The 103,495-nt window shown below is 42.5% G+C and overlaps 1 protein-coding gene across 2 annotated transcripts; it reads left to right on the plus strand.

Moving 5' to 3' along the window:
• The first annotated feature begins 26,457 nt into the window (after positions 1–26,457).
• DDHD1 (DDHD domain containing 1) lies at positions 26,458–92,176 on the plus strand. Of its 2 annotated transcripts, XM_062576520.1 has the most exons (13): positions 26,458–27,171; positions 41,808–41,981; positions 48,436–48,537; positions 52,755–52,883; positions 54,783–54,930; positions 65,387–65,493; positions 65,633–65,739; positions 78,567–78,829; positions 80,841–80,916; positions 85,871–86,020; positions 87,364–87,616; positions 88,872–89,054; positions 91,200–92,176. In XM_062576520.1, exons 1-13 carry the CDS (start codon positions 26,469–26,471, stop codon positions 91,379–91,381), a joined length of 2,577 nt encoding a protein of 858 aa, XP_062432504.1. In that variant the 5' UTR covers positions 26,458–26,468; the 3' UTR covers positions 91,382–92,176. The 2 variants fall into 2 exon arrangements, with proteins under 2 accessions (XP_062432504.1, XP_062432505.1); XM_062576521.1 differs by lacking the exon at positions 48,436–48,537.
• The last annotated feature ends 11,319 nt before the right edge of the window (positions 92,177–103,495 follow it).

The following is a 103,495-nucleotide window of genomic DNA, read 5'->3' on the forward strand; positions in this document are numbered from 1 at the left end:
ACAGAACGTGGAGATTCAGGTGCACATACACTTTCTGATCTATTTATTTCGGGTGTGCAGGAAGGTTTATAGTCTCTTTGCTGCAGCCAGTATCTGTCAGTGGGATGTGACGTACAGCGCTGTGTGATGGCTCCACTCCCTGAGCTCCTCCTGCCTCTCCCACAGCAGGAATGCCTCTTGTTTTTCTCTTCTGGGCTGTGTTGGGGCTGAGAGCATCCAGCCGGGCCAGCTTGAGGCACAGGCAAATCAGGCAGCTGCCCAAAACAGCCCTGGCCCCCTGCCTGTGCCAGAGCACTGTAAAGCCTGGTGGACTCTGGCTGCGGAGGGAGGGCTGGGGAGGTGTACGCACAGCTGGCTGTGCCAGAGCACTACATCCAGTGCTTCTTCCCGCTCCCCGTCCTTGCCTGGCCTCTCCTCACAAGGACAGCTGAAGACAGGATGAGAAGCTCTGAGTCAGATTTGGATCCTGGCATACGTTGCTTAAATCTAAAGAGACCGATGCTGCATCTTGGATTTTCTTCTGTATCAGTGTCCTGCATCATCCATTCTCGGGTAGCCAGAGGTCACTTCTGGCTGCAAAAGCTCCAGTCTCTCCGAGAATGAGTAACTCCATGCCCAGTTTGGCCATCATGTGCTTCTCTTGATCAAGCCTAACATCAAGCCTACCGATGTCAGGTAGGCCAAGTCTGGGATTTGGTGTTATTCAGCCCCTTGTACAGCTGCATGCAGAAAGAAGAAGCCCGAGCTGGTGCAGGAACTTGCACTGCCCTTGCCAAGCACTGAACTGAGTACAGGTGCAGGTGGGGAACCTCAACCCACTGAGCTCCAGCTGATGTTGCAGCAAGCAATGCCATCCAGCAGTCACTGGGATGCTCTCCTTGCTTGCCTTATCCCTGGATTTCCCTGGAGATGTTGCTGATGTCATTCCATGCTTGCTGACTTTTTACAACCAAAATCTCCACTTTTTCATGGTCCGCAAATAGACTCTACTTCAGTTGGACAGGTGAAGAGCCATCAAAAACTGGTCTTTTTTCCATATTCACCTACAGGCTCTTGCCACCATTGTTTCCCTGTGGGACCCAAGGGCTATTAGCTGTCTGAATATCTGCCAGCTCCTGACACAGGAGAACATGACCAGCATCTAATGCTGGTACTTCCCCCATTGCTTGCTGGCAGCAATGCTCCCAGCTCTGCCTATGTGCCTTTGGTAGGCAGGGGCAAGTTCAACTGCCTGACTTTTCTGCAGATGTGCCTCTGCCTGGTATGTCTGAGAGCAGCTCAAAATGATGTGCTTCTGCACAGACAGCGTCAATTTGCCCCCAAGATAGCAAGGCCTGCTAAGAGGCAGAGTTATATCTGCTCAGGACCAGCATCGGTGGCTGAAGCCTGGAATAAGCACATGAAAGTCACAGAAAAAGTCTTTTCTAGCCTGCATCAAGCTGAAAATGGAAATACAGGAACCTATTTTTGTCTCCTTCAAATATAAACTGCACATACAAGCAAAGTTCCTCTTACTTGCTGGGGAAGACCTGGCCATGATATATGTCACCCTCTGCGAATGTGTGGTGCAGGTCTCCCCTCTGTGGCCAGTCACTGGAGGATGTGAGCTTCTAACTACCATGTCTCCCAATCTCCAAAAGGAGATTTATCAACTCCCACATCTAGTTGCAGATAGCATTGCTGGTACAAGGCACCAGTTCTCACTCACTGATGGTTGCCCACGTGACAGCATTTCCACAGACAGCTCCTCAAGTACAGCCCAATAAGCCACCATGAGTTCAGCTGGCCGAACAAGCACCCAATGAGATGCTGTTTCCGAATGTTAGATGCAGCCTGGCCAACCTCCAGGATACCTACCAATCTTAGAAACCTTATTTTACACCTTTTCTTCTCCCAGTAAAGATCCAACTCTGTGCCATCTGTGGGGCCAGCAGCTATGGAGGGCTGCCATGGCCAGGATGGGACTATCAGTTTGACAGAGAGAGGAAAGGCAGTGTGGCCCTGAGTCTGCAGGACTCCTGCAGTGCAGAGGAAAGCGGTTAAGAGAGAAGGCCTAGGTGCCCTGGCCCACACACGATGACACACCTAAACAGTGGTTTATACTTGACTAAAGGAGCTCTGCCCAAAGCAGAGCCTCTCCTCTCCAGACACGCTGTCCTGAGCGCTGCAGCCTGTCTCAGTCCCATCACATTTATGGTGTAGTTCAGCCTCCTGTTCTCACTGTAGCATGGCAGGGCTGTATGAGGGTTTGTGACACCTTCAACTGCCTCTGCCTTGCTGTCCATCTCAGCTCCAGCTTGAAGAGCCAAAATTCCTTCATCCTAGGGCTGATCCTGTATTATACTGAGTGCCTTTTGCTCCCAAGGAAACCTGCCTCTCCTTACTGCACAGAAGAATGCAGACAAAAATGGGGACCAGCAGCAATGAATGCCACGAGCCTTTTATCAGCTGAGCTAGAAGAGGTGTTCACTGGCTTGGTAACAGGCTGCTATCTTTAGCAGAAAGCAGCAGCAGAAAGAAGACACCATGACTAGTTCTCCAACCCCAGGTCACCTCCCTAGCTGGTGCCGTTATCAGTTATCAGTGTCTGCAGCTCTGCAGGTGCTCAGTGAACAGAGATACTCCTGATCACCTGCAGATCATCTTACTCATCTACCGAAAACCTGAGCCAGCCAGGTGTTGAGGCCCATCAACACAAGTCAAGGCTTTTTTAGTGAAGGTTTGAGCTGAGTTGTGAGACACCTCCCTGAACTGCTTGCTAAACCCAACTGATTTACCCCAAGGCAGACCTGCCCCCTATACAATCCTCCGACAGTGGGTTGCAGCAGGATTCTTTGTCCCTCCCTTTTGAAGAACATCTTGCATCACCCCTTGTCCTCCTTCCTGCTTGTGTCTGATGAATGTTAGTGACATTTGCAACATATTTCTTGGAGTATAATAAAGCATTATCTATTCTCAGCTCTGGAGAGGTCTCTTGAAAAAACTAGCATAAACTAAAGCAAGTTTGGTTATGATGGCCTTTTGATCTGGTTTATCCCACATTAGGCTCCTTAGATGGCAACTCAGAAAGCTTCCCAGACCTTCTCAGTAGATCTTGGAACTGTCTGTTTGATTTATAGATTGTTTCAGGACACATACGTTTCTCCTATATAATCCTAGTGTTTTGCTTATAAACCATATTATAATTGAGAATCAGTCTTCTTTATTTGAACATTTAGGACAGATTCACACATCATTTTACCATTAATTAGAATAGACTCAGCCTCCCAGATCCTTCAGGTTTCAAGATTGGCTGAGGTTTTTCAGTTCTTTGCCACTGCTTGTATCATGTGAAAGATTCATGAATTTAAAGGCTTTCTGTTGTGGCTTGAAGAACAACACAGGTTGTTTCATCATTGGTTATGAGAGACATGTTATCCAGCTCATTAATTCATAACAGTTCTTGTTTTCTCTGCCTTTTTCATGCTGATCTGACACGTTTGTGAAGTCCGGAGTTGTACTGCAAGTGATTAACGTTGCAGTAAAGTCTAATAAACTGAGATTCCAACAAAAAGTGTGAAAAATGTAATCTCTAATGTTCCGAAAGCTCACATATGACAAAAATCATAAATCTCCCCAGAAGCAGTCATTATAGTGAGTTACTAACTAGATTATACAGCTGCATTTGTCATAATTTCCCATTATGTGGAGAATAAACCTATCAGTCTGATTTATGACAGAGGGCTTCACAATATGGGAACTGGGACCTGTGCTACTCTGTGGTAAATGAAGAGAAATGTTGTGTCTACTCAACAGCAAGATGGAAAAGGCAGGAGGGGAGATCTTCCCTTTCACTCATAATTTGAACGCACTGATTCATGGCTAGTGAGTACATGCAGAGGAGTCAGGGCTATATCCATGGGATAGCAAGAGAAAAAAAAAATCATTCTGTCCCAAAATCACAAGCAGCAACAGAACATGCTCTCCACAAAGTGTGGAAAAGGGGGAAGAGCTGGCAGGTGTTGCTAGGCTTGATTGCAGGGAAAGTGGGTGCACCACTCATTTCTGGGCATATATTATATCTAAACTCCTTAGATACACCAGACATGCTTTGGGCATGGACCTGGGCAGAGCCTTTCCACTTACAAGGAGAAGAGAAAGAAAGGAGCCTATATGGGGCAAAAATGTTCAGCCTACTGAAGAGAATTTAGCCAATGCAAACAAATGGAGTCATACACAAAGGTAGGCCTGGATGCACTTGTCTGAATGCCCAAAGTGTTTATCAGGTATTAACTGCTGCAGAATAAGTTACATCCTCATACAGTGACCTTTGTATTGCCACCCTTGCCTTGGGTTGCATGAAAATGTCTGCAGTGATTTGAGATAATTCCCAGCTCATCCACAGAGGCAAACACCGAGATGAAGTGGATGATTTACCAGCGAGCACAGCTGATGAAGGCGACATCAATGAGGACACTTGGCAAGCTCGGCTCCACACAATCAGAGCCTGCCTGTCTGTGGTGGTATAGCCTGTAATTTGCTAACACTCATCTGCTATATGCAACAAGGATAAATATTGACAAACTTTCCATGGGTCTAAGATTATTTGGCAGCTGCTGAAAGCACCAGGTGGCTTGGTAGCCTGGTGCATCTGTCTTTCGCCACAAGCTGCCACCTACCCCTACAGCAGCTCACAGCCAAGCACAAGGAAGAGGTTGCCCATGACCTCTAATTAAATATCACAGGGGTCAGAAACACCGGACAAGACTTAGAGCAGCAGTATGTACTCCTCCTTGCCTCAGTTTGCTGCCAGAACTCAAACACTAGAAGCCACTAACACATACAGGGAAAGGATTACCTAGTGGATGGAACACCAAATTTTGCTTCTGGATCCTTGCAGGACTTCAGGCAAGTCTGCTTGCCCTTGTATATCTCAGCTCCTCTCCTGTAAAATGGGTAGAGGAAAGACTCCTAATTCCAACTCATCCAAGTGAATCCAAAGTCACCACACACTTAGCTACTGAGTTCCTCTCTACAGACCACCTTAGAGTGATAGGAAACCTTTATTTCAGATGGAGCAGCTACAAGCATACAACCAAAAAGCTTCCCATAGACCTTCCAAAAGCCATGGAGCTATGGAGGGGGAGAAACCGGAAAAAATCCCTTTTACTGAATGGACCTTTCTAGTTGAGGAGAATCAAAAATAGTTTGTGGGTTGTAGGTGGAAGGAAACGGTAGTTTGGAGCAAGCTGGGTCCTCAGCAGCAAAGGTCCAGATGCACCTATGTCCCAGAGAGGCTCCCAGCATGTTCTTGACAAACTTGTGCCTCTGAGTTCAAAGAAGAGCAGGACCAGTCCAGCATGGTTATATGCAGGAACCTGCCGTTATGCAATACTCATATTTCAGTGCAGTTTAAACACCCCAGGAAGGACCCAAGCATGTAAGAAAGGAGCCTGTGTTTGTCCCCCCGTGGATCTCTGCTCATTGCCAGTATGTAACAGGCAGATGCAACGAAAAAAAACAGCAATCATAAAGGTGACACAGATCCCCAGGTGCTGTAACCTAACAGACTCCAGACTCCTATTCCCACACATTTTGGGGCAGAGGCAGACTTGGAACCAAGACAATATGGGATTTTTTTGGTTATTTTTAGAGAAATCATCCCCTTTCTCTCTCTGTGCAACTTTCTGAGGGTGGAAGAAGCACAAATGTCCTTGAAGAATGACTGGCAAGGGGAAATGGAGGTGAAGCCATGCTGCCACTCCTCTAAAAATTAAGAAAGGTCTTTTGAGAACAGTCCTCGAGGCAAACACAAGTCATTTGTGCTAGTGACAACAGCGCTAGCAACAGGGATAAGTGTAACCTGAGCAAAAGTGCCTTATCTCTGTGACACCTGGAAGGCGACTTGCTAGCAGTTATCGCTGAGCATTACTTTGATCTACCAGGTGGGAGCCAAATGAAGGGATCCCACATGCTTCTCAGGAAACTTTGCCACTCTGAACTTTCTCAGCCCACCTGAGCCCATCTGCAACACCCAGCTCCGGCTCAGATTCCCACCCCAGCAAAACACCTGTGGAGCTGATATCTACCTTGGGAAACAACCAAAAAAAATCAAACAGCAAAAGAAACTTTCTTTTATGGAAGCTGTGTGAGCGGTGCTTTGGCCAGACAGCAGAGCCCTCTTCAGTTCAGTGATGGGTAGTGAAGAGCTAAGTTGAACCAATGTGACCTTGCAAGTGCTGGCAAACTCCCAATCACACCAAGCTGGTGTTTAACTGGTGTTTGGGTACAGCAGGAGGCAGTGTCTTCAGGACATGACTAAATGCACCCAGTCACTGAAGTTCTCAGCATAGATAGAACGCATGCATCTGCCAAAACCAGAGGGTCAGAAATGCATCATATAATTATAGATTACAATTCTAGAAGCAAGTGTTATCTCGTGGAGAAATTGGGAGGGATGGGAAGAAAAGGGGGGAGAAAGGGAAGAAACCCACATTCTGAAGCTAATGATTTTCAGAAAGCGATTTCACAAAACATTTCATCATGTGACAAGGTAGTTTTTCTTACAGGCAGGTGCACCACAGTTTTAGAAATATTAAATCTTAAGAGGTTTGCATTGCACAATAGATGGCAGCCAGAAAGCATGTTGATGTTTTCTGGCACTGTTTCAGATGTCATGGTATTTTTTTTTTCTTTAAAGCTTCCATCAGCAGGAGGGAAAACCGTGCCAAGGAAAAAGAATCAAATCTGGATGCAGCAAGACTCGCATTCAGACAGAGGCTTCCTGCCAGATGCTACAGGGCCAAATCGGAAACAACCACATTGAGTTCATTACGACAACTGCATAATCAAAAGCCTGCATAAAGGCAAAAAAATTAATCTATTTAATACTTAGCTAAATTCTCAACTGTTGGAATAGATTTGAAGAAAAATTCATCATAATCCCCTCTTCTTGTTAAGAAATTCCTCCTTGTTCTCCGGGACGTCCATGAGATGGCAGGAGTGCACTTTCCTCTGATGGCCAAAGGGTGCCATTTCCACACCTGAACTCTCTGCTCCCACCGTTGGCTCTCCTGTGAAAGCACCGATTTATCCATTCATTTATTCCTGCTGGAGGGACACAGCAGGCATAGAAAAGTAAGTGCCTGACACCAGTTCCTCAGAGAGAGCAAAGTGGCTCCACTTGCTTCTCTTGCTTAGCCATCTGAGCCCCAGCATTTAATAGCTGGGGATTACTGTGGAAACAAATCCTCCGGAAGGTCCCAGTTTGCAGCTCTATTTATGATCCTAAGGCCTCCAAACAACCAGGGCATAGCTGTGAGCCTACCTTTGGGTAAATAGGGTCCAAATCTGCCAACCTCCATGCACTTTGCCAAAGGTTGGTAGTTTTGCACACACCTCCCCAGGCCAAGCTGCAGAAGCAGCTTAGAATCATAGGATCAGTAAGGTTGGAAGGGACCTCTGGAGATCATCTAGTCCAACCACCATGCTCAGCAGGGTCACCTAGAGCATGTTAGACAGGCTTGCCTGCTCAAGATCTGCAACTAGCAGCTGAAGAGCAATGGCCACCCCAATAGTTCGCAAGGGAGCACATTGCATCAAGGAGCTGCTCTTTGCATGAGCAAGGGACTTGAAATTAGAAGATTGCCCAGTTTTTCACCTGCTGACTTGCCAAATCTGTGCTCAACTCATAAACTTACTCCGAAGTGTTGCAGTAGCCTGTTTGGTCAGTTTTGTGTAGGGGAAAGGGTCTGAGCGCATGCACTTTCTCTTTGAGGACAGAATAGTTCTGAATCAGGTTCATGCTTCCTCAAAGACCCTTACACTGCGCAAATAATGACAGGAATGCAAAAAAATCCAGTAACCTCATGCTAGGTCCTCTCTAGCAGAGGGTATAATTGGCACTGGCATGCTCAGCATCCCAGTGGCCCACCTGCAGAGTAGATGCAAAAATGTGCTCCACCATGGGAGCAGAGCAGGGCCAGAACCAGGGGATGCTGGGTTTTGATGCAGCCAGAGCTCCATCCACACCTGTGGGTTCACTCCTACGCATTGCCTTGATCTAACACATGCATGAGTCACCATGGCGTGGCCTGCAGCTGATAAGATAGGGCGCAGTCAGTGTAGGCAGCTGAGGTATGCTCCAGCCTCTTGTTTTCTGGGTATCTGCCTTGTACCAAGCAGCAGGGGACGGGGGGGAGGGAGGGGTGTTAGGAGAAACTAAAGGGAGTCTGAAGACCTCAGAAGATCAGTATGTTTTAGCAGAGCAGAGTCACAGTCCTTCTCCATGGTCCCATCTCACAGCATGAACTGTACGGCAAGCTCCTAAGAGAGCTGCATGCCCAGGGCCATCACTGCAGGCTGAAACAGTTTTACTACAGTGGGACAGTGCCACCAGAAGATGGTGTTGGCTAGCTTTTTTCAATGTCTTCTTTAAGCTTTGCATGACCCAAACCTCTGTTGTCTCCTGTTCATTATATCTTTTACTACCATGTCTTCCTTAACCACCTTCTGGCTTTTGAGGCTTGTAGTTCACAATCCCTAATGAGATCTGCAAGATCACTTTCCTGTTCTCTTAATTCCCTCTTTCTTCACTGTGGTACATCAGCTGGTATCTTAGCTTCTGATTGCAGAACCAGTTCCACATAAAGAGAAACACCAGCCCAACGAAATACAGTGCACAGGTAAATCATTTCAACATGCTGATACCTGTCTGCGAACAGTTAGCTTTTTGGTTATATGTAACACTCAGAAAGAACTAGGACAGAGGAAAAGTGAATTTATCAAAGTACAAGTTCTACTACCTGGCTTCTGAGAGCCTACAGAGCCTCATGGACAGCAAGAGGACTTCATCAGGATACAGCAGCTTTGGAGATGAGTGGTGAGTGGGGCAGGAATTGTCCCTTTCTCAGGAGAATAATATCCTTCACAAGGTTAGTGCCTCATTTACAACCGACATGCAAACCCAAGACTTGGCATCTGAGAGAGCTCTAATCCTGAACCCTCAACCTCATTTGAATCACTATTGCTCTCGCCAGTGTTTAAATAAATTATTAGAAAACCACTGCCAAATGCATAAATCCCATCCTAATGCCCCCTGATGTCAGAAGGAAGGTGCCTGGTAATGTTACTGGTCTTTGGATCAGGCCTCAGAAGAGCAGCTGCAAGATATTAACCAACAGGCTCAGAAATTCATCTTTGCTTTAACTTGGTCTAAACCTTTGTAAATAACTCACGGTAGGTCAGGGGAAAAGAAGCTAACAGCTTATATCTGGCTGTGTTCCCCCATCCTGTAAAATAAGCTTACACTCTTAGGAAAGAGGAAAGCTTGCTAAACAAATTCGTGCAGAGCAGTGGTAGTTTTCATTTCACAAACCAAATCATGCAAGAAGTGCAGAAATTATTGTGATGATTCTTCACCTTTTTTCCACAACCGATAACAATTTCCTCCTTATTTTATTCAGTGTTCCCACTACAACTTGTTTCCCATAGTTGCAGGATTGCCAAGAAATTCCTCCTGCTGTGACAAGAAGCACGAGAGCTGCTATGAACTCTCTGCCCATGGCACATGAAAGAGAGTAGGGCCCGTTTAGCCTGGAGAACAGAAGACTGAAGGGGGATCTTATGAATGTGTACAAGTATCTGAAGGGAGGGTGTCAAGGGGATGGTCTAAATGCTTTTTAGTTGTCCCATGCAAAAGGACAAAAAGCAATGGGCAAAAACTGGACCACAGGAAGTTCTGCCTGAATATGAGGAGGAATTTCTTCACTGTGAGAGTATCAGAGCACTGGAACAGGTTGCCCAAAGAGGTTGTGGAGTTTTCTTCTCTGGAGATATTAAAAACCCACCTGGACGCAACCCTGTCTAACATGCTCTAGGTGACCCTGCTTGAGCAGGGAGGTTGGACTGGATGATGTCCAGAGGTCCCTGCCAACCTTACCCATTCTGTGATTCTGTGAAAGCAAGATGATGTCTGAAGAGGAGCAGGTACATTTACTTCTGGCAGGGGATATTATGGGCAGCATGGCCTGCTGTGTTGGGTACCGGGAGACAAGGGGTCTCTGTGGGGTGTGGGTCAATTTTTCACCTTGCTCTAGCTCCAATTGTCACACCACATCAGACAGCATCTGAGTGCCATGCTAATACAAATCATGAATTGAATACCTTTTCTTTTTTTAAGGTGGTTCTGAAATTGCAGGTGCTAATCTGTTTTCTGACTCAGCTGAGAAATTGTTCAGTGCTCTCAGGCATTGACCTGCCAAGGAACATGTGACACTGAAACATCGGCTTCTTAAGCTCCACCATGAGCAAATAACATTTTCTTTCTCCTTTTTTTGGGCTACCAGCTTTGCCTCTCATGCCATTCCCTATGCCTCTATGCGCACTGGCAGAATTACCTGCTCCATGGGCTTGCTGGGCAGGTTTTAAGTGCACCGGTGCTGCAGCAGTCCGCAGGACAAACACTTACCATCAGCACAGTAGGAAAACAAGGATTTCTCGGGGAAATACAGAACTGGGATGGACCAAAGATGGGTAGTGACAACTGCACGTCATGTGGAGCTCTTGCAAGCGCAGAAATATGGAAATATCAGCATATTTTCCATCATTCAAATGACAGATTCCTGTGCCACATTGGCATATGCTCAGCAGCTGAGAAAGGCTGGTACTGAGTGCACCGTGCTGTCATTTCTGAGGAAAGCGGCCAAACACATTGACACTTTTCATGCATATTGGCGCTAGACAAATAGCTTTACAGCAGGACTTCCAAATTACCATCTTGACCACCACATATGCTTCTTCCATGTTCTTAAAATCCATGTGTGCAAATGTTAACGTCTTTTTTTCTGCCAGGATCATTCATTTCAGCCCTAAACCTCCATTTCCCAGTTCACATTTCTCTGGGCTGCTTGAGGATTCTAACAAGGCTGAGAAATCTCAGGCCTCACTCTGCCTGTGTCAGAGGGTCTTTAACTCTGCCCATGAATCATCTCCCGGACTTCAGCTGGAGTAGCACTCAGGAGCACTGCTCCGCATGACAGACTTTTGCAGAACCAGATCCCGGCTGAATTAAATTGCAGAATTTAATTCCTCTGCGCAGAAATGAAGGGCATTCTAGGGCTTGCTTAAACGGCTGCTGAAATGTGGTCTCTTCTGGAGTGAAACACAATCACCGTTTAACAACGTATACAATCAGCAATTTGAAGCAGTGAGTGAAGCGTACAGTTTCAGGAGAAATTGCAGACAGAACTGGTGATGGCATGAGGGGGGGGCAGAAAGTCAGACCGCAGATTTCTGTTGAATTAGGCGTTGGAGCAGACTAGATCATAACAGCAGTGTTAAACCAGATGCACTGCTGTTTTCCTATCAGCGGGGATTACATTGGTTAAACCATTTATTTGATACTGACTGATCGAGGAAGGCTCAGAGGAGCCAGGGAATGAATGGGGTAATCAGATATGCCGGACCTTGCTCGCTCTGAGCACACACACAAAACTCAAAGCTGAAGCGGTGCAGGTGCATATTCCCCAAAGCAGGCTCTTGTCTTGTGCTGTTTAAAACTGAGTTGGCAAATTACTGTTTTTTCTGTGGGAGCTACCGGGCCGGCAAAAACTTAACAGACTCCAGCTGCCATCTTGTGGTCATACAAGACATCTTCCTATTTTTTCCTTCTGTTCTGCCATTCTTGGCTTCAAGCAGTACTTTTCCAGGATTGGTAATGTCCCAAAATTCTGGGAAATGTTTTTCCCAGGAAAGCCGTGGTGGGAAGTGGCTTATTCCCGAATTGCAGTAGTTTTGACCTTTCCACCACACATTGGAGAGAATCCTTTCTTTTTTTCCTCCAAGTGACGTTTGAAAAAGGTGGAATATAAATACTGAGGTTTCATTGTTCCTTGTCACTCTTGAAAGCTCCTGGGAATTTCAAGTTGTGCTCAACAATAAACTCAAATATGTTTGAACTTTGCTGTTTTCTTCCTCTGACTCCTATTTAACACCTGCTGACCCAGCTACTCCACGCATGATGCAGAGGCCTGTGGGTAGGGCTTGAAAAGCCAAAGGGCCAGGCAAAATCTTGTTGTCATCTTTCTGAATTAGGAGACGCCATGTGTCCTGGCTCCTTCCTCAGAGTACTTGCTCCAATCCTGCAAGCTGCTCTGTGCAGGCAGATCTCTGAGCCAGTTTGGACCCCAGGAAAACCAGTGAAGCTCTGAATGAAATCATAGGTCCATCTGCACAGAACAGTTTGTGGTACTTAGAGTCCCAGGGTAAAGTCCTGGCTCCAATGAAGCTGATGGGAGTTTGACTGTTTTTTCATCAGGACCAAGCTTTCACCTTTCTCCTTTCCAAACTCATGTAGCATGCTTCGGAGTGGCAGTGGGACTTTAAAATGCTCATGGAGCTACTCTGTGCTTAAAGTGAGGTACATTCCCAATGCTACTCTGGATTAGTTATTAGCTGGTGTCTGTGCCATTATTTGTGCCATACCTTGTTCCCTGGTCCTGCTCCACGTCCTCATGACCAGCAACCACCCAACTCCAATGTTCACTAAATTCAGTCCACTAATACTTAAGACATTTGTGCAGGCACCATTTTGAAGTTCTGGGCTTCTCAGACACTATATATTGCCACATGTACACTGAATATGTACATGGTACACGTACATTGACAAGAAACACCTGGTTGGCACCCGAGAGAGAGCCATCAATGGCATCAGGGTTAAAAAATAAGCTAACAACAAAGTTGCAGTGTGTTGTATCTTCTTAGGGAGGTAAGGCAGATGAGCCACATGGACTGCCTGCCTGTAAGCTCTGTGCATGATGTGGTTCACCACATCTCAGGCTGCTGGGTGATGGTAGCAAGCATTCACCATTTTCCACCATTTCTGTCATTAAGTACGACTAAATGATGCTTCAGGGCCCATTATGTAGCACCTGGCTAGATAGTATTCATTTCTCCAGGCAAGACTGAACTCTGTCAGCCTAGAGGCTGACAGCAAATCTAACTTGTAGACCTGCATCATCTGGTAGTCAACTCAGGCCTATAAAAGTCAAAATGACACAGTTTCTGAATGTCTCAAAAGCAAGACAAAGGTCGTATTCCAGCAGGACCCTTGCAACAGCCACTACTGCAAAATGTTTGTGCTTGTGTTTTGTACAGCCCTGTCGTCAGAAGAGGCCAACATCTTATATACACTTCCTTCATTTGGAGCAGACTTTGCATCAAGCCCTCAAATAATATGATAACAATAACAACAAAATCTGAAAATCTTCCCCTGAGAAAACATGATTTTCCATCACCAAAATTAATGAGACCTAATGGCTGAAATAGGGTAGTGAATGTGTAAGGAGAGAAGAAATCACTTAAACTGACTTCTCCTGCCACAGAGAGCTATACTCTGTTACTCATCTTCAGTATGAAACCAAATTTCATTATTCAGCTCAGAAGGGCTGGAGTAGCCCAGATAATGGAAAAATTCAAGTAACATAGGTCCCACTGCATGAATCCACACTGACTTACAGCGAACTGATGAGGAACCATCCAGAAGTGTCTGCTTTTTGCTGCCCACTGCTTCAGGAGCAGTGACTCCCATGTGAGCCCCCAGAGGATACTGCTCACACTGAGCTCCATATGAACATAGTTGTACACCCCCAGGGCCCAGGGAGCTGCTGGAGGAAAGATAGCCATGGATCTGTGCCAAGAGCTCCCAAATGCAGGCTTCAACTGGAGCAGCACTAGGCCATCTTACATGGCTCTGTACCTGTGACAAAGCTTCCAAAGCTTCATTTACAGAAAACCATGGGTGCCAAACGTTTCTGTGTAAGCCTTGATTATTACTCCTTCCAGGCTCAATCAGTCATCTCACTGTTCATGCCGGGCTGATGCATGGTTACTGTACCTCCTTTCTATCTCAGACTGAGTGCCTTCTCAGCTCAATGTGCCTCTAGATCAGATGAAAGCGTATTTCAAGTACTTTGCTCAAGTCAGAGATAAAAAGCACCAGTAAGAAAGGATGTCATCTGCCATGTAAGCTGAATTTGTAAAGCTTTGCATTGCAGGAACAATTTAAAAAACCTGATGAGGTTAAGTAGCTGCTGAGGGCCTCCGCAGCGTGTTTTCTGGATACAGTTGTGCAAGGGAGATTTTTCTGTGATAATAACAGGGAATATTTTCCTTTCTCAGGGTGAAGTAGGCTTTACTTTTGTAATGTATTAGCCAACATTTTATTGGAAAACCATGGAAGAAATAGCCACGTGATGAGGGCTGTATGAATGAAATTTCAGTCTGTAACTACTTGGGACCCCATGGTGGCTTAGGAGCTTTCCTAGGCCGTGATTCTGCTGTTGGCTGCGCACTGACAAATCTCTGTGACCAAGTGAAGGTTATTACAAGACTGGGGCCAGAGTCAGTTTACTGCACCAGGCTCTGGTATGCAAACCCTGTCCTTTCCAAAGGGTATTTGCAGCAAGTCTGTTCTTGCCAGGTTCCACACATTCCCGGTTCCCATGAATTTCAGAGGAAGCACTTGGCAATTTGCAGGACTTGGCTCACATCAGATGAAGAAATGTCTCTGCATCTGTGGCACTTGGATTAGCAGACTCCACGCTGCCAAGCAGAGCTAAGGCACTCCTCGTGCCTTTGATTAGATCAGCCTCAATATTAACATTGCCTAATACAAAAATTTCAATCTACAGTCATTGAGCTTCAAGAAATTGCATGTGATACCATTTTCACACTGGAATTAAGCCTTCTGTGCTGTGTTGGAGCAAAGATTTGAGTGCGATTCTAGTTCCTCAGGACTCCTATACACCTCTCATTCTTATATACTGCAGATGATGTCTTTAGGACATTGATTATCTTAGGAAGAAATCATCCCACAAAAAGAAAGATTCTAATTGCTTACATATTTCTTTTCTTCATCTTAAGTAGTCAGATTCCTGCAAAAATCTGGTACTGCTGAAAGACACAAATTTTGTGTGTGAGCCCCAGGTAAGTGCTAGTTAGCTGTAATTAGACCTGTATATACAGCAAACTCCAGAAAAAATACTCCTAGGCAAGTTATCAAACACTTGGCAGCTTTGACACACAGTTGGTATTTATCTAACATAGCAATATTGCCAGCTTAGCTGTACTTAAACGTGCATGAACCTGATTATTGCAATGCAAGGATCCAGTTGTGTCTTCCCAGAGCTGGGTGCAAACCTGTGCATAAATCTCCTTCCTCTTCCTGCCAGCAGGAGAGGAGAAGGTGGGCTGGCAGTGGGGTTGCAGGAGACATAAGCCCCTTCCCTCAGCCCTGTCTTGTACTGCTGTTTAGATCATGACGATTTTCCCCACTCCTTCTTTAAGAGGATCCCTAAAGACAAATGTTAGGGAACAGCTCTTAGTTGAGCAAATTTAATGCTGCCAGAAAACTCTAAGAGGAGCTAGATACCTCCTGATCTAGATTCATGGCCAGACTGCCAAACCCCTGTGTGCCCTTCCACAAACCATTTAATCATTCAGGGCCTCTCTGCCAAAGGCACATTAAAACACTTTCTTTTCCTTGATTTTTCAATTTTTCTTTATAGCTTGCACATTTTGGAGGCAAACCTTGTTGCACCTCTGAGTTTGGCACCACATCCAGCACAATGGTGCTATGTTTTGGCCAAGGCCTTTAAATCAGCCACAATCTTCATATTTATTAAGAGCTATTAAAGCCTCCCGGAAAAGCTAGATACACTTCACTTTGACCAAGCGTTTCTTGGTCACCAGTTATACCATTACTAAAAGAAAGGAAAGCATGAGCCAAAATAAATTAGCATCAACAAAAGCAAATGAAATTCTAGGGAAAAAAAAAAAAAAAAACACATTCCAGAGCTTAAAACACAGTTAGCAATGAGTAGGACTTCACCTGTTAGGCAGACATCAGAAGGAGGCGTCAGTGGATTTGAATTCCCAACAACTGTTAAATAGAGCTGCCTTCCTAAATACACTAAGGTAGTCTCTTTTACTGTAATGTGTTGCTGTGGGATTAAGGAAGGAACAGACTGTATGGAAATGCGTTTCACCTCTCTTTCATTCTTTCATGAGACTGGAATCCAGTCTAAAGACAGTTTTATGCGAGACAAAATGTAAACAGCTCAACAAGCAAGAGGAAGTAGCAAAAATGTTCCCCAAGTTGAAGAAAATCCAAGTTTGGCATGTCTGCTCAGGACCAATCCATGGCTCCGAAGAAGCTTGTTCTGGCCATGCCTGTGTTTGCTCTCTTCTTGCCAGCTCCAAGGGGACCCTTCCCTCCTCCTGGGCTATTTCGGCTCATCCTGTGGTGGTGGGTAGGGGGCAAATCTCCTTCCAAGCTTAGTGCCTCATGGGTGTGGGGCAGGGAATGGCTGTGACTTTGGCAGCATGACTGGAGGAAAGCTCATGGCTGGGTTGAGGGACTGCATGAAGGACAGAGAAAGGGTCCCATGCTGTCCTCAGGGTGGAGTGGGCAGCACCTTGTGAATAAAACAAATAAACCAAGAGGGTTCCCACCCTCCAGGCTCATGGTAGCCCCTGCAAAGGCTCCTGTTGACTTCAGTGTATTGAGCCCTTAGAGAAGTGCAGTAACAAATTCACATCAAGTCAAAATGTCCTTGCATTCAAATGCAGATTGACTGGTTTACAGTCTGTGGATGAACATGGGCAGCTTTTCTCTGCCGCTCCAAGGGAAGCATTTTAAAGCCAGAAAGCGTGACAGAGAAAACCTGAGCAGGAGGTGCGCTGCTTGTCAGAGGAAGAGGCATCACCAAAATCACAAGCTGCAGCCAATGCCAGCCAGAGCTGAGCTGTGTGTGGGGAGGGTTTTGTTCACAGCTAAGCACAAACTGGGTATTGAGCACAGAGCTGGGTATTGTTCCCAAGGGCACATCTACGCGTAGAAGCATCCAGAAGTCACATAAAGAGAAAAAGCTGGATTCAAGAGGAACAGAGACAGTGTGGTCCTAAGAGAGAGTCACAAGGCAGTGTGTGTGGAGGGGATTAAGCAAAGTGTTGCCGTGAATTTAGATGAAATAAATGAGTTCGAGCTCAAAACTTGGGTTGACTACCTGGCTTTGCAATGGAAGGTCTCTCGCACCACCAATTGCCATGGAATGATCAACAGAGGCAGAGGGATAGCACAGTTTGTTGTAGCATATTTTTTACTTGCTTCCATAGCTGGACCTGAAATTGTGGCCATGACCCCACTGTGGGACAACACTGCTCAAAGGTTTTTCTACAGAGTTCTTGGCCTGAAGGTAGATGGCAAAGGCATTCAGAGTCATATTGAGGCAATGATAGTTACGGGTCAGAGGCATAAGAAAAAGAAAGCAGTCTAGTATTTTAAGATTCAGATGATGTAACCAAGCCTACAAAAGTCTGATTGTTGAGGAGAGCCCAGGCCATCTACTCTGTCATCTAGTCCATCCCCATAGGGATGGCTAATGTCCGTGCTAGCGTTCTTGGAGCCAACAAAGGCCAGACGCTTCACAGCAAAGCCAAGATCTCTTTGGCTTTCCTCGGGCAATATGGGCAAATGGGCTCTTGTTTTCTTTTTACAAAAAGATGTGATGGATGCAGGGGAATGTGGAGAGAAAAGATGATCAAAAATAAAACACTGCTTGATTTTGACTCTCATTTGCAATTTGGCTGCTAGGGAAACAGACACTTTCCTCATCTTAGCAGCAGCCCTGAAACCTGACACATTTTTGTGAGCTTTGGTTCTTTCCTTGGATATTGCATTTCAGCATCAGACTTAGAGCAGTTGCAAAATATGGGCTCTTGGCTGGTTATGCTAGGCCTCAGAAAAGAAAATTAAAAAACTCACAGGAATAGGAGGAACAGGGAAAGTCACATCTGTCATTTTGAGCAGTGTTCAGAGCATAATAAAAGGCAGCAGAGCAGACAAGACTTTCTCTGGCCTGCTGTCTTTGGGGCCCGCCTCACATACAGAAAAGGTCCAGCACTGGCATCTTGACAGGTGCTAGGGGTCCAGGACTTCACAGATGTGGAAGCCATGACGGTAAAGCCATCTAGATATCTCCATCCCTGGAACTGTTCTTCTCTCCACATTTTAAGGACCTGAAAGGAAAGAGATGGACAAATAAAGCATCTGCTCAGAGTTTTGTCTGCCCAGAGAGGCCTAATTTGCAGCATATCAGTCTCATCTGATTCTGCTTTACCTTCCCAAGCCATGATCTGTAGTACCAGCCACCCACTCAGGCCAGAAGGGGTGAAAATACAGAGCATGGTTCTGATTTTACTCCCACCATCAGAAACTGTTGACTTGAAATCATTGTAGAGAAAGAATGAAGCACAGTGCATTACTGTCTGAGTACAGATGTTCACATCGTTAAACTTCTCATTATGCATGCTATTCAGCAATGCCAATTGTAATGCTGATGCCAGCTTTGGATAGGTGACTCTGTTTCCAGAAGCTCCTTTATGAACTACAAATCCCATGCAATATTCCAAGTGATAAAGTCTCATGGGCAAAACAAACTCTCAGTTTGTTTTGCCCATGTGTGCGATCAGATGCAGCAACAGCAACACAAAACATTTGCTCATCTTTCATCCACCTACAATCCCATTCATATACCTATCTGATGTGAAAGGGCAGGCACCTCTTTTCCAGTGTGATTAGGTAAGGATGCAAGGATCATAACAGGCACCGCTGTTTTGCAGACCCACCCTTAATAGCTTGTGTTATAAACACAGCTATAAAAGCAGGACTGTAAGCTTCTAACCACTCATGTAGTTCACCTGAGGTGAGAGGGCTGTAGTGACCTGGGACTTAAATAGCCAATAAGCCTGTTCCTAGGCCTCTGAAAAGAGATGTGATTCAACCCAGTGAAAAAGGAAAAAAAATCTTCTGATAGGTTTCCTTTACTTCATTCATATCTACCTGAGGACAGATCCTCTGCTCAGAAGCAGGAGGACTACAGTCCTCAAAGTGGCTACACAGGGCCCCTGTCCATGTGGCCCAGGAAGGAGGTGCTGGAAATGCTTTTGTATGTCATTACACACTATATAAAAGAGAACTTTTTGCACAATAGATTGATGTGAAAGACAGAATGCAAACCAATGGTAAGCAAAGAGTGTATTTCAAAGTTAGAAGGTTGTCTACCACTGCAGAGAAAGAGAGATGAAAATTCTTCATGTGGCCTTTTAAGTAATCTGAATCCTTGGAAGATTTCCACCACAGTCAGATTTCCTACCACAGGAAGATTTCCTACCACAGGAAGATTTTCCACATCAGATGCTTATTCTTTTTTCTTTTGATCATTCCATACCATATGAGTACAAACTGTCTCATTTCACAACCAGCCCATAAGACAGCAGTGATCTTGGGTAATGGGAAGGCTAAATTAGTTTAATTGGAAAGAGCTCAAGCCCTGAGGCCCCCCTCTTGAAGTTCTTGGCCAGGTCCTTTATTACTGGCTATTACAGTACTTCCACCATAAATAGAAAGGAGATTTCCTGCCTTCACCATGGGCCCAGGCTGTAGGAACAGTTGGCCTTCAATCCCTCTAACGCTTGAAAAACTACAGTTCAATTCATCTGCCAGATATGACATTAATGAGGAGACCTTTCAACGGTGCATTAGAGGAGAAGCGAATAAATCTGGCAATGGAGACAGGAAAAGATAGCTGGAATATTCCGCAAAGAGCAAAATCAGAGTGTCCAGAGGCTCGTAGGAATTGGCTGCTTTTGATGAAAACATTTCCATGTAATGAATACAATGTGTTATATTTGTAGCTGGAACTTATGCCTGGTCCTAGTTGTCACCTGACTGGCAAACAACTTCAGACAGATGACAGTGTAGTGTCTTTGACTGTATGCTACCATAGCAGCTTTCCATAACCTTCCTTCACATTTCCACACCTGCTACAGCTGCACACATCAAAGAGCCCATTTTACCTACTAAAAATCAGTCATAAGAACATTCCCATTGGGGAAATACAATTAAGTCAGGCGATCCAACGTCACTCACCTACTATCAGATATCATCTTACCAAGTAGTGTTAGTAGCTATCTCTGCAGATATGTGCAGGGTTAAAAACCTTAAATCAGACATTGCTTCAGTAAAATACTTAAGATAGTACCTACCTTTACAGAAATAAGTATTTCCATTACTGCTTTCATGCTTGGAGTTAAGTATGTCCTTCAGTGCCCCAGTCAAGGATGCAATGACCAGCTTTGCTACTACATTTTCCTAGAACAGCATGTACTGTTAGTACAGGGTATTATATTTTGTATCTCTTGTGATTCGTCACACATAACAGTTATCTTAAGTTTGAGCCAGAAATACATTCTATTAATTGTAATCATTTGACAATAATAAATGCTTGGAAGGGGAAAGGATGAACCACAGAGCTTGAGTGAAATTTTAACCCCATTAAAATCAATGGCAATACTCTCATAGGTCCCACTAAAGCCAGGATTTCACACACAGTCACACTGATAGTGACCTCAAATTCACTTTTGGTGCCAAGTGTTCCTGAGGTCCTGGAACACCATCAGCACTTTCTGGTGTTATTATGAGAAAAAAAAAAAAAAAAAAAAAAATTTGTTTGCAGCTCTTGAGACCTCATGACCGTGGTTCAGAAGGCTTAAAAATTTCTTCATCCTCCATCGGAGATTGCTGCCAAGATCCTTAGCTGTGAACTCTAGTACATACCCCCCACCACTATGAAACCCTCTATACCCCCAGCCTTGTATACACAAACCTCCCAGATGAGAGAGGGGGTATTTTTGGTTTGTTCCTCTATAATCCCTATGTCCAGAAGTTCAATACAGCACCTTGTAATCACCCCTTATTCCTGCTTTCCAGTTATTTCTGGCTTTGATTAAATAAAAGATGTAGTGAAAGTAGAACTTTTGGCACTTTTGGGGTCCTGTTACAGGAGGCCACAAGGATCACCATTTCTATATTATTTTCATCTATATGCTCACCATCTCCATCAAGGGAAAAAAAAGGATTAATGGTAACAACCCTCCTAATACTGGAAACTGCCCCAATCCCAGAACAAGTGATACATAACAAAACTCTCCTGGAAGACTGTTTGAGGAGGAAATTTCCCCAAAATAGGATGGCATTTATGTACCAGTGATCTGTACAAGGAGTAGCTGTTGGCAGCCTTGGAGTTGGACTATGTCAATGCCATATGAGGACAAGTACTCAGGTTTGAAGGGCTATCTCTAGTGCAGGAGACATAGAATGCAATTGTATTTATGTAAGATACCGTATTTTACCTATGGTTCTGGGCACACACTGACTCAGTGGTACACCATGTGGGTACACCATTTTTCTTTTCTTCTGTTTTTTTTTTTTTTTTTTTTTTGTTTTCACCTCTGCATTTTTGCAAAATGTGTATATGAGCAAAGCTAAACCACTGGACTAAACCAAATCTAGCTTTATACTGTATTTTAGGATTTGACTTCACAAGAATTCTTTCTTCTTTCCATCTTTTGCATATATAATTTTAGCAATTGAATCCATTATGTGGACTCGCTTTTCACATTCCTCTGAAGACTGAGCGCAGGTCCCTCGGTGTGGTTTGCCCATTCTCCCCTTCTTATACAGGGGGAGAAATGCAAGGCCAGGAATTGTTTTACAGAAAGAAGAGGCAACAATCCATGTCCAATATATATATGACAGTATTTCCATCTGAATATGAGAAAAAACTTAATTACTGGGAGAGTAACAGAGCACTAGAATAGGTTACCCAGAAAGGTTGTGGAATTTCCTTCCCTGGAGATATTCAAAAGCCCTCTGGACACAATCCTCGGAAACGTGTTCTAGGTGACCCTGCTTGAGCAGATGATCTCCAGAGGTCCCTTCCAACCTCAATCCTTCTGTGATTCTGTATTAATATGCATGATGACAGACAGACTCACTGTTAGAAAATCTTCCCCTTAGTCCAATGAATCCCACGTTGCCTTGCTGAACAAACCCAGTCTGACTCAGTCCTGCAAGATGGGCCAAATCCCTACCCCTGAACATGCAGGACAAGGTTGGAGATGAAGAGGAGGCAGGAGGAGATGTGACGGCTGAGCACATGTGAACAGTATTGCTCCAGTTTGGCCTTCTCCATGCAGGCATTGCCAGTAGCTCACTGGATCGTGGCTCCCTGCGAGCCCCTTGATGCATACACAAACACTTAACATCAAGCCTACAGCCAGGTCTTTGCTGCACGAAGGTCTGAAAGGGTAAATATTTTTGTCTGTGATCATTACTTTGTTTTTCCTTTTATTTGCCCTGAACCAGCAGCAAAAAAAGTATTAACAATGCTGTATTGATAGGCACGGTGTTTGGTATCATAGAAATGACCCTCTCTTTGCCCCTAATTATTGTCTTTTAGATTTAGTGGAATACTCTGTTGCTGCCTGCAGCAGAGGAGAGGGAACATCGAGGTGTATCTTTGGGAAAACATTTCAGATGTAGTGAAAGGCACACTTGACCTTGGCATAAGAACTGTACCAAAATCACTGGTGTTCGAGGAAAACAAAATGTAAACAGGCAACTCTTCATGTTTGCCAGCGGATTAAAACTCTCTCAAGGGGAATTTTTAACCCAGTTACCCAATGTGAGCAATAGTCCCTTCTAAAAGAGCCAAGAAATTTAACGTCTCATGTGCAGAAAACACCCTGCTGTAAGCAAAGATTTTTTGGAACTCTGTTTATACACAACATCTTAGTGGAGTCCAATTACTCAGTGTTTCAAATATATTTGGATAGCTGTGAAACTGAAAAAGCAGAAGTGCTTGATAAATATTTCCTGCCTCTATTTGGAACAAATTTGAATGCTATATCCACATTACATAAAAATGATGAAAGTCTTCCTATTCAAGTAACTTTAAAAAGAACATTAAACAGTACAACTAACATTTTAAAAGCAGCAGGTCTAGATGACTTGCACTTCAGCATCATAAGAGTCATTTCTAAGAAGACTGTTCTCACATAAAGTAGGAATGTGAGAGTTTAGAAATGATTCAGAGGACTGGAAAAAAATCAGTGTTGCATCAATTTTCTGAAAGGGTAACTGAGGTAAATCCAACTGATCTTGGGTTGGTTAGTCTGACACCTGCCCTGACCTAGGTGTAATGAAGTGATTCGTATCAATTAATAAGGAGTTGGAGAAGAGGAATATCATGAAATGGCAGTCAGCAGGTTTCATGGGAAATTGTTCCTGTCAAAGTATAGATTTCATCTTTTTCTTCAATAAAATCACAGGTACATTAATAGCAGCAACTGTGTTGACTCAGTGCTGCACAGTACCCAGATCTGGGAAAAAAATATATATACAAAATCAATATGAGTGCATAATAAATCATTTAAAAATAGCTAATGGGAAGATCTTATACTTTGTTATAAAGGATTCATCAATGAATAAAGACTGTTTCTAATGGACTTCTGCAAGCACCTGGACTTGTGCTGTTCATTTTATTTCATCTAGGATCTGGAAGAAAACCCCAAATGACTGTATCATTTGCAAACCGTGATAGTTTCAAAACTGACTACACTATTTGAAATTGCACTAATGGGACTAGCGTTTCTTGAAAACAAAGACTGTTGATATGGAGGTAATCAGGAGAAAACTACACTAACAAAAACAATCCCAGCTACTTGGTAAAATCAGCTGAGTTGAAGAGGGGTCTTACTACAGGCAAGTGCAAAGTCATATGCTTGGACACAAATATCCAGCACAGTGCAGAGTCACCAAGACATAACCTCAAAGTATAGCCTGTGCTTCTCGGTTAGTCTCTGTAGCCTGGAAAGCAGTGTTACATACTGTCAAAAGCAATGTCTTTGAAAATGACTTAAGTGGCATTATAGCGATGCTGCGGCAGCTGGAACTAACAGCAACCTTTTGCAAATGAACAAAATACAAAGGAGATATTTCTGGGTATCATTTTTCATGAAGCTGCTGCCAAAATTCAGAGTCCAGTTCTTGGTTCACGTTTTAAAGTTATGTTTAAAAATGGAGGTCATTCAGGGCAGGTCATTTGCAGCACATTATTCTTTCAGTTACGCACATCTATTCCTTGCCTTCATGGGAAATAGTTTTCTCCTTTCCACAAAATTCCCAACTGTACTAACTCTGCAAAATAGGAAATATGTATGTATATCTGGCTATGGAAGTCTTCTAAGAAGCCTTCCTGATACAAGGAACACAATATCCTCTGGCCTTAGTCTACATGGAAATTCGTAGTGTTATATAAATGACATTTCAAAATAAATAAAACTTAAAAAAATCCATATATACACTTATATTTTTCCACATTAATTCCACTGTAAGGAAACTTCCCACCTCTAATGATTTCCTTTAGTAAAAATGCACTCATTTACTCTTATTTTTTATTTCACATACTCCTGTAATGGTAGAAGTTGAGTCTCACGTCATGCCCAGAAACTTTCAGGCTACTCCATATTTGTGAGCTCAGAGTTGGTAACAGCAGCAAGGGAAAAATACCCCTCTTTTGAGCTCAAATGACAGTGATCTGGGCTCTCAACTTTCCTCCATTCATGCCAACCTACGCCAGCCAAGGCCTTCCCCACAAATACAAAGTGAAAGCTATTGGGATTCTTTGGGGAGAGGGCCTCCGGGCTCTAGACTTCCCTTCACTTCGTTTTTTGATAAACCAGTTTCCAGGCTATATTTCTCCACATGTCCCTGAAAGGAACTGCAATATTCTATGCTGTGGCCTAGCTTGAGGATGATGAACCATTTTGTAGTCTTTCGGCCTATAGTCTGTAGCGTGACTGCTCAAGAATCCAGTGTCCACATACTGAGAGCAGACACATATACCTCAGACATGCACGTCAAGAAACAAATTAAACCACCCAAAAGAACAGATAAAAAGAGTGAAGAACATTTAATCTGCCTTTTGCTCACTGGAGTGCTATTTCTGCGTATCTCAGAAAGGTAATGAAATGAGGGAGAGTTGCAGTAGGGCGGCAAGTAGGGAGAAGCACTTGTTGAACAAGAGAAAATGGTGAAATCCCACTGGTTTTGAAGGTCATGTGGATGAAGAGTGAGAAGAGCAGCTGTGTCAGCTAAGTGATCTACGAGGTAAGAGTCCCCTCTTCTTCCCCACTGCGGAGGAAAATCTGAGACAAGCTTCACAGAGATTACCTTGTGGAGTTAATTAGAAATGCAAAAATCCGTTCATTGAAGGGATCACAGCCCTGCTGCCGGAGCAATGCTAAGTCAGACACCCTAGTCCAGCCTCCTGCCGTGACTTGGGGCCCATAACTTGTGTACTTGGTTTCCTTTTCCTCTGTTTCCTCACTTGAAAAAGTAAAATAATCACAGACAAGGCTTCTTCGGTGGGTGTCCATGAATGTTAACACAGGTCCTGGAGCTTTGGGGATGAAGACACGCAGTGCTGCCAATGATTTCAAGGATCTGTGTACACAAGACCCAGTGTCCCAATTCTGACAGGCGTTGGAGACCGGGGGAGAAATTGGGGGACCAGCTGTATAGGATCACGTATCACCTTACACCTAACTAACGGGGAGAGGCGGAGGATGGGGACTAGCATCCTGTTTCTGTTCAGGTGCAGGGCTAGGAGCGGGGTTTTGCTGTAAATCAGGAGAGGGGATCACGCACGTAGGTGTGATGCGCGTGGTGAAGGTCGGCGCTCACAGCCGCATCCCCTCACCGGGCCGAAGGGTGTCTGTGGGCCTCCACCGGCCAGCCCGCAGACGTGCGCGAGGAAGCATCTCGCCTGCGTACGGGATCAACGCACGGGTATCAGCTCCCTCGCCCTGACTGTTTGGGAGGTCGGAGTACCACCCGCTCACACACTTTAATCTCCCCGGGTGCGTTGTAAGAAGGGGGGGGGGGGGCACCGAGTCGAGCGGCGTTTCTGGGAGCGTTGTCTCCCACGCGCAGCTGCCGCCCGCTCGCATGGCGCGGGCCGAGGCGCCCGTTTCTCTCCCGCGGGCGCGGGGGACACGCCGCCGGCGCAGACGCCCTTCCCACAGGGCGTTTTGGGGGTGTCTTTCCCACAGGCGCGGCGGCGCAGGCGGCGTTTCGGGGCGCCTCGTGCCGCGGGGCCGCGTGTGAGGGCGCGCGCACGCACGCGCGCGGGGCCGCAGCAGGGTGTCTGCGGGGCGTCAGTCGCACTCGCACACACACACCCGCGCGCGCGCGCACACACACACACACACACACACACACACACAGCCGCAGGTTGTGTCTGAGGGGGTCTGCTACACACGCGCGCGCGCCCCACCCCCCGCGGCGGCCGCCGCCGCCGCGCATCGCCCCGCCCCCGTGCCTGGAGGCCCCGCCCCCTTCCCGAAGCCCCGCCCCCCCCCCCCCGGCCGCGGCGCCGCGCGCGCGTGACGCCGCAGCGCCGCCCCCGCTCGGCTGGAGCCGCCGGCGGCTGCGGCAGCCGCGAGCCGGGGGCGGCCGCACCGGGCGCCGGCAGCGGCACCGGCGGGCTCCGGCAGCGGCACCGGCGGGCTCGGCGCGCTGCGGCATGGATTACCCCGAGCCCGGCTCGCCGCAGGGCACCTGGGGCCTGTCGGGCGAAGCCAGCGGCTACGGCGGGTGCTACGAGCGGCCGGCCCGCGGCGAGGAGGGCGCGGAGGAGGGCGGGCGCGGAGCGCAGCATCCGCTGGCCCGCCAGCGCCAGCGCCCGGCGCCGCTGCGCTCCGCGCTCTCCACCTCCTCCTCCTCCGAGGGGGACGCGGACGGCGCGGCCGCCCGCCCGCGGGAGCCCAGCCTGAGCGACGAGGCCGGCGGCGGCGGCGAGTTCGACTCGGCCGAGTCCGGCGCGTCGCTGCGCTACTCCACGGGCACGGGCGGCGACTACAGCGAGGGCGAGGGCGCGGGGCCGGCGAGCAGCGAGAGCGGCGGCAGCGGCTTCTCGCTGGCGGCGGCGGCGCCGCCCGAGAGGAGGCGGCAGCGGGCGGCGGCGGGCGGCGCGTGCCGGCCGCGCTACGAGGTGGTGCGGGAGCTGGGCGCCGAGGAGGTGCGCTGGTTCTACCGCGAGGACCGCAAGACCTGGAAGCCCTTCATCGGCTACGACTCGCTGCGCATCGAGCTGGCCTACCGCGGCCTGGGGCCCGGCGGCGGCGCGGCCCCGGCGGAGCGGCCGGCCGTGGAGCCGGTGTGCGTGCGGAGCGGGCTCTACGAGGTGGACGTGGCCAGCGGCGAGTGCTACCCCGTCTACTGGAACCGTGAGTGCGGCGGGGCGGTTGGGGGGCGCCGGGCGCCCTCACGGGGCGGGGGAGGGGGGCGCCCCTCGGCCCGGGCTGCCCCGGCAGGCCTGGGGCACAGGAGGGAGCAGGTACCCGCGCCCCACCCGTGGGCACCCCACCCGCGGGCGCCCCACCCGGGGGAGGCGGGCGTTGGGCACCCGGTCGCGCGTGTCCGGTGGGCAGGGGAGCGGGGCGGCTTTCCGCCTGCCTGGCCCCGCGCGCACGCGTGCGAGGGTGAGCAGGTGTGTGCCCGGGCACCTGCTCCGCTCCCCGGCATGCAGGTGCAGGAGGGGGAAAGATCTGGGCATCTTCTCAGTTCTTGACACAGTGGGAAGGAAGGTGACTGAGAACCTTCTTATTCGTGCTTCACATTTCCTAAAGAAACAGTGAGGGTGGAGATTTGTCTTCAACACTTCTTTGCCCTCTCCCCCCTCCAATATGCATGCTCTGTCTTCAGCAGGAGCAAGCTGGAAGCAAGCAACTGCATGTGTCCTGTCTGCCTGTCACTTCTGATCCCTTTTCTTTGGGGAAGAGTGATGGATAAGAGGGTTAACATCTGGCTTCTGCCTCGGTTATCCTCATCCACCCTGCTGGGAAGGGGGTGATGATATGCTTCATCTTCCCACCACCATCATCCCTCCACTGGGAGGTAGCCTGAAATGAGACCCCTTTCCACTTGGAGGGGGTATAACTGGCATCTTGGATATCCCCTCTGCTGGAAAAGTGAGGAATAAGGACTGTGCATGTGTGTCTCGTCTCCCACCCTTCTCCAAGAGGGGATGTCCCCTTGCATTTACATGCCTCCTTAGAGGAGGGGAGGAGAGGGGACCTTGGAGAGCAGAGAAGAAAGAAGAGCAGGCACGTGAGCTCTTCTCCTTTTCTGGGAGGGAATGTTCCCCAGATTACTACTAGACAAGAGCGCATTTGCTCTTAGGGAATGGATAAGGTGTGCCACTGCTCTTCCCCTGTCTCTGGGAATGTGCTTTCTAACTGTTTCCTTTCAAGGACAAGGGAACTATATTATAGAGTAGGTGAGAAGATGTAGAGAGGCCAAGCTACAGATTTTATCCTGGCTTGGGCTTGGGAAAGGAGCAGGCAGGTTCCTCTTGTCCCCTCTACGTATTTTGAGATTTCGGAGGCAGGTCTGGAGCTGTGGAAGTCTCAGAAAAGATGGGGTGAGGAGGAGAAAAACTGTTTCAGAGCAGCAGATTCATTTGTCTTCCCTATTTCTCCTCAGCTGTCTTGCAGGAGGGAGATCCCTGAAAAACAGTGCCAGATAGTAAAATTCATTAGTGTTGTGATGTTTTGTCTGGTCTTTCTGATTCATGCCTCAGATACTGAGTTGGAGGAGCAAGTGCAGCAGGAAGGGAACACCTGCTCTCAGTGCATACATCTGAGCTGAAGAAGAGCACAGGCAAAGCTTCTTTGGGGAGAGTGGAGGTAGCTCTTGCTCTGTTATCACCCCAAATCCATGCAGCGAGTTCTTGATGCAGGTGACACATGATGATTGGGAAGAGATGATGCAGGTTACCCAAGACATGAGCAAACTGCTGCCATCCCTCCTGCTCACTGTGCAGTGGGGGAACAGGAGAGTGAGTGCGCAGAGCTATCAGGTGAGGTAGGATTGTTGCTGGTAATGGGAGCAGGAGACTGCTCATCATCAGCTTAAAGGTTTAATTTCTTGACCCTGTGCTGTGTTCATTTTGGAGCCAATTCAGTCTCATTAAACCTGATGAGCAGATGTTTCAAATAATAACATATGCCATGCAGAGAGATTTCTGAAGCTTGGAAGAAGAGTTTCCTTAGGCTAGCACCAGAAGCAGTGCTAGGCAGGAGAGAAAGAAGCTCGTGATCCCAAGGAGACTAAGAATGGGGATGTTTTCTGTCCTCAGAAAGCTGATTAAAGAGTGCTCAGTCTTTTAATATCAGCTACACTCATCTGCAAGACTAAGATAAGCTTCTGGTGTTTCATTGATCTGTCAGTGCCTCCTAATCTAGCTCCTCCTCCTTCACTGTACATTTCCTTTCCTCCCTTCCATATATATGTCAGAGTTCTTGCCTTTCTCCCATTCTTTCCTCCCAAGAAATACAGTGAGTATCCCAGTAGGCAGCGGGCCAGCATTGCTCTGTGCTGCACTGCTGCCTGGTGCTCCCTGTCTGGTTATCTGCTATGTCCAAGCCTGAGAAGCTGCAAGGTCAGATCCCAAGGATCCTATCTCATCTGTGCTTTTCAAGACCTTGGTGTAGCTGTTACAACATTTCTTCTGTCTGTTTGATAGTGTGTGCACAATTTAGGCTCCTAAGGGTAGCTGCCACTTTGGTTCCCTGTGATGTGGGAGGGAGCTGCTGGTGGAATACCTGAGCTGCTAGAGCAGCCTGCGAACAAGGAAGGCGAATCTTGCTTTCTGACCACATGAGCATGAAGTATAACAAGTACAACTGACTTAAAATATGCTGAGGTGCACATTAAAGAGTACAGAAACAGCTATCTGTTCCTGCTGATTCATGTTTTCACTTCGGAGCAAAGGTCAAAAGCTTTTTTCTTTTTTATTCATCTGAGTTTTGTTTTGCTGTTTTGCTTATGTACTGTATTTCAGGGAAGGCTGTTATCTCATGGCTGCAATACTGAATGCACTGACAGTTCTTTTGCTATTAAATTTATGGTCTAAATGATAGGAAGGTCTTGATTATAGCTTGGCGTTTGTTGAAATGTTTTTTTCACTCCATGTCGTCTTAAGCTCATCATGGGATTCATTTGTAATATTAGACTGAGATACAATTTAAGCAGATTAATTACTGAGAATTTTATCCTTACCTTGTGACCTCTGGGATTTATTTAATTAGTGTTGCAGAACTAGCAAAGACGGCGAAGAAGGACTAAAAGTATTTAGTGAGGCTTCCTGATAAGGGAGTAGTTTGGAGCTGGGTATTTCCTTGTCTTCTGTGGACCTAACAAAGAAAGATATTTTATGTGCGAGTCTTCTGTCTGGATCTTGTTAGATTATCCATTCCTCTTTGGCACTTCTGGTTGAAAAGGACTATTTTACAACCATTTTTCTATAGTCTTACTCAGTCTGATTTTCAGAGTTCTGAGTGAGTCTGTTAATTCCACAGCCTGTGAACTTGGCGACTTTTTCTTACTGTTTGGATTATGAGTTTGACTCATGGGTCTATTGATCGTGTCCAGTATTTGTTGATGGGCTACTTGTCCCTTGCTTTTTGATCGCTTTGTCAAGTTATGTGTATTTAGTTCTTGCAGGCTTTTCTTATAAAACACTTCATTTTCACTAAACACTTCGTTTTTCACTTTTTTGATAGGCTTTTTCATCTCAGCATGATCTCCAGTTTGAATTCTGCCTGTGTGTTGAGGTCATCTCAGCTGATGCCTATTTTGCAGCAGTACTTTTAACAATTGAGCTAGAACTTTTGTAAAATCTTGGGATATATGGGGAGTAAAAACAACAAAATGTGTATTCCTGCAGTCAGGAACATATCTGAGGAGTGAGGAGCCTATGGAGTGTATTGTCTTTTAGGGAAGAATAAAATACTTCACCTGCACACATTTAAGGTAGATCTATAAGGCAGATGAAAACTACTGAAATTGCTCCTCTTTTGGTGTTAATGTTTTTAATAAAAAACAAAGAACTTTAAAATTCTACTTTTTCTCTATTACTACTGCTTATGTTTTCATTTCGTTTATTCTGGTAGACAAATACTGATGACTCAGTTTTTTTATTTAGCCTTCTGTTGTGGCTCAGAATTCTGTAGTATTTGGAAGGCACTACTTTAAGAAAATCTTTTTAAAATGTAATTTAAAAAGTCATAAATACCCTTCTGTTTTTCAGGCTTAGTAAGGTTTTGATTTCTGGAGTTTTTGCTTGTTTGTTTTTGCATGATGATTTTTAAAATATCTATTAAATAAAACACCACTCCGTATAGTAAAGACAGTTGTCTTAGTGGGACCATCCCTGACTGAAGATGTAAGAGTTGTTTTGTTGCACAGATTTAACAGAGATTCTGCTGAGCTTAACCTGAAAAACCTGTGAATACAGAAGGTGCCACTGAGTTTTAATTTTAAAATATGTATGCTCAGACTGGAATTGGGCAGATTTAAAAACTGTTTCAGCTGCTTTTAAGCTTTTACTGGAAGAAATTTCCAAGTCCCTATATGTTCTTCTGTAAGCTTTCGACGAGCTCTTCTGTAGGTTGGGGGAAGAAGCAGTCATTAGCACACTGTGAAAAGCCTCTGCCAGTTGAGCTTTCTGGGGAATGAGACTTGAATGCCAGGGAAGCGTTACGAGCTCCCTGAAGTTGGCGTTGGTCAGGATTATTGGAAAATCTTCAAGAATAGTAGTTAATGTTTGGCACCAGATGATTGCAAAAGACTTTTCTATTAGTGAATTCTTTTATGCCGTGCTTGCTTTCATGCAGGAGGTAGAGGTTATCAGTAAGATAAAGGACCCGTGGTACCTCAGCCACTGGTGGCTCTTTGAACTGCATTGTCAAGACTAAAAATTGATGGCCGAGAGCTGTACAGTGTTTCTGTTACCTGCTTTGTGCACGAACGTTAGGTGCTTGTCCTTTCCCTAGAGGTGGCAATATAAATTTCTGCATTGGCTGTTTGCAGACTGGCAGACCTAAGCCCATCTTGAGGTGCAGGTCCCATTAGACCACTTGCCTGTGCTGCTTTAATTCAGTGTGGTGCTTCTGTTGAGACTGCATGTTTAGTTTACAGGTTTTGTACATATTTGCCTTGTATTTTGAAACAGAAATAGCAGTAAAACAGATTTATGTAGCAAGATAGAAAATTTAGGGTTAGGATCAAAGTATTTGAGTGTGTTTTGCATTTGTTTTAGTCTATTTTTAGTAGTAAAGCACTTTTTCTGTATCTTTATAGTGTGCTTAGAACATTGCTTTTGCAGTGTTGGGAAGTCTTTGGGTGAGGTTGATACGTAACCTTTATGTAAAGGACTTCTTGATTGAAGGGTGAATGCTATTTTCTTGCTTTTTTCCCCAGATATGTTCTTTTAAATAAATACTGATGATGAGTTTACAAGGCAAGGTAAAGAGTTTCTTACGCTATTTAGTCTTTCCAGGGTTTTACTTTTCTGTCTCTCAGTCATACCTTCCTCCCAAGTATCTTGTAGTTTGCTTTCAGCCAGCTCGTTTGTGACTAGAAGGCCTAACGCACACTGATGAAATCGTTTTTAGATTTGCAGTACTCTGTGTACCAAATCACAAAAAGCATTTGTTTGTACATATGTTCTGTTAAGATTGTGGTCTCTGATACCTTTCCTGATTTAAGTAGAGAGTATTTGTGACTTTAAGAATTCTTAATTCTCTTTAGAGCAAGTATTTTGTTTGGATGTGCCTTTGAGGGTAAGCTTCTTCCCTACCCTCTGCTTTTATATTTGTGGTTTGTAATCATTATTTAAGCAAAATGAATCTGCTGTCTTACTCCTGTAAATGATTCCAGAATTACAGGATCACTCTCAGGTGGATGATGTCATTCACAGCAGAGAAGCTTAGAAGAGACTGCTGAGAAAGTGAGTTGTGCTTGTGCTTTCATGTGGTCTGTCCAGACAAGGACAGTTGAATGATGGTGATGTGCAGAGTGAAAATGAGAAGTAGGAAAAGATCTCATGCAACAGCTTTCTAACTAGATCTTAGCAGGCCAAGATTGCACCATCAGAGCTTGGAGGCGGGATGCTGGAGCAATCAAAATGAAAAAGGAAGAGAGAAAGATAAGAATTGCAGCAGTTTTATGGATTGGAAAAAAACGTATCTTGCAGAAGCTATGAAGTTTATTTCTACTGCAGAACACTGATATTAATATATCTGGCACTTTTATTGCTGGATGCAATCAATGAGGGAAAAGGCAGAGATGAATGGAATATTTGGGTTACAACTTTGGGTGTCAGGCAGAAGGACAAAGTTATCCACTCTTACTGTGAAAATAAAGCGTTTGTGGGAAATGAAGGATCAGGAGTTCTGTTCTGACATAGTTTAGACTTGAATATTGGATGTGACTGGCAATAGCAGAGAAATAGGATGGGATTAAATTTGAAAGTGACAGAGCTAGATTAGAGTTAGATGAATTTCTGTGTGCATGTGCAGGAGGGAGAGGCTAGCTTGAGAAGAAATACTGAGGGGAAAGCTAGACCTTGGACAGAGCTCCTTCCTGGCTCTGCAAGGGGTATGAGAAGGATCTGCAAGAGCTGATGTTGTAAAAGCGAGAAAGCAGAAGAGCTAGATAGAATAATCCACAAGAGAGCAAGAAAATAAAATGAAAAGCATGAGTAATTCTGTCAGTGGTATCTGAAAGGCTGAAAAAACTGTGGATGAAGTAATGATTTGAAGCGTTGGCCAGAAAAATGGTCATTGCTGTGGTACAATATTTTAGTGGGTTGTAAGTAGCTGAAGCCACAGTGGAATGTATTTGGCGTAGAGTTAGATAGGAGAAGCATCAGAGAGCAGTGGTAAGTAGCATGGTAAAGGAGCAATGAGTATGAGGGGGAAATGGGGTCCCAGGCTGTGATATTTTTGATGCAAGAGACTTAAATCATGCCAGTTTTGTGGAAGAAAATTATCTATAGAGTAAAAAATGTGAAAGATGGGATGAAAGTGTAGGGAAGTCTGGAGATGAGATGGAGTAGACAGAATAAAGAGTGGAGTTAGAGTGCATAAAAATCCCCACAAGGGAGGAAGAGGGAAGGAGTTGAGAGAAAAGGTTCGTGTGCCCTTGAATATGTTCATCTTGTTAGTGGTTCCAGGAAGCTTGATGTATGTGCATGAAAAATCTTGCTTTTTTTTTTTTTTTTTTTTTTTTTTTTTTTTTTTTTTTTAAGATAACTCACATTTTTGAACCTGCTTGCTCAAATATGCACACATCATCGTTGCTACTTGGTGCTGGAGAGAGCTGCAAACTCAGGCCAGTTAAGGAGTGCCCGTGGGGAGAGCTCACGCGCTTACAGTTGAGGGTGTGATTGCGTAAAAGTCCCACGGCTTTCGGTGGGATCGGAGCACGTGCTTAAATTCTAGGAGGTACTTGCATGTGTTTGTCATGCGGCGCAGTCATGCTTTTCTGGTCCGGTTTAGCTTTCACCTGTTGCTGTTTCAGAAAACACGAGCTGCTTCTGTGCATTAGCAAAGAGCTGATAAGGGGACTTGCTTCTAAACTCACTGACTCCAGCAGTAAACACTAGTGGTGGAAGCGCTTCACTTCAAAGTACTAAGATCACTAGTTTTTTTTTTTTAATCTCTATCTAAATCTCATGCACATTCCTTCGCTCTTTCATGCGTGACCTGTAGTTTGGTGTGAAAAGGGCTTCTGCTGGATGAGGGAAGCTTTCCTATCCTGTGTGGCCTGAGTGAATGTCTCTAGGTGATACTAGCTTGGGAGCTTGCTCCAGGATAGTGTCACAAAGTCTTCATTTAAATTGTGTAAAAGTATGAGATGGTTCAGTCTTTACAAACATCGGCAAAACTTATAATCTGAATCTACTAATAAGAAAATATGTGGACTAAATAGAACTGTTCCACAGTCTGTTTTAGCCAATTTCAAAATTGTTACTATACTTGTGTAGTACGAATTTCAGTCTTTATATAATTAAGCAATGGAATTGATATTTGGTAAATGATTTTAATTGACAAGCATTCACTAAAGTTCTGGACTTAAAACTGTAGTCTACATTCATATTTCAACAGCTCAAAGATTTTTTGATGAGTGTTTCCTGCTGGATCTGAAAAGTAACATAGCTATTAAGGCGAGGTCTAGGATTTTGTCCCAAACAATAGGGTGCAGATGCATGGAAAGAGCAATTGCAGAGGTGTAAATTAAATTAATTTAAAATAATATCTTAAAACAGAAAAGTTATCTTTGAAAAACATGAGCACACGCTATATTTTGGGATGGTATATAGTGACTGAGATGAGAGAAGACTTTTAAAGCATTCTCCCTCTTTGTGAGGGATTTCCTCTGTTCAGCATCCGTAACTGCTGTGTAATCAGAGTCCATTTGGGAAGAAAATTCCTTCTATGTTGATCAGACTGTATTTAATACATCTAGTCTCAGTGAAACTCAAAAGCAATGTCTACCAGTAAAGTTGAAATTACTTCAATAAAACAACATCGAATCATTTGATGGGGGTAGCAAAATAGTATTCTTTACATCTCAGAGAATGAAACAACTCTTTGAATCTAGGAAACTGAATAAAATTCTGGCTCTGTAAGTTTATATGGCTCTGTCTGTTAGCTTTCTTTGTGGCCAGGATTTCACCCTTGAGCTCCTCTTCAGGTAACGTTGTTACTTCTAAAAGAATTGGACATATTGCGCGTGTTTGCATTTAAACAAAGGAAGGTCATTTGGGCTGTGATTAAGCAAATGGTTCCATTTATTTAAATGTCAGTAATCTACTCTATTCTGAAATAATTTATTGGTGAATAGCTAGGAAACTAGTCACATGCCACACGCTTCTTCTATAGCTTAGAGTTCTATAATGTGAAATTAATGAAATTTTAAGTTTTGGCTATTTTATTATGACATCTGTTTGTTCACTCCACATGCTGCATGATCTTGTTGTTGACAATAAAATGTAGTCTCACTATCAGTTCATCACCACTACTTCTCATGATAAAACTTCCTGTCCTCATTTGGTTTTTTTTAATCCTTTCAGGAGAATCTGCAAACCCAGCTATAAGGAAACTAAGCAAGAGAACAGATACCTTGCAAACTGCTATCTGTGCATTTGTATTGGCAAAAATAGGACCTGCAAATCATTATTACTGTAGAGATAGTAGTGGTTGATAGCTGTTGGCTGAGTAGGACTCAAGATAATGCAAAGTTCGACTAATACTAGTCATGATACTCTATATGCCTGCACCAGAGAACAATCTTACGGGCACTGCAGTAGTTAATCTACCCATATTATAATTTTAGGCTCGATATAATAGCAGTGGATAGCAAATATTCAAAAATTTTTGCTGCTGTCCTTGGTGTTATTCTGGAATATATCTATTTCAGTGGCTCACATCAATGTTCAGCTTCTCGCAGGTATTACAGTTGCCAGGACAGGACACGTGAGGTTCGGCACTTCATAGCAGCGTTCGTGAGGGGAAGCCATCTCTTACCCTTCTATCAAGCTGGGTTTTTCTTCACTTTGATACAAGTGGGAGCACAACTATTAAGTACTTAAATAGCCTTTGGCCTCAGATGTCACGTATTGTAGCCTCAGTTACCTTCAGCTTACACAGATATTATCTCATGCCCTGCAAACTGTGCATGACTATACTAATGGTGAGGTCAGGTTTAAGGAACAGAAATTACTGCAACTGAACTAAAATGCAGGAAATCAAATTGACTGCATTTTGTGAAGTTCTCTTTCTTGTCCAACTTTTTGACTTTGAGCTTGGAGTACTAGGAAATTGAGTTTTTCAGTTAGAGCAAAACATAAGCTTTAATTTAAATTTTGGGTGTTTGAATGTTACATTAACCTTTCGTATCTCATTTATAGGTTAATGGTTATAGTTATCTTGAGTTGGAAGAGCAGATACTGCTACAACTGCCTTAACTTTGCCATCAAGCCATCTGAACAAGATGTTTGTACTGAAGCAATGAAATGAAGGTTCACTGAACTGAGCCTCTTTATTCTCTTTGTGTGTCTCCACATTGCATGCTGGCTTCTGTTGGTATTTCTGAAGTAGATTTCCTTCTGGTTTCCTATTCAAGCTCTATTTGTTAGCCTTTAGGTATCTCTGTATGGTCTTAGTTTTACAACAGAACTTAATTCAGAATGAATTAAGGTGAAAGAGCCCCAGTTTGTGGTGTGCTTAGACATACGCTATTTTAATGTACACAAGAATCAATTTGGTGGCAGGAAGCAGATAATAATGTTCATGTAGTAGTTCAAGAAGAAAAATGGAGGCAAATTCAGCTCGCTTAATACTTTCCATTACGTGTTCTAAAGCATTTTGCAGCTTTTTATGCAATTCATACTCACTGAAGTCTTCTGAGACCTCAAAGAATGTGACATACATAGAGAATAAAGAAGAATTTCACAAAAAAGAAGTCTTTGGAGTATATTTATATAAATTGCTGCATGTGTGTACTATATATTGCATACAAGTTTTATTTTAACATCATGTTCAGAGGATTTAGGTGATTAGCATAATGCAAATTGCTCATGTTCTTGTATCTTCGTATCATTAATTACAGCACCTGTAATAATTATTTGATTTTCAGGAAAAAGGCCTTTTAATGTAAATAATAATCCTCTGTAGCAGTCTAAATCACTTAAGCTTTTTTTTTCCTAGACATGGTAAAATATGTATGAATAATTAAAACAAAATGCTTTTAATCAGTTTATAATCTTTGCCATTCAGATATATTTAATTCTTGTGTAAATACACCATGCAAATGTATAACCAAACATATTGGTATCTTTCAACCTGAAAGATTTCTGCCAACTGCAGATTATATGGTGTAATACTTAAGGCAGTAAAGAAGTCAAAGCAAATCCTTTCTAGGGATCAAGGTTGTGGGGACAAAGACAAATAACACTTCACCATCTGATAGATTTGAAATTCTATTTTGCCCTCCTCCTCAAAAAAAAAAAAAAAAAAAAAAAAAGGTAAATTACAGTATGGTATAAATATCCAAATGAACTGAAATCCAGCATTACATACTTCTGATACAGCTGTCACTGGTTTTCAAAGCCGTAAAACACAGATATTAATGGAAAGTTGTTCCTTTCCATTTTACCAGACCTCCTGTAATGAGAACTAACATGAAATATTTCCTCTTTTTTTTTTTTTTTCTCTCATCTGCAATCTCAAACTTGATTATTTCTTCCCCGAAAAAACAATTCGGGGTGTGTGTGTGTGAAGGATTGGGGGGTTTTGTTTGATTTTAAGCCAAACACTCTTCTGATAAAAGGAAATGTCATTTACTCGCTTCCCATACCAGGTGGATTTTTTTCTTGAGGTCTCTCAGTAGTGCGGTGATCAAACCAGCTTTGAAGGTCGGGTTGTGAAATCAGACGAGCTTGGAGCCCGGAGTGTTGTGGTTGAAGGCAGCATGTGCAAGAGTCGCAAGGTGGGGGGGGGCGGGGAGCAATTCCAAAGCTTCCCTAAAGTCCCATGGAGTTTTGGAAAACAGAATTTCCTTGTTCATGGTTTAAGGCCCTGTTCAGAATTTAAGGAAAAAAAAATAATAATAATGTCTTTAATCTGAAAGTGATTTATAGATGAAGTACAGATTTATTTCCAGATAAATACCCTTTCCAAAGCTGATATATTATTAGTTTATTCCCATATTAAACCATCTTGTAAAGACTTTACAATAAACTTTTTCTTGGTTCAAACATGCCAATATTTCCTGGCTTCCTTTCGGGAAGAGGCACTTGCCCATCTCTTATTTGAGAGCTGCTGTTGAGTGCTACAGTCCACTTCTGTAAAGAGCTCCTATGGGAAAGTTTCTCAGGCAAAAAGAGCCTGAAAATGTTTCTTTTAACTGTTTATGTTTAGAGTTTTAGGAATGTGTAGGTGGAAATTCCAGTGTGGAAACTTCGAAACCCTTCAAAATTGAAAAGAGGTGTCTTGTATTCATTTGGCTTGGAGTCTAAAATAGTATTCATATAGCAGCTTTTAAGGGGGAGGGGGATCTTTAAATGGATTCAGTGGATGGAGCCTCGTCAGAACGCTTAGTCAAGAATTAAAGAATTGCTTGCAGATTTTCCCGGTGAGGATTAACATCTGCCGTAAGCGTCTCGCTGCCGCGGCACAATGGGGTCCTTCATGGGCGCTCGCTGCGCTGAGAATTTCAGTTTTTACTACGGGCAGCGCTTTGCCGCAAAGAGCGGCCTAACTGGATTTGCGTGTGTTAATGCTACTAAACGGGTGTAAAATGCAGGGGAACACCGCGAAGGCTGGGACGGCGCCTGATAAGCAGCTGCTGCTGAAGTTCGCTTTCTGTTCCTCCAGCAGCGCTCAACATGGCGACGGTTGGCATCGCTGTGGTTAACGTTTTCATCTCAAGAAACCTAAATCCTTCTGTTTCACACTTTGCTGATGGGATGTGGACTCCAAAATCAGTCAGATTGTCATAGGCAATTGAATTTTCTGTGTCATTTGTAGCGACTATTAACTTTCGCGGTTTAAAACCACTCAGATTTTTTGTTCTTCTGGTATATTTGGATTTATTCTCATTAAATAACCATGTCCCTTGGAAACGCTAATCTTCTTGCTCTCCTGATTAGAGCATCAAGATCTGAAATGTTAGACCAGTGCATAAAAACCTCACTAGGCCAGTACCTAAAAACTTACTCCTATTTGGAATAGCTATTTTAGCTGTATTAACAGAAGTCGAACAGCAGAACTGGGATCTGCACTACTTCTGTTTGGTTTTTTCCAGTCGTGTCAGCCTGACCAGGCTTCTGCGTTGTGTGTGCAGACCTGGCGACGCAGGGAGGTAGGAGGGTTTGGACGGGGCTTTGGGGAGCTCGGGGGGGGGGATGAAGTGACACACGTGATGCCGGCCAAAGACGACTGGCATCCGCGGGAGGTTGGATTGGGAAAGGCTGGCAGCGCTTGCAGCCTCTGCTTTGGGAAAGTCGTTCTCCGCGCTGTCGTGTGCGCGCAGAGGAGCTGTTTCGTAAGGTTGTCTGCAGGATTCCTAGTCACGGGAAAGCTTAGGTGACTAGGAGAGCTCTTGCGCCAGGACTAGGTGAGGCAAGTGCAATTGTAGTCTAGGCTCCTTGCTCCAGATCACCTGCCTGAAGCGTTGGTTCCCTTCCTCACCCAGAGCTTCCCTGCTGCGTACCTCTTCTTGCTGATGGCCACAGCCCAAGTTAAGCTCTGCTCAGAGATACTGTCTCCTACAAGTCTCTTTCTGTTACAAAAGAGGGTCAGAAGTTATTGTCATTTCTAGTGCCGTAGGAACTGTCTTGTCTTCCGTGAAAAAAAAAATTTAAATGGTTTTGGAACGTTTTGATGGTTACTTTCAGTGTGGAGAGATGATTGCAAGGAGATCCTCCTGTCACTTTGGCTTGTAGGCGCAGTGTCCGGTGGATGAAGAATTCAAAATAGTTTGAGAGTTCCAAAGAAATAAGGGAGGCGCTTGCAAATCTAATGTATCTCGTCTGTAAGCAGCTAGTACGGAACCTACTCCTACTCTGCGTTAGCGCCCTTGAGCACGATGGCGCTAGCAGCGTATCTGTAAAGGAGTGCAGCACAGAAACTTTTGACCCTACGTCAAGCTTGCTGGGACATTCGTCAGCCCAATGCAGTGCTCTGCGAAGCAGATGCTTATTTCATTCCCCCCCTCCCAAGCTCTTCTTACTAGCTGTTTTCTCACCTTTCAGGTAGGACTGTTTACTTGGGTAGTAAAGCCTTTTTTTTTTTCTCTGTCCCCTTTTTTGAGCCTCTCTCTTTGTGGTTGGAGTTTTAACTTTTATAGAGACCTAAACATGTTTAGTTATGTACACACACTAGAAGTCTGGGTATGGCCAAGCCTCCCGGTGTGTGTGCAGTATATACCAGTGCACATTAACGTGTGCTGAAAGGTGGCAATCTGGTTGCTCTGGAGTTTCAGTAGAGCTGCATCTGTACCAGCCCTGTGATTCTGGAGATAAAATCCCCTTCTGTTAGGCTTTTACAGGCCTACGCTCTGTGGAGCGCGGGCACACACGCACGCCACTTCCCCTTCTTGATTTTTCCAGGTGTAGGAAGAGAAGCTCTGCGCTGAGCTAGAGTGGATGTTACTGTCTGAGCTTTTTTGCAGGGATATGCATAAAAGGAAAATTCTTGCTACCTACAGCCACAGAAGTTAGTATGGGCATCAACTACTGTTCGATGAAGGATGGGCTCCATGACAGACTTCTCATAGAAACTTCTGTTCTGTCACACGGGTAACAAATGGATGGGCACCCAGCTCAGCATTTGGGGTACTGAAACAGAAATTGGAATGATAGCACCCAAAGGCAACCCACAGTGAAAGACTGGTTTTAGTCTAAAGATAACTTTCCTCTCTAGCAAGGAAAGTGTTTTTAAATTGTCCAGTCTGGTAATTGATATGTAAATTGAATTACTATATGCACAATTCCCAAGGGAAGCAAGGCTCTGTGCAGTCATGCTGTGCATGTGTGTTTTTGCTTTCTCCTCCTAATTCTGCATCCTCTTATCTTTTAAATCACTGGTTACTCTCGGTCAGATTTGACTGAGGAGCATGAGTCTCACTAAGTTCCTACCCAATTTCTTGAAAAAGATAAGGCAGCTGGATAGAGAGGAACATAATCCTGCTACAGTTAGACTGTTGTTTGAGCTTAACCCTTAATAAATCTTGCACAGTCTGCATCTTTCTATCGATCTCACATTCTCTCACACACGTTTACAACTTGGCTTCCTTAGTTCCACTGCTAGCAGATTAATGCTACTTTACTAGTGGCTTCACCCCCATGGGAAAACCTGTTGTTTGCAGAGGTAGTTTTGGTAACCTGGTTAGAGGTTCCAGCAGAGGGGATGTAATTTGTCGTCGAAACACCAGACAGAATCCTCTGTCTCTCTTATCTGCTATCAGTTTGTGATATGCTAAAAACCAGTATCTCTTGTTTGATTTTTAGAAACTGAAAAAATTCCTGTAATGCGTGGACAGTGGTTTATTGATGGTACATGGCAACCTCTGGAAGAGGAGGAAAGTAACCTAATAGAACAAGAACATCTCGATCGTTTCAAAGGCCAGCAGCTCCAAGAGAACTTTGATATGGAAGTATCAAAACCTGTAGATGGGAAGGAGGGTAAGATTGCTTGGATCTTTTTTTTTTAAACTATGTTTTTTGGATGGTTGGGGCCTATTTTTCTCAAATAAGAATGTGTTCTGTGATGATTTTCCATTCTGCGAATGGGGAACATTGCTACAGGCTTCAGCATGCTCTCCTATTTTCCAGTGCATGTTGATGTTTTAGAATTTCCTGCTACAGCACATTTGATGAGCACTTTGTAAAAATGAATTCACGGATAAACTTCTTATTCCCATTTTGTTTTATGTTTCATGATATCTTTCTATTGTGTTTGAAAATCTCGCGCAAACCTGAAATCTCTCTGTGCATCAGGAAGAGTGTCAGTGTCTGTTAACTGGCTCTTAGCTCTCTGGCCAGTGTTCCTAATTCTGCCCTGCAGGGAGTATCAGTCTTACAGATCACATTTCGTTTTCCATTCTAATTCAATCTGTGGCTTTATTAGTGTTCAGTATGCTAAATCTTAGGCATTCGTTCTGTTATGGAAGTCCTTGCATTTTAACGACCAGGTTGAGGATGTTCAGTTGACGTTCTTAGGAATCTCAAATGCATTTAGCATTTTTAAGAATAGCCTGCTGCAGTTGAATCAGTTGCTCTGGGTAAGTACACACGCACAGTGGAAGTTAATATATTTGACTTTCATGCCTCAGTTATACTTACTGGTTGTCAGGTGTTGAACTTCCACAAACCAAGAGCTGTAAGTAGAGTCCTCACAACATACTTTAATAGTGGTGTAGTTGTTACCCTTTCGAAGGCAACTCTTTAAACTATAAATTGAAAATATTTTGTACAAAACAGTTATAGAATACAGGAGTGCATCATCATTGGCCCTGGGCATGAAAGATTTCTTATGTTTGAATTATGTATCACATAAGTAAAACCTTGTTCATAATTTAGAAGCAAGACAGTACTCAGGGTAGTTCTGTGATTACTGTAAGGAAAACCAGAATATCATCTGTTGACTTAAGGAGATTTTTCAACAGTATAGGAAGTTAAGTTCCTAGCTTCCTCCAAAGCTAGCGAAGACTCTGAGTTATTTTTTTATTTGCAATAGATCAAAAAAATCTTTTCCTCTGGCCAAGCTTACAGTATAGTCTTCTGCTATAACAGCTCTGTCAGGTAGGTGCAAAAAATAGTGTGATCCATGTGCCACAGCAGTCTGCCAGTACAACCCCCTTTTGAAAAACACTTTTACCTGCATTTCTATGCTTGCATTGATTTATTGTTTTAGTGTACTGACACAAAGCTCAACATTGTTAGTACAACTGCAACCCCACTGTGAGTACAGTGCTGTCTACAGTAGAATAGTATGCTTATAGTTGGAAAGCACATCTTTTGTAGCTGCTGAGTGCTTCCAGCCTTTGGTAGCTTCACTTTAGATGGAAAGAAGGAAGGCTGTCTTGAGCTGTATTTGGATTTTTCTCATCAAGTGAGAATGGAGTTCAATTTTTTTTTTTTTAAGTCTGGTCTGTGGAGCAGAAGCTGTCAAATTTGAGGTACGAAAGACTGTAGAGAGTAGTGAGAAACATATGGATCCCTGCTATTTATGAAAAGATAGAAGACAGAAAAAAAACTCTGAATCCAGACACCTGTGCTCTCTATGAAGCTGAAGCCAAAAAAAATAAGTTATATGTGCAGTCACTTCGAAATGGAGTGCATGTTAAGCCATGAATGACTTTAAATAGACTTTTTGTAGTAATAAGGGAGTCATGGTAAAATTATAATTAACAGTAGGTGTAAAAAGTTGTTTGGTCATTATAGTATGTCTCAGTACATCTCTGGTCAGCTGACACCCTTGATTACTGCCTACATACAGCACTGGGGAGAAACTTGGGGACTGTAATGTCATCACTGGTGATCTAAATGTTATTATTTGGAAAAGTGTTGAATTAAGTGTATAAATTCCTTAAATCCATTGTTGCTACAGTTTTTTTTTGTAACTAACTGCTTCACTAAATAGGATTTGATCCCATTAAGATTTATAGGTAGCTGTTTAAGACCAGTGGAAGTTGAAATAAACCTTTAAATATCACTGGAAGGTGAAGTGGCTATATGCAATTTTATGATAAAGCACTGTAATTAATGAAAAAACTAGCAATCTTATGTAATTCCCCGGAAAAAGTTTAAGACCTCTGTAATGAAGACTCTTATTACTTAGACATAATTATTTTGTTACGTGAGCATGCCAGGGTATGTTGTAAATAATGAAAAGCTAACCCCTCTTGTTGTCTAGTGAGTATCAACAAGATGCTTGTCAAACTTGTTGGTTCTCAGTCTGACCCCAGGCATGCTGCAGATGGTGGCAGTAGGCTGAAAAGCTGGAAGCCAGAAATCCTTCATTTTTACGGTAAACAGGAATTGATTTAGTTCCATCCTGTTTTGAGTCTTATTCAGCCTACAAACTTGGGGCAATATATATGCTGTAATTTAGTATCCAAGACTTAGATTACAATTGGCTTGCAGCTTCATCTTCCTCCTCCTCTTATTTCTTTTTCTTTGAAAACCGTTTCTGCAGAAAACAGAACTGGGAGCAAGCTACTAGCTGTTTAGCAGACTTGGCTTTTGAGCAACCTGTCAGTGCATTGCTTGCAACAGAATCAGCTTACTTAAGTGTAGGCCAAGTGATACTGCTTGCTGTCTGTGTGTGGTGTGGAATGCACTTCAGGAGGATATCTTTCCCTCTACAAGCATGAGTCCTCACTCCAATGATTTATTTTCTCAATTCTGTTCCTGGATTTAAGCATTTTAACAAGAAAATAAGTATGCTTTGTCCAGAGCATCTATTGATGATAGGTGGTGTTTGGGACCACAGGAAGTTTTAAATCCTGAAGCTAACAGAACAGCGTATGATGATATTTAGGTGAATGACTTGTCAAATTCTACTGTCCGTCAGGCAGCATGGAGACCACCGCTTCGGTGAAAGAGTTAGGAATCCCTCAGCGGGAACAAACTGCCTATAGGAGCATTTTGGTTTTCACCCTTATAAGGTATTTAGTATCATGCCTTGCAAAATTAACTGTGTTTATGCTGTTTGATACAGCTGGCTCCTCTCGCTGTCTACTTCTTTTCAGTGGTCTGCTGAGCTCTTGGCTTCAGCAGTGGCATGACTTTCACAGCTAAATTATTTGTTATGGCAGAACAGAGAAGTGGGATAGCTTTCTTTCTTCTTGGGACTGTCTGAGCAGACCTTCAGCTTTGCAGTTTCCAGTTGACCTGGATTTAGCTCCCAGAAAGCCATGTTTTGTTGGAGTTCATAGGCTAGATTCTCAGTTACCAGATCTCTACATGCTACTTATCAGTCAAATGTCTTTGAGACTTCTGGATGTGGTTCTAAATGTGTCGGCATTTTACACTTGTGAGAAGCCGGTTACCTGGATCAGAGATTTCTGAAGTGCAGCATGCGTACTAGATGTTGGTGATATGGCACCTGGCTCCCCAGACCACCATAGACCAGGCATGTGCGCAGGCAAAGGGAGGGACTCCAAGGGCATGAGCCTCGCTCCTCATTGACTGTCAAGGGTGCTCCCTAGATGCTTAAAGCCAAGCCGCAGGAATGCTGCTGGAATACAGTGGCAAGGAAATGCTGCAAGGACGTTGTCCGTCTCCTCCGCAGCTTGACCACGCTCCTTCACATCCCATCGCCCTGGGGTCTGCTTTGATACTGACCTAGTTCCAGACACATTTTTCAATTTTAACCGTTGGTTTTAATTGTTGATAGATACAGGAAAAGGATATTCCTTCTCTGTCTTTTAAAACAGAGTGATGAGTAGAGCTGCAGGAGAAAACCAAACTTAAGATGAGCCCTCATCAAAGGAAAAAGGTGTTGGCTGCATTTCTTTGACAGTTTTTTTGTGAAAGTGAATGTCTGCAGCCTCTGCTTGAGATAATGCAGACCACCAACATAAAATCAGCAGATTCAGGAAAGCATCTTCTAGCTTGTCATTAATTTAAACAATTTTACATCATTTTTGAGCAAAATGAGAATCATTATGTTGTCATTTTGTGGCTGTATTTAAGAGTAAAGCTTGATGCTTGTCATTCAGTCAAATCTAAAAACAGTCAAATCTTTGACACCTTAAACCCCCAAATGAGATGCTACACAGCTGTAACGGCATGTGTGGGTTTCCAGGTTTGTGACTTGTTTTTCTGCTGTGCTGCTGATATGTGGACAGTGGGGGGGTTTTTAGGCCCTCTAAATTGTTTGTCCAGTACTTGTTTTTCATCCAGGTAGCACTAGGTTTTTTTGTATATAGACTTTGCCCATCCTTCTTAAGGAAGATTTATTCTTCAGACCTAGCATACATAAATTCATATCCACATGGGCTGTAAGGTGATATTTTGAAATAAATTCCTAGGTTCAAAATTCTAACTATTTGGTATAACCTTCAACCCTTAAAATATGAAAATACCTTGGTGATTTATTTGAGAATGAGTTTTCTGATGTTTTTCTGCAGAAATATTAACCTTTCTTGTCCTGTATATACCCAGTGATTCTCTATAGAATTCTACAATAAATAATATATTTAAATATTTATGGGAAAGACCTAAGTTATCACACTTGTTCTTTGGAGCTGTATTTCAGGTGAAAACATTTTGAAGGAAAAATAAAAATGGTAACATAATACATTGTTAGCAATCACTCAGCTGAAAATATACAAAATAATACAAGGTCTGAAAATGGCTTTTTATGCTTCGCAAGGCAGATGATGAGTTCAGAACTTATCTGTAATAGTCTATCAAAGCAGCAGCATTCGCTAGTTCTCCAATTTCAATAGTATCAAGGCTATTGTAAGAGAAGCAAGACCCTAAACTCAGACCACAGCAGCATCTCAAAGGGACTTAGACCAGATATTTTGCTAACAGTTTAACCAGAATAACAGCAAAGATGTTCAGACCAGGACTTCCTTGAGGAAGGGTCACAGTAGCTCTTTCAGCGTTGATTTTTCTCTCTTGCTGTGTGTCTGGAACCCGCATACCCTTGCTATGAGTTTCTGTAGCACAGGGGAGAGGTAATTTGGTAGGTCGTAAAGCTGCACTTTTGCTTTCTGTGCAAGGAAGCCGGAAGCCTGTGGTAATAGTATCGAAGAGCAGGGCAGGAACAGCAAGTGCTCAGCGTGCTTCTGGGGAAGTAAAGGCAACCACTGTAGGCTGGTGTGAGGGCTAATCTGATGCTTCCATTCAAGACCACAGAGCAGTGGTTCAAAGGGTAGGTCATAAACTAGTCTCCGTTATAAATGTTATCTTCTAACAACTTTTAAGGTTTGCTACCTTTATTTTAAAAGTATTTGGTTAGTTAGTGTCATACGTGGTTGAATACATCTCATCTGTTGCTACGTGATTTTTCTCAGGTCTATTATTGTAATTAGGATGAAGTGAAGCTGGAAGTTGCACGTATGTGATAGTAGGCAAGGAATAGACATGATTCATTACGTTTTCACAGAAAATTTGTGAAATCTTCATCTGTGGAGATACTCAAAATTCAAATAGAAAAGGCCCTGAGTAACCTGATCTAAATCTGAAATTTGAAGCAAATGTTGATTACATGGAGGATGGTATCTGATGACCTCTATCAAGTCCTTTCAGTGTAAATTATTCAGTGGTTATTCTATGATTCTTTGATATCTGTTCAGAAATGGAGAAGAAAAGTCCTGTAAGTCATAATCAGAATGAGTTTTTGAGATGCACCATTTTTGAAATTGCGTATGTTTGTTGTTTTTCTTGTTACGGATTTTCAGTGTGTGGTCAGATGCCATAATAATATTAAAAGCTGGAGTGGAGTTGATTTGTTTTGCCTTAGATTTTGGATTTTTCTCTGTTAATAAATTTATTAAAGTAACTTTACCAGCAGTGACTAAAGTTAACACAGAAGCACAGAAACACTGAGCTTGGCAGGGGACCTCTCGAGAGCATCTTGTCCAGCCCTCCTCCAAGGAGGGTCAACAACAGCAAGCTGCTCATTTTATTGTGGAAGGCACCTTCCTGTGGAAGTACAAACCAGGGTTAAGAGTAGGATATTTTGTCCAATCTAACTTGTTATGCTCTCGCAGTCTTTGGGGAAAATAATAGACCTATGCTTAAAGTTAAGGAGTTTGGTTATTTAAATATTTACGGTATATATTTAAGAAGGGTTACTGTGTTCTACCCTATACAAAATAGTATGTTTATGCTTTTAAACACACTAATGCAAAGGCACTCAGTAAGACTAGTGATTACTCTGTCAATTTTCTTTTACTAACACCTTTAGCTTGCCGCATTCATGATGTCCTTACCGTTTATGAAATGGAAAAAGTTAAATTTGGCTGATGTGATCTCACGCTTTTTGCTACAAAACCGTTTTCTAAATGTATATGCTTATTCACTAAAATGTCAATTTTCTACAAAAAGTAATACTAATGAAAAAAAATGACATCCCTTTTAAAAATTTTACTTTGAAGCTCAGTGTTTTTACTTTTAGTTCTCTACCATCTCCCTCCCTTCTCCCTCCCTTCCTTGTTCAAATGGAGAGGATATAAGGAGAATTCAGATGCTGCATGTCTTAAACGAAAACGTTCCCAAGGTACAGTAATTGTAGATTTCTTTCTTGTAGTACTCCTGGTTTAGGAAGCTTTAAATTCTAGTTTGCTTATACCAGTTAAATGTGCTAGATTTACCCACTTCAATTTCTTGAGCTACATTCATGCCGTTTCCTTCAAAAGGGAAGGAAAAGCATCATAAATCCTAGAAAAAAGTAGAAATGCTGTGCATCATAGAGAAAAGTAGATGCTAACAGTATCATGCAGTAATCCATGTTATAATTGTTTGTGACTGTCATGAAAAGCGTAAACATTGATCTCTTACACTCTTACTGTGTGGTTTGGCTTTTTCAATAAACTAAGAGCAATGTGTTTAAAATTGTGGAAGGCCTGATGTAAGATAAATTATGCTAGAGAAGGAATGGGGAGATTGAATAAAGAGTTTTACACTATGTGATGTTTTGTTTTGCACTTTTCTGGGTAATACATGCATCATGATCTTTTAATTTTATGTTGTAAATTATTTCTACTGCAGCTTTTGTATCAGTACTGGAATGGAGTAAGACTTTGGGCATGTGATATAAGAAAGGAAGACTGTCTAGAATACATGATCAAGGCTACTGTGTTGCAGAAGCAACCTTGAATTTTACAGCAGTTCATGTTGTACAAATTCATTTCAGAAAGCGGGAGTAGATCTTACAGGAGCCATTAATGATTGCAGAAGGCTCAGAAGTAGTTGGCCCTAATCTATCTGTGCCACTGTTAAAACCAGTAGAAATTAAACTGTTACTGACTTCAGTGACTGTGGAACTGGACTTCTGAAAACTGCATGCTCGATTTACGTTGTAAATGCAAATGATAGGTTTAGAGGGTTTTTTTTTTTTTTTTTTTTTTTTTTTTTTTTTTTTTTTTAGCCCATATAATATCCTCTTAGCTCCTGGGGATATTCTGAAGTTTGAGAACTTATTTTGACATACGTGAATGTTTGCCATTTGACTTTTTTTGATTACACTTTTCTTTAATTGGATCCAAAATACAAATGCCTGCAATCAAAATGTTGAATACTAAACCTTTTCCTGCCACTTCTTAACCATGGAACTCAAGTCTGTTCAAGGTGAATAGATATCATTACAGTTCTAAACAGTAAGAAGAGCCATGTGTCTTTGCTTCGTCTTTAGATAACTGTTTTTATCCTGTGTTTTCCATGTGCACAGAAAATGATGTTGTGTAATTTTGCTCAAATAATGCTCAGTTGTAGTTTTGAATGTGCTTGGATTGAAAGTTGGTGCTTATATAACAAACCATGACATTCATGAATTGAAAGATGATAAAGAACAATATAAAAATGACAGCAATGTGAAACAGCCCAATTTATTAAGAGCAATAGCTTTCCTAATGGTTTTGCATTTGTCTTGTAAATAGAAATTGCTTTAAAATCTGCAGCTGTGCCTCAAGTTTCCATACTGGAACTTTAATTATTTAAAAAATATTAATAGTGGCCAAATTATGCTCTCAACTCTGGGTATAATGTGTCAGATTTTTGTTTAGAAACTACTGCTCAATGATTTCAAAGCAGATTTAGTCAAAAATACTTGAATAGAGAAAGCAGGAAAGGATTTCAAGCAGTATGTATCCGTTCTGATTGCTAGCTCTAACTGGAATGATAGTTCCTTTCTTAGAGATGGAGATAATATCAGCTCTACCACTTCAAAGATTGCTTCCTTCAAGATTGATTTTGACTTGAGTATAGTCAGAAACGAAAGGAATCACCCCATGCTTTGGTCTTAGAAGATAGATGAAAGTATCAAGTAAAAACCAAATGCTTACCTTAAAAGGTATTTAATTTTAAATCATCAGCCCTATGAAATGTCATGTTCAAGTATCCATCTGCCACTTCTGCTGGAAGCGCTCAGCTCCTCAAGTGTTCGAGGACTGGTTGTGCTGGCAGTACATGTACACTGTGCACATCCCCACTTTTCCATGCATTTTATACTGTGAGCATAAAGGTCGGTGCAAGCTTTCTGATCTCCAGCTATTATTCAATTATTTTGCCTCAGGATGAGTCTAATACAGATCAGCTTTTTCAAGGCTTTAGGAATACATACTTTATATTCTCTTTTTCCTTTTCTCTTTCCCTGTATTTAAACTTTTTAGAGGGATTTCAAAGCACGCATGGCTCTATAGTGTGTCCTTCAACATAAGCATTTTTGAAAAACAGTGCAAGAGTATAAGTTAGGGATTTGTTCTCCACAAGTGAGAATAATTCATGCAAGGTAGGAAAAATCCATGACCTTTTGGTATATTCTTTGTGATAGAGTGAGCTAGCTTTATTCCAGGCAAATGTCTGAGGAGCACTCATCCCCAAATCACTGTTCTTCCAACCCTCGTAAGCAACTCAGTCATGGGCCCCTCTCAGCCTCTTCTGCGTGCTTTGGCCTAGAGACTGTTGTGATGGTCCCGAAGGTATTAGACTCCCATTCCTCTGCTGTCGGCTTCCTCGGGAGCGTACTGTGAGGGGTGTTTTACAGAATGCAGATGGAATAGGCCTCTATGGGTAAGGTGCTGCTAAATGATGCCTAAAGACTACAGTCGTCATGAATTTGGGGACAGGGGAGAGTCCACCAAGGTTAAAGGAAGCCGTGTGCCTGTGCCGCTAGCCTGGTTGCCCCTTTCAGTGTATCGCTGTTGGGCTGACTTTGGTGCCAGGTCTGAAAGAGGAAGTTTTGCTGGGAGTTTCCTTTCCCTCTCCAGTTCTGTACTTAGACTTCTGGTCATGGCCCCATCTCTGTTCCTACAAGGGAGTTTAGGAAAAAAACCCATTTGCTTGTTCAGTGAATACTCGCTAGATTGCTTCTTGCTCTCGCCAGTCATTAGCCTAAGCTACCACATCTGCTCTTTGGAGTCACACTTGACTTCCTTTCCTGTTCCTTGCACTGCCAGTGTAAAACTGCAGTGTAGTTCTGTTTACTTTTTGTGAATCAGTTGTTTAGCATAATAGAGGGGTAATTCTTTCCTAATGCCCATATTTCTTAGAGACTTGGTTTAGTTTTTAATCAATCTGTTAGGTCTGTGTGCCTTGGCAAAGAAACAAAAAAAAATACTGCAGGAGAAAGGTCTCAACATTTAGCTCAGCGTTGGTCTTCTGTACTGTAACAGAGTTAAAATCAGAAATCATGATGGCTCAGGCTTTGCCAGAGTGTATTTAGAAGAGCATAAAAAATTAATTTGAGTGGCCTCAAGTAGAGGATGAGCTAAATTTTCACTTTTTATGAAGAAGAAAAAAAAAAGCCTTTTCTGTGACTGCAGGCTTTTTAGCATGGCTTACAGACACAGTTAACTAACACATTTGTCATAGGACTACTGCTGCTAATTTTCAGCTCTCCTAAATGTTACATGTCTCATGTTAGATGAGGCTAAAGCAGCAGATTTCCAAATCTGGGTGAAATCCAAATTACTAGTCAGTACAGCTGCAATATTGTTTTGCTCACGCAAGTCCCAAGCTTAAATGAGAGATTCTGACTTCCCTTTATAAAGTATCTGCTGTGCTTAATCCTGACAATCGAGCAATGTATCATGAGTTTGGTCCGAGAGTTCAGCCAGTTCCAATCTGGAAAATACACTAGCTGCACAAAGACACTACAGCTCTTAGTGGCTTTTGAAAGACCTAGATTCTGCTCTGTGCCAGAAATTACTCATTCAGAGGCTTTTTCACTGAACTGCATTTCCAACTCCTAGACATTTCTGAAAGGATAAAAGATGCAATGGAGCCTTCTAGTACTAGAGCTTTGAAAGCATCCGTTTGTGTTACTGCGGTGCCCTGTAGCTGCAGTCAAAGTGGGGATCTCGCTGTACAGATACAGGAGGAAGAAAATAGGAATGCAATTGCTCTTGCTAGCAAGAACGCACATGACAGCCACCTGGTCTTCACGGCAACCCGCAGTATTTCGGATGGATTGCCCTGCCCTCTCTGTATTTTGTTTTCAACTAAGAGTATGTTTTGGAAGGTTCCTAACCCAAAAAAGGAATGAGGGTGGGAGGAAAGTGATGGGAGATGTCCTCAGAGGTGGCCTCCATGTTGCTGCTTGTCCTGGTCAGATTAATCCTAAATGTAAAATACCTTCAAGGTAAGAAGTAATACAGATTTGGGTATAATAGAGCTCTAGATTTTACTCTGTGTGTGAATTTCCCTTTTATCTCTCTGTCTGAAGAGGCTTTTTTCCTCTTACCCATCTAAATTAAATGTTGTTCCTTTTTGCTGCAGCTATTCATAGTCTAAAGTTGAGTCGCAACCATGTGGACTGGCACAGTGTGGATGAAGTGTATCTTTACAGTGATGCAACAACATCTAAAATTGCAAGAACTGTTACACAAAAGTTGGGGTTTTCCAAAGGTAATATTCATCAGAGTTTGTTTAAAAAATGTAAATACCAATATTTCAAGTTTTTTGCTTTAACACTAGGAAGAGAAGCTAAATTTGAAGTTCTGATATGTGCTTAGCCTATTTTTTTGTCATTGCAGTGTTGCAGAAGATTATGTGCTTTAGGTTGTTGTACATGCTTACAATTAGACAAGAATAGCTATGACATATTTTCATTACTTTTATTATTATTGTGGATGCAGCAGTTAGATAACAAGTGTATTAAAATATTACAGTTGCAAAGTCTAGTAACTATAATATAAAAATTATGATTCCCTTTGCAAATATAACTTTACCCCTGTGTACTGCATACTGTGATGCATTCCTCAAATACATGATCATACCTTCCCCTGTCACCAGCTCCTGCTTTTAACTGTTCATATAATAGACCTATGAACTAAGAAGAGAGGTGAAACTGTTTTAATAGGAAGCCTTCTCATTTTATCTCAAAGCTACCAGTTATAAAGTCAGGGAGACTAAACTGGGGGAGAGGCAGTCTCTCTCATGGGAAAGGTGGATTGATACCCACCAAGAAATCTGGAACTTGTCCTCTCTTTTGTGGCGTTTCTACGCTGCTGGACAATTGCATAAACAAGAACCTATGCAACTGCCTGCTGTTTTGTTCTGTGTTGTCTGAATGGATGAGATCAGGTAATAGGTTTTGCTTTAACTTCCATGCCTCTGTTCTGTAATTAATGCCCTCTTACCCCTCCAGATTGATGGGTGGATACTTAATTAATATTTTCCAAGAATTAATATTATCCAATACTATTGCACAAGATTCCAGAAGAAATGAAGTACTCTGCATCCAGAACATGATTTGGACAGTGTACAATAATCTATTTTAAAAAATCTGGAGGGAGATGTATCAGATAGCAGCCCACTTGATAAGCCAAGTCTGTCGTTTGCAAAAACTGCCATGTGATCGTGTGGTTACAGACATCATCCTAATGCCCAAGTGGACCAGGGCAGGAGTAAATGTTGTAAAAGTGACCTTAACTCTGCAGTTTTGAAGTGTTCTGCAAGTCTCATATGATGTTGGCATTTTTATTGTGTTTCTGTCCTCCTTAAAAACAAAACAAGTTATTTGTTTCAATTTTTATCATGGAGAATGATGCTGGCTTCTGAAGAGGTTTCTGGATTCATTTTTTTTCCCAGTTGCACAGCTAGCACTTGTACAAAACTGTTACCTTCTTATATTGGTCTGTCACTAGAGGGGGATGGAGACACGCTTTGCTGGTGGGTTTCACAAGCCAGCTGCGGGGCAGTGAGACAGTACTTGTATTTGCCTTGGGTAATTGATTTTTGGTTTGGCTGCTGAACAGGAGAATGAGTGGAGAAACCTGGCGCTGGATCTACTTAAAATGTCATTTTTTCCTGTAAAAGTGAAAAATTGTAAAGCTTTTCAACCAGCTGTCTTAATGGATTCAGAGAGAGAATGCCAATGCTTAGCAATTTTGTGATAAGACCACTTCAGTAATCACTTCATGCTGTAGGAGAAAGGTAGAGATGTAAGGATGTTTAGAGGCACACTGAAGAAGGGTAATTCATAGCACTGTAAAAGCAAATGGACAGCTAATCAACTGTTTTCTAAAAAGTTGTTTTTTCAAAACATCTATAAAATTAGTCATCTTTACAGCGGAAATGTTCTATCAATAAATTGGCCAATACAATTAATATCACCAGTTGCTCAAATATCTCAAGAGTTTAAAATTGCAGACACTTAAAAATACATGCTATTTCTTTATGTGTAATCTTATTTTCAAAATACTTCAGTGAATTGATCTAAGACAAATTAAAGTTCTGTCAGCATATGTAAGAGCATCACACTTCATAGGATGTAACTGATCTAGGATAATGTTTTTCCTGCAGCATCAAGTAGCGGGACAAGGCTACATAGAGGCTATGTAGAAGAAGCTACGTTAGAAGACAAGCCACCACAAACTAGTCACATTGTGTTTGTTGTGCATGGTATTGGGCAGAAAATGGACCAAGGAAGGATCATCAAAAATACAGCTATGTGAGTGCTTCATAATATTTGCAGTAGCAATTCTAGCCTGCATATAAGGCTGACATTATAAATGACAGCAGACCCTTCAGTTTAAGCTTGCTTTCTTTCTTTCCCCTCTCCACCCTCCCCAAGTCATTAGTCTTTTTATTGTGGGTATACACTACTTTCTGTGTTAATTTGAATGTACAGACCTAGTGAGGGCAGCTGCAAGCCAGAAGAGCAAAGATGTATTCTGTTTTCATGGCCAATATTTCTGACTTCTAGGGAATTGGTCAGTGAATTTATAGCACCTTTGGTTAGTGACTTTGAATGGGGACAGATCTGCATTTGGTCCAAATCCAGAGGAATCTCCACTGTTCCTGCTGGATGTCAGTGGACAAGTGAAGGGCATCCTTATAAGAGGGGGAGAATGAGGAGCTAGGTGAATGTTGACAGTCTTAACAGTGCAGAGTTATTTAATGCAGTTGAAAGCTATTGCTGTAAATCTACTTGCTGGCTTCCCTGCACAGATGACTGATAAAATGTAGAACACAATTAAAAGCTTACTAAATCTTTCCATTGAATGTCTTTTGTGAAGATTGGTTTGCAAATGGTTTTTGATTTGAGATCAGTGCTAACTCAGCAGGCCACTCAAGGTGCTGGTGAGAAGAGAAACTCTTGAGCTATTGTGAATCTTGTCCCAGAAAATATTTCTGTTGAACATTAGAAGAAAATCAGTCTTAATGACTGGGGGGGGTGAGGTGGTGTTAGTGAATGCTTCATTAGCTGAAAGAAGAGACTAAAAATGTGTTAACTGCATGTGTGTATTGTGCAGATGGTGCGACGTGTGTCACAAATAGTTCCACTGCCTTTTTGCATTGAAGTCAACAGAAATAGTAACATAACTGGTGATCCTTATGAAAGTATTTGTAGAGCTGGATTGCTGATTTCATAAGGGCTTTGTGAACCTCTCTTTAAATGCAGAACGGCAGCGTAGGTCAGTGCTTGTGTCGGTGACAGGTCCCGTAGCCATGGTGTGTACCATCGTGTCAGCAGGCTCTTGTGTTCACTTAGCTCATTGTTCCACTCCAATGAGAACATACCAGAGTAGACCTCTTTGAGATGACAAATGGTACTGTGGTGAAATAAAGTAACAACCTGCTACTCCCTACTTTACTTGTTCTAGCACTTCACTGCTCTTCTGTTTGCAGTTTTTCAGAGCAGACAAGCAAAAGCAAAGAGAAGGAGATTTTATAGCCCTTGAAGAAAAACTGGAACTAGTTACCAAAATACATGTAAAAATTTAGATTTTTGTAGGAGAAATATCAATGATACTGCATGTGCAAATGGCCTACATTATGAGTTGCTGTTTTTTAACAGCTACCAGATATAAAACTCCCGCCTTGCAGTCATTAAGATTCTCTGCGTTGTCTTTCTCCCTACCCTATTTGCGTTGAAAATTTGCATAGGCTTTTTTGGGGTGGATTAATGTCAGCTCAGGATGCAGGTATCCATTCCTTAAGAAGTCCCACTTTAACTGGCAGTCCAAGATGTGAAATTCCTTTTAGTGAAAAGGAAAACAAGACTTCTGTGCTTCAGTATATCTTATTCTAGTCTTAGATGCCTTCAAGAGATATCAGACCAGTCTTACATATTAGCATAAATGCTAATTATTGGCATGAATTCTCTACAAAATCTGCAAATGAAATTATCTTAGATTGAAATCCCTTTCTTTTTAGTAGCTTGAAGCTTATCAATGTGGAGGATCCCATCTGCTCTAGGAAGAGATTTTAGAAGAAATGTCTGCTAGGCAAGCACAGTGGCAGTTTTCACAAGCTGTATTCACAGCACCGTGCAACGCTTTCTGTTAGTGCTTTCATCAATGCGTGTGTGTGTGTGCGCATGTGTGTCGCACATACGTGCGGTGGAGGGAGCGGGTGGGTTGCATTCTTTGCATTAGAGACACAAGAAGTCAAATCGTGCCATTTGAAAAAGGATAAGATGGGTCCAAGATATTTTTGGACCCTTCATGCTTTAAAGTAGAAGTTAAGTTCAGTAGTGTTTCCTTTTAAATGCATGTACTTTAGTAGGAAATCTGTGCCCCATGGCACCTGCGAGGACCAGTTCCTCTATAGAGCACCACCAGTCCTCTCTGAAATTTGAGACGTGGATGGGGGGAGAAGACAGACAAGAAATGTCACAGAAGGGAATGTGTAGATCAGCTGCCAGACACAAAACCATGAGGACACTCATGGTGTCTCTCCTTCTAGCCCTACAGAAGATCTTCAAGATCTTAATTTAGCCTCATCCTGTATAGTTTACTATTCATTGGGTTGTTCCTTCATAGGTAGGAGAGGAAAGTCACTCTGGTACCCTTGATAACAAAATAGGAAGTAGTTTCTAGAACCTGCTGTAAAACTTATCCCCACGGTGTAGTGTGTTGAAAGGAGAGATAAGCTCCACAGCACCTTAGTTTGGGGGTGGGAGGTTGTTTGTTTGTTTGTTTTGGTGTGGTGCTTGGAGGTCTATGGGACCTATGGAAGGAAATGCTTAGATGCCTTCCCTTTCTCCCTTCACCAAAACACCCTCGTGCACGTATTGCCTTTGCTATGTGCACATATTGCTGCTTCTCTTTGAGCCCAATCTAACTTCATATAAAGCTTTTGTATTTATTTCAACCTCTGTGTGATCTACACTTAAATTCATACCACAGAACTGTAGCCTCACTTGAACAAATGGTCTTAAAAGAAGGAAAAAAAGAAAGTGTGTGCAGAAAGGCAGCTTATAACCCTGACACAGAGCACTGTCTGCTGCTCAGGCCAAGCGAGAGAGACTACCAGAGCTCATTCGATATGCTCGGTCTGCAGGTTACTGCTTCTAGAAGAAATTGGTTTGACTCACATGATGCATCTGCATCATTAGCCAGATACTGTTGGGTACAAAAGGTGAAAACAGAACTCTCCATCCAGGGTAATTTAAAATTTTATGTGTTAATTTCATTAAGAAATGGAGTTTGATTTAATCATTAATGTGGTGAGATACTGTGGTTGCAGGGTGGCCTGTAAGTAGGTAAACAGAAAAGATGCATTTATTGATGTTTGAACGAACAGATCTTTGGAAGACGTGACATGATTTTGTTTCTCCCCAGTATATTTAAACACATTTATTATCTAAATGTAGCATGGCAGCTGGTACAACAAGCTGCTCCTGTCAACGCTGACATTAACTGCAGAACTAATCTATGAAGAGGCAGTACCTCCTGCAAGCTAGCACAATGGTTCAGCTGACCTAACATGGACAGCATAGAGCACTATGACCTATTTTGGTAGCCTAAGAGATATTGTTTATGGAATGACATGCTATATTTACGTGCGATACAAACTAAGATGCTATGGCATTACCAAATTTCTGATAAGGTACTGTGCTGACTTAATCATTTTTTGAATATCCTTTTGATTTTGCTGTACACATTCTTGTACTGTGTTAGAATATTTTTTCATTGAAGCCTGATCTCTTGTTGCAGTTGTGGTTCTGAATTATGCTGGGGCCATGGTTCATAGGCATAGTAAATACAACTTAGGAATGTTACTATCCATGTTGCCAATTTCCCTTTTAAAAAAAAATTATATTTTTTACCCTAGGCTGACATTGTCAATTTTACTAACTTCTGTACTTAAAAATTGAATTGAGTTACTATTCTGTGTATTTTCATAATAACCCTAATGTTATGACACTTCTTGGCTGTTCTTATTCCAGAGCTGGCAGCTGTCACCTCTGAATCTCCAGTTTTGATTTGAGAATTGTGTTTGCCTTTGCTGCTGCATGTAGCACAAAAACTGCTATCCACACAAGCAATCTTCTTGACATTCCATAATCACCAAGTGCATGTTCATTGCAAGCCCCATTAGAAAGCATTTTAATTGTGGATTGTCATTATAATAATTATATCAGAATAGCTGTTTTGGTAAATTTCCATCTGTACGCAAGCGGTTACAGAGTTCAGAGGCCTCTCAGTGCAATAAATACGTGCTATTGGAATCTTAAATCAAGATTTCCATTAATTTTCTTTCCTCCTCTAATTTTCAACTCTTTAGATAGTTGTTTTGCTTGTTTTCTATTTAAATGCTTATGTTGCATTAAGTGCATATTAAGTGCTGGTTTTCCATTCTTCAGTGCTGGTAGTAATGGCCTGTTCTTCTGACGTGAGATAACCAAATAGTAAAAATTGTTCTAACGCTTTCAACTTGAGCTTAACTTACAAGATAAATGAGACATTCATCCTGATGGGTAGAAGTGATAGTTTACTAGAGTAAAGCCTCTTGACAAAATCTTTTAGTTAATTCCACTTATAATCACAGTACAGGATATTTGTTTTTCCTTGCAGAGCATTAAACATGCTCGTAAGAGTTTTTGTGTACATTCGTTAAATATCTAACACGCTATCGCAGACTGGAGCAAAGACAGACTAGGCTGTTCAGGGCAAGCCTCTACTGGCTTGTCTCCAGGATCCTGTAACGCGTAACCAAGAAGCTTGGGTTCGTTCGGTCATGCAGAGTCCTGTCATCCTTGAAAAAGATGAGGTGTGAATCATGTAGTTATGTTTATTTTGGTTGCCACTGAGAATTGTCACCTTCCTTCTGTAGCGGAACAAGTCCACGTGCGTCCCAGTGCGAGGCACTTGATACGTTCTGGGTGGAGAGCAGGGCCTCAAAGGAGTCCCTGAAGAATACTAGCGGAGGACGACTCGTGTTCTGCAGTTGCCCTTTGAAACCTGCCATGAGTAAGGCTTGAGTCTGAATTTCTGAGATGCAGCTAAGCTTTTATTTCCACTAGCTTGAGCAGAGCTTAAGTTTTGTTGCTCATGCCTGCTACTCTCACGTTGACTTACCAAATTTAGCTCAAGCCAGCCCTGAGTTTTCTCAGTAACTTGTGCTTTATTTCCTCAAGGAGTGAGCAAGTGCTGCACTCTGTGAGAGAGATCGAGAGAGGTGAAACCAGTCTGGGAGCACTTTTGAGTGTAATTTACCATGCGTTTGACTGAAACGCAGGAGATAGATCTATGCAGCTGTGCAGGCAGTAAGTAGTAACAGCATTAGTTTGTTTTGCAAGGACTGCTGATTCCAGCAGCGCTTTTGGCCCGCGTGGCCTTGGGAAAGTCCGAAAATGTGGCTGCAGCAGCAGCTAAGAGTTTCGTCTGTGGACCGAACGCCGAGATGTGACCTCCCACAAGCTGTGACTAGCTAAATTAAGCCCTGAGTTTGTCTCCCGTGAGGACATTTGTATCTATAAAGCCCTCACTTGGACCCTCAGAGAGCTTCAGTCCAGCCTCCTACTGCACTTGGACTGGTATTTCTGATCATCTCATAGTGTGGGTTTCTGGGAGAGTAAATGTTTAAGTGCTTATTAAATAAACAGCTTTTTAGTGAAGATTTTGTGAAAAGGGCGGTTTTATAAGATTATTTCCACCTCTTTACTGGAGTTAGTTTCTGTGACAGAACAAAAGTTTTGTGGATAAATGAGAAAGGTTGCATCTTTTTATGCAGTTTGCCGGGTGTTCACAAATAGCCAGGATGTTGGGATCTAATTGTTATTCAACTTGTAAAAATGAGTCCATTAATTTAGAGTGTGATTTTCTTAACCTTGAGGAGACAAAATTCTCAAAGAACATTTTGTTCCTAGTCTGTGTTTTGTGTAAGGCTATTCAGCTCATTGCCTGATCTCTCCTGGAAAGTTAGCTGATGTCTTCTCTCTCTCTCTCTCTTTTTTTTTTTTTTTTTTTTTTAAATTCAAGACCATTCACTTATGTTCTCTTGGCTGTGAGTTATTTCAGACTGAAGAGAGTCTGCAAAGATGACTCATGAATAAAAGGGTAATATCTTCCAGCCTTCAGACAGTTTTTATTGTTACCTGTTGTCAAAGTGATTTCATAAACTTTCTGAATTGACTGAAGCTAATTTGTTCTTAGCTGTCTGGTTTTTGGTATAATGTTTGTGAATGCTACACAAGAGTAAACTTAGCAGCATCAGATTAAAATTATCACTGTGACTTTTTTTAAATATAGTAATATTTCTCTGGAATATATCTGTTCAAGAAAGCATGCACACCTGAGAAAATCAGATATTATTAATTCATTACTGTAGGCAGAGGAAGGCAGCAAAACACATTTTAATTATGGTGAGTCTCAAAGTATCCATTTTTAGATCATTAATTTTTGCATGTAAAATAGCAAAATTTCAAAATACTTTAAGGTATGCATTACATCTGTTTTTGAATGATTTTTCTAAGAAAAATCATGAATTTTAATTATTACCATGCAGTCTGATGTATAGATTTATATAATTGTTACTCCGGGGTCAAGATTCCAGCATCCATTTGTATTTGAAAGGAGAAGAATTTCTTGTCTGTTTAAATGGGAATTTATAGCTTTAATTGGTATTAATTTAGCAAGTGACTAGAGATTTGCCATCTAACGAACTAGCTCAAAATATTTAACTTGGGTTAAAAAAAGAAAAAAGCAGCAAAAGATGACTTAATAGCAGAACAGATGTGCACGTAGCCAGCAGGTACACGTTCTGGGGTTGTGCCTGTGAACATAGCCACACTACCTGGCAATTACAACATTATTTTGGTCAAAATTTGAAATATAAAATCATTGATCAAAATCAGTGGAAGATGCTGTATAGTGACATCCCATTGTAAATGAGATGTGTTGGGCTGGGAATTGTTCTGCTAGTCTGTTTTAATGCCTCCGTATTTCTGTGGTCAGGAGATATGTGTGGCACTGCTGCTATAAAATAACGTGGCTAAAGAATAATTCCACCTCCTCCTGACAATATTTGGTCTAGTAACACTGACCTGGATAGCATAAGGAAGTTTAGGGAAAGGCAAACAAAATTACAATTTTTAGTAACTACCTAGATTGCAATCTGCCTTGCAAAGCTTCCATCAGTGGTTTGTAGTATTAACCAGTTCATAAGGTTAACATGCAATGCTTTAGTGAGATGCTAACGCTTTTGAGCTGGAGAAAACCCTCTAGAAAACAGCTCCAGGGATCATTCAGGTCCCTGACTGCAGGTTCTGGTTTGTCTGCCTTGTGCTTGACAGCGACTTATGCCATCTTGGAACCCTCCAAGGTTTTTGGGGTGAATTACCAAGCAACTGTGCATCTATTTTAAAAAAAAAAAAAAAAAAAAAAAAAAAAAAAAAAAAAAAGGAGAAAAAGAAAGAGAGACAGCAATATTGATAATTAACAGCTGAAAAGAAGGCCATCCTGTCTGAAGATGGGGGTGTTACTGGCTCTGATGGCTACTTCTTTATAATGTCTACAGCTGCCACTGATGTGCAAGTCATTTGGATGTTTTTTTTTCCTGCATCACTAAGACCGAGTAATTTAAAGGTGTTTCTTTATTTCAATTAATTATCATGGTGGAGGTGTCTGTACACGTGTAAAGCTTCTATGCTTTTATTGCCATTAAACCTAGCCTCTCTAGCTGCTTATCTAGTTTAATAATGTATTTGCAAATTTATGTTAGTAGGCCACTATGCTCCTTCTTGCAGAAAGATGGAGCTGAGTTGTTTATGCCAAAGAGTTACTATTTGTCTCAGAGGATATTCTTTTAGATTTTGAGTCCCTAAGTTTCATTGTGCTAGTAATCATCTGATTTTGCTCAGAGAGGTGTGTGGTTTTTTTTTTTTTTTTGGGGGGGGGGGGGTACTCAGGGACTCCAAAAATGTTAATGTATTAACTGATTTTTTTTCTTAATCTTTTTGATAATATAGAAATACTCCAATTTTGCACAGCTGAAGTTAAGCTCTCGGATAAGTGTCTTTAGCGGCATGTCGTGTGAGTGGGGTTGCACGCCCTGCAATATTAGGTCAGTTTGTACCTGTGTAGTTGTTCCGTGTGTCGTCTCTCTAGGTGCTCAGTCTTTCTCTTCCAAGTTTATCCTGAAGGAAATTTTAAGTTTCCCTTCCTAAGCCCGTACCAGTCACTCCCCAAACCACAGACACTGCTGCTTAGGCCTAATACTGGAATTGCTCTTGGGAAGACGGCTGAAAGCGTTGTTTTGAGCAAGGCAGCGCCATTTCTCTATCCTTTTAGGCTCCGCGGGTGAGGTTTGTCTCTTGATCACATTTCATATATATCATAGCCACTATAGTTTCATTCAGCAAACAAGCAGGAAAAAAAATATAAGATGTGTGTTTGTTGTATGAGATGCAAAAGGTATTTGAAGGGTTTATGTTGGCCCTAAGCAACAAAACGGTTCATCAGCCTTGATTTAAGCAGATGCTCTTGCTGATTTTTCTCATCATGGGAAAGTTGTTCTGCTGTATTTCCTAAACATTTGCTATCTTCTTAGACCGGAGATTAGGAGCGCAATCAAAACAGGCTTTAAAAACAGAGATGTCAATTAGTTGCATTTCTTGACTGTTTAGTCAAGCCATCAGTAACTGTTTTAAAGCAAAGTGTGCAGAAGGGTATTGCCCTCTCTTTCTTTCCTTTCTTCCACCAAAAATGTAGATATCCTTTATGCAAAAGTGTGATGTCACTGTCTATTTTAAGTATAAAAATCACAGATCTACTCTTTAGTATCATAATGTGCTTTTCCTTTTCCTGAGAAAAGCGTAATTATATTAAAAAAGAATGAATTATCCTTGAAGAAAATACGGTTTTTTGGATGCATTGGCCTTCCCACTCCCTCCTCAGTGAAGTATATTTCAGTCTCACTGTGAAGCTGATGCTAAATTAAAAAAATAACAGGAATTTTGCCCCAAGCCACTGTGAAATATCTCTCTCAGCCTTTGTAAGCTGTTGGTAGCAGCTGAATTTCCCCTCCATGCTCATTCCACCGGATATATCCGATTTCAGCTTTCATGTGCAACATAAATCCCATTCTAGATCTGTGTCCAAACAGGACAATAGCTACACTGGGAAATTATAACACAATATGATCAGTGCTTCCTCCAATCTGAATTGTCACCTCCTGTGGCAACCTCAGCGTGAAGGACGTTTGGCAGATATTGACTTTGATAACACGCTGATATCTGATTTAACTGATATCACAGCTACCTGCAGTGAATGGTTAGTTTATTGTAGAGTTAGATGTGCGCTGAAACTCAAAAGAGGCCTTTGACCAAGTTGCCGGTGCTGGAGCTTGGGGTAGCGCAGACAGTGTTTTGCTGATCAAGTGGAGCAGCGTAAGCAATTAGTGTCTCAGGTGTTAATGGGGATTTAGGCTAACGTGCTTCGTTTCCACTGAAGGGGCATAGGTGCGCTGGTGTAGTCAGTAAAAGCGTCTCAGTAAGGCTTCAGACTTACTAAACCCACGTTTGAATTGGTGGAATTGTGGATGGAAGGTTAATGTCGTCATGCCTTTGGTTGCAGGAATTGTTTAAAAAAAAAAGTTTGCTTTGAAAATAGAAATAAACACATTGGAATTCTGGAGTTTACCTCGAAACAAACTGTGATGCTTGTAACTGGAAAGTAGCTACCAGAAATCCAGTACTTTTGCTCTTTGGTCAGATTTAGTTTGTCTGTTCATCTTAAGTGGTATTAGCATTTAAGGATAGTGTCATTGAAGGAAAGGAAAAGCTAATACTTTCTCAGCTTAGCTGCTGTATGTATTTGATAAGATGCAGGGGTATTTTACTATCTTGTCTGATTTCGTGTTTGTTTTTTCATGGTAGGATCTTTCACACAGCAGTAATGAAGTAGTATTTTTAAAGGATTATGATGTATCATTATTCCCCTTCCCCCTAGACAACAGAGGAGGTTTTCATACTATGTTCTTGAAATTACAGGGGTATTTTTAAGGTCCTTGCATCCCTTCAGAGAGATGCGTGAATCCTCATGTTCAAATGCATTTTAAAAAAGAAAAAACATTTAAATGTACAATTAGTCTCTCCATATGCTGCTGCAAATTGGAAATGCTAATAAATTATCTTATTTCTCACTCTGAGAATTTTCACACTTTCCTATCTGATACATAAAGTCTGATTTTTCAAGTAGTATTTATAGTCATATTTATGATAGTAGTCTTTGTGTTTAAAAGCACTGGATTGTCTGTCTTACATACTGGTCTAAATGTTTGATTTCAGTAGATTCAGGATTTCAAGGCAGTGTGGTAAAACTCTCAAACTTTAGATCACATCATGCCCCTGACTCACCAGTCAGTCATTTTTCCATTGAGCTTAGGTTGTTTATATTAGCCTGATAATATATATTTAAAGCTTTGAAACTCTGTCTCTTGAACATATAATACACAATTTTCCATTATATGAGAAGTACTTTATAACCAAAGTTTGAGGTTACATAATACTTACAAACAAACAAGTATATAATTACCTATTTTAATAAACCTATATTGCCATACTTGAAAAGTATTGAAAAGTAGTAATATATAACGTGTATTGTGCCTGGATTCATTGATTTTATTTGATAGATGAATAGCATTCATAACAAGAACATCTTCTTTTCTTTTTTTAGGATGCGAGATACTGCAAGAAAAATAGAAGAAAAGTATTTTTCCAATCTTGCAACTCATGTTGAGTTTCTTCCAGTTGAATGGAGATCAAAACTTACCCTTGATGGAGGTACATTACTTGATCCTCTTGCTGTTCCATGAGCTGCAATCTGCAAAACTTCTTCCAGAAGTTTGATGCCGTTTTCTGTCTGTCCCTTGTTTGGATTTTATCATTCTCCTGCATGTAACTCAAGTCTCTTTTCTTTTAGACACTGTTGACTCCATTACTCCAGATAAAGTACGAGGTTTAAGGGATATGTTGAACAGCAGTGCGATGGATATCATGTATTACACAAGTCCTCTTTATAGAGATGAAGTAAGTGTGTTTTTTATGTATTTTTTACTACAGAAGGGCGAGGGGGGTGGTTGCCACCCATGCCTAGGTGGACCTAGCAACGCAGACAGTTGAACAGAACATCTAAATAGCCCTAACCCCACTGCCACCTTTATCCTGGCCCTTCAGAAAGCCAGGCTGGTGGTAGTGAGGGCTGTTGCTGGTGCAAGGGCAGAAGCACGGGGAGCAGAAGGCGCAGCTGGGGACGGACAGACTGTGCTGCAGTAATAACGTTCACCCGCAGCTGCTAGCGCTGCGCAGGCAGCAAATGCAGCTCTCCTGAGGATCTTCCCTTCTCCATGCCCCTGACATTCCTCAGTTTTTCTTTGAGGCAGGAATGATTCCTAGTTCAGTCCTGGCCTTGTGCCTGCAGGAGAAGCAATATTCAGGGTTGTTGTACTTTTGGGATCTTGGAGCTGTCTGTGGTGAGGAAGACAGGAAGAAGCAAAGAGATTAAAATGAAAGGGCCAGATGATTCTTTAAATGCAATATGTGCAGTCAGGTTTACATTTATCCGTTGGCAGCAAATGTGTTTATATCTTGCATATATTAAAATAATTTGTTCAGCTTGTTTTAATCATCTTTATCTTTTTCTAAGAATGGATGGGTTGTTGGTATAGTCAAGCAAAGAGAGTTAGAAAGGCACTTAATTATGGGATAATCAGCTACTTTGAAGCAATCTTCATTTGTAGGAAATCATGTTACCAAGTCTGTTTCCATCTGTTTAGCTTTTTATATGGAAAAAGTGCTGTTTGTTTAGCTTTTTCTTCTTTTTTTTTTTTTTTTTTTTTTGATGAATGCTGAATGAAGCCTTATTAAAGGAGCAGGAAGTTGAGTGAGGTTTTTGTTTTTAGATTAAATGGAGTAAGATGTCAGTGCCATAGAAAGTGGTATTTTGTCATGATCTGCAAACTCTCACCTCCCAAAACACTGACTGCATGCAGCATGCTAGGAACAAGGAACTCCATTTTGAAGTAATGGTTAAGTATTTATAACCTGGATTTGGTAATGTGCCATCTTGGATTTAAAACAGCATCAACCAGGCATCTATTTCAAATGGAGACTAGAAATGTGTGTTTTCACAATTCCACGCTGGGGGACAAGAAATATTTCCATATTTGCAGATATATACTATTTTTTGAGTTCTTTTTTTATATCTTCAAGGAGTAAGTAGCTGCTTCAACATCTCTTGAAAGATACAAGGTTTTATTTCTGAAAGTTCAGATATACCGAGTTCTCCCCTTCTGCATTAGTGCCTGTGTAAAATGACTGGAAAACCTAGAGCAGGATGATCCTAGTACATCCTCATTGTTCAGGGACTCCCAAGTTTGGTGTATGTTTTAGAGAGATTGTGAAAATGAAGAGCCTTGATTTATACTTGAAGTAATCGAAAGTTCTGAGAGAGAGAGAGGACTAGAGAGACAGTAAAATGTATAATCAGTGTAACTCATTTATAGTGGAAATGAGTCTCTAAAATGGGTCTCTATCACTGACTTAGAAGTTCCTTTACAGTGTGTTCATACATCTTCCAGCCCTGAGCAACGGGTGTCCTCAGGGCTGAGATCCTTCTTATCTCTTGCAGGATTGGTAGACAATTGCTATTTCGTTTCTGCCATATCTGAAGTCAAGTGGGATGACAGCACGTTTAAACTTTCTTAAGCCAGTTTTAATGCATTTGTGTACCCTTGCTTTGCAGGGAAATCAGTACAAACCTCAGTTTATTGTCTGCTGGGAGACTGTTGATAGGTTGGAAGTTCCCCTCGTACTTCACCACATCTATCTGTCTAGGCATGTCCACGTAGCTGCAGTGAGGCCCCTTTAATCAAAGGGGAAAAGCCTTAAATGAATGATTAAGTACCCTATAAAACATGTACAGCACATCACCCCAACACTATCCTTTTTGTACCACGTTCCATGAAAACTTTTGGGGATGTTTTAAGATTAGTTTTTATAGGTATTCTAGGTTTTTCTATATTGACTGGAGCAATGGCAATCTCTTTGCGGATTTAGTTCAGTATGCATGGTTAGACTTATTTGGGGGGATGAGGAGGAAATGCAAATTTCAAAGCTTACCTGGAGATTTGATGCTCGCTTTCATTAAAATCAGATGTGTTTGAAATCCTTTAGAGAGGCAACATAATCTTAAAACCTACAGTGCTTCTTTTCCTGCTAGCAGCAGTGGTGATGAATTCATTATGAGCCCTGTAAGCTTCCAGTGCTGGAAACAGGTGCTCTGGAAGCTCTAACGCTCTTGTTGCTCAGTAATACCAGGTTTGTTAGTCAGGCCCCTCTGATGCATAACTGAGAACCCAGGTTTCTTTGTGGAACTGAGACCAGCATGAACTTCTGTGGGAAGCAGAGAGAACTTCTCTGGCAGCTCTAAAATAGATTTTTAAACTGCATTAGAGGCTTGGAGTGTCTGCAGTATTGTGGGAAATGGATTAGCAAGTAAAGTTCAGGTGTGCTGGCCAGCAATGCGTGAAAAATTTAATTCATTGCTCAGTAGAACCGTAGTTTTGCAGGTATATCACTATCCCACAGGCATGATAATTGACTAAGCAAGAGTGCTGTGGCTGTATTTAGATCAAGACCAAGTTATTTTCTTTAGTGAATAAGGTGAATTTTATTGAAATGTTTGCAACCATACTACAAATTGATTGTTACTTTACCTCATTCAAATTGCTGTGATAAATCTTCTAACTTTCTGAAAATAAGATTGTGCTTGCAATTCAAATCGTATTTGTCCCCAAAAGTCCAGAAAATAAAGTACTCTAACAATTGAAATCTTAAAACCTGTAAGAGGTTTCTGAAATGCATCTTTTGTGTTGTCAGTAAGAATGTTTTGGATGCAAGTTTTCTTGTTATTGCTTCAGTTATGGAGTTTGTTCTATGACTGTGTTGTCTAGGATGGAACTTCTTGTTTGATTCTGCATGTTTTATTAGGAGTTCTGTAGGGCTTCTAATCAATAACACTATAGTCTTAGTATATATTTTTTCACGTTTTATTTTGCCTTTTCTCTAGCTGGAGAAAGGAGTCTTCTTTTTTAAGTTACTCCTATTTATCCCCTTTTATATGACCAGCTTAGCACAATTTAAAGGCGACAATATCAAGTAGAGCATTCTTCTGCAAAATGTTTTTTTTTCCTCCATGTTCAGTGTGGAGCTGTTTTATGGCACTTTGTTCAGAGCACTCACTCTACCTCAGAAATGATCCTTGTCTTCAAGTACTCACTAGATCACTTGTTGCTCAGGATTAGTATTCCTGCTTGCCACTTCAAAATGCCAACCCAATTCTTTGTGTAGATTGTTGGCACTCCTAATGCCTTTCATCGAAAGTCTTCAAATATCTTAAAAGGAGCTAATTAAACTTTGCTGTGCCCCTGTGAAATAAATTAAGCAACAAGGAACAGTTCACCTTAGAGAAGAATAAAGTCACTATTCACCTGACAACACTTAACAGTACTTTGATAAGAATTTTTTTCTACTTCTATGGATTTTTTTCCCCCATGTAGAAGTAATGTAACTGCTGCTTTAAAGCTTTTCATCATTTTTTAAAAAAACTTGCTAAGGTGTTTGCAAGTGGGTAGCCACCAACTTCTTTCTGAACTCAGAGCCTCACCTTCCTGACTTTCCCATGAGATAGCAGACAGAGCTGTTTCTGATGCTGCGGGGTGGTTCTGCTGAGTGTTACGGGTGGACAGTGCCATCTCTGATTCCAAGTATTGTTTCTTCTGCAGTGTGGTAGGAGAATCTCCAAAAGGTGCCTCTGACTTTTGACATGTAATGTGATACTAGGCAGATATTAATAATTCAATACTGTCCCATGAACACATCAGACAGGCTGTTCTCAGAGTTCAGCCTGGAGAGGCTTGCAGCCAACAGAGGGAGATTCAGCTGCGCAATTTCTGCGTCACTGCAAGTGAACTGTGCTCTGCAGGCCCTCATCTATCCAGTGGTCCTTGATAAGTTAAACTGAGAATCCCTGTTTAAAGATGTTACATTACGCAGAAAACGAGGATAAGCAGTAAGTTGGTATTTTGATACACACATGCTGTGTGAACAATCACTTTAATTCCTTCCTTGCTCATGCCGTTCAGGGAAATATAACCTTGGATGTCGGTGTCTTCAGTGGGTGACTTCATTTCATAGCCTTGTTACTGTAGCTTAATATTTCTTTAATAATTAACGGCTGCCTCAGAGATTAAAAAGACTAATTGATGCATAATAAATTTGGTGTTGCCACCCTCATTATATTGTCAAATGCTTATTTTACTGATATGCATTGTACTTACTTCCAGACTGATTGTAATTCTGTAAATTATTGATATGTGTTCATTGAAAATGCCTTTAGTACCAGATAGGAAATATTTGCAGCCATTATCCAAAGATACATAAAGATTAAGTTCAAATATTGCAGTAGCCTCAGAGATTAGTAGGAGATGTTTATGGATTTATTCTGCACAGGTGAAATGCAAGGTGACGTGGTGGGTATTTAACGTTTCCCCCTCAGCTGAGGACAGGAAATGAAAAACACAAGGTTGGTGACATGGTGACTGTGGGCTTAGTGTTGAAGGTGTGTTTCAGACTTCAGGAGGCTGGAGGAATGCAATGTAATGCAGCCTGCCTGGTACTGCCCCCACAGCAGACTTTGCTGTCCACCTTGAAATAGTTTAATACTTTGTCATACACATTAAAAAAGGAGGTTAATGATTGTACTCTTGAAATTTGGAACAAATACTAATTTTTTACTGGAGCTTTCATTCCTTTTTGATATGAGGTTTCACACTGGGAATGTCCTGCTGTTATGCAGTCCTTTCAGCAACAAAAATAAGTTATTCTATATGTGTTTAAGAAAGAGGTATGTGAAGCACGGAATTTTTAACTGAAACAACTTCAACATAGTTTTTGCTTAGTCTGTAGAAGGTAGTATTCAAGGAACTGTCTGGCAATGCTTTCATAGCTTGCTTAATTCATTTAATTGTCCTTGAATGTATTCTCAGCTTTATAAAGTGACAGTATACTGGCTGTGCCCGAACCTAAACTCTGTCTTGAATGTAGTAACTTAGAAAAGTAGTAGACTCAGCCTTTCAATGGAAAGGGAGGTACTGAGAGAGAGACTGAGGTCTAGATACCCTCAGATGTTTTTTATGTACGATCACTAAGACATATAGCCACTCTTGTCTGTTCACACAGCTAAGTCTCATTCTGGCCTCTCATCTGTTGTTGTGATGGTCTCCTGGCACCCACAAGTGATGCTGTCTGGGATTGCTGTGTGCTGGACGGTCAGCAGTCTCCCTCCCATCTTTGAATATATGTTGGCATGTTCTTGTACACATGAAGCAAACGTTCCTCATCTTCGCTTTTATAGTCCTTTACAAATCTGTCTTTGAACTGCATTATTGTTTAAGGACTTACTTCCACCTCCAGTTGGCCCATCACACCAATTTCTTATTGCCTACTTACTGAATTGCAAACAAGCTTGCACTTTCTCCTGAAGTTCTTTTGATATTTGGAGGGAGCTGTTTGCAAAACTCTCTGGTCTTCAGATCTTAAAATTCCTTTCCCACGAAGCGTACAAAAATTTTGATGCTGTTCGAACTGGAGGAGTTGCAGAGGTCAGGTTTCCTGCACTCCCCTTTTGTGTGTAGCTCTATGTTATTTTTTCTCTTGGTCTGCAAGCTGCTCATGTCGCTAAAAGTGTCCAGAGGGTGAAGATGATGTGAAGGTCCTCTGAAAGTTACGGCAAGGGATGGTCAGGGTTAAGAACAGTCTCAGGAGAGGACACTCAGTGAAGCCCAAGAGAAAACAAAAATTTTTGTTGATTTTTGACAGATCAAAGACATTGGGGCTGGCGTACTGTATCCAAGTTTCAGCTACAAAGGGGTCATTGAGGACTTTGGCAAGAGCAGTGTAAACTGTTACTTCCAGTGCTTGGAGAGCCAGCAGAGTTTTTGTTCTCTGTGTTTTATGAAAAAAGTCATTTGCTGGATATTGAGGGGGAAAGGTTACCGTTTTCTACCCTGCTACTTTTGGAGTGCACTGAAGAGCCCTCTTCAAGCCAAGCAATCTGTCCATGGTTTTTAGAACAGACAAGGAGGCCAGGTTCTGCCTTCTGCTGGACCTCGTTGATGTCTAGGAGGTGTTCGTCTGCCGTGGGCGTAGCTGATTTCCCTTTACTTTGTGAGAATTTATGCTTGTGTATTACAACACCGCAGGCTTGTCTCTTGCATCAGAGGGTGGCTGAACAGCTGTACTGCATGCAGGTGCTGGGGATTTAGCAGTTTGATTTTTTTTTCCCCCCCAGCTCAGCACAGAATGATGTTAATGTTCTGTGCAAAAGGAGCCTCGGCTGAACCAGAGTGCAGCTCTGGATATTTCCCTGCTTACGTGGTTACTTGCTCTCCTTCATGCTCTGGCGGTTCAGCTTTAACCAAACACCCAAGAGGTGGTTAAGGATGTGATCCTCCTGCCCGTATTGTCAGCCATGCCACAGCTCCCTCTCCTGCTGAGGAGGCGCTGGCGTGTCTTGTCCGACAGCAGTTCTCATCTCGTTTGAATAAAACACGTGTCCTTGCCGCCAGGATTCCTGAGTGGTTGGACTGTTATTTTTTCTCTTCTGGGAAATGATATGCCAGACAAGCGTGTAATTGGAAAGCAGAGGGGATTTATGACCTGACTGGAACAGGCCCTGTGACCCATTCCTATTACATGATGGGCAGTTTGGTATTTATCTTTCCTTGAAACTACATGACTGTCATTCTGGCTGTCCATGTGTGTAGAAAGACCGTTCTTTACCATGGCCTAAAGGCCACCTGGCCTCTAATGAGGTTTGCAAAGGCCATAGAAGATTTAACCTCTGTTTGTCGGAGTATGAGGTGATGGTCTTTGAGCAACCTGATCCTCTGAGCTTAAGTTTCTTGCATGGAAGATTTACTGACAAAACTTAACCTGAGCTTCAGGCCCCTAATAATCGATCTACTTGTCATGAAGCAAAAATGAAAAACGTTCTCAAAAGATTTTCACAGAGGATCAGCAGCCAGCACATCTGCTTGGTCTTCCTGTGGCATTTTTTCCCCATTCACCACAGAATCACAGAACAGTTGAGGTTGGCAGGGACCTCTGGAAAGCATCTAGTCCAACCCCCCTGCTCAAGCAGGGTCGCCTGCACGGGATTGTGTCCAGGCAGGTTTTGAATATCTCCAGAGAAGGAGACTCCACAACCTGTCTGGGCAACCTGTCCCAGTGCTCCGTCATCCTCACAGCAGTGAAGTTTTTCCTCATATCCGGATGGAAGTTCTTGTGGTTCAGTTTGTGCCTGTTGCTGCTTCTCCTGTTGCTGGGCACCACCAAAAAGAGTCGGGCCCCATCCTCTGGACACCCTCCCTTCAGGTATTTGTACACATTGATAAGATCAGTCTTCTCTTCCCCAGGCTAAAGAGGCCCAGCTCTCGCAGCCGTTCCTCACAGGGCAGGTGCTCCAGCCCTCTGATCATCTTCGTAGCCCTACGCTGGACTCGCTGCAGTAGCTCCGTGTCTCTCTTGTACTGGGAGCCCAGAACTGGACACACACATAGGGACAACCTCCTTGTTTTGCTGAGATCTTTGACTGCTGGAAATCTCTCCCTTGCCCTTTGCAACCAGACTAAAACATTTAGAAAATATCTTCATTCCTTGGATACTGTTCTGTCAAACTATATCAAAGGTTGCATCTCAAGGATATCTGTGCTTCTACTGGCATTCAGCAGGTCTGAAATTTAATAATAGATAAGGGCTTCCTACCCAGTCTGAGAACTGTGGAGTGCTTAATGTGCCTGATTATGATTTGCCATAAAATCCGTCCATGAAACTTGCCTGTATTAAAGGCTTCAGGCATCGTAAAGTCTGACTTAATTTGTATTTCATTTTCTCTGGTATTTGCAGTATTGCATCTGCGAGGCTTATAGCATTTTAAATCTACACCAGATTTTTGCAGTGAAACAACTGGTCTGTGAAAGGTGCTCAAAAATGTGGTGCTCCTGTTTTGCCTTCCTCCCCTGCTTCAGCAAACGTGGAACATGCAGAGGTGGGGTTTCTGCGTGCATGTTGGGAAGCCTGGAAAGGCAGACTTGTGTGCAGAGAAGTGCTGGAGGTGGGTCAAGCTAAGGTAAAAGATGCGGGAGTACCTGAACAGGGAACAGTGCAGGGTGGAGAGATTTCTACACTAGCTGTCGGTGGCATCACACTTGTCTTCTGCAGCACATATTTTTGGAGTCCTATTGAGCGCAGCAGGTGAAGGCTTCTGACTTTGGGAATTTTCCCCAAAAAGTCAGAACAGGGGAAAAAAGACTTTTCTGCAAAAGAAAATAAGGCCTTTGGAAAGTTTTCCTGTACCTTTCTTTCAAGTTGTGTGCAGTGTGCTCAGGCTGACGCTAAGCTAATGTTAGGGTAAGAAGGTCAATTGTGATGAAGGGGTTTTGATATAACTTGTTTCAAAGAAATAGGAGATGCTCCATTTGTTACCATTTTTCAATCCCTTCAGTAGCAGAGCTGTAAGTGGGATGCATTTCACTGGTCCATCCTGGAAGAGCTGAGGGGAGCCAAGCCAAGCTTAGCAGCCAGCAGATTAGCAGGCAGAGCAGGAAACATGGATTGTGGGAGCAGCTGCTTGGAAAGAATCGCTCAGTTGATTCCTACCACATTTACTCTTTTGTGAAATATTTGAGCTTGTTTAGTCTGTGGGAGAAGCCTTAGGAAATGATAGTATTGGTTGAGAAAAAAATCGAGGAAAATAGTCTTTCTCTGGAAAGAAAATCTTACCAAAAGCCCTCCTTTGGGGGAGTGCCAAAGAACAGCACTGGCGCAATGGCTGGAGAAATGGCTCTTTGTGAATAATCCATCTCACTTGTCCCCAAAATGAGAAGGGAACTAAGGAGCAGGGAGACAAGAGGAGAAGGAGAAACAGGGGTCTGTTCATGTTGCATTACACCAGTTCTCCCCTACCCCCAGGTTCCCACCTTCCTGTTTGGGGGCAAAACTAGCAGGTATTTCCTAAACACACAATAGATTGCATGGACCCACAAGCAGTAAGGCTTGGAGTTTGCAGTAACAAAGGGGAAATTAGTGAGGGAAAAAGACTTTATTATTGGGAATTGATTTGTTCTAGCTGTAGCAGATGAGAGCAGGGGAAACTGTCAACCAGCATGAGACCAGTCTCGGGATGATGCACCCTTTGCCCAGGTTTGTGCTTACACCCTTAGGATAAAGTATATCAAGATACATACCATAAAGCAGCAGCTCGGGGATTTTGTGAGTATTTTTGGAGGTGAGGGAGGTGTTGCTGCTGCTTTGTTGTTTTTCTTAGAGTTAGCAGACTCCCATAAATCCTCTAGAGAGAGCAAAAGCACAGACTGGGAATAGAAAAAAAAACAGTACTTAAGAAGTTGACTTCAATTACAGTGATGCAATATGAAAGAATTTTGTAGGTAATTACATTTTTCTTGATAAATTTTATTTTGAAAAATCATTAATTTTTAACAAATATGCAGAAGATTGATATTTACAGAAAGTACCTATATATTAGGGGCAGGTTTAGCTCAGTTGGTTAGAGCGTGGTAGTGCTAATGCCAACGTTGCGGGTTCAATCCCTGTATGGGCTACGCTGAGGGTTGGACTAGATGACCTCCAGAGGTCCCTTCCAACCTTACCATTCTGTGATTCTATGGGGAGTTAGGATATAGATCAGGATATAATGACAAAATAGATTTAAAAGTATTTTACATTACATTTATGGGGCTAAAGCCTTTTTCAAACCAAGCTGTTCTTTTGCAGGTCAGGATATTGTAAATTTATGAAAAGTGAGCAAGTAAATCACAGTTAAATATTTTTTTTAACTTCCTATACTGCTGAACTAAATCATTTTTTAGCTAAGAAGCTGTTTTTCCTTTCCTCCCCCCCCCCCCTTACTAAATACCAAAAGGTTCAATTATATTATCTGAGTACTGATACAGAACTACTGGCAAGATGAGAATATTTTTAAGCAGCCACTGAAATTGGAGATGTTTCGGGGGGGGGGGGGGGGGGGTTGCCATAGTGGCAAAGCAGACCATTAATGGCACCTGAAAATCTGGAGGCCTTACTACAGCAAAACCTTCTACTGTACAACTAAACTAGGTAATCAGTGATTTGGGATTTAGAAACAATCTCAGGGGATCTGGTTGTTTTTAAAAGCTTATGATCTGGTCCCCAAACTTCTGAACACGCAGTTATTTGGAAATTCAAGCAGTTTCTTCTTGCTGTCCGTGCTTTTGCATAACTCCTCCATAACTCTGTGTTTTTAAGAAGCAAGTCAGTTAAAACTGTGGTTGGACTTTCTCTATGTGATTTATGCCCCTAAACTGAGAGAGAGCAAGACCTTTGTAATGAAATGCCGTAAATGCCTGAAGGTCGCTTGTCCGCTTTGTGCCTACGAGCAGTGGGGGAGGCTGACATAATCTCATTCTTCCTGGAAGATCTCTGTTTTTCCGAGGAAATGGGCTGTGGAGGAGTAGGGTACTGGAGAATAGGGTACAGGACTGTTGAGCAAGACGGTCAGTATGCTGGGAGCGATAGTTTTTGCGCAGTGGGAACTGGAGCTGGCCCCGCTGTGCGGCCAGGAGTCCAGGCACGGGGCGCTGTGCTGCGGTCCTGGACTGCGGGACGATGTTCGTCGACAGCCCTGGGGATACCGGGTTAGGTGGCCAAACCGCAGGAGAGCAAGCGTGCTCCCTTGTTTCACTGAACTCCTTCCAGGTATCCCAAAACACTTTGATTTCAACAGATCTCTGGGGTTTTTTATTCTGTTTTTTATTCAAAACCTTTTTAAATAGGAAAAAAAAAAGTCAGACAAATCTAATTCTGATTTCTCTTTCCAACTCTGACTCCTGCTAGACCTCTGCCTGTTTGTTCATGTGTGAAAGTAGAGCCCAGAGTCTGCATAGACCAGACGCAGGAGCAGGCAGCATCACAGCCAACGAGAATCAGACGTGGGAACGATGGTTCTTGTTTTCCTGCGCTGCTGCATGTCTTTGTTGATCGTTCCACGGCGCTTTGAGGCACGGCGTTTGTTGTGTGGTTTCTGTCTCAGTAAAATGTGTATCAACCGCTGGCAGCCCTATTGCCATTCATATTTATATTCAGTAATGAGTCAGGCACTTGAAAAATCATGTTCAAATTGCAAGTTCTGCAGCATTAATTTCCTGTGGCTAACAAGGGAATGATTTGCAATTTTATGTTTATCCTCCTCTATGCTACAGCCTGGAAGCATTGCTCAGTTACCATGTTGAGTCTCACAAGCAGAGCTATCTTATTTTTATTGTCTCATTCTCTAATTTCATACCTTTTAATATTTCTCTCTAAATAAGCTTTTCCTATGAATCTTAACATTTTCACGCATGTGTGCCTTAGTGCTGGATTTGAAGCAAATATACCTCTGGGGATTTCAATTAACATTGAATCAATATATAGTTATCTCAGTAATACTACAGGATTTACTTGCTGTGCCAGAATACTGTCGCGTTCCTGTTCCATGCATCCAAAAAATCTAGAAACCCACAAGCAAAAATGTTGTTCTCCTTAGCGTTTCATTTTTAACTCAACTTTTAACGAACATATCAAATGTTCAAATCCTAGCTCTTCCTATCTTATTTTTACCTTTTCTTTTTGTATATCTTCCTTCTGTCTAAGATAAAGCTTTATATTTCAGTGGCATTATTTCAATGTGATTCCTGTAGAAAAATTACAGTAGGTGCATTATAGTAAGAGAAGAAATAGGACAGAACCCTTGTTCCCCTTGTAGCCGAGTTGTGAGCAGAATAATGAAGGTTATGATGGGTTCAAGTATGTTTTACAAAGATCCAAAAGCAATTTGAGGATATTTTCCCAGACTCCCTTAGTCTGTCACTGTAGTATCTGACCTTATCAATTTTGATGGATATATCTTCCTATTTCCCTACAGAGAGGTAGGAATGCTGTTACCTTGTTTTCGTAGTTGGAGAAGGGAGAGCACAACTTCTCTAGGGTTACATGCAAAGTTTTGTGGCGGAGATGTGAGTTGATTCCAGATCACATGTGGTCCAGGCTAATGCCCCTTCTTCTTCCAGTGTTCTTGGGTTAAAAAGGGAGCCGAACTTCTGACATAGGAGAAACATGCACTGCTGCAAAAAGGTATAGAAACTAGGGGAGAAATGAGCAATAAGGGAGATCCAGGTGTGTTAGTAGTCACTGTTGCACTAATGGACTTTTGGTGAAAACAGAGTACCTCCCTATTGCTCGTCTCAGAGGATGCTGTTAAGTACTTTAAGTAGCTGTTATTTTTATAATATATTAAAATATTAATAAATAATAATATAAAAATAATATTAATAAATTTTAATAATATATTTATTTCAATGTAATGCCTTTAATGTCTTGGGCTGTGTAATACATTGGTCTAGGGCATGTGGTTATCACATGCCCTGCTCAGTGGTTCCTGCTGGGCCTGAATGGAAGGGATGGACCACTGGAGTAGGAACAGTCAACTATGCAGTTGCTGTTGTAAAGAAGTCAATGTCCCTCAAGCCAAAATTCATTTGTTTTATTTTATAGGTGAGAAATTGGAGGGCTGTTCTAAAGACAGAAGAGTTGAGTTGACCCTAAGATTTTGCTTGTCTTCTAAACCTACGTAAACTAGAAGATCGTGCTTGTCCTAGATGTGTATTTGAGAAGCTGGCCTATGTAGTAGGCAAAGACATGTGACATGAACAGAAGTGTAAGATGTTAACGTAAAACCTTGTTTCTTTCCCCTCTTAAAACAGCTTGTCAAAGGGCTGCAGCAAGAGCTAAACCGACTATACACGCTCTTCTGCTCTCGGAATCCAGAGTTTGAGGAGAAAGGAGGGAAAGTCTCCATTGTGTCCCACTCACTGGGCTGTGTGATCACCTATGACATAATGACTGGCTGGAACCCTGTCCGGCTTTACGAACAGCTGCTGCAGAAAGAGGAGGAAGAACTTGAAGACCGTTGGATGAGCTATGAGGAGCAACGTTTGCTTGAAGAACTTTATATAACTAAACAACGGTAATGTATCCATTTCCCCATTTCTTGTTAAGGAAGAAAACACGTCCCAAGATGATGTCCTTTGGGCGTTTCCAGAATCCACCATGACTGCTATCTTCTTCTGTGGCAGATGATTTTCTGTTGGTGCTGAATGGCAATGGTAAAGGCCAAAGGCAGGACTAAGCAGGCAAAGGGAGATGGTGTTGCTAATAGAACACATCTTGTGTACTGTACCAGAACAGAGCAGTGCAGCTCACTGCTCAGCTACCCTGGGAGCCACTTCTAGCCGGGAAGAAGGATAGACGATCAGGCCATTAGCCCCTAAGATCCTTGAGGAAAACACACACACACAGCAAAGTAGCTCGCAGGTGGGCAAAGGGCAGTATTACTGAGCAGTGCATTTGCTGAGTTTCTGGACAGGAGTGAAAGGTTTTCTCCTAGGATCAACCTGGAATTTGAGCTCTACCAGCTGGATACAGATGTTGCAATTGCAGCTTAGTGGTTTATGGGGATTATTCTGCTGTGGATCACTTACCCATTCTACTTTCTGCCATCTAGAAATATTAATACTGTTTTAAGCATGAGGTACCACTGTGCGTTGTGGTAAATAAGATCATAGTTTCAGTGGCTTTCAGGGATTGGCAGGGATTCTCAGTGTTAGTAGAGATTCTCGATGTTAGAAGACCTTGCAGATCATGGTGATGACTCCTCAGTGTTAAGGTGACTTCCCTGCTTTAACCTGGCTATTGAGGTGCTATAAGAAATCCATAGATTGGGAATATGAAAATAGTAGCTACAACTTGAATCTTTCCAGTGGAAAGTGAGGATAAATTGTGATCATAGTTCTCCTCTGCATGTAATTAGTGATTGGTACAGGACATCTGTCAGCCACAAGGCTGGATAAAGTGCAACCTTCCTGAGAGAAGATAAGTAAGAGACCAAGTGAAGTTGCCCAGTAGTGAGATGACCCTTTAGGTATGTGACTAGCATGTGACCGCTGAAAATTTACCATTTTCACTCTCCTGCTCCCATTCTATAGGCATTCTCCAAAGTGTTTCAGACTTGATCCAACAGTAATCTAAATAGCATTTGACATGGGCACTTGTGTATAAACAGGGTGGTTCTCTTGTTCATTAACCATCTTAGTGTAAGTCAATCTGAAACTTTAGAACATATGCTACTAACACTCTGTAACTTCTGGATTTCTACTTCTTTAATGTTAGCATTCATACTAGATTTCTGAAAATATTTACACTTGTGCAGTGTGTGACAGCGTGTTTATGTTGTAGAATAATATTCATATAGCATGTGAGTTTGTGTTGGAACCCTTTGACAATATTTGACAAGAGTTGACACTTTCTTTTTTTTAAGACTGAATCACATTCACTTGAAACATACTTTTCTGAAAGTGCTTACTTTTCAGAATGCTGAAGCTCCTGATTTGTTTTTTGCTAATCAAGATGGCAGAAGTTAAGCTTAACATGTTTATTTGTAAAATGCTTTTTGGGATCTCTAGGTCCAGGTGCTCTAGTGTTGGGATTAGATAGTTGTACTGGTTCACTGCAAGTACTTTATATTGTAGCTGCTTTTTTATTCAAGGTAAAAAGAAGAACAAGTAAACAAGTTTTTGTTAATGACATTGAAAGGGGTGTGTTGCTCCACCACAATACAGAGCTCCCAAGTGACTGGAGTACCGATTTTCCTGTTGGTCTGGTAACAAAACAGGTGACTTGGTTGCATGAAGCACCAAAATTACCAAGGAAGCAGAAAAGAGACACATGCTCCTAAGGAGAGAGGATGGGAAGATGCCTGGAGTGGTGAACAAAGAACCTCTTGTTTGACTCCTTCCTCGGTCAGAGAAAACAGGGTTTCACATACACTGTTTCTTAATAAATCGGGCTGCCTCAGGAAATACTGATGCCATGGCTCTCTTTTCCTAACAGACACTACAAAACTGTCTCTGCCTGTTTGGATCAGAGAGGTTAATTCTACATTTTGTGCTGCATCTCAGAAAGATTTCCTTCTTTTCTAGGTTGAGAGAGATAGAAGAGAGGTTACATGAGTTAAAGGCATCCACCGTATCAAAAACACCTGTCTTAAAATTTAAGGTATGCATGTCTGAGAGGTTTTTACTATATGTTCTACTTGCTTTAAAAATATACCTACAGTATGAAGTATTGTAATTACATTTTTTCCTATTTCCCTAGAGATAATCTTGATTAAATAATTCTAATTCATTGATTGGTGTGTGTGTGTCTGTGTGAATATGTTACTATATTCATATGTCATTATTACAAATATATATGTAATAAATATAAAATATAAACATGTATGTAAATTGTTAGTATAGTGTACACAGCCATATGTGATCATAAAAATCATTTTGATAAATTGCAGTAATCATGCAGCTTAAACAATTTCACTTCTACTTTGTCTACTAATCATTTTTCTTGGGAACTGCTTCTAACACGCCACACCTCTGAGCAGCTTCAAATCTGATTGAATTTCCTCCAACAGTGTATTTTCCTTCCAGATTACTCTGGTCTGAGAGTTAGCACAAGTTACTTGTAGTTTCATGAAATAGCTTGATTGCTAATTGGCTGTATAAATTGCTAGAATTTCATACCATTGGGAAGTGGAATTTTCTAGCTCCTTGGTGGGATGTGCAACACTTTCTAGTTGTTCTAGTATATCCTGAAATATTAAACCATAAAAGTATGACAAGTGTAGATAAGAAGAAAATAGATTATTGTTTCTTAACTTGCTATTTTTCTGTCCTTCTGAATTCAGAAGGACTTCTAGAAGCCAAGGTCAATCATGAGCCGTAGAAAAGAGAAAACTAACCATAATTCAATTTGTCATAGCCTTCTGTTTTTCATGGCTACTTAAAAGTATATATTGTGCTATTACCGCTAACATCAAGGAAGCTGGAGTCAGGCTAATACTCTTCCAGCTCTGTGCAAAGATTATTTTCACTCAGTTGTGTTCAAACTGCAAATTTTCAGGAAAAAATATTTTTAGAGTGAGCAGGAAGGGAAGAGGAAAGAGATGAGGAAGAAAAGAGGGCTGTATCAACCCAAATTACTGCTAGGTAATTTTCCATTGCTCTACATCTTTTTTTGAATTCCCCATTCTGAAAGAAAGACACTTCATTTGTGTGAAGTTTTATACTAGAAACTCATTGTTTGAGTACCATGCCTGTGACAGAGTTCAAGAGGAAAAAGGAGGCTTTCCATGAATGTGGCTGCAAGGTGTTTCTCCCAGGGCAAGAGTTCAACGGGATGTTACTGAGAGAGGATTTCTCATCAGCAAGACAGTCCAGCTTTTTGAGGATTGAGAGAGAATTAACTGCTTTGTAGGTACCAAATACCAGCATCTTGGCTCTTCATGGTGGGCCAGGGCTCCAGTTTGATCACAAGCTGCTGTTCACTACAAGCGTCTGATCCGCAAATTTCTTTGGTCTATGATATGCAGGAGACTTGGGTATTTGGTCGCTGATCTTTCTAGGCTGTGCTACACAACCAAATGGACTTGTACAGAAAAGGGCTGGTCACTGTCAGGGTGTTACCTCTTTTTTTGGACTGAACATACTCAGCTTCCTAGGATGAGGGAAAGTCACTAGTGTACATTAAACAAGAAGGAATTTGCTTGATGTTGAGCAAGAACAGAGGTAGCTTTTGGCAAGACAAGTGCAAGAAAAACTACGGCAGCTAACATGACTGGTGATTAATAGCTTAAGAAGTGATCCGTAGAACTGACCCAACCTTTTGGGAGAAAACAAATGAAGATTTGGAGTGTCTTGTGCTCTTAACGTATTAGACAGACCACCAAAATGAGAACTGGAGGGCTAGGTATCTTTATGGCTCACTCCCCTGCTTCTACAGCTGCGAAGTCATTAGGAGCTGTGCAGGTTAAAAACAAAACCAACACCCCATTGTAAATGTAAAGCTTATATAGACAGCCTTCTCCCCACCAGTTATATAAGAGCAATAGGAATTGAAAACTAAAGGGGATGAAGAGCATGAAAACATGGGGAAGGGTAAGATACCAACCTCTCTGTGGTTCCTGAAAATAGCAGTGTGGTAGGTTGATCTTCATTCATGGTAGGAAAGGGCAGGGCAAGGCTTATCTCAGTTGCTCCATGGTACTGAGGTGGAAATTGGTTTAAATTTGGACTTTGTGATATGTTAAAATACTTCTGGGGTTCCTTAGCGCTTTTTCTGTAACCACAGGTGAACTCTTCTGGAAGAAGCTCCAGCTTATAATTGACCTTGTGTTTTCTATGTAGCAGCATCTGACAGGGATGTCAACGCTGATAACAAATGTCAAGATTTATAAGATACTAGTGATTTACCACATGCAGAAGAATTATGAGAACTTGGTGGGATGCTGATGTGCAGCCTTACCTGAAAGGAGGCAATCTTTAAACTGAATACAGCCGTGTGCCATAGTAGTTCAATATAAAACTGCCTAGTTAAGTTCCCCATGTAATACTGATGTAAGTCTCCTCCGTTACCCTTCCTAGGGTTGCAGGACGTTCCTGAGTGTGGGATCAGGTAGAAGCTACCACGTGGGAGGCTGCATTTCCTCGTTCTGGGAGGATATTTGGGATTCTCCAGGCTGAAAGGCAGCACAGATGCATAAACTGTAGTCACTCTCTGGGTCTTCCATTTTAACATTACTGCTAAACATGTGCATTTATTTCCCCATCCTTCCCTATGCACAAAAGAGATGCATTGTCCCACTTGTATTCATTCAGCTATTGTTTTGATTCTTGAAGAACTGCAGAGTTCTAAGTTGAATTGAATATTTGGTTCAGCTTCTGCTTAAAATACAAATGAATTCACTATGTCTTTTGTTTATGAAACATAACCAGGAGAAAAGTGCTATCCTGAAGGTCATGTTCTGAAAAATTGCTTCTCTGCTGCTGTTAAACTTTTACAGAAATATATGTGAGGTTCCCCGCTCGTGCTTCAGGGAGAAACAACAAAATTAATAAATGTATTTCCAAAAGATTTTAGTCCTCTGTTCCCAGTAGGTTTCATCACATGGCAGTCTTCTATTCAGCCACTTTGCAATAATGCTGACAGTCTAATGGCTACAATTTAAAGGATTATTTTTGGAGAACTTAATTTTAATATTTAATATACAGTGCTTTGGTATCAGCCACCCCTTACAGTACCCTGCTATAGGTATACTTTGTCTTTGTAGGCATATTCAGAGCTGGAAGATGATGTTGAAAGGCTAGTGTGTGTACAAAAAGATATAACAAAGGTCACTGCACTCCAGCAAGAAAGTGTCTGTCTGTGGACATTGTTCATCTTGTGTCTATCAATAGATGTAATGGAACAATAGCCATGCATCTTGTAACCATTGACTCTATTTACCTTTTGAGATTTCTGCCTAGTCTGCGCTTTCCTAAAGTGAATTTATGAATATGTCTTTTGAGTATCTGTCTGCAAGTATAAGCTGGCAGACACAGTGCCTACTGCCTCCTTTCTGAAGGAGAAAGACCATAACTCCAAACACTGAATACAGGCATATCAGATGGACAGGGTGAAAGGTTACATATTCAGTGTAAAGGATTACACTGTGATTATCTGTTTCTGTTGTGTCTGAAGATGAGAAAACTTTTTATTCAAATGGCAAAAATGTAAGGGGTCTGTGTAAAGCTTAATTATGAGAAAGAAGAGCTTCTTTGAGCTAGACTGGAGTAACAATACAGATGGCAAAGAGCAGCACTTTGTAGCATGCAGCATTGAATGGCTTTGCTGAAGACCTATTTTTTTTCATTGAAATGAGACTCAAACATTCTTTTGGAGGAAAAAAAAAAAAGTGGGATACCAATGCCAAGTAAGAGGAGGAAGAATGTTTTGTGCCATGCTGGAATCTGATAGATGAACTGGACCATTATTTCCACCCCCTCACTCCATGTGCTGACATACAGCAAAGGCACTTGGGAATCCAAGCATTCTTCATGTGCACTTAGCAAGAATGCAGCATTTGCTTGTGTTGATTAAGTTGTAGTGCACTAATAGTTGGTCAGCTGTAGTGCCCTGCAAACTGGGCTCTGCTATTGGGAAAGTTGTAGCAAAGCTCTGATAACAGTAAAATTAATTTTTCATATAAGAAAATATTCTAAAGGTTAAAAAGTAACTTTGACTTACGAAAATATTTTTGACTACAGAGTTTTACATTTGATGTTTCTAGGAGACGATGTCTGAGGATTGATAATGGGATACGAAGCCATTCACCTCTAGGTCACTGTTGAATCCTGGCCCAGGTTGGTAGTGACCAAAAGTCGTTACCACTGATGCATGTTCAGTGACCTTTGTCAGACGGGTTAGTGGTTGCCGTCCAGGTTTACTCAACTTGCCTCTCGGTGTTAGAGGCAGTCCTTCTAGAGCAAAGTCACGGTAGCTTTGGACAGCATGAGAGTAGTCTGCAGAAACGCTGATTGTGCTGTACCTGTTCACGGGTAGCGATGGCTGATGTTTGTGGTGGCACTTCTGGCAAGCACCATTTTATTCACTTAACACTACACTAGATGTTTTCAAGAGGTTGTACATAACACCAGCCTGTATGTGTGTGTGATTACTATAAATATTCTGTAGGTTGTCTTTAATACTCAGTGTAGCTTGCATTTCTGCTTCCTTGATGGTATGTGCAGCAGAATGAGCTGTGGAGTACTTGGCTAGGGAAAGATTAATGTTTCATTAGAAAACAGACTTACAATCTTGTGAAACTCATGTTTCCTTAGTGTCCTCCAAATTCTTCTCATTCCAACCCTTCCAGTGTGGGTAGACCTCTTTCAGTGCAAATATCCAACTTGTTTTTCAGTTTTCCGACTATGTAGCACCACAATGTGTGGCTCTCTTCTCGCAGCAAAGCAGAGTGGGGAACTTAACCTGTTGTGTTATAGGACATGTATGTTACAGCCGTCTTCCCTGTTCTGACTCACTAATACTATACGTGTCCCTCAGTTGAAACAGAAAATCAAATCCAGCCATGTTAGAAAGCATTATTTTCTTCCTTATTAACATGCATGAAATCTTTCCTTAGGTTGAGAATTTCTTCTGTATGGGATCTCCATTAGCAGTGTTTTTGGCATTGCGTGGCATCCGTCCAGGAAACAGCGGTAGTCAAGATCATATTCTGCCTAAAACGATTTGTAACCGCTTACTAAACATTTTTCATCCAACAGATCCAGTGGTGAGTTCTAATTGCAGTTGCAAGCTTTTACCTTGAGTATTTTTAAACATCAGCTGTTTGATAATATGTGTAGTCATCAAAGCATGTGGATCAACACACATATATTCCAGCACGTGACCATTTGTTAATGATTATTGTAGAATATCTTGAGTTTTATTACTGTAGAATAACAGCTTTTATAAATCAGTGCCTTAAATATCTTACACTTTGTTTCTCTTTTCATGTTAATAAGCATAAGGTTATGCATTTTTTGCAAAAACAGATGAAATGACCCTTCTCAGTAAATAATTATTCTCAGTCAAGTTCCAACTCCTGTTTAACTTACTGACTTCTATAAAACATCTTCTGTCCAAAGATGCTGTTAAACTTCACAACCGGTTTACAAGGTGCTGTGTTTTTTGTTTGTTTGTTTGTTTGTTTGTTTTAAAAAAGACACTATTGTTTTCCCCAGGAGTTCTGAGTAGCAGATCACTGGCATGTGAGATCGTACTTGGGAGGGAAGCGTTGATTATAGCTTTGCTCTGTCCTTGCAGCCTTGGGCCTTGGCAACTTCTTTGATGGGATCTTGATTTGGGAGTTTCATGTTTATTATAGAATAGTAATTTAGAAGATATCTATTTTTAAACTCTATTTCAGTCTGAATATCTTTAGACTTCTATCAAAACATGGTGGTTTTGCTCATCGCAAGCTTTTGTTCAGTTCCAGCTACTTCCAGGGTAGAACACATGGCAAATTTTCCTTGGAAACATAGGGTGAATGATCAGGTTACAATTAGCTTGCTTATTTTGCAAGTCGTAGTTTTACTTTTTTCTAGATAAAGTGCAGAATGCTTTCCTATATTTTAGTAAACAAAGAAAAATAATCAATAGAAAGTGTGTGGTTTTTTTTAATACACACAGATGCCCTACCAGTTCATGGTTTGTACAGTGCTTAACGAAGATTCATCAAAGCAAGTGTTTGTGTAGCCAGTTCCTCCTTGTCTGTTGTGGCATACAGTATGTGTTTAGCTGTGTGTAAGGTTTGTTCTTTCAATACATTTTAACAAACATTTGTTGACAGTAGTTTTGGGGATGCTGACAGCACTATGTAGTAAAAGTGTTGCAGAGGAATGTGCAAATGCACATGTGCAAACAAACAGTAAAGGTAATAACATCTTCTAAGCTGTGATAATAACTGTGAACCAGAACATAATGCCACTGTTCTGTCACTTGTTCTGTCAAGGCTTTATTCTTGTTGCAGATATTTTGGATCTGAGGTTGAAGAGCACTCTGTATTGGGACGGGAATGTGATTTTTCAGTCATTATTGGTACTCAACATTTTCTTTTCTAAATTACTCTTGCAGGCCTATAGACTAGAACCTTTAATTCTGAAGCACTACAGCAACATTTCGCCTGTCCAGATCCACTGGTACAACACTGCAAATCCTCTACCTTATGAGCATATGAAGCCAAGTTTTCTCAACCCAACAAAAGAACCTACCTCAGTTACTGATAGTGAAAGTGTTTCAACTGTACCAAGCCCAACTACTTCACCAGTCTTGGTTCGACGCCATTATGGGGAGTCCATAACAAACATAGGCAAAGCAAGTATTTTAGGTAATTGTTCCTTATGTCCTTTTCTTTTTTATGTAGAAGCTCCTTGGAGACCATCACTGTTCTCTTGTGTGATGTTTAAGGTGCAACAGTAAGTAAGCTATTCCTGGTTCTTTTCAGTGTTTGTACAGTGTAGAAGTATTGCTTGTTTTAGACTAATGAACATTTACTCTGAAGAAGAGATAGTTTACTTACCCTGGAGTCAAGGCTTGAGGAGAGAGGATGTAGATCAGTGAGTTTATGCCATTGCTGCCTTATTGATGTCGTCTTTATTGAAATAACATCCTGGTGATTTAATAGTTTCCACTTTATCTCATGAGACTTTTTTTCAAAGTTACCTTTCCTGGTAAAATAGGAGAAAACTCAGTCTATATGGTAAGTATTACAGTTTCCTTTAACTCATAATTTTACATGAGGGAATCGGGCTGTTTTAATATGAAGTCTGTTCCTTTTGGTGTTCTGACTCAAAATAAGCTTTAGTTAAGGGACCTTAAATTCACTTTCACTGGAGCTCATAGTTGAGCATATACTTGCAGATTTTGTTGAATCAAAGTCTTTAGCCTTCTTCCAAATCTCATGCGACCTGGTGCCAGGAATCTTCTCAATAGAATAATTAAAGTGTGTACAACTAGCTTAGTCCTTAAGTAAAAATATGCAGTATTTCAAGGCAGGATTCTATCACGCTGCACTGCTTTTTCCTGTGTTACTATAGTAACTTTAATGTGTTGTCCATGAGGTGGCAGCAAAGTCAGGAGAAAACATCACAGATCTTCTACACTCCTATTTCTAAGCAATCAAATTAGTCCTTTTCAAGGGTGATATAGCAGTTCTAAATCTCTGTAAGGGTTATGCCAACATAAGGACCTTGATGAAAGGAGAGCCTTAAGTGTTCTGACAGGATTCTTAAATTCAGAAGGTACTAGCAGTATAAAACATTTTTACCTTCTCTTTCATAAATAGTTAAGACTAGTTACCACATATCCTTCAAAGTACTAGATTTCTTGGTGCAAAGTATCCTCATTTATTTTTGTTTCCTTAACTACAGTTTCCAGATTATAACCTTTGCTTGTACACTAGATCGGCCTTACGATTAAAAAGTACACGCTGAAGTTAGATAAGCTGTTCCCACCCTAGAAAAGCATGAATAGTGTTTTCCTTTGTCTGTCACTCAGCTCTAATTGATGGGTGTTACAGTGACTTTAATTTGTGGTTTGATTCAGCTGCCCTTATGCTCGTTTTTTCTCTGTGCTGAATGCAGGAGCCGCGAGTATTGGGAAGGGCCTCGGAGGGATGCTTTTCTCAAGATTTGGTCGATCTAGTACAACCATCTCTCAGACATCTGAGACGGGGAAGGATGGAGCAGAGGGAGACGACAAGAAAGCCACAATGGTGGGAACACCGCCTTTCCCGCACAGCAGCTCAGGCTTTCTCGATCCCACGTGTGAGTGACCAGTCCTGCACCTTAGCAACCCTTTCTGCCTTTTAGCTTCTCTGTGGAAAACAGATCTTTAGTGGGCTGCATATGTATGCTGGAGGAGGGTGGGAATAACATACCAACAAACATACACCCCTATTTAATTTTATTGGGTTGCTCTAGAATGATAAAAATTGAATCTGTTCCTGCTCTTTGAATTTCTTAGGTCTTCCCAAGGACTGACCCTCTGCTCCTTTTTTTTCATTTTTCTCCTAAAAGAGGTGTATCTGTATATATGTGTGTCTGTGTGTATACATATATATACATATATATGTGTATATACTTATATATGTGTGTTAAAATATGCCTGTATTTTGCAGAGTTTTAGCTAATTAGATTTGTATTTCAGTAGCTCCTAAACTCTCACTAGGGAAAGCAACATAATTGCCACAGAGAATCCCACTTACCATTTGTAATAAACTGGATTAACTTAAATTTTCTTGCACATTTGCAATTTTGAAGCAATCTGTATTTAAAGGCATGCGTGACTGGAAACAAAGGTTATTCTTGCCCTAATCTGAACTGCCCAGAGTGCAGTTCTAGCAGTTGTTTTTTGGAAAAACATAGGTACTTCCTTTACAGCAATTCATGCTTGACTCAGTTTCTAAAGTTCTCATTGGCACTGTTGCAAGACGAGGTTTTTGCAATCTAAGCAGTCACAAGTAGCAGCACTACTGTATCTTGTGATAGCGTTCACATGATAAGTTGCAGTCCCTTGATCATTGCTAATTTCAATAGATATCCTGAGTCATTACTGAGGACACGGACTTTATTGTAAACTTAAGAAAAATGCAATGGCATGACAGCGAATACTGCAGAACTCTTGAAGTCCTTTCAGTGGGCGGTTGGTGCTTCAAGGCCTTCTACACAGCTCCCTCATCTCTCTCTCTCTTTAAAACTTCATCTCTGTGCCACAGAACGAGTGTGGAGCTGAGGCCAGCAAGGCTGCAAACAGAATGATGCAATCTATGGCCCAAGTATTTGCTTCTGAGAGGGCGGCTGCATGGCTTGTGGTGGGATTTGGCTCCCAGCCCAAGCTTCTGTAACGGAATCTAACCAGAGAGAGACAGAGTTGTTGGGAGCGTTGTTTTTGCAGAGTGACTGGTTTTGAATGTATGCGTCTTAGTGGGAAATGACTGTGGTTCTCTCCCAGTATGCAGAGGCTCTGACTCTCCCTCTCTTTGCTGCATTTGGAAAGTAGCGAAACGCCGGTATGAAAATATGAAGGGCTGTCACACCCGGAGCGCTGCTATGCCGTGACTGCGGAGGCAGCGCTTGTGCGATGCTCCATTTATGTACTCTTTGAGCCAAGAATTAAAATTCCTTGAAATTGGCTTTGATAAATGGCTGCATTTTTTACTCAATATGGGGTTTTGGCTTTTGCAGCTAAGCAGGCTTTTAGTTTTGTCCTTTCTATTCTATTGCTTTGTAGAGGTTTTCTAACTGCTGAAGTGCCTTAACAATAGGTTAGCCATTGGCCCAGTTAAACAGGCAGTGAAAATTGCTTGAATATGGTATTGATCAAAACAGTCATTGAAATGGAGGGATAACTGTTGAAATATATTTGGAATAATCTGGAAATCAAAGGAGTTAGTGCTATGTAAGGACTGCTGATTTTCAGAAAGGGCTTATAATTTTGTGCATAGCTTCATCTCGTTGCGTAGGCACTGAAGATACACGAGAGCTATCTGTTTCAGAAAGTTCAGAGCATCTATCTTCTGAAAGTCAAAATTCCTTTATGGTACCTCAACATCTGCTGGATACTTTCATATAGTTATCATGAGGAGCATAAATAAATGTATTTATACAGTTACTGTAAGGAAAACAGTTGCTTAAAAAGCACACAGGCTTTTTCTAAGCTTTAGGGTTTTTCTCTGAACTAAGAAGCACTCCCAGGTCATGTTTGTGATAAATATACGTGCATGAAATACACGTATGTACTTTTTTTTAATGTAGATGAGTGTGGTGCTAAATGCAAACACAGAGATGTTATATCCGTTCTATATAGAGCAAGTAGAATCGGAAGCCAAACCTGACAAAAAAAAATATGCAGATGTTTTTCCTTCTGTTAGCATACAATTCTGGTAACACTTTTGTTTCTTCAATTTCTAGTGGAACTGGAGCACAGGATTGATTTCGAGCTCAGGGAAGGTCTTGTGGAGAGCAGATACTGGTCTGCAGTCACGTCACACACTGCCTATTGGTCATCTCTGGATATAGCTCTCTTCCTTCTCACCTTCATGTACAAACATGACCAAGAAGATCCTGACAAATCCAATTTAGATGCTATTTGAATTTTTGACTGGGGAAGGGGAGGGATGGGACAGGAAATTTTAAAACAGATGGCACAAAACTGATGTTTTACTGTTAAACTGCAGTATATAAGGCATGGAGGTTTCAGGTTTAAGTGCATGTTTGGATTTTTTCCTGTTTCTAAAGAGCAAGAATGATTTGTATTTAAAAGCACTTTATCGTTTTAAACATTTTGCAGTGCTTAATTAGGCCTAAATTTATTCCAAATTCTCATTAACTTTGACTGTATAAAAAGCCAATACAGTGTGTAGCATCACGTAAGCACGGTTGTGCAGTGTGCTGGGTGACATACTTGTTACTGACCATAATTGCTGTTTAGTTCACTAAAGTATAAAGATTAGTTAAATCAATAACTAAATTAATTTCTATTAACAAAATATATGTTAGATAAAAACCTAAAACTGCCATGTTCTGATGTTTGTGTATCAGTAAATAACAAACGGTGGTGTCATTTTTCTAGGACTTTATTCAGATCCATATCCTATTTTCCACAATTCCATTGAAAGACCATTCTGACTACTGGCTGGCTTCTGAGGGCCTGTTATACATGACACATTTAGAGGCTGATGCTGAAAAAGCATGAAGCAAATATTTGAAATACTGTAATTATAATTTATTATCTCTAACTGTTTCATTTTATTCCGGTGTATAAAACATTACTTTTTTACTGGTTTCTTTTGACATAACTTAAGAACCAATTTATTTTCTACAGCGTTAAGACTTTTTCTCAGAAATACATATCTTTGTACTACTATTCAAATGAAATATATGGACACTGTGGCACACTTTAAGTATTTTTTCATTAAAAATAAATATTTGTGGTTTCACACAAATGACATTGGTCACATTCTTCTCAAAGGTAAGTAGCTGCTTTGCTAGGCCTTTCCAGGCCACAAGTGTTTCTCAAGCATGTGAAGGTTTTGGCCTCACGCTTGACTTGGTTTGCAGGGGCTTCAACTGTCTTTTGCTTACCATTATTAAATATAGGTGTATGTGTGTGCACGTGCATATATGTCTAAATATATATGTTTATGTATGTGCAAGGAGTGTGTCAAGTAAAGATGGCAGCAGAAAATAAACTTGGTGAGGCCTGAGGATACCAGAACTTAGATCAGATTTGTACTTGAATTTAATTTAGGAGGAGTTAGGAGAGAAATATTGGGATGAAAGGAAATAATCTCCAAATGAAACACCAGAAGATCATTGTTGAGATTTTAAAACAACACATAAAGCTCTGGGGCAGATACATGGCCTCTGAGCTGCCCCTAGCTGAGGCATTTATGATTTGTAGGGCATGTTCAGAAGCTGTAGACTCTAAACTTTAATTAAAAAAAAGAAAAAAATCAAGGTGTGGTGTCAGTCAGTAGCTGTGTTGTCAGTGTCAGCAGATGTGGTAACATCAGCCCAAGCCTGCAGAGAGCCCTGAGCAGCCACCATCAGCGACTCCGAGACGTGGAAACTGCCAAAGTGCTTTCTCAAGCCCTGGGGAGGAGAGGGTGGCCGTGCTCCCGAGTAAGGCTGTGTGGACAGCTGCTCGGCTCCCCAGCCCGTGGGGGAATGGGTAAGGAACTGGCCTTGGGCCTGTGTGTTGGGGTTATGGCTTTAGGAATAACTATAAAGAGGAAAGAAGTAATGCAAACAAAAAAAGGGGGGAATGGGGAGGGAAGATAAAGGCAGAAAAGCATTTCTAAACGCAGTTGAACAACACTGAGCAAAGATCTTCAGGTGCTGTAAAAGACCACATTTCAGCATGGATCTCGGTGGAAAAAATCCTTCTGGCCTTGGTGAATTGTAATTCTCCTGCCTGTTTATCTTGGTTGATGATCAATCATTGAAAGTTAAAATAGACCCGAGTTTGGCACTTCTGCTCCAGAAAACAGGCTTTTGTTTACATTGCTGGTTTTCCAGATATGCTGTTTAATCAACTCTTCCTAATTAGGAGAACTTCAGTGTAGAAGGTGACCCTCCTTTTATATTTACGATGTGCAAAACATTTTCAAAGGTACACGGTGCTTCAATGCTTTGAGAAGGTCAGCTTGTCACTGCCGAGGTATCCCCTTTATACTAGTGGATCCCCACTAGATCTCTTTAAATGTTGTAAAGCAACGGGATTTGATTCCTGCAATTCTTGTGGTCTGTGTAGACTCCGCTGTTGTCCAGAACATGTTTCAGATTTATGGAGTAGTTGCTTCCCTCCCATCAGAGCGTGCTGGCACTTGCTAGCTGCTCTCCATATAAGGGATGAGATTCTACTTTTATGTACCTCTTGGCAAATCCGGGAGAAATAAATCATGGAGCTGGTAGGAGAAGGGAGAATAAGGACCAATACCTGCGCATCGTAGTGCACAGATCATGATTCTAACTTCGTGAAGCTTCGAATAATCTCCAAGCTTAGTTACAAAGAGCAAACGCCACTAAAGAATAAATGGAAATTCATTCTAAAATGTGTGCAAAGATGTTAAGCATGCTATGAGCAGACTCCCATCTTCATAATCCTCAAAACTGATCTCTTAACCCTCTTGCAAAGATGAAATAGTTGTGCTATTTGATAATTGAATTCTGAAAGTGTTAGAAAACAGTTTGCCCCATTTCCATTCTGCAAGGTAATGCTGATTCGAGCAGAGTCACATCCCTGCGTGCTAATGTCTGGTCAGATGGTCCATGGCAGAGCATAGGGCTGAATTCCCTGGCTTTCAGTTACCGACTTGTTTGCTTTCACAAGGCAGAAGGTTAGCTTTACAGGCTGTGTTGACTGGCGGTTTTTCTTGAGAAACCAAGATAAGGGAAATGTTCTGGGCTGTTCTCGGTCGTCTTACTGATAGAGCTGTTTTCTGAAATTTGTCCTTGAGTATTTTGTCCAAATTTGACACTTAAAATTTTTTGCTACTAGGTCATTTTTGCAGATAATCAGCTGTGAAAGTCTTCTACTGAATTCCATCCGTTTGCTCCTAATTATCTTGTCATGGTTGTACTGTGGTCTCTCTTCCCTTGTATATTCTCTCTGCTTTTATTTCCTGTGTTTCCAAGGTTAGAGTCCTTTTGTTTTATTTTACCATGATAGTATAGCTGGCCAACTCAAATTATTTTATCCCCTTTTCTAATTAATGCTAGGCTAAACTAAGCCATGTTTCACATTCTCATGTTTATATTATGTCTGGGTGCCACCTTTTCCTCCTTTGTGATTTTCTGTTGTCCTTGTGCTCGCTTCCCATGCCGCTCGTCAGCTGAGCTGACTGTGCCTGTAGCTAAATCATTGGTAATTGATTTTTTTTTCTAGTTGAGTTCATGAATCACTGTGTCAACTGTTTGCAGTTAGATAGTTAATGTGTATTTATGTGCCCTGTGCTCGGTGAGTTTATTTGAAATTCATTCTGTTTCCCGTTCTTCTGTTAGTATCTTGGAGATTAGATTTCTGCTTCCCCACAACATTTTTCTGTGTGAGTAGGACTGAAATTGGTTGACCCGTGGTGGTTTACAGGGTCATCTTCCAATATTCTCCATACATCTTCAGTGACTGTCAGTGGTTCAGCAGGCTTTTATACACCGAGACGCAGTGATATGCTGCCCCCCATATACTCTGTTTTTGTTTTTTAAGTGTTAGCTTACTGTTTCTGCTCATCTGCAGTTGCACTGACCGCTTTGCGTTGCTTTCCAGAGTCTGTACCTATCTATCGCCTTTGCTGATCTTGTGAAGAGCTTTAAAATCGTCAGCACGTCACCTGTGTGACAATCGCATTTTCTGGTTTACTGGACAGACTTCCCTCCGTCATTTTTGTGTCAGTGTGTTTGGTCTGCGTTTAGTAACCATCTCCCACGAGAGGAGCCCTTCTCTTGATTTAGCTCTTCCTTGTCTCTTCCACAGGCGTTTTCTAGCACAGTTTGTCTCTTATCCACTGCTCCAAGCCTTTTCTGAAGTCTTCGGTTTTCATTTTTGCTTTCATTTGTGTTCCCGGGAATTGACGCTTGGCTCAAGACTGCGTGTTTGAGGATGGCTTGTGCATCCTCATACCTAAAGTGCTGTGGAAATTGCACAGGTGCCAGCTTTTGTTTCCAGAGTTCAGCTTTGAAATCTAATCGGCAGGTATTACTGTTGGTCCAGGAGAACTTCTCCTGAAAGCTCAGCTTCAGCAAAGCCCGGATGGATATGTTTAGGTTTCAGGATGGGTTTGCATGTTTTCCGTCACTGTGTTTACGCGTTGTCTGGTCACTGCCTTCAGTCAGCTTAGCTCTGTGGCTGGCGGAGCATTTTCTCTCCTTGTAAATGAATATTGGCGTGCTAGTGAGCAGTCGATCTGGACTGGCCTCTCCCAAGTCTGGTTCCTTACTCTGAGGATTTCTCATGCATCCCTTTTGCTACAGAACCATTTAAAAATGCACGCCCAACCTCCTGACAGTGTGTCGACACGGTCTCCTCTTCCAGGAAATAAGAGGAGAAGTCTAGTATGTGGAGACAAATGTCTGGCTCTCAAGCTTTCAGATTGTCCTGGAGGCCAGTGCTCTCTGGTCCAGTTAGGAAGCAGATTCCGACAGCAGCCTTTTTCCCTCAAAACGCCCTCTCTCCACATCTCCAGTTGCAGCCAGCTCTTGACCAGCAGACTTAGCCAACCCTTTCCCCTGGAGTGTGAAAATTCAATGAGGCCCCTGCAAGCATGAGATGTCCCTGGAGTCATTTCTTGTGGTTTTGAAATCCTCGGTGGTTTATCCAATGAGAAGGTTTTCATTTGACAGTTTTGTGGACATCGCCACAGATTAACTTCCCTATTTGCTTCTTAAATAAAATACTGCTTCTCGCAGCTACTCTGCCTGTTCCCTGGTGTCTCACTGGTTGCAAACATGGGATGTGGGAGAGGTGAAATGCAAACTGCCCTGCAGCCCTGACTACACGTTCAAGCTTCAGGGCCCCCACCTTTGATTTGTTCTTGCTGGTTTTACAGCTCTTTCAGTGTCTCTTTGAAAGTCAGTATCTCATTGCAGAGTGGTCTTATACTTTAAGAGTAGCTACTCAAAGGGTTTTAACATTTCACTATGCCCCTTGATAAACAAGATCCTTGACTTCCATTTTAAAATGGGACTTTCAAGCACGTTTGTGCCAAAGCATCTAATTTTGGGGGGGGGGGGGCATTTCTACTTTCTGCAGTTTGCAGTAAGTCGTCTTTAGCTTGAGTTTTAAACTCATAATAGCCATTTCAAGTAGAAATTACTTAATCTTATCCCAGAGAGCGTTCCACTGCCTTATCAGGTAGTTCCTCTCTAAGGTGATATCACTGGTAACATGGCAGACCACCTCGAGCTGCCAGTGTGGTCCTGATCATGCTACTTCTGCGGTTGTTCTAGCTGTCCTTGTGCAGTCTTGTAGCTGGATCCCTAACATCCCAGTCCAAAACTCACCCAAAGGAAGGTCAGGGTCTCAGGGCAGTGATGCTCTGCAAGCTGCCTGGGAGCTGGCTTGCAACGCTGAGCCCAGCCTGAGGAGCAAAGAGGGAGTTTGGATCTCCACTGCCCTGCAGTTCAGAGTCGTGTTGTCCCAGGCCCTGCGGTTTGTTGCTCGAAGGCAGGCTGCACAGGAAACGGGTTTCCCAGCAGTTTCCCACATTGCATTTTTTCCCATTGTGAATCAGCATAGAAATACAAAATGGCAAAGATCTCTGCAAGATGAAATGAACTGTCTGAAGCTGGTGAAAATGTTTTCCCTCTCCAGCTTTTCATCTCACTTCTGATCTATTGTACTAAAGGGCCAAGTAAGAAGCATGCATGTTTTCAGTCTAAAAATGCCAGTGTCCTGTTTTGGTAACTTTTCCGGATGTTTATTACTGCAGGATTTGTCAGAAAAAATTTTCACAATTATAATGACTTTTGGAAAAGTGATATTGGCATTTAATCCCTTAAAACATTTTCTGCCTTGCTGCTGTTAAATATACTTTCAGTAAAGAAATGGTTAGACCTATCTGCAAAGAAGGACGGAGGGCAAATACCGTCTAGCTCCCAGCTAGCATGTTTAGGGAATACATTCTGCGGATGCCGCAGTTACGTTTCATCAGTGTCTCAGCAGCTAGTTTCTCAGCTACTGGAATATGAAGGGTTCTTCAGTTAATCTCTTGCTTTGCATAACCTAAGATGCTGTCGGAAAAGTAGTCTTTTTAAACCAGCTCTAGGGTGGCACTGCTCTTTAGCGTTGTGTGCTCTGCAGGAAGGGCTTGCACTGAAGCCACGGTTGAATATTCTTTGTTTTTGGAGAGCAATGCTAGGCTGGGACAGTTCTGCCTCTTGGCATCCACGTCAGGGTTTCTCCTTTATGCTTACCAGACTGCCCTCTGCGTGCAATTCTGAGCATCTTTATTTGTTTAATTTTTAAATAAACTATGAGAAATCAGCAGGGGGAGGAAGCAGAGGGCTGTGTTGTGGTAGCTGCAGAAAAGGGAAGAGGGTAGAAAGGTTTCTTCCAAAGATGCATGCTCTGCTGTCACGAAGCAAACTTGCCATCTCGTTCGTGTCGTAGAGACCACGTCTGCATCTGGGGAGGGAGGAGGAGGAATGAAAACCAGCAGGAGAAATGCTGATTAAATCAAGGCAAAGCTTAGCAGCTTTGTGGAACAGTTTGATGCGTATCAGCCAGCACATGTTAAACATATGTTCTAGTCTGATGCTTTTATCAGGCTATCTGGGTGCAAGGCAGATGGCAGCGAGAAGGAACAGAGCTACAGCCCTTCTCTGCAAGAAGGGCTCAGCCCTGTGACTCCCCTGGGCGCAGACTGCAGCTAGGAGAACACCAGCCTTCCCTTTGCTCCCGGCACTGGGCTGGTAGATGATGAAAGTCAGGAGGGACCACGCTGTCTCCCGACCTCCTGCAGGCAACCGCTTCCCACCCAGCATCGCCGCGCTGCTTTCTAGGATTGTTCGCTTTCTTTCCCCGGTCGCGGGGCTGACCAAGTGTTACATTTTTGACATCTGCAACCACAAAGTCCTGGGAAAAAAATGCAGAGGACTCATCACGTCAGGCTGCTTCTCTCCGCAGCGAATTTTGGTTCTGAATAGCATTAGCAAATGATGGCACGTGAAAACTTCCACAGATACGGTTGGATTCCTCCTGTGCTCTGCAGTGCTTCCTACTGTTTTATTCAGTATTTTAGGGCAACGTCTAGCTACCCAAAGAAAACCAGAATGTGAGGTTTTCATGATAAATAGTTTGCTGGTTTCTAGTTATATTTCATATTGATGATGGCATTCTTAGCCTTCTTGGATTTATGATTTATGGTAAAATATTCTTTGCCTTCTGTGAAATATTACTGGGGAAGAAGGAGTTCTGGATGCAAGATGTTTCTGTGTAAAGCATTAAGGACCTCATGAATTTATCCTATGGCATCTAGAGAAAGTACGTGCGCATGTAAGCATGGATCGATACATTCTGTGCGTTATATATGTACACACAGCGCATTTGTTTCTCCACAAACTCAGCTGTGTTTAAAAGCAGGGCTTCTAAGATGGGCCTGAAAGCTTCTGCAAAATATTTTTACCCTCGCCAAACAAGTTAGTTAATTAATCTGCTAAATCAGTTCTTGCTGGCTGTCCCTCAAGATACCCCTCCTAACTGAGATTTCTTTTTTAAGATTTGGACAAAACGCAATGGTTGAGTCATGAGTTTTCTTTCTGGCTCTGCTGCTGCAATGGGGAATGTTGTTCACAATATTGCCTGTTGCCATATGCTTTTTTCATCAAGTAAAAGGGTGCAACTTTCTTTTTGCTTCCCCCTCCACTGACTCACTCCCCAAATATGTTTCTGGTTAGGATGCCTTGTGGCTTCTTCCGGACATAAGGTTTTGTATTTTGCAGTTCGCTTGGTGAATTGGCCTTAAAACGTCTTAGAGCCCGGGAGGACGGGCGTCCTGGAGAGCAGACAGACCCGGAGAGCAGAAAGTTGCTTTCCTCTTGCTGGTTTGCCGTTTGTTTTGTAAACCTCTTGCCCCAGAAGTGGCTTTCCAAGGGGTGGACAGTCCTGTTCCGACGTCCTCCAGCGCAGCTCAGCGAGGTTTTGTCCCCGGGAAGTCGAGGAAAGGTCTAAGGGAGCCTCTGGATCTCCCTCCTCTACTAGGTGAACTTGGCTTTTTATATGTTTGCAGTGTTGTACTTTTAAGGTCACTGGAAGTTAAGGAACGGACTTAGCTGACTGCAAAATAACTTGGACAGACAGACAGACAGACAGGTCCCTTTCTGGCCTCTTTTAAGGCATTGCATTCAAGCTTGCCTTTGCTGCTGCCCAGGGCGCTTGGTGCGGTGACTTTCCCCGCTGATCCCACGTTTCCTCAGAGCTGGCGAGTTGGGAACACGGGGCCTTACGCGTCACGGCAGAGCCTCAACCCGCTGCTCCCGACATCCTGTCTTGGGCAGCAGCTCGTTTCCAAGGCTTGACAAACAGAAGGAAACTGCTCCCCAAAAAGCCGGCCATAAATCACCCAGATGATGCTTCCTGAATCTGACCTTGCAGAAAACGGGCTTGCACCTGCGAGCGTGGCGCTGGGTTCCTAATCCGCAGCCAGAGGTTGCTGCTGGTTTGCCAGTATCGCGGCAGTATCTGCTGGGCCTCGCTAGTGGGGGGCCTGCTGCCGCCGGGGTACACCCCGTCCCCCCTTCGCAAAGTCCCAGCAGCCGCAGGGATGTGGCGGCGCAAGCCGGGAAGAGCAGTTTGCCCGTTCCTCAGCCGAGGAACTGAGATGCCGAGAGTTAAGCGACTGGCCCAAAGCCAGAGCACTCGGAAACGAGCCCGCGCACGTTCCTCCCGTTAGCCGGGACGCTGGCGGCGCTTCCCGCGTCCTCGCCGCTTGCCTCGACGGTTAGCTCAGCGCTGCGCCCGCGCACCGGGGTTTTCCCGGCAGCCGCTCTGCCGGCGTGGTGCGCGGAGAAAGTTGTTTTAGCTGAGTCGACTCTCTGGCAGGGCGTCTCCGGGCATCGGGCCGACGACAAAAAACTGCGTAAGGGCACTGCGGGGCGGCCCGGCGGATCCCTGGCGGGCAGCGGCGCGGGGGGTCCTCTCTCAGCGAGTGGAAATTGGGAGTCGAATCCTCACTGTCCCGCTTCCAAGCCGGCAATCTGCTCCTCCCTGTGCCCTTTTCCATGTTCTCTGCAGCAAAATCCACCTCTTTTCTGCAAGGGAAGTCGTCCGGGTCCCTGGACCCTGGTGCAGGCTGCTCTGGAGACGCCGGCGGTGAATAGAGCTGCGCAGCCGACGTTCCCAGCTGGACCAGGTCCCACCACGACGTTCCCAGCTGGACCAGGTCCCACCACGGATGGGCCTGGCCCACGCCGCGAGCCTGAGGTGACTCACCGGGACCCCAAGCCATGCGGGGCTATCGGGGGTCACCTGCCAAGGCCGCCTGAGACGCAACCCCTGCTCCCTGCACTTCCTTTCTCACGCGAAAAGCGGTGCTCCGCTGGACGGGGGGCACCACGCTCTTGTGGGGGTCCCTCCTGGGAAGGACATGTCACTTATACTCAACACCCGGTGCTGTAGATATCCTCAAGCCACTAATAACCACTCCTCCTTAGCGCAGGAGTGACGGCTGCAAGGAGGAGGAATCTAATTTCTATGGGATTTGTTAGAATTTCAGCTTCTTGTTCTTTAGTTTTGTTTTTTTTTTCTTTTCCTTCTTGTACTTCCCAGTGCTGCTACCGCTTCATGGCCTGGTAGTGTCATCATCTGGCTGTTCAGGAGATGGAGGGGGAGGCAGAGGTGTTTCCTTGCAAGGAACAAATGTTGGAATAGCCTGTCTTTGCTCAGCTGGAAGTTTTTCCAATGAAAAAAAAAAAAAAAAAAAAAAAAAGCAATGTAAGCAAAGCCTGGATATACCGTGGCCTGGAGGGAGGGACTGGAGATTTGATGCTTGGAAAAGATATGCTGGCAACAGAATCTCCTGGCTTCTGCCTTAAAAAAAAAAAAAGGAATCTCCCAAGGGAACTGAAGAAACCCAACGTATGTGTTATTTAAAACTGAGCAAAACGAAGAGCTGGAGGCTACAAGCCTAGCCTAACCCCAGTGGCTTCACACGGGCCTTGTTAAAACCCCCAGGGAGGAAGAACACATTGGACGGCCGGAATAGATCTCTCCTCCACTTCACGTCCGTCTTTCCATGAAGTTGTGTGTTGGGAAAACGAGTGAGGTCCTGGGAATATTCTTTTTCCTGCTGCACATCTGTACATGCCGTTGAGATGTACTTTCACCCTGGTGCAGCACGGATCCCCCTCCCTCTCCCTGGTCCCTTTCCAAGAGATAGAGCACATCCCTTTCCCAGTGCAGGACCCTTCTTCAGACCATGGGGGGGTCTCTCCCCCATCCGCTGGCTGGAAGGTGACCCCAAACCTCCTCCCACTCTTCGTGTAAGCTCACGCTCTCTGGGGACAGAGTCTTGCTCTCATTGCATTTGTACAGCCCCTAGCACCGTGGAGGACAGGTTCAGGTAAAACCATGATGTCCCTCACGTAGAACAACACCTCTCCGCCTTGGAGACCTCCCATCTCAAGGCATTTCCCATGGAGCTTGCTGCCCGGCTAGTTTTGTTCCCATCTTGCTTTCTGAGAGCTTTCCTACGGCCTGTGAAGCCACTTGGAGCGTGACCTGACTTTCTCCTTTTCCCTGTGTGCCTTTAGCCTGTTTCCTATCATGCTGCCATGGGGCTTGGCTTCTCCTGCGGCACTGGCTGACCCTCCAGCCGCCTGTGTTTAACAGAGCTTCTTAGCGAATTCCTCTGCATAGTAATCTCTGGGTTGCTATCTAAGGAGTTTAAGGATATTTCCAAATGAATGTTGCCAGAAAATACTGGCACCCACCTCCAGCTACCTTCCTCTTGTACACACATCCAGCTACTTGAGCGCTCTGATGCTCTGCCATGTTTAAATAACCATCGCTTACAGTCAGCTCTCAATGCGGCGAGTTATTTTCCAGCTGTTTTTTTTTCCAAGTCCCAGCTGCTTTCTGCAGTTTCTTGCCCTAGTGACTGGACTTGACCCCTTGTTCTGAAAGTCCCTGCTGTCCCTGGTGCGCGAGAGCGGTGAATTTTACCAGGCTGCACCGCGGTGGAAGGCAATCGCTTCTTGTCCTCTCCGTTCCTGCAGAGCCCGGGCACCGCTCCCAGGAAAAGCATAGGGAGCCAGGAGCAGGTCCGAGACGTGGCTGAGCTTCTGCTGCCTTCGGCGATCGTATCAGCATCATCCTGCCACACCAAGGGGCAGAGTCCCAGACCAACCTCCTACTGCCCGAGCTGGGAGCAGGGATCACGGGTCCCCTCGGAGAGCTGGTGACCTCTCTGCTCTCCGTGAGCTGTGCTGCTGGTACTTTTGGTGGCCCAGGGGACAGTTTATCAGCAAGTCCCCCTTCCATCCTGAGGTCTCAGCGACCTGTCGCCCAGGTGTGGGGAGCTGGGTAGTCATCCTTCCAGGCTCGTGGTGGGGTCAGCGCATCCCCAGCGCTGGATTCAGCGTGCAGCCAAGTACAAACATCTATCTGCAAGCAGGGACCGGATGAACCCTGTGCGTGACACTAATTTCAAGCCTCTCTTCGGAGAGAATGAAACCGTTGCTCTTCAGGAGATAAGGCAGCAGGCTCGGCCATCCAGAAGCCAAAGCTAGCAGGAGGAGCCAGGAGGAGGTCGGCGTTTGGGAGACCATGGTTCACTTCCTAGCTCTGCTGTTGTCCGTGAATGCGCCTGGCCAAGCGCTTGCCAGCGCTGCGGCAGCACAGCTTGGCCTCGGCTGAGCTACGTCCACGAGCTGGTCTCAGCTATGAACTTGACGCATCCTCCTGTTTGGATGATGAGCCACCAAAAGCTTTTACTGCCCGGCCTCCACCTAGAAAACGAGCAGGGGCCCTGGGGCAGGAGATCCCAGCAGGCCCAGAGCTGGCATAGCCAGTCCATCCCCGCTGCCCCAGCACCAGATCGGGGCATGGGGCTGGACAGGACCTCAGGGGTCTCCTCCTTCCCTACGTCCCACAGCACGTCTGTCAGGCATGTGCTTTCTAGCTTTAAAAATCTCTGGTGATGGTGATTCCTCTCCCTTTTAGGTGCTCCGCTCCATCACACCTAAACCAGGTTAGAGCTTAAGGAGGACTA

The sequence above is a fragment of the Rhea pennata genome, chromosome 5 (assembly GCF_028389875.1).
Source record: "Rhea pennata isolate bPtePen1 chromosome 5, bPtePen1.pri, whole genome shotgun sequence".
Lineage (NCBI taxonomy): Eukaryota > Metazoa > Chordata > Aves > Rheiformes > Rheidae > Rhea > Rhea pennata.

Excerpts from the sequence above, each read along its gene's own strand:
- DDHD1 (XM_062576520.1), top strand. The coding sequence starts at position 26,469 with ATGGATTACCCCGAGCCCGGCTCGCCGCAGGGCACCTGGGGCCTGTCG. Across the intron at positions 65,494-65,632 it reads AAAACTTACCCTTGATGGAG|ACACTGTTGACTCCATTACT; the intron begins GTACATTACTTG and ends CTTTTCTTTTAG. Across the intron at positions 86,021-87,363 it reads TTCATCCAACAGATCCAGTG|GCCTATAGACTAGAACCTTT; the intron begins GTGAGTTCTAAT and ends TTACTCTTGCAG.